Source organism: Sphaeramia orbicularis, chromosome 21 (genome assembly GCF_902148855.1).
Source record: "Sphaeramia orbicularis chromosome 21, fSphaOr1.1, whole genome shotgun sequence".
Taxonomy (NCBI): Eukaryota; Metazoa; Chordata; class Actinopteri; order Kurtiformes; family Apogonidae; genus Sphaeramia; species Sphaeramia orbicularis.
The window spans coordinates 5,069,218-5,207,013 of record NC_043977.1 but is presented as its reverse complement, the minus strand read 5'-3'; the positions used below and the strand labels follow the sequence as shown (position 1 = coordinate 5,207,013).

The following is a 137,796-nucleotide window of genomic DNA, read 5'->3' as shown; positions in this document are numbered from 1 at the left end:
TTCTTGTGGATAATTTTTTTGGCTGTTCTTTTTTTATAGTGAATAATTTTTTGGGCTGATTTTTTTTTTTACAGGGGATAATTTTTTTGGGGCTGTTCTTTTTTTTCTTATACTGGATAATTTTTGGGTTCTTCTTTTTTTCTTATAGTGTATAATATTTTGGGCTGTTCTCTTTTTTTTCTTATAGTGGATAATTTTTTGGGCTATTCTCTTTTTTTTATAGTGGATCATTTTTTGGGCTGTTCTCTCTCTCTCTTTTCTTATAGTGGATAATTTTTTTGGGCTATTCTCTTTTTTTTTCTTATAGTGGATAATTTTTTGGGCTGTTCTCTCTCTTTTTTTTCTTATACTGGATAATTTTTTGGTCTACTCTCTTTTTTTCTTATACTGGATAATTTTTTGGGCTGTTCTCTCTTTTTTTTCTTACAGTGGATAATTTTTTGGGCTGTTCTCTTTTTTTTATAGTGGATAATTTTTTGGGCTGTTCTCTTTTTAGTTATAGTGGATCATTTTTTGGGCTGTTCTCTTTTTTTATAGTGGATCATTTTTTGGGCTGTTCTCTTTTTTTTATAGTGGATAATTTTTTGGGCTGTTCTTTTTTTTATAGTGGATCATTTTTTGGGCTGTTCTCTTTTTTGTTTTAGTGGATAATTTTTTGGGCTGTTCTCTTTTTTTATAGTGGATAATTTTTTTGGGCTGTTCTCTCTTTTTTTTCTTACAGTGGATAATTTTTTGGGCTGTTCTCTTTTTTTTATAGTGGATAATTTTTTGGGCTGTTCTCTTTTTTTATAGTGGATAATTTTTTGGGCTGTTCTCTTTTTTTATAGTGGATAATTTTTTGGGCTGTTCTCTTTTTTTTATAGTGGATAATTTTTTGGGCTGTTCTCTTTTTTTATAGTGGATAATTTTTTTGGGCTGTTCTCTTTTTTTATAGTGGATAATTTTTTGGGCTGTTCTCTTTTTTTATAGTGGATAATTTTTTTGGGCTGTTCTCTTTTTTTATAGTGGATAATTTTTTGGGCTGTTCTCTTTTTTTATAGTGGATAATTTTTTTGGGCTGTTCTCTTTTTTTATAGTGGATCATTTTTTGGGCTGTTCTCTTTTTTGTTATAGTGGATAATTTTTTGGGCTGTTCTCTTTTTTTTATAGTGGATAATTTTTTGGGGCTGTTGCACCTCTGGGCCACCGTACAAAAGTCCACAACAGCAGAATAAAAACATAGCAAACAACACAACACACTAAAAGACACAAGTACAGCAAAACTGAAAACATGACTCACTTTGAATGCATCATAGTGTTAGAGGGCAGAAATAACAGAACATGATGCTGTCAAATACAAAATGAAGGAGTGGAATAAAACAACATCATGTATGTCAATATAAATGAAGAACAAAAACAAGGTCAAATTAAATATTTAACATTAAAAACATTAAAAAGAGACAACATCACATGAAGGCAAGTCTATAAAAATGCATTTTAAGAAGTGATTTTAAAGATGACACTGATTCTGCAGCCATATCTCCAGTGGTTTTCAACCTTTTTTGTCTCGTGACCCCATTTTAACGTCACACATTTTTGGACCCCAGACACGTTTTTGGCTAAAATTAATTTGTTTTTGATCCTGTAATAGTTTACTAGACCCTCCTCAGACCCATCTATAGGTTTTCTGTCCACATTTGTAGACAAGAGTTTCACAACTTTATACAAAAAAAAAGAAAAGAAAACTGTCCACCACAAAGGACATTCCATAAAAATTTTTTAAAACTGCATCTGAAAAAAACTGTTGCATCAGGATGTTTCCAATATAGGCACTGATTTAATAAAAACATAAAAAGCTGGTACTTTGCTGACATTTCCTGGGTCTAACGAGGATACTATGTTGCAAATAAACATTAATTTCAGATGACATTTAGTCTATTTAATGTATATATTTGTGGATGCAGGCAGTAAATCCAGGTGTAGATTACTGCACAAAGGGAGACTTGTATTTTCCTTGGTCAGGATCTGTCCAGTCAGTCCAGCTGTGATTTACAAGGCTGACAATTAATACTGAACAAACAAGAACTGAAACTATGAATTATGAAAGAGCTGCAGCATCTGAAACTGACCACAATGAACATTTGACACAGAAACAGAACCACAGTCCAGGTTAAAGACTCACCTGTTTCGACTGGCTTTTAACCCTTAGCACTGAGACACTACTAGGTTTTACATCTGTGCTCTCTTTTATCACCGTGTGTTGTATCTTATTGTTTTATGCATATTTATGGTATACTTGATTAACCTGTTTCTATGTTATAATTTAATCATGCTTTTAGATGTAAAGCACTTTGGGCTTCTTTATGTTGTTGTACAGTGCTATATAAATAAATTTTGATTTGATTTGACAGGGCTTCAGTTTCAGACTCACAGTTTGTCTTTTATGGATTGGAATTGTATGAATGAATGAATGAATGAATGGTTGATTTTTGGTTTGTACAGTAATCACCACACACAGTACAACAACTACAATAAACACAAAAAACCCCAAAAAAAAAACCAAATAGTCCAGAAGTAGAAGCTTATTTTTTGTCTATCCTTTTCACCTGACACCCCGCTTACATTAATCTAAATGTGTACATCATTGAGCATTGTCATTATAACAAAAGAATCAATAACAAAACAAAAACAAATCCACCGTCTCCACTTAATATTGCTGAATGATCTTATACTTAAGGCCTTTTTTAAACTTTACAAGAGAAGTGAACAACTTAAATTCATCATCAAGTCCATTACATAATTTCACACCCACAAACACAACCCAAATTACGGTGGCCCAGAGGTGCAACAGGCCAAAAAATTACTAAAAAGTACTAGACGAAAAAAAATATCTACTACAAGAAAAAAAAAGAGAACAGCCTAAAAAAAATATCCACTAGATGAAAAAAATTATCTACTACAAGAAAAAAAAAGAGAACAGCCCAAAAAAATTATCCACTATAAGAAAAAAAAGAGAACAGCCTAAAAACAATTATCCACTAGATGAAAAAAATTATCTACTACAAGAAAAAAAAGAGAACAGCCCAAAAAAATTATCCACTATAAGAAAAAAAAAGAGAACAGCCTAAAAAAATTATCCACTAGATGAAAAAAATTATCTACTACAAGAAAAAAAAGAGAACAGCCTAAAAAAATTATCCACTAGATGAAAAAAAATTATCTACTACAAGAAAAAAAAGAGAACAGACCCCAAAAAAAGTATCCACTATAAGAAAAAAAAAGAGAACAGCCTAAAAAAATGATCCACTACATGAAAAAAATTATCTACTAAAAGAAAAAAAGAGAGGAACAGCCCAAAAAATTTATCCACTATAAGAAAAAAAGAGAACAGCCTAAAAAAAATTATCCACTAGATGAAAAAAATTATCTACTACAAGAAAAAAAAAAGAGAACAGCCCAAAAAAAATATCCACTGTAAGAAAAAAAGAGAACAGCCTAAAAAAAATTATCCACTAGATGAAAAAAAAATTCCCTATAAGAAAAAAAAGAGACCAGCCAAAACAATTATCCACTAAAAGAAAAAAAAAGAGAACAGGCAAAAAAAATCATCTACTAGCCCAAAAAATTATTCACTATAAGAAAAAAAAAAAAGAACAGGTGAAAAAAATTATCTACTATGAGAAAAAAAAGAGAGCAGCCCAAAAAAATATCCACTATAAGAAAAAAAAAAACATCATCCACCTTTTCAATTACGGGGGCGCTGTTTACCCGAAAGGTGTCTTGCTTTAAAATTAAGACCACCACAAAAAATAAAAGGATAGGCTGAAAATTTTTTAAGGCTTTCGGCTAATGTGGCTAATGCTAAGGAAGTACCCCACCGGAAGTGGAGGTCGTGCGCTAAAAAATAAAGTTATTTTAAAATATAGATATTTACATTAATATAGTTTGCAAAGCAGTTAAATGATTAAATACGGTTCCAGTTTCTGCTCAAGGTTCGGCATGGGCGTTAAATGGTTAAGGTTAGGGTTAGGGTATGGTTGGGGTTAGTTTTCAGTGGTAAATGGCCCTTGTGTGCACTGTGTGAAGGTTCGTTGCTAAACTAATGCTAACGCGTGAAATGTTGAGCTATGTTAAAAGTTACATAACGAGAGTACATAAAAACTGCACCACAAAAAAACAAAACATGAAATATTGCACCTTAAACATGAATTTCACCATGAATATTTGTTCACACAACAAATTACATTCTTAGTCTTTAAATTCCTCAACTTAACCCATAAAGACCCAAACATCCACCTGTGACCAAAACCATCTACTGATCTAAACTGTTCAATACCTGTTGATACATTAATCCTATCAATACATGTCAATAATTGGTGTAAAATACAGTTTATCATCTTTTCATGGTCATCAGATATGACCCGTTTGGACGTTCAGAGGCTCCGTAGTTACCATGGAAACACCGTCATCTTCTACAACATTGATTCACCAGTAAAACCCACGGAGTTGGATCAATGACAGTGGATGAACACACTGGGATTATGTTCAGATAATGAGAGATTAAAAAAAAAAAAAAAAGTCACTTTTTCTTCAGTTTTCTTTGTTTTTGATATAACCGTCAACTGTTATCTGAATTTTTATGAACATCTATATGATCAGTAAATTAAATATAGGAAAATACCTGATTTTTACTGGAAAAATACAAAATTTGAAGGATTATTTTATAATAAAAGTCGATAAATCACTTAAGAAAGGTTAAATATAGAGAAATATTTATTTGGGAACAGGAACAAAAGTAACACTGGATCTTTATGAGTTAACATCTTCATCTTCATTCTCTATTTTTTTCCTTTTTCAGTAGTTTTTAGTTTAATTTTGTTTAAGATAAGACAAGATAAGATAAAATGAGATAAAATAAGATAAGATAAGATAAAATATGCCATTATTAGTCCCACAAGGGGAAATTCCAGGTTTACAGCAGCAAAGCACAAAAGCACACAAGAGCAAAAGAAGTGCAAAATGAAAATAAAGACAAATCAAAATTGAGTTGAGTTGAGTCCTGGAGCATCAGTCCTGGTACAAAATAAGGTTTTAATTGCTTTCAGTCTAAGGTATGCAAACTTTTAATTCTTTGTCATGTGCTCTGTTAGTAAAAAAAAAAAAACAAGAAAAAAAACAAAAGAGGTTACAAAAAGGTAAATCGGTAAATTAAACATAGGAAAATACCAGATTTTCACTGGAAAAATACAAAATACAGAAGATTATTTTAAAACAAATGGTGATAAATCACTTAAGAAAGGTTAAATACAGAGAAACATTTATTTGGGAACTGGAACAAAAATAACACTGGGTCTTTATGAGTTGACATCTTCCTCTTCATTCTCAATTTTTTCAGTAGTTTTTAGTTTAGTTTAGTTTAAGATAAGATAAGATAAGATAAGATAAGATAAGATAAGATAAGATAAGATAAGATAAGATAAGATAAGCCTTTATTAGTCCCACAAGGGGAAATTCCAGGTTTACAGCTGCAAAGCACAAAAGCACACAAGAGCAAAAGAAGTGCAAAATCAAAACAAAGACAAATCAAAATGTAGTTTAGTTTAGTTTAGTTTAGTTTAGTTTAGTTTAGTTTAGTTTAGTTTAGTTTAGTCCTGGAGCATCAGTCCAGGTCCAAAATAAGGTTTAAATTGCTTTCAGTCTAAGGTATGCAAGGTTTTAATTCTTTGTTGCGTGCTCTGTTAGTATATATTAAAAAAAAGCGTCACAAAAAGAAAAGAAAAGAAAAGAAAAGAAAAAAGGCGCGTTGTTAAAATCTGACAGAATTTCCTCCAGCTCCAACCCTGTGTGTCATGTGTGTCACAGCTTTTAATCTCTGAAATTAAATGACTATAAAGTATAAGAAAAAGGCTCCCTTGTTGATGAAGACCACATGATATCACTCATCTCGCTGCTTTATGAGGAGCCTAGAATAAAGATTCAGAAACCACTAATAAAAAGGTTTTCGCCACCAGTGGAGGGAAGCGAACATTCTGCCAGCGTGGAGTCACACAGCAGTAAAACACTACATGACTTTAGCATTCAGACGCAATTAAGTTGCCATACGCAAATTTAGGAGATCAGGGAAACAATCCCACATCAAATTTTCTCTCGGAGGGATTTATCTGAGCACCCAGATCTGGAAGCTTTGGCGGGGACGCCGACTTTGTGCTTAATTACTTCAAGGCATGTAGGGAAAACAGGCTTGTTAGTAGACTTAGTGGTTTTGGGAGTCTGAGGCGGGTTCTGCAGCAGGATGTGTCGCATGCTGTCATCCCACGTTCTTGTCTTTTCTTACTATCATGACTGATAATGACACTGCTTTGTGAGGCACAACTCAGAAAGAAGCGTGACTCATACATAAGTGCCATCTGTGAAGAGGAGAATGAAAACCAGCGGCACTGAGGTCTGTCGGAGATGTTACACTGGAAAAACATGTAAATCTGCAGCATTCACGAGTACACGACAGCATAAAAAAATTACCACAGCTAGAACCCGCACTGCAAAAATCTAAATGTTACCCTGTGTGTTTTTGTCATTTCTAGTCCAAATATCTCATCACACTTAAAATCAGACAGAATCACCTAAAGAGGAACTTTTCAGTGAGATATAAGAACTGATTTAGAGACAATGGATCTGGAAAATCTGATTTCAACAAATCTGGCAAAGATCATTTTCACCTGTTCCAGTAGCTGATTTTTTTTTTTTGCTTAATTCAAGGCTTTTTTTTTTTTTTTTAATTCAAGGTTTTTTTTTTTACTTAATTCAAGATTTTTTTTTTTTTGCTTAATTCAAGCCTTTTTTTTGGTTATGTCAATTTCTTTTTTGCTTAATTACATTTTTTTGCTCAATTCAATTTTTTTTTTTCTTAATTCGAGCCTTTGTTTTTGGTTAATTCAGTTTCTTTTTTGCTTCATTAAATTTTTTTTTTTTTTTTTTGCTTAATTCAAGCCTCTTTTTTGGTTAATTCAATTTCTTGTTTGCTTAACTACATTTTTTTGCTCAATTCAATATTTTTTTTTTCTTAATTCGAGCCTTTTTTTTGGTTAATTCAGTTTCTTTTTGCTTAATTAAATTTTTTTTTTTTTTTTTTTTTTTTTGCTTAATTCAAGCCTCAATCATTTTTTTGATTGACTTAAGCAAAAAAAAAAAAAAAAAAAAAAATCTTAAATTAAGCAAAAACAAAACAAAAAAATCTGCCACTGTAACGAATGAAAATGATCTTGGTCAGATTTGTTGAAATCAGATTTTCCAGATCTTTTGTCTAAAAATAAGTTCTTTATATCTCACTGAAAAGTTCCTCTTTAGGTGATTCTGTCTGATTTTAAGTGTGATGAGATATTTGGACTAGAAATGAGAAAAATACACTTGGTCAGATTTGGATTTTTGAAGTGAATGGGGATCAAAATCATACAGACTGGCCACTGTAAAAAAGGCCTGTACAAAAATAAGAAAATTGAACTCATTATTGGGTTAAAATGTCTTATTTCAACTAAAATTATCTGTCAGTGCAGTAAGAAAATTACACTTATGAAGTCTTCATAGTAAGATTCTTTTGTGTATATATATATATATATATATATGTATAATTGGTCTCACGAAGATGTAATGACTTAATAGATTTGTATTTATAGGCAAAACTGCATTAAAATGTACACATTTCTTGAGGGTAAACAGTTCCTGTGTCCTCCACATTCATCCCCCAACAGCATACAGTCGCAGAGAAAATGATTAGACCATCCAAAGTCCTCAAAAACAATGGTTATGCAATCCAGTCCTAACTCCTGTGTGTGTCATGTGACTAAAACAGACAAAAGAAAACATGGAATGTCTAAAAGCGCTGTTTTTGTCAGGACAATGCCATAGATATTGATGGAAGAACTGAAGTGATTTTAGTTTTTATCAAGAAAACATGTTAAATGGATAGAAATCAGGTCTGACATTAAACTACTATGAGCTATTTTTGTTGGTATCATTACATTTGTCCAGACAAATGGACCTTTAGTTGGACCAGGCATTAAAATGAACAAGAAACTGAAGAAAACAAGGAGTGGTCTAATAATTTTTTCCATGACCGTAGCTGGTTTTGTTATAAATGTTGCTTAAAATTGGTTGGAATATCTCTGTGGGGTTCAGCTCAAGATGAAAATTGTTGGAACAAGTCAAATAATCTGAACAAGATTAAGTCTCAATAAGTAAATAAATCTTTGAAAAATGCTCTTTCAAGATAAACATTTCAAATTCAAGTCAGTTTATCTAGGTCAGATATTCCCTTTTTGCAGTGTACATGAGAAAAAGGCTGATTTTACCATCTTTAAACTACCAATATATGAATTCTCACTTCATGTTATAAAAGGACATCTTATTTTTTACCATTTGCATTAGGTTAGAATTCAAATGCTGTTCATTTTTGCATGATTATTAAAATTCTGACTCAGCCACTAAAATCAACACATGGTAAAAATAACAAACAAACAAACAGAAAATGACTACAGTAGCACACTTCACCGAAGTGAGTAAAAAATGCACATTGACACATTTTAGAACCTTTAACCTAACACAAAAAATATTAATATATGTCAGCCCATATTGCTGTTAATCACTGACATATGCTAGGGTGCAAAAATGAAAAAGAGACAGAAAGAAAAAAGTAATTCAAATTTGATGTAGTGTATTGAAAAAAACAAACAAACAAACAAAACATTTTTTGCATGTGGTTTGTTTACATTATAAAAATAGCATGTAAAGGATTAAAAAATATCTGTCAGTTATTGGGCATTTGGTATTTTTATTTATGGCTCAAGTTGATGAAATACAAAAAAAGAAGGAAAAAGTTAAAAACAAACCGTATGAAAAACTTTTTGACATTACTACAGCCCGGTGCAGATGACGTTCTTTCAGTGATTAGGACAGACCTCTGTGGGCTGGATATGAAAGGGTTAACGCTGTGTCTTTTATGTATACGTCTAAAAATATACCTTTCATATTCTAGATTTATGTATTTATAAAATATGTTGCCTGGAGAATGCTTCTTGTCCAACACTTGGCTTATTTTTAGACAATTATAAGCTCCATTTTCTTGGTAAATCATCACATATTGTATGTTCTATATGTATTTAAGTTGGACGTGAGTAAATGTGTAACAATAAAACTAAACCAATAATAAAACAAACTATTGTGATGAAAGGTGGTGGTCTTACTAGCCACAAAATATATATATACATTTTTTTTCATAGCTTTAAAACAATCTGGGAAGCTACTTTGAGGTGAATAAATCAGTGTTTTCTGGCATTAGTTCTGCTCATTTTTGGTTTGGTTTTATTTTTATATTACACATATAGACACGTCCAACTTTATGACATTTAGAAGATACAATATGTGATGATTTGTAAGGAAAATTTGACCGAGAATTGTCTAAAAACAAGCCAAGAGCTGGACAAAAAGAATCCTCCAGGCACTAACCCACTGGGCTTAATGCAAGAACTTCTATTTATTCTTTTTCAGCTTTTTCATTCGTATTTAAGTGTTTATTTATTAGTTTATTTAGTAGGAACAGTGCACATTAATGAGCAAATCAAACTCAGTGAATATTCATAACTTCAGAACACTGTATAAATGACCTGCGTAAACATAATGAATGTAGAACTGTGTTTCAGTACGAATTTTACGATTTTATACTTGAGTATTTACCTGCACATAAAAAAAAAAAAAAAAACAGGAACACATGCACAAAAAATGAACAAATCTGCAAATACAGTCGATGTCACATTAAACCATGGAAACTATTCAACTTGTTTTACTATGTCACACAATATTAATATTAATATAAAAGTCACTTTTCTGGTTCTGATTGTAATTAGAGGTTGTTTTATGATAACTGTCAGATACTGCATTCAAAATCACCCAAAAATCAAACACTATATGTTAATATGTTTATGAGCAGGATCACTTCACAAGTCAAAGTCCAATTTTTCATGAATATTTGTCAAATAAGATGAAGTATAAGGGATTTTCCGATGCTAAATTAATTCAGAGTAATAAAATATACTGTACAATAGATAAGGACGTCACATACAAATCAAGTGGTGAAACCCCGCCCCTCGCATGTATTTTATCGTATTTTGTCATCGATCCAGCTGATGTCATCATGTCTATGCGTGTGCTGATGTCATGTCAGTTGCCTCTATATATGTGCCAAGTTTGAAGTAAATTGAAACAAAACTGATGTTTTTATAGATGTTTGAAGTTTTGCCCATTAGAAGTAAATGGGAAAAAAATGATTAAAAAATTCATGAAAAATTTTAACTTTGACCGACTTTTCCCCAAAATGTAACCACATCTATTCTGGGTCACTGGGAATCTATAAACCAAAAAATGGTGTAAACTCAACCAATAGTTTTGCTGCTGCAGATATTTGAAATTTCGCCCATTATAAGTAAATGGGAAAAAAATGATTTAGAAAATTCATTAAAAAATTTGAACTTTGACCTACTTTCCCCAAAATGTAATCAGATCTATTCTGGGTCACTGGCAATCTATAAACAAACAAACCAAACCAAAATCAGTACCACTTCCCTCCCCTTCGGTGGGTGGGGTAATAAAAACAACGCAAAAAAAAAAATCCTAAAGTTGTAATACCACTGTCGGCCACTAGGTGCTGCTCCAAAACACTCTCACTCCCATTCATTGACTTACATTAAATTTCTCTCCAAAAACACCAAGTCAGTATCTTTTTTCCAGGACTCATTCTAGTCTCATTCTATTTTTTTGGACCCTCTTATACATGATCTGGTCCAGTCTTTACAATTTTCCTCCTTCAATCAGATCTGAGGCCAAGTTGATGTGTGCCCTGTCAGGCTTTGATTGACAGATGTGATTGACAACTCGTTCGTCTACTGCGTAAGACTTCAACAGATTCAGTTTGTGTCATAAAATACATTTTTTTCCTGACAGATACCCCCCCCCCCCCGCCCCACCCAATAAAACATTTACTGTTTTACTGAGTTAGCAGGCTAGCACTTAGCATTAGCTCACCTCTGACTCCACTGGACTCCAGTGTTTCTACTCCTTTTGTCCAAATATGGTCACTTCTGGCTCCAAAACACCAACATGTTGAACTACTGGGTGACATCACGGCTCCTCCATCCACTGATTATATGTATTCTATGGAAAAATACAATAGTTTACAGCAAACTAAACTCATAACCTGTTTAATTCCACCTTAAAATCACATCGTATTTATAACACATTTGCACACTGTTTATACACATTTCTTTAATTATCAGATTTTATCATATATAATGTCTTCTCTCTGTAGCACTTTGAGATTCCACTGAATGAAAACTGCTTTATAAATGCAAATTATCATTATTATTAGTAGTAGGAGTAGTAGTAATAGTAGTAGTAGTAACAGGACATATATGTATATTTAATATTTTATTGTGTATTTTATCCTTCACATTGCCTGCATTTTTCAGTATTGTGTGATATTTTTACACACTCTTCTTTGCACTAAGTGTTTTTGCTGCTAAACTGATTTTCATTGTTCCTGTGACAGTGACAGTAAAGATCTATTCTATTCTATTCTATTCTATTCTATTCTATTCTATTCTATTCTATTCTATAATTTGCTCTTCTAATTGTGTTTAAATAGAGTGTTTTAATATGCATATTTGGTATATATATATATATATATATATATATATATATATATATATATATATATATATATATTCCTATTCAGAGCTATATATGCATGTTTGTTTAGCGCCATATTTATTTATTTATTTATTTTTGTATTGATAATTTCTCTCCTGCTACTTTTCATTAAACTCCAATTGAACAAATGTCCCACACAAAAATGTCCCCATGGGATTAATAAAGTATAGTAATTCTAATTCTGATTAAATCACACTCATGTGTCTTCTAAATCCCTCCTACGGGGCGTTTAATGACACATTTGTATGTGTGAGTGCTTCCACATTGTCATTTGATGTAATTTAAGTGAAAACAGTTCTTTCTCTTGATGCTTCAGGGGTTTTTTGGACTTCAGGAAAAACAAATGCAGCATCTGGCGTTGAGTCAGTGAGTGTATATTTTACATATTTATGCTATGGATCTTATACACACGATCCATAATGGAAAAGGATATTTTGCACACAGTGAAACACATAGCGTCCACCACACAAAAGCCTCACATCTGGAGTGGAAGGGTCTGCCAAAGAGCTGGGTCTTACTCTCTGGCCGCCTCTCCTTCCCTTTCTCTCTCCTACTCTTTGTCTTTGTCTCTCGCCCTCGCTCTCTCACACCTTGAATTGTTTAATTCTTCGCCGGAGTATGTTCCCATTTAGCTGCATTTATTAAAAATAATGTGGGAAACCTTTTCCCCAAAGTCTCAGCTCAACTTAACTCCCGTGTCTGGAGACGGCGAGACGTTGTGTTTTTTGTCAAATACTCACTCTGAGCGCTTTGCCAGCTTGGTTTCAGAATTCCATATCTTGTGCCTGAAGTTTTGTTTTCACATGATTTCTCCTGCAGCCATTGAAAACATTTATTATTTTATCATGTACTGCTCACTCTCACTCGCTCTGCTACATGAAATATGAACCTGCCGGACGTTTAATTCAATAATAAACTAAAACACTGGCTTTTCCCAACAGCACCGGGGCTTTTGTGGAGATGCAGCGTCTGCTTCGATTGAAACTTTATTGTCCTGCAGGGACGGACATGGCCGAGCTAAGCTTTCACAGTCTGGTGACGGGTGCCATGTAAATAGATTAGCTCATACAGTATTTATGAATATAGTTTATAGTCTTGTGCAATCACACTGTTAACTGTTTAGTGCAGTGGAAACACGGAGCAGCAGTGATTTACTTCAGTCATGAAATATGGACGTGTGATTTACTGCTGTGATGAACTACATGGACGTGTGTGTGTGTGTGTGTGTGTGTTTTTTTAGGCCTGGTTATCTTCGGTTTGACAAATGCAGCTTTAAAACAGTTTTATATAAAATAGGCTTGAGGCTTTATTAATATAGTAACTGCTTTCTACTTGAAGCTTAATGAGGATCTGACTGTTTCTCAATGATCTTCCCTTGGACTAAACAAAAGTATTTGGCAGATTTAGATTGTGTTTTGTGTTTTTGGCCACTTCCAAATGGGATTTATCACCATTTATTATAGTTTTACTGTGTATTTTGCATTTTTAAAAGGATTAAAAACAGAACAAGCTGAAGAAAAAACACCATTAAAATGATTGTGAAAAAATGATTTTTCTTCTCTACATTTAACCCTCTATCGCCAAACGTATCATATTTGATACGTAAGTTTTGAAGCCCTTTACATGATCTGTGGGATATTTGTTTTCTTGAAAAACCTGATGTATACAATTAGATACATGCAATACACAGATAATCCACCAGGGGGAGGAGTTCATTCACCAGAGGCCTTTCCAGTGACACTACAAGACTGTCATTAATGAGGAAGGAGGACGAACTGGGACCATTTAGAAAAGGAATTAACTATTTATTAGACATGTTTGTGTTATATTGTGCTTTTGTTTGTTCAAAAATAATAATTGAGCATTGAGACCTGATGGATCAAATATGATACAAAATTGAAACTCATACATGGAAATTGATATTTGAAAAAAAAAAAAATAAAAAAAAAAAAATAAAAGGGTTGTTCAGAAGGACCAATAAAGGTTCCAGTTTCAAAGAACTGGAATTTTCTGTCAGTGATTTAATGGTTCAGGCTTTACAGGGTTAACCTTCCCTATTGTGATTTCTCACCATTTTTTACAATATTATCCACTGTATTCAGCATTTTTTAGTGAAAATCAGGTATTTTCTTATATCTAATTCACTGATGTTCATGAAAGCTCAGAGTAATTTCATAGATGATTAAACCTAAACAGATTAAACTGGAGAAAAAGTGACTTTTTCAGCTAAATATGCCATCCTGATTATAAAAACAAACATGTGCAAACACTGTCACTGATCCAACTCCATGGGTTTTACTGGTGAATCAATGTTTTAGAAGATGACGGTGTTTCCACGGTAACTACAGAGCCTCTGAACGTCCAAATGGGTCATATCTGATGACCATGAAAAGATGAACTGTATTTTACACCAATTATTGACATGTACTGATAGGATTAGTGGATCAACAGTTTAGATCAGTAGATGTTTTTATTTAATCTCTCATTGGTTCTTTGTACTGAAATCGTTCCCCTCCTGTTTGGTCTAAAGTTCAACCACATTGCTGCTTTAGTGCTCGATTAAAAACCATAGTAACTTATTACGCATTTCACACTTGTAAACTGACATAGTGAGCTGTAGTCCATTACTCTGGAGAGGTTTGGTGTGTTTTATTCACTCCAGTAATGAACTTTCATTAGCTGGGACTGTCCTCCCCTTTTACTCCTGTGAACTTTTAAAGATCCACTTCATTGTTGCAGAAATACCTCAGCTGGTGTCATGGTTTCGTTCTCCCTGTTCCATGTGCAGGACGATGAACCCAAACCGCTGCATCGAGGATCCGTAATTAAGAAGGTGGTGGTTCCATACGACAGGATTTATGACAGAGGCTCAAAAATAATAATGACTTACTAATTACACTTAATTTAAAGGTTACTTGTTGCTATTTTGTAAGGGCCCTGTCTTCTTAACCCTTTAACCCCTGAGCCCTAATTCCAGGTAAAGGTTCACATATTAACCCTTTAACCCCTGATTCCATGTAAAGGTTCTGCTGTGAATCTGGGTCTGTTTCAGGTTCATTAAAGCTGCTCTGAGTATGTGCTTGTGTTCCTTTTCTTCAGTGGTTTTGTTTTACTGTGTGTTTTAGGGTCAAAACAGATGGAAGAACAGAAAAAGACAAAGAAAGGAACAGAAGTTTGACGGGTTTGGACTAAATAAGGCACTAGAATGTACATCAGTACAAGATTTAGGATGGTGAACATCAACTGTGAACTGGAACACACTGGACAACAACAGGGATTTGAATTTGGGCCCAGTAGGTTTGGGGCCCTTTTTTTTTTTTTTTTTAATAAATCAGTCCAGGTGTTTTTTGGCACACTGCAGAAATCAAACTCTGACCAAGTGTATTTTTCTTATTTCTTGTCCAAATATCTCATCACACTTGAAATAAGACAGAATCACCTAAAGAGGAACTTTTCAGTGAGATATAAGAACTGATTTATAGACAATAGATCTGAAAATCTGATTTCAAGAAATCTTACCAAGATAATTTTCAGTTGTTCCATTGGCAAATTTTTTTTTCCTTGAATTATGCAAAAAATCTTGAATTAACAAAAAAAGGCTTGGATTAAGCCAAAATAAATAAATAAAAAATCTTGACTTAAGCAAAAAAAAAAAAAATCTTGAATCAAGCCCAAAAAAATCTTGAATTAAGCCAAAAAAAAAAAAAAAAAATCTTAAATTAAGCAAAAAAAAAAACAAAAAAACAACAACAATGGAATTAAGCAAAAAAATGTTGAATTAAGCAAAAAAAAATCTGCCAATGGAACAAGTGAAAATTATCTTGGTAAGTTTTCTTAAAATCAGATTTTCCAAATCTATTGTGTAAAAATCAGTTCTTATATCTCACTGAACAGTTCCTCTTTAGGTGATTCTGCCTTATTTTAAGTGTGATGAGATATTTGGACTAGAAATGAGAAAAATACACTTGGTCAGATTTAGATTTTGCAGTGCACGTGGTTGAACTCCAAAAACCAGTTACATGGTCAGAACTCGGTGAAAAAAAAACAGTAAAAAAAAAAAAAAAAAAAAGGAAAATCACTACAACACTACAAACAACAGTAAAAACAAAAATGACAAGGACAACTGGGGGAAAAAATAAAACACAACCAAAACCGTCTATTTTTACAGTGAGTCGGTCTCACTCACTGCTCTGTGTTTTACCCCCCATTCCACAGGCAGCGGGGGGGTGACTTGAGCATGCTCAGATGTCTATGGAAAGAACAAGATCTATTCCATCAGTGCGATTTAAAATTTTTCCTATTGAGCAAATGATTGAATTTTTAGGAATATTTAAAATAAATCCTACACTCCGAACGCTCACCACAGACACGTTAGGGGTTAAAGGGTTAACACTGACCTTTCTCTCTCTCTCTCTCTCTCTCTCTCTCTCTCTAACAATAATAAGGTTTTCCAGATCTATTGTGTAAAAATCAGTTCTTATATCTCACTGAATAGTTCCTCTTTTTAGGTTATTCTGTCTTATTTTAAGTGTGATGAGATATTTGGACTAGAAATGAGGAAAATACACTTGGTCAGATGGAGATTTTTGCAGTGCACCTGGTTGAACTCCAAAAAGCAGTTACATGGTCAGAACTCATTAAAAAAAAAAAAAAAGGAAAATCACTACAACACTACAAACAACAGTAAAAACAAAAATGACAAGGACAACTAGGGGAAAAAAAAATCCAAACGGTCTATTTTTACAGTGAGTCGGTCTCACTCACTGCTCTGTGTTTTACCCCCCATTCCACAGGCAGCGGGGGGGTGAACTGAGCATGCTCAGATGTCTATGGAAAGAACAAGATCTATTCTATCAGCACGATTTCAAATTTTTCCTATTGAGCAAACGGTTGAATTTTTAGGAATATTTAAAATAAATCCGAACGCTCACCACAGACACGTCAGGGGTTAAAGGGTTAACACTGACCTTTTTCTACCTCGCTCTCTCTCTCTCGCTCTCTCACTTAAACATATTAACCAACAACAGTTCTGTTTGTCACACCCTCGTTCTCTGTGTCTCTGAAAGAAGGGAGTTCAGGCGAAGTTCATCTTTCTTGGAGAGTTTTGGACGGAGCCGGCGAAATGAGCAAAGCAGAGGAGCGCGGCGGAGCAGAGGTTAGACAATTACAAGGCCGGAGTCCACTAACAAACTTCTAACAAGCAAATTCTTGGCTCCAACTGCATGTGTTTGTGTGACGGAGAAAAGGAAGAAAGACAAAAGGCAGAGCACGAGGCCGTCTGTGAGCAGAGGCTGTTTGGATGTCCTGACATGCACGGATGCATGTTTTGCGTGTGTTTTGTTGTCGTTTTGTGTAGACGGTGGAGGGCAGACGGAACAGCCGGGGTAAAAGGACGACTGTGCAATTACAGCAGAAGGAGCAGGGACAAATGACAGGGCTGCCACTCAAACAATCAGTGTCTGAGATTGATGACAGCTGGGACTGAAGTGTTGGTTGAAAAGGAGAAAGTTGAAAAAACAAATATATACTCATAGAAAAACTGGTTTTGCTCTTTTTTTTCCTTTTGCACATGCGTCAAAACTGAAATATGACATTACATGCACTGAGAAAATAATAACAATATTAAAAACTAGCGCGTTGACCCAAGAGGATCCACACACTGCAACAATAAAACTCTGACCAAGTGTATTTGTCTCATTTCTAGTCCAAATATCTCATCACACTTAAAATCAGACAGAATGCCCTAAAGAGAAACTTTTCTGTGAGATATAAGAACCGATTTACAGACAATAGATCTGAAAAATCTGATTTCAAGAAATCTTACCAAGATCTTTTTCACTTGTTCCATTGGCAGATTTTTTTTTTTTTTTTTTTTTGCTTAATTCAAGCTTTTTTTTGGTTTTGCTTAATTCAGGATTTTTTTTTTTTTTTTTTTACTTAATTCAAGTTTTTTTTTTTTTTTTTTTTGCTTAATTCAAGACTTTTTTTGTTAATTCAAGTTTTTTGCTAAATTCAAGATTTTTTTTGCTTATTTCAAGGGTTTTTTTTTTGCTTAATTCAGGATTTTTTTTTACTTAATTCAAGATTTTTTGCTTAATTCAAGACTTATTTGTTAATTCCAATTTTTTTTTTTTTTTGCTTAATTGAAGATTTTTTTTGCTTAATTGAAGATTTTTTTTTATGCTTAATTCAAGTTTTTTTTTGTTTTTGCTTAATTCAGGATTTTTTTTTTTTAACTTAATTCAAGATTTTTTGCTTAATTCAAGACTTTTTTTTGTTAATTCAAGGTTTTTTTTTTGCTTAATTCAAGACTTTTTTTTTTTTGCTTAATTCAAGTCTTTTTTTTCTTAATTAAGGATTTTTTTTTACTTAATTCAAGATTTTTTGCTTAATTCAAGACTTTTTTGTTAATTCAATTTTTTTTCGCTTAATTGAAGATTTTTTTGCTTAATTGAAGATTTTTTTTGCTTAATTCAAGCGTTTTTAGGTTAATTCTTTTTTTTTTTTTTTACTAAATTCAATTATTTATTTTTTTTTTTTTTCTTTGCTTAATTCAAGCCTTTTTTTAGTTAATTCAAGATTTTTTTTTGTTTAGTTCAAGCAAAAAATTTGCCAATGGAACAAGTGAAAATTATCTTGGTGCTTTTAGACATTCCATGTTTTCTTTTCTGTCTGTTTTAGTCACATGATACACACATGAGTTAGGACTGGATTGCATAACCATTGTTTTTGAGGACTTCTGATGGTCTAATAATTTTTCTGCAACTGTAGATGATGGTGATAATAGGGAAACAAAAAGATGATATCCAGAAAATACTACATCTAGGATATGCATCGATGCTGTTTTCTTGACATTTGTGTCTTATTATGACTCAGATTTAACTCAACAGATAGTTCAGATCCTTCCATTAGATAAACACTGCCGTGATTAATATGTTTCAAGTTCTTTAACCCTTTAACTGATGCGGTGAGTAGTTCTCATTTCTTGCTCTTGCTCAATTCAGTTCACTACAGGGCATAAAAATCAGACAATCCCAGGATGCATTGGGCTCATCAGATTTGCTACAGACTGCTTCAGGAGCATGAAACATCACTTTCACACATGGATCCGACTTCTCAGAGTCCAGACTTAAACCACAATGGGATGTGATGGTGAGTTTACACACTGGTCTGACTCTCCATCATCAATATAAGACCTCTGAGACAAATTAGTGCAACTATGGATGAAAATTAAGCCATGAAGACCCAAACGTCCTCCGGTGACCCAAACCATCTACTGATCTAAACTGTTTAACACCTGCTGATCCACTAATTCTATCAATACATGTAAATAATTGGTGTAAAATACAGATATTCATCTTTTCATGGTCATCACATATGACCCATTTGGACGTTCAGAGGCTCCGTAGTTACCGTGGAAACGCCTTCAACTTCTACAACATTGATTCACCAGTAAAACCCATGGAGTTGGATCAATGACAGTTGGCGGACACACTGGGTTTATGTTCAGTAAATAATAGAATTTAATTTTTTAAAAAAGTCACTTTTTTCAGTTTTCTGTATTTCTGATATAATAAATAAAATAACCTAAAATAACCATAAATGAAATAACCTTCAACTTTAATCTGAGCTTTTATGAACATCTACATGATCAGTAAATTAAATATAGGGACATGCATGATTTTTACTGAAACAATGCAAAACACAGAGGATAATATTATGTTTATGTTTATGCATTTGGCAGACGCTTTTTTCCAAAGCGACTTACAGGGGAAAACCAATCAAATCACTCAATCAATCAAATTTTATTTATATAGCGCCAGATCACAACAAAAAAGTTCTCTCATGACACTTTATATATAGAGTTGGTCCAAACCAGACTCTAAGCCAATTTACAGAAACCCAACAGAATCCTCCAGGAGCAAACACTTGTGACTGGTGACAGTGGAAGGAAAAAGTACCTTTAACAGCAGAAACCTGGAGCAGACCCAGACTGAGGAGGATGGACGAGTGACAGGACCAGTTGGGGTTAAAGAGAGAGAGTAAAGAAAGAGAGAAAGAGAGAGCGATAGAGATAGAGACTGGGGGAGAGGGGGAAAAGGGGGGAGTAGGGGGAGACGCATGGAGGCAAGTTGAGGATAAGTGAGTGGTGATGATGAAGGCAGGAGAGAGGCAGGACCACCGCAGCAGGTCCAGAGATAATCCTGGGAAAATCTGTGATAATCCTGGGAAAAACCTTATTAAAATATTTAAAATGGAATGGCTGACAGTGCTAGGACAGGAGGTGCTCTCGGAAGAGCTGGGTCTTCAGGAGCTTCTCGAAGATAGGCAGGGATGCCTCTGTTCCCATAGTACTTGGTAGAGCGTTCCACCAACGTGGAACAAGCCATGAAAAGAGCCTGGATTGTCTTGTACAAGGTCTGGGGACCACCAGACTACGTTCCCCAGACGAGTGGAGTGGTTGTGGGGCAACATAAGCTTTTATCAGTGCACCTAAGTAGACAGGAGCAGACCCACTGAGAATTTTATAGGCTAGGATTACAATAATATAATATTATACTAAATGGTTATAAATCACTTCAGGAAGGTAAAATTTGGAGGAAAAAATCAAATGGGAACTGACACAAAAGTAGCACTGGGTCTTTATGGGTTATTCATTCTTTCATTCATTTTCTGAACCCACTTTATCCTCACTAGGGTCACAGGGGTTGCCTTATGGGTTAATGTTGTGATATTTACTGTAGTGTTGCATAAGCACATATTGCGTGCAGGACTTTTCTTTTGATCAGGCTGTGCATTAAACCAAAGGTACTTTTCCATCTTGAGATTAAAAAAAAAAATCTATCACATGCGTAGGAGCTGTTTTCTGTTTGTTTACATCTCCGACCACCGTGAGGCGCCTGTTTATGAAACTGATGGACGTATAGAAGGAAGTCATGGTAGAGCAGTAACAGACGCTACAGCTTCAGACCAGGATTGACCTGCTGAGATTTGACTTCTTATGTTTGAAACACGTACAGTTTCTGAGCCATAGTTTCATGGACAATATGCAGCGATGGTATGATGTTAAATAAAGACGTCTGAAGTTATTTGATGCATGAATCAAATGTAAAAACTTGCAACAGTAGCCCCTGTGTCACTATATTATGTCAAAACTCACAAAAATTTTGTCACAATCTGACATTTTTACTGACTCATCCATAAATGCACATTCATTTTTTATTGAATGAATCATGTCCTGTTGCATCTTCTACATTATGTTTTGTCTTTACACCATTTTTCCTTTACTTTTCCCATGTCTTTGGTGAGATCCACTCTCATAATCTGATCATTTTCTATTTCAATAATGTAAAATAAAGCTGTAGGCGTGAAAAATCAGTAGGAAAACATGACAGACTCTGACTTTCCTTCTGCAGCTCTCTCCTCTTTACCTTAAATTAAAACACTAAGTATAAATACAGACTAACCTGATGTTGTTTCATGCTGTTTTCTGAAAAGTCCCACCACTTTCCCTTGCTTCCATGCTGATCCACAGAGCAGAGCAGCAGAACCACATCCAGGTCAAGTCTGATGGAATCTGATCACTGATTGGTAGTTACAGCTGTCAGTCACACATTTAACCCTCCCACCTGTCTGAAAACACATGTGATTAGAAGGGGAGGTGGGGGGGGGGGTCAAACTCAGGACAATATCCTCCTGAGACCCAGGAAAGTTTGGGCTTTTTTACATTAAATAATTGCTTTTATTTTGAAACAACACAATGCAAGTTTTTTCACATGCATTTTTAAAATTTTTGTGGATAGTGTTTTTTGTTTTGTTTTTTGTCAATAAAACCGTCAAACTCTTCTCCCTTACAGAGGACAAAAACGCATTCCTGGGTCTCAGGAGGATATGATCTCACCTGGGCCAGACCAGTATGAAAAATGAAAATGAAAGACACAAAATTACATTCTAAAAATGTGAACATCTCCAAAATATTCTTTAAAAAAGGTGAATAACATGAAAAAAATAAGTGCAATTTTAACAATATTATGCCTCAGTTTATCATTTACACATGTACATTAAAACTTATAGATCACAGTGGATCTACAAATACACAAAATATTTAGTAACAGGCAGAATATTCCACGCAGGGGATCCACGTACTGCAAAAATAAAACTCTGACCAAGTGTATTTTTCTCATTTCTAGTCCAAATATCTCATCACACTTAAAATCAGACAGAATCACCTAAAGAGGAACTTTTCAGTGAGATACAAGAACAGATTTTTAGACAATAGATCTGGAAAATCTGATTTCAAGAAATCTTACAAAGATAATTTTCACTTGTTATATTGGCAGATTTTTTTTTATATTTTTGCTTATTCCAAAACTTTTTTTTTTTTTGGTGCTAAATTCAAGATTTTTTTTGTACTTAATTCAAGATCTTTTTTTTGGCCTAACTCAAGTTTTTTTTTTTTTGCTTAATTCAAGACTTTTTTTGTTAATTAAAAAATTACCGGCACAATATTGGTTCAATTGCACATATTTTTCTTAAGACTTTTCTGGTAGTTCAAATTTGTTCAGGTTATTCAGTTTTTTTGTGAAAAAATAGCTGGTAATGTAAATATTTTCATGCAATTTCACTTTTTTTTTTATACTAAAACAAAGACAAAAATTTACAGTTGTCATTATTTAGGCTATAAATTATTGTGATAGTCTTTTACTGGTCCATTTGAGATCAAATTGGGTTAAATGTGTAACCTGATCAAATAATTTTTACACCATTGATTGTTAATAGCTTCAGTGTAATTTTGACATTTCACAAATTCATTCCACGGGTGGATTGGACTCTTCGGCGGGACGGTTCTGACCCACGTGCCATATCCTCCTGAGACCAAGGGAGTAAATATTCTCACCATTTTTCATTAAATAATTCCCTTAATTAGAAACAGCATGACGCAACACTTCTTTCAGATACTTTTTTTTTTTTAAATATAATGTCCTTTTCAGTGGACTTTTTTTTTTTTTTAATTTTATTTCAAAGTAAAGCTGTGAAACTCTTGTCCACTACAGAGGACAAAAATGCAATGCTGGGTCTCAGGAGGACATGTTTGACACCCCTGGATTAGACAAAATATGGGTATCATGGGATGGCTTTTTCAAACCCCTTGAATTAGAATATGATGAAAGGTAAATACGGGATTTTTACTTACTGATGCTAAAACCAACCAAGACCTGCAGCTTTAATTCACATAATAATCATATAATCACTATGAATTTAGTTTTTACATTTGGTGATTTAGTCCAACTTTGGGAAATGCAGCATTAGCGACACCTACACACATTAAACCACAGTACAGATCATATAATTGTTGACAATTTTAACGCTGAACATTGTTGAACAACCACAAAGCTCCTTCTTACTGTAACGTATTATATCTGTGTTGCAATCCCCTTTGCCCAGACCTCAGCTCTAATCAATTAACCCGTCATTGTGGGAATGAAAATAACCCGGGGTTATGAGAACTGGCTTTATTTTGGATTATCTTAACAATTCACAGAATGTACAGAGAGCACACGCCTGAGGGAGGTGGAACTTCTCTGAAGAGTCTTTAACAAAATAGGCACCAAAGGGGGGGGGGGGGGGGGGGGGGGGGCAGTAAACATTTGTTTCCCTGGTGGACTGAAAAGAAAGTGTATCTTAAGTTATATTTTTGGGTTTAAGTACAAATGGGAAGATTCGTACAAACCCATCATTCGTAAGAATCTTTGTCACCTTGGCATTAGCGCTCTTTTCTTGAAAATGACAAAAACCGGTCTGAGAAAATGAAAAAAAACAAGCGTTTTTGGTCCGTTTTTCCATTTCTGTCAGGTCGTAACTTTCTTTTTTGTTACGAGAAAACAAAAATCAATCTGTTTTTACCTCCGCCAAAGAAGGATATATTTTCATAGGGGTTTGTCTGTTTGTTTGTTTGTTTGTTTGTTTGTCTGTTAGCAAGATAACTAAAAAAATCGTGCACAAATTTTGATGAAATTTTTAGGGAATGCTGATACTGGCACAAGGAACAAGTGATTAAATTTTGGTCATGATCGGGGGGGATCTGCCTTGGCAGAGGTGTGTGTTCTCTGAGTGATTTTCTATTTTAAATTTGGTTTATCTGTTTTGACGCTGAAAAAGAAAAACACCTTGAAATTCAATTTTAATTCTTGTAAATTTTTTTTTTTTTTTAATTCTCTTTATTGAGTTTTTTTCATATAACAACAAAGACGTGTTCATACACATTCACTATGCTCAATGCAAAAAAAAAAGAGAACACATAGTAAAACAAAAAGCGCACAAACAGCAGTAAACAATGAACATAAAAAAAAAAAAAAAAAAAAAAAACAACTGAGGACATCGTATATCGCCAATTTTAAGTTGTTTACACATTTGTATTATTAAAATAATCAATGAAAGGTTGCCATATTAAGTGGAATGCATTTAATTTCCCTTTTAATGAAAATTTAATTTTTTCCAGTTGTAAATGTTTCATTACTTCTCTCATTAAGGCTGAATGAGCAGGAGAAGTTTTTTGTTTCCAATTTAATAGGATTAATCTTTGCGCTAGTAACACCACAAAACATATCATATTGTTGTAATTCTTGTACTTTTAAACGAAAATCAACCACTAGTTTTTCTTTTGTTTCTAAATCCAACAATTATTACAGTCAGTGAAAACTAGTGCTAAAACTATTTATAGACTTGTAAAACGAACTCAAATACGAACAAAACCCTGCACGACTAAATAAAGATGAATCCACATGTCAGAACTATCCTAACTCTTACTTCTAAGTGTTCATTCAAACCCACACAGGCCGTCCTTCCCGCCTCACTTACCCTTGGGTATCCCCTAATTGTCCGTGATTACAACATGTTTGCATGCGATTGTCGTCCCAGAACATTTTAAGTGTCTTTCTGAGCGTCTGCGTTTATGCTTCTGTCGGTCTGTGTGTAATCCAAGCAGGAAGGTATGCAAGGTAGCAGCCTCAGACCATCCAAGAATGTGTTTACAAGCCTTTATCGTAGCTGCGGAGCAAGATTGCCATATATTAAAAAACAATTGGATAATTACATGGGTTACTGAGGTAAAAATGTCAACACAGATGTTTCTTTCGCACATGCAATGTTTGCATAGAGGCTTGTGTTTAACCCTTAAAGACCCAAACAGCCACTGACGACCAAAACCATCTACTAATGTAATATGTTTCATACCTATTGATCCACTAATTCTATCAACACATGTCAAAAATTGGTGTAAAATATAGTTCTTCATCTTTTCATGGTCATCAGATATGACCCATTTGGATGTTCAGAGGCTCCGTAGTTACCATGGAAACACCGTCATCTTCTATAACCTTGATTTATCAGTAAAACCCATGGAGTTGGATCAATGACAGTGGATGGACACACTGGGTTTATGATCAGGTAATGAGAGATTTTGCTGAAAAAGTCACTCTTTCTTCAGCTTTCTTGGTTTTTCATGTAATAACCATCAACTTTAATCTGAGTTTTTATGAACATCAAACATCATCAGTAAATTAAATATAGGAAAATAGCTGATATTCACTGAAAAAACACAAAATACAGAGGATAATGTCATAATAAATGGTGATAAATACCTGAAGAAAAGTTAAATATAGAGGAAAAAATATTTTGGAACAGCCTTGAAAGTAGCTCTGGGTCGTAATGGGATAAGTTTGAGAATTGAGCTGATTGTAAAGGGCATCTGCATTTAAAATGTCTGTATGTGTTTGGGCCATGTTTACTTTTAAGCCACTATGTTTATCTGTTTGTATAAGTGACATTTCTTTTGATTTTAGTTTGTTTTATTGAGCTTTGAAACTGTTTTCCCAGCAGTTTTTCATGCTCTTGTATCATCACACTGGAAAAAATCTAAATCTTACCTGGTGTATTTTTCTCATTTCTAGTCCAAATATCTCATCACACTTAAAATCAGACAGAATCACCGAAAGAGGAACTTTTCAGTGAGATAGAAGAACTGATTTATAGACAACAGATCTGGGAAAATCTGATTTCAACAAATCTGACCAAGATAATTTTCACTTGTTCCATTGGCAGATTTTTTTTTTTTTTGCTTAATTCAAGGGTTTTTTTTTTTTTGTTCATTCAAGTTTTATTGCTTGATTCAAGATTTTTTTTTTTTTTTTTTTATTAATTCAGGATTTATTTATTTTTTGCTTAATCCAAGATTTTTTTATTATTATTAATTCAAGCCTTTTTTTGGTTAATTAATTTTTTTTTTCTTGATTCTTTTTTTTTTTTTTTTTTTTTGCTTAACTCAAGCCTCTTTTTTTGTAAATTCAAGATTTTTTTTTTTGCTTAATTCAAGAATTTTATGGTTATTACAAGTTTTTTTTTTGCTTAATTCAAGATTTTTTTTTTAATTCAAGATTTTGTTTTGCTTTATTCAATTCTTTTTTTGTTAATTTTTTTTTTTTTTTGCTTAATTAAATTTTTTTGCTTCATTCAAGATTTTTTTTTAGCTTCATTCAAGATTTTTTTTGTTGTTGCTTAATTCAAGTCTTTTTTTTTTTTTTTTTTTTTGCTTAATTCAAGATTTTTTGCTTAATTTAACTCTTTTTTTTTTTTTTTTTGCTTAATTCAAGCTAAAAACATCTGCCAGTGGGACAAGTGAAAATTATCTTGGTAAGATTTCTTGAAATCAGATTTTCCAGATCTATTGTCTATAAATCAGTTCTTATATCTCACTGAAAAGTTCCTCTGTAGGTGATTCTGTCTGATTTAAGTGTGATGAGATATTTGGACTAGAAATGAGAAAAATACACTTGGTAAGATGTAGAGTTTTTCCAGTGCGCCATAAGGTCTGTGAGTACATAGAAGAAGCTTTCTGTTCCAATGACGCCATCTAGTGTTCGAATATCAAAGTGAACAGTTTCCAACATGTGAAAGCAAATCCTGCAGCTGTTTTTTCTAACGTTGACGTTGTGATAAGAAAGAAAGAAAAAGTCACAGAAGGAGGGCGCTCATGAACGTACACACATGTATAACCGAGGTGGTGGTCCACATCCCCTCAACAAATTCCACCGCAGTTGTTGCACAAACAACTGTGTTTATTATAAGAGAAAGGACCTGTGATGTGTTCATGCTGGAGCCACAATGGACGACAACAGGCCCCCCCGCCGTCTCCCACCGACGTCTGGAAGCCATGTTTTCACAGCCCGAGATAACGGAGAGAGGAAAAGAGGCCGGGAGGTGGTCAGAGTGGGGGTTTCTGGGAGACAGTTTCAGAGTTTGATAGATGACACTATTAAGAGGGTGTGTGACAGAGAAGAGGGAGATGTGGGACCCATGCAGGAAGGAGGGGGGGGGGGTTATGATGAGTAAAAGATCCATGGTGAGGTCATCTGAGTGTTTATCCACCCCCCTCTGTGATGTGGGTCAGCAGGTCTTTCTCAAGGCCGCCAGCGGACAAGTGTTGTTTCAGGATGTTGCAATGATGACATCTCCTGTTAGAGAGCTGCAAAAGCCTGCACACCCGCATGTCTGAAGTTTGATTTTTGCCAAAACGCGTTTCAAAATAACTCGACTATCAAACTTTATCTGCGATGTAATTCATCCAGCTCAGCGCTCGCCACGTTTCAGGAACAAGTCAGGTCAAATACTGCTTGGCTTTGTTCGTTTTGTACTGTAAATGTCATGTGCAGCTCCTGAGGCAAGGCAAAAAAAAGGGCAAAGATGCAACGGCGTGCACACAAATGGACTCGGCCTAGATGGGTGGGCTGCGGAGCTCCGACAGCAGCTGAGCCGTCACCTCCAGGGCCTGCATTAACTCATGAAGATCACTGTCTCTCCCAAAAACACACCAAAGTGGAGGTCCTGAGTGTGTGTGTGTGTGTGTGTGTGTGTGTGTGTGTGAGACAGTGCACGGCTCTATCTCCAAACGATGACAAATTATACTTTTAGCGCGTATTTCATGGGTAAAAGAAGCGGCGTTGCTTCATTTCATGGTTTGTATTGAACATGTTGGTGCACCCCTGGACTCTGTGGGTGTCTGCCTCTCCCACTCCGATAATTCCAGTGGTTGGTATCAGATGAAACCCCACACACAGTCCATGTGTACGGGTGCCCTTTGTGTAAGCAACATCTCACCGCTAGATTGATAGAGGATTGGAGGAGAGTCCACACAAATGGAAGAGCATTATAGTGTCGGGTTACCTCTAAGTTCCCTTTCTATGTCTCTTTCTCCCTCATTATCTTTTTCTCAGTCCCTCCCTTCTTTTCTTTTTCCTCTGTTCATTTATTTTCACTCCCTTGTTGCTCATTTCCCCCCTGCGAGCCCATTCATTTCTCATTTTTATATAATCTCATCCCTGTGTTAGTGTATCTTTTGGTAATTGGATTTTTTTTTTTTCAGAAACCAAAGAATTTTTCATTTTCTGAGACCGGATGTTGTCATTTTCAAGGAAAGAGCACTAATGCCGAGGTCACAAAGATTCTTACGAACGATGGGTTTGTACCAGTCTTCCCGTTTGTATGAAATCTGGAGTTCGTAGACATTTGTGGAGGGAGCGATGTCCAGAATTCATACAACAGCATTAGTCCTCTGTCCTTGAAAATGAAACATCCAGTCTCAGAAAATGAAAAAAAAAAAACATCTGTTTTTGGTCTGTTTTTCCATTTCTGTCAGGTAGTAACTTTCTTTTTTGTGATCAGAAAGAGGAAATGAAAAGCAATCAGTTTTTTAAATTTGGCTTATCTGATCTGTTTTGACACTGAAACTGAAAAACACCTTGAAATTCAACTTCACTTCTGTTTTAAAACAAAAAACAATTAAGCACTAGTTTTTCTTTTATTTCTGAAAAGAAAATCCAATTATCACAAGATACACTGACCCTGGATGTTGTCATTTTCAAGGAAAGAGCGCTAATGCCTCGGTCACAAAGATTCTTACAAACGATGGGTTTGTACGAAGTCTGGTAGTGTCAGTGTATATTTTGGTAATTGGATTTTCTTTTCAGAAAAACAGAAAAACTAGTGGTTCATTGATTTTCATTTTAAAATAGGGGAATTAAAATTGAATTTCAAGAAATCAAGAAATCTGGAGTTCGTAGACATTCATGGAGGGAGCCTGTCTACGAATTCTAGGTTTTGTACGAACTGGTACAAACCCATTGTTCATAAGAATCTTTGTGACCAGGCATTAGCGCTCGTTCCCTGAAACTGACAACATCCAGTCTCAGAAAATGAAAAAAACAATGCCATTTTTGGTACGTTTTTCCATTTCTGTCAGGTAGTAACTTCCTTTTTTGTGATAAGAAAGAGTTTTTACCTCCGCCAAGGAGGTTATGTTTTCATGGGGGATTGTCTGTTTGTTTGTTTGTCTGTTTGTTTATCTGTCTGTTAGCAAGATAACTCAAAAAGTTATGGATGGATTTGGATGAAATTGTCAGGAAATGTTGATACTGGCACAAGGAACAAATGGTGAAATTTTGGTGGTGCTCGGGGGGGATCTGCCTTGGCAGAGGCCTGCGCTCTCTGAGTGCTTCTCTAGTTTAAATTTGGTTTATCTGTTTTGACACTGAAAAAGAAAAATGCCTTCAAATTCAATTTTAATTCTTGTAATTTTAAATGAAAATCAATTAACCAGTAGTTACCTCCACCAAGGAGGTTATGTTTTTGCCAGGATTTGTTTGTTTGTTTGTCTGTCTGTCTGTCTGTCTGTTTGTTTGTTTGTTTGTTTGTCTGTTTGTCTGTTTGTTTGTTTGTTTGTTTGTCCGTTAGTGTGCAACATAACTCAAAAAGTTATGGGCAGATTTTGATGACATTTTCAGGGTTTGTTGGAAATGGGATAAGGAAGAAATGATTAAATTTTGGTGGTGATTGGGGGTGGGGGGGCCCACGGGGGGGGGCACTGATCAGCCTTGGCGGAGGTCTGCGCTCTCCGAGTGCTTCTAGTTTTTCTTGTGTTTCTGAAAATAAAATCCAATTACCAACACATCCACTGACCTCCCTCTCCTCCATGTTCCACGTCCTTCACAGTAAACGTACCTAAACTAAAGGACCACCAGGACTCTATTTGTCTGACTGATTTACGGAAATGACAGCAGCTATAGATCCATTTACTGTGGCAACCCTTCATTAATGCTTTGTGTGAGGTTGTGTTTGTGTGTGGAGGTGTGTGTTTGCACTTCAGTGTAGGTGGAGGAAAAAAAAAAAAAAAACAGGATCTCTAGTAGGGACGATGTTGCATTCCTCAGGCACTATTTCTTTCTGTGAGGGACACGTGGAAAAATACACCCATTCTAACCTGGACGTGCACTCCCGTGGACGCACACATGTGGATACACGTGCACGCGCTCCCGTATACGCACACACAGACTGACGCAGACAGACACATGCAGCCACATGCACACAGATGTCGACAGGCAACTATATTTATACCAATGCTCCAATAAATCTATCTGCTGGCTTGTCTATTTTTTCTGGCTTTGCCCATGCAGCACTGAACTGAACTGAACGGCTGCACTGCCTAAAGAGCAGAAGGAGTGGAGAGGAGAGTGGAACCCTGGGATACCGGCGTCCCGTTGTGGCGTTCTCCTCCTCTTCTTCGGGCTACCTCAACACAACCGCTGACCTGACTCTGCAACACACCACCGTGCAACAAATTCCTGGAAAATATGAACTTGTGTCAACTTGTATAGCTCAGACTAACGCAGGCCTGCTTTTTTTCTCCTCCTTTAAACACCTCCAAACAACACCTCTGATTGCTGAGTTGCAAACTAAATCTAATCAAGGCAGAGCAGCAGAAAGACGGATCTAGTTTGGTGAAAACCTAACGTGACCCCCGAGCCTTAAACAAATACACCGACACTACATCCGGAGGGTCTCCAAAAGGAAAAAGTGACAGAGGGTTAGGGGTGTGTATTAGCAAGAAACTGGTGATACGATACAAATCACAAAACTAGGATCACGATACGACTGGGCTGTCAAACTCATGTTAGTTCAGTTCCACATTCAGCCCAATTTAACCTCCAGTGGGCTGGACCAGTAAAACAATAACAGTGAAAAAAGTATAAAAGTAAATGATGTTTTATGTCTCTTTTATACTTCTAGTAACACTTTTTTTTATGTTGCTTTTTAGATATTTATGCCGTCAGGGTTTTCTTTCTATATTTTAGTTTTTATACTCTTTTATATACATTATTTATACTTTTTTTATGGCACCTAGGACGATTGCACTTTTTAATTTTGTTGTACCTGTACAATGACAATAAAGACATTCTATTCTATTCTATTCTATTCTAATCTATTCTATTCTATTATGATAATGTTTACATCTACAACATTTCCTTAAAAATCTGAAAAACATGAACAACTTGAAATGTCTTAAGAAAAACAAGTGCATTTTTAACAATATTCTGCCTCAGTTTATCAGTTTATCATTTACACGTGTGTTACAACTTACATTACAATTACAAATACACAAAACATTTAATAACAGGCAGAATATTGGTCAAATTGAATTTACTTCTCATCAAACATTTCAGGTTGTTCATATTTGTTCAGGTTATTCAGCTGTTTTGTAAAAGGATAGTTTGTTAATGTAAACATTTTCATGTAATTTTACTTTTTTACACTAAAACAAAGATAAAATCTGCAGTTGTCATTATTTATAGGTTATTATGATAGTATTTTACTGATCTGACCCAACTGAGATCTAATTGGTGTGTATGTGGAACTGAATTAAAATTATTTTTACACCATTGATTGTTAATATCTTAGTGTAATTTTTGCATTTCACAAATTCCTCCAACGAGCCGGACGTTGGGCCGGACTCTGGTGGGCCGGATTTGGCCCCCGGGCCGCATGTTTGACACCTGTGCAATATGATATATCATGATTCTGTTAAAAAGTCAGTTTTTTTTTATTGGTTTTGTTTCTTTTTGTAAAAGATTATCTCCTGGAAGAATTGAAGTACACCAGAAATCTGCATAAATACTAAGCACATTTTTATTTAATCAGAACAGGATCTAATGTTACATCACAAAATATCCCTCCGTTAAAACTTAAATGATGTTTTATGGACATTACAGTTTAAGATCCTGCTCAAACGTTCATGTTCTGTTAGTTCAGAACTAATGTCACAACATCAAATATAAACAAAAAAGGAAAAGAAAAAACAAAAATGAACCTCTGCACTGTCTGCATTTGAATAAACACCTACAAATATCGATACAGTATTGTGAAACGAAATAATGCGATGTACTGCAGAACCAATATTTTCTAACACCCCTACATGAGGTGTTTTTAAATCGTCCTGTAAAAGTATAAAGTTAACAGAAAATTTGGGAGGATGGAAAAGATAACAGGCCTGATTTTGTTTTCACAAGTTAGTGTTTGTGCTGAATGGAAAAGATCACTCCCTACCTGTTCATAGGATTTTTCTCTCTTTTATTTTCTTTCAGCTCCAGCAGCTCCAGTCACTTCAGTTAAAAACTTCAGACCAGGCCAGGAATTTGGGTGTTGTCATGGATTCAGACCTGAATTTTAAAAACCACATACAAACAATTACAAAGTCAGCTTACTATCACCTCAAGAACATTTCTAGGATTAAAGGACTGATGTCGCAGCAGGACCTTGAAAAACTTGTCCATGCATTTATCTTTAGTCGAGTTGACTACTGTAACAGTATCTTCTGTGGTCTGCCTAAAAAGTCTATTCGACGACTGCAGCTGATCCAGAATGCTGCTGCTCGAGTCCTCACTAAGACCAAGAGAGTGGACCACACTAGCCCAGTTCTGAGGTCTCTACACTGGCTCCCTGTCTCTCACAGAATAGACTTTAAAATTCTCTTACTAGCATATAAAGCACTGAATGGTTTAGGCCCAAAATACATTAGAGACCTTCTAGTCCAGTCTGAACCATCCAGACCACTCAGGTCATCTGGTGCAGGTCTGCTCTGTGTTCCCAAAGTCAGAACTAAACATGGAGAATCAGCGTTCAGTTTCTATGCTCCATATATCTGGAACAAACTACCAGAAAATATCAGGTCTGCTGAGAGTCTGAGTTCTTTTAAGTCCAGGTTAAAGACTCACCTGTTCACTGCTGCCGCTGACTAAAAGGCTTTTGACTTTTTAAATTTTATATTCTCTTTGAAACTCTGCACTGCAACTTTTACTTTAATATGTGTGTGTTTTTATTTTTATTTTATTCTATTTAATTTAATTTAATTTAATTTATTTATTTATTATTTATTTATTATTATTTATTTAATTTATTTTTTTTTTATTTTATGTGTTTTTTCTTACTTGCTGTTTTTAATCACCTTTTATATGTTTCTTTTATAATGTTTTAAATGTGTTTCTTTTTGTTTCTTTTATTTCAATGTCCTGTGTGAAGCACCTTGAATTGCCTTGTTGCTGAAATGTGCGATACAAATAAACTTGCCTTGCCTTTCATTTGGTTATTTAACAAAACAAAAATATTATTCTGGCATTTAAAGCAGATGACAAATGTATACTATATGTACATGTGATGGACTGAATGTGAATGTCTGATACTGAATGTCAATAAAAAAAAAGAATTAAAAAAAAAAAAATTGGGGAGGATGAAATTTCTGCTTAGTGGTGGTTTTATTTCCTGTACAATCAGACATTTGATGTGGTATATGTGGTCAGGACTAGGCCTAAAACAACAGCCCAAACCTAGAATTGCATTGAATTGCACTTAACATTAAAATACAACCTGGTTTTAGACGCATTAAACAAAATACATACCTGTATTTTTGATCTGAAAATTGAATCGAGTCATTTTAATCTGAATTTGAATATTCCCGATTGATTAACCCATAAGGACCCAGTGTTACTTTTGTGGCAGTTCCCAAATGAATTTTTCTATTTCTCTCTTTTATTTATTTTATTTTTTTTACTTAAATTTTATTGGTTTTTCAACAACAAAAAAAGAGACCAATGCTTTGACTTACATATCATATAGATGCCTGTACAAAGTGTGTATAAATAAATAAATAAATAAATAAATAAATAAATAAATAGAGAGGGAAAAAAAAGAAAAACAAAAAAATGACAATGAGAGAGGGATTCATGTCGCTCTTTGAGATGAGGGTGCAAAGGATAAAATCTACAAAACCAAGTCCACTAGGACCATCTATCTAACATGGACCAAAGGAAACACAGACCATTCATGTTGGAGCAATTTTTCCTCTATATTTAACTTTCCTTAAGTGATTTATCACCATTTATTGTAATATTATCTTCTGTATTTTGTGTTTTTTTCAGTGACAATCAGGTATTTTCATATATTTAATTCACTGATCATGTAGATGTTCATGAAAGCATAGAGTAAAATACAGTGTTATTATATCAAAAATGGAGAAAACGAAAGAAAAAGTGACTTTTTCAGCAAAATCTCTCATTAACTGAACATAAACCCAGTGTGTCCATCCACTGTCACTGATCCAACTCCATGGGTTTTACTGGTGAATCAGTGTTGTAGAAGATGACACTGTTTCTATGTCCACTATGGAGCCTCTATTTTTCAAAAAATTGTAATTAATTTTCATTGATTATTCATTTTATTTATTATTTGACTTGTTTTTGTTCATTTTGGTATATATTTTGTTAATTTTTCTACATTTTCTTGCCTCTTTTATGACTCTTTCTTTCATTTTGTTTATTTGGTGACATTTTTTGTCCATGTTACTTCTTATTTTGTTGATCTAGAATTAGCTTTTGTTAATTTTATTGATTACATTGGCTGTTTTTGTTCATTTTGTTGCTTATTTTATTATTTTTTACTTCGTTTTGTACATTGGTTGCTTTTTTTTTTATAGTTATTGATTATTTTGTACAGTTTGTTTTCATTTTTGTACCTTTTATTTATTTTATTCTTTTCTTGCTTTGTTTTGTACATTGGTTGCTTATTTTTTTTTATAATTATTGATTATTTTGTACATTTTGTGTTCATTTTTGTACCTTTTATTTCATATATATTCATAAACCCAGTGTGTCCATCCACTGTCACTGATCCAACTCCATGGGTTTTACTGGTGAATCAATGTTGTAGAAGATGACACTGTTTCTATGTCCACTATGGAGCCTCTATTTTTCAAAAAATTGTAATTAATTTCATTGATTATTCATTTTATTTATTATTTGACTTGTTTTTGTTCATTTTGGTATATATTTTGTTAATTTTTCTACATTTTCTTGCCTCTTTTATGACTCTTTCTTTCATTTTGTTTATTTGGTGACATTTTTTGTCCATGTTACTTCTTATTTTGTTGATCTAGAATTAGCTTTTGTTAATTTTATTGATTACATTGGCTGTTTTTGTTCATTTTGTTGCTTATTTTATTATTTTTTACTTCGTTTTGTACATTGGTTGCTTTTTTTTTTTATAGTTATTGATTATTTTGTACAGTTTGTTTTCATTTTTGTACCTTTTATTTATTTTATTCTTTTCTTGCTTTGTTTTGTACATTGGTTGCTTATTTTTTTTATAATTATTGATTATTTTGTACATTTTGTGTTCATTTTTGTACCTTTTATTTCATATATATTCATAAACCCAGTGTGTCCATCCACTGTCACTGATCCAACTCCATGGGTTTTACTGGTGAATCAATGTTGTAGAAGATGACACTGTTTCTATGTCCACTATGGAGCCTCTATTTTTCAAAAAATTGTAATTAATTTTCATTGATTATTCATTTTATTTATTATTTGACTTGTTTTTGTTCATTTTGGTATATATTTTGTTAATTTTTCTACATTTTCTTGCCTCTTTATGACTCTTTCTTTCATTTTGTTTATTTGGTGACATTTTTTGTCCATGTTACTTCTTATTTTGTTGATCTAGAATTAGCTTTTGTTAATTTTATTGATTACGTTGGCTGTTTTTGTTCATTTTGTTGCTTATTTTATTCTTTTCTTACTTCGTTTTTGTACATCGGTTGCTTATTTTTTATAATTATTGATTATTTTGTACATTTTGTGTTCATTTTTGTACCTTTTATTTCATATATATTCATAAACCCAGTGTGTCCATCCACTGCCATTGATCCAACTCCATGGGTTTGACTGGGGAATCAATGTTGTAGAAGATGACGGTGTTTCCATGGTAACTACGGAGCCTCTGAACGTCCAAATGGGTCATATCTGATGACCATGAAAAGATTAAAAACTGTATTTTACACCAATTATTTACATGTATTGATAGGATTAGTGGATCAACAGGTATTAAACAGTTTAGATCAGTAGATGGATGTCTGGGTCTTCATGGGTTAAACTCACCAAAAAAACACGTCAGCTGTTCATCTGTTTCTATAAAAACCACATCAGAGGAAGAATGATCGACGAAGGACAAAAATGATTGAATTTGTATTTTATTTTAAATGTTGTTTTGCATGTGAGTCACACAAACTGCAGTCACTGATAAACATGTACGCTAAGTTAAATGGCAGCATAACATCCGGATATGAAATTATTTCTGTCAGATACAAAAAAAAAAAAAAGAGCAGAATGAAGTCTGAAGCGAACAGAGCAACGTGTCTTTAAATACATGAAGAACAGGGTGAATTATGTAACGTTTGTCGACGCCATAACCTTCAGAAGTGAGTTGGACATAATTACATAATAACATTGTATGAAGTGGGGCTTAATTTTAATGTTTAGTCACCAAAATGGGTGAGTGTATCTGCTAAATACTGTTCGACAACTTGTTTCTGATCATAGTTTTGGTTTTGTTTTTTTCTGTTTCGTAAATATCTGCACACAGTTTTGTTCGGGGCTCTATGAAATAAAACCGACACTCATTTCCACACACATTTGTTCCTCTATACTTGGCTGAAGATGGATAGCATCATGTTTGCACTGAAATGCTGTTGACATTCGTTCATTTACTCCCGTTGTCGTCTTTCTTATCCACACTTTCAAAAAAAAAAAAGGAAATGACTTGAAATGTTTTGGATTTAACATAACAGGTATTGAAATGGTCTCACATTGAAAGCACAGGCAGGTTTAAAGGCAAAGGATGTGATATTTTTAATATTTTACTACCAGTGCATTGTGGTGGATTTACATGCACACCTTCTACAAGTATTTTCCTTTTGCTTTGCTGTGTTTAGAACATTTGTAGGTGTTGAAATCCAGACAGTGAGTTTATAACAGCATCAACCACAGGTGGAACAATAAAAAAAAAAAGCTCTGTATGTATATGTATTAATATATATGTATGTATGTATGTATGTATGTATGTACTACAAACAAAAAGTTAAGGGTATTTTAAATTTTTGGCCTATTTTTTTCAGTTGGGATTCTTGCACAGTGCTTTTTACTTTTTTGTGTGTGGAAAATCAAATATCCTTAACTTTTTGTTTGTAGTGTATATACCTCCCCCTTTTTTTTTTTTTTTTTTTTTCTTCATGGTGATGTTTTGTACCGATGTTTAAGTGTACGTTTGCATCTCACAAACTCTGTTACATTTGTCCAGGACGATAGGTGGCTTGCTTTGTGATGTTTTTGTTTTTGTATGTGTGTTTGTGTATGTTCCGTTCTGTATAAAAACAACAATTCCGATTGTTCAGACATTTTTTATACTACTGCTGTAAAAAATTCAATGAAAAATCACTGTGGAAAAAAAAAGCTCGGTATGTATATGTATTTTTGTATGTATGTATATACACTACAAACAAAAAGTCAAGGATATTTAATTTTTTTTTTTTGTCATTTTTGCCATTTGTAAATAAAACTGTGTCTGGTCATTAAAACAAATGAGTTTCAATTCACACACAAAAAAGTAAAAAGCCCTGTGCAAGAATCCCAACTGAAAAAAAAAGCCCAAAAATTAAAAATATCCATAACTTTTTGTTTGTAGTGTGTGTGTGTGTGTGTGTGTGTATGTGTATGTGTGTGTGTATATATATATATATATATATATATATATATATGTATATATATATATATACATACATACATACACCTCCCTTTTTTTTTCTTCTCTCGGTGATATTTTGTACCTATGTTGTTTCAGTGTTCAGTGTACGTTTGCATCTCACAAACTCTGTTACATTTGTCCAGAACGATAGGCGGCTTGCTTTGTGATGTTTTTGTTTTTGTATTTGTGTTTTGTATATGTTCTGTTCTGTATAAAAACAACAATTCCGATTGTTCAGACATTTTTTGTACTACTGTTGTAAAAAATTCAATTAAAAAATCACTGTGGAAAAAAAAAAGCTCTGTATGAATATTTATTGATGTATGTATGCATGTAAACTACAAACAAAAAGTTAAGGATATTTAATTTTTTTTGTCATTTTTGCCATTTGTAAATAAAACTGTGTCTGGTCATTAAAACAAATGAGTTTCAATTCACACACAAAAAAGTAAAAAGCCCTGTGCAAGAATCCCAACTGAAAAAAATAGCCCAAAAATTAAAAATATCCATAACTTTTGTTGGTAGTGTGTGTGTCTCCCCCTTTTTTTTCCTTTTCTTGGTGATATTTTGTACCTATGTTGTTTCAGTGTTAAGTGTACGTTTGCATTTCACAAACTCTGTTACATTTGTCCAGGACGATAGGCGGCTTGCTTTGTGATGTTTTTGTATTTGTGTTTTGTATATGTTCCGTTCTGTATAAAAACAACAATTCCTATTGTTTAGACATTTTTTTTGTCCTACTGCTGTAAAAAATTCAATAAAAAAATGACTGTGAAAAAAACAAAAAAAGCTCTTTTCTCTAACTGCGCTGGCAGTGTAGTTCAGTTCCGTCTGAGAGACAAAACTGGCCAAAGCACATGTACATAATTTTCATAGATTGCCTCTAAAAGACCTTTTGGACACACAGTATAAATTAAGAAGCTGTTGTTTCAGTCATATTTTGCTTCTACAACATCCCTGCAGCGTTTTGCAAAGGTTATGGGTGTTTTTACGGTATAACTGCATTAACAGAATCAGGAATCTTTCTTCTCTCTCTTCCTTGTTTGGATCGGAGAGCAGACGTCCAATTTGTGAAAATATTTTTAAAAACGCAAATGAGAATATTCCATACTTTGCCTTTACAGAGAGAACAAACTGAAAAGCAAGCCGCCAAACTACCATCTAATGCTAAAGGCCATAAATGAAGGCTGCTAGAAAGGTTTTACGCTCTTTACTAGATATCAGATTTCGGTACCGATACCAGAACCTAATTTTTAATATTATAAACTAGTGCTAATACTATGAAATGTGTGTCATTAGAACATTCTTGGCTGTTCTATCACTGTAACAAATCAAAGCTATCAGTAAAACTTGCATTACTATAATTTATTTGGAAATGTCTGAATATTTTGGGGGAAATATTGCAGTTTTGAATAAAAAGCTTGAGGGCTCAGAATCCGTGTATTCATCTTTTTTGTCCATATTCAATTTAGAATCCACACTCAGAAAATGAAAAACTGACTCATAATTTTCTTATTCATGTACAAATGAAAACTAAAAAAATGAGTTGTTTTTCATTCTTTCGATTGTACGCACAAATTAAATATTGGAAATAAGCAGATGGACCACGTGGGCTTTCATGTTGACATTTTTTAGATCTCATTTGGTCTGAGCCGGAAGTTACTGACTTCGTGTGTTCTGTGAAGTGTCTTCTCCGATCGTCTACCATGGATGCGCTGTATGAGACAAAACAACAACACCTGAAGATCCTGGCTCAGTAGATGTGTTGATAATTGGATTTCCTTTTCAGAAACAAAAGAAAAACTAGTGGTTCATTGATTTTTGTTTTAAAATAGAAGAATTAAAATTGAATTTCAAGGTGTTTTTCTTTTTCAGTGTCAAAACAGATAAACCAAATTTCAAAAAACGGGGTGATTTTCATTTACTCTTTCTAATAACAAAAAAGAAAGTTACCACCTGACAGAGACAGAAAAACGGACCAAAAACAGATGTTGTTTTCATTTTCTGAGACCGAATGTTTCATTTTCAAGGACAGAGCGCTCATGCCAAGGTCACAAAGATTCTTACAAACGATGTTTTTGTACGAATCTTCCAGTTTGTACGAAATCTGAAAATCATAGAAATGTTCCCTCTACCAACGTCTACAAACTCCAGATTTCATACAAACTGGAAGATTCATTCAAACCCGTCGTTCATAAGAATCTTTGTGACCTCGATGGCATTAGTGCTCTTTCCTTGAAAATGACAACATCTGGTCGCAGAAAATGAAAAAAAAAAAATCTGTTTTTGGTCCGTTTTCCATTTCTGTCAGGTGGTAACTAAGTTTCTTTTTTATTTATTTATTTATTTTGTTTCGAACATGCAAAGAAAAATAAGACAAAACAAAGCAAATCAAGACATAAACAAAATAACATTTAAATGGACAGAATCTATCTTCAAGCATATACAAGTCTGAATATTGCATGGTCGAAAAGGAGTAGGAAGAAGTATAAACTTTTTATTAAAAAGAGAAAACAAAAATCAGTCCGTTTTTTAAATTTGGTTTATCTGTTTTGACACTGAAAAACGCCTTGAAATTCTATTTTAATTCCTCTATTTCAAAAAGAAAATCAAGTAACCACTAGTTTTTCTTTTGTGTCTCATAAGAAAATGCATTTTGTAACAGATACACTGACCATCCTGCTGATTTCCTCAGTTGTCATGTCGTTCTCCTTCAGACTAATGCGTTTGCTGCCTCTGAATAACACGAAATTCTCCATTATTGCAGAATGCATTCGACAGAGTAGTAACAAACCCACGACTGTCCAGAACAACACATGAAAAAGTCAGTAACGTCCGGGTTATACCAAATCAGATACCAAAAATGTCAACCTGACACCCCACATTTGGACCATTTGATAACACTGGGTTCCAAAAAAATGTTTTTTGCAAGTTGTCTAGGTTTTTTCAACTGAATTAGGACCATTTTGCACCGCTAAATCCAAAATGACATCTGTTTTTCTCAATCAGGTCAGGTTTTTTTGCTAATTTGATTTTGAAAAAATTTGATCTTCTCACAAAATATAATAATTAATACCAAAATCAGATTGGTAAGCACACTTTATGAAACTTGTGACTCGGTTCCTGTTAGGTACAATGGTGTATTCACCGCAGATGTAGCAGAATACGTCAGGCTTATTTTTGCAAGATCTTCTAGTCGAAGCCATTTCATTCACCTGTAATATTAAAAAAAACATTAATCATAAATTGGCAAAAGTAAAATCTTCAGAACTCGTTTATTGCAAGAAATATGAAAGAATTTTGTATCATATGATGTGAAAATGCCCATAAATGTAAGCACAAATGTTAAAAAGCCAATATGTAGCAGAGTTCAGAAAGTTGACCTGACTGAGCAAAATCAATGTGATTTTTGGATTCAGCACCAAAATGATCCGAAATCAGCTCAAAAAACCGAAACAATAAATTTGTTGTTGACCAGTGTTATTTTCAATTTTTAACCCTATAACACCAAACGTATCATATTTAATACATGAGTTTTGAAGCCCTCTACATGATCAGTGTGACATTTTTTCTTGAAAAACCTGATGTATACAATTAGATACATGCAATACACAGATAATCCACCAGGGGGAGGAGTTCATTCACCAGAGGCCTTTCCAGTGACACTACAAGACTGACATTAATGAGGAAGAACTGGGACCATTTAGAAAAGGAATTAACTATTTGTTAGACATGTTTGTGTTCTATTATGTTTTTGTTCATTCAAAAATAAGAATATTTGAGCACTGAGACCCAATGGATCAAATATGATACAAAACTGAAACTCATACATGGAAATTGATATTTGAACAAAAAAATGTTTGGGTTGTTCAGAAGGACCAATAAAGGCTCTAGTTTCAAAGAACTGGAATTTTCTGTCAATGATTGAATGGTTCGGGCTTCACAGGGTTAATTTGTGCGTACAATCAAACGAATGAAAAACAACTCATTTTTTGATTTGTACATGAATAATGAAATAACCTGTCATTTTTTTTGTTTTCCGATTGTGGATTCTCAGTTGAATATGAAAAGAACGAATGGTACACGGATCGCTCAGAGTTCAACAAAGCTGCACGAGGCAGATTTATGTTTGATTTTCCCGCAGGCGTTGGAAGTGCACAGCACCTATTAACACCGCTGACTCCAGAACGTCCTCAAACCTCAGTTAATCCACTGATCCGATGGACGCTCAGTTTTGGCCTTTTGAATAAAGCTGTCACACGCTTTCGCAACATCAGCTAAATCTCAGCCATGAGGACTTAGTGAAACATAAACACCATCCACTGGGACATCAAAAGGAGATGATATTGGATCCTTTAGCAGAAGATAACATCCTACATAAACATTCGCTTAAAGACAAATGGCAGCGACAGAACAAGTTGAAGCAATGCGGTATTACAGATGGGTATACTGACTGTACATTGTGTGGGAATACAACTTGCATGTAACTGAGATGACACGATAGGTTCACGGGAAACAAAAAAAAAAAAAACTTCTTCTGAAAACGAGTAGATCTTGTCTGTCTCACGTGAAGACAGAGAGTCGTAGTGTGTCGTCGTGCGCTTTCAATAAGCGACAGAACGCAGTTTAACATTAGGCGGCATCGTATACGAAAGCTACCGTCCGATGAAATATACGCTGATAACTGGCCGATCTGCAGACACAAAGCCAACACCTTCTGTCAAACATTAACACACAGGTGTCAAACATGCGGCCCGGGGGCCAAATCTGGCCCGCCAAAGGGTCCAGTCCGGCCCCTGGGATGAATGTGTGAAATGCAAAAATTACACTAAGATATTAACAATCATTTTATTTCAGGTTCCACATTCAGACCAATTCAATCTCCAGTGGGCAGGACCAGTAAAATACTATCATAATAACATATAAATAATGACAACTCCAAATGTTTCTTTTGTAAATGTAAATATTTTCATGTATTTACACTAAAAACCAAGTATAATTTCGCAAAAAATGTGAATAACCTGAACAAATATGAACAACCTGAAATGTCTTAAGAGAAATAAGTACAATTTTCTGTTATTAAATGTTTTGTGTGTTTGTAGATCCACTGTGATCTGTACGTTATAATGTACATGTGGAAATGATAAACTGAGGCAGAATATTGTTAAAATTGCACTTATTTTTTTCAGTTTGTTCATGTTATTCACATCTTTTGAAAGGATAGTTTGTAGATGTAAACCTTTTCATAATGTAAATGTACTTTTTTCGCTCTAAAACATAGAGAAAAATTTGGAGTTGACATTATTTATCTATCACTTTCATGCATGAATTATGAGAACCTTAATCAAGATTTTTTCATTAGTGTTTTTATTCCTCTTCAGACATGAAAAAAAACTGATTGAATTTTTTTTTTTTTTTTTTTTTAACCTGTTTTTCATGGAGTTACAAAAATGTCCACTCAGCTGGACACCATACGTTTAGTTTTTGAAGCAAAGAAACATGTATTTACTGACAAACTGCGTGAAAACTATGAAATACAAACATTTTTAATGACACTAATCTGATGTTTTCTCACATTTTAACATACTCTAATACTAGTTATTACTCATTTATAATAATACGCAACAAAAAACAACTACTTTTTGTTTTTAAAAAAAATCCTGATAATTACGGTGTAATAACAACTAGCAACTGATTTACACTCAAACATGTTACTGCAGATCAGGTTTATCAAGAAAAGAAAAGTTACAATAATGGTATGAATTACGGTTTATGGGATGTTGCATCAGCGTCCACTGTGTTGGCTGATCTGCAACTAAAACAACAAAATCCATGACTGCACAAAAGAACAGCTGTAGAATAGATGTCCACTGTAGGGACCGCTATGCATGAAAGGGATATTATTACCTCCGCCAAAGAGGTTATGTTTTTGCCAGGGTTTGTTTGTCTGTCTGTTTGTTTGTTTGTCTGTCCGTTAGTGTGTAACATAACTCAAAAAGTTATGGACAGATTTTGATGAAATTTTCAGGGTTTGTTGGAAATGGGATAAGGAAGAAATGATTAACTTTTGGGGGTGATCCGGAAGAAATCCTGGATTCTGGATCACTTTGACATTTTCGTTAACATTGTGGTAAATGGGGCCAAAATTTTTGTTTCCCAATATCTCGCTTAATTATTGACCAAAACTCATGAAATTTCACTCAGGAATTGACAATGGGGTCCTCTATCACATTTCAAAGGCTGATCCAGATCTGATCCAGAAGGCGGATTTTATCTCAATTTATATAAAAAATGGGGGTGCCCTTACTTTTTGGCCTACTGTGCCTTTAATATTAAAGGTAGAAATTTCTGACAAGCGCCATCGTGTAGCTCAGTCAGTTCCGCATCGGGAGTATGCCACCGGATTTCATGTAGCTTTAATACTTAAGGAGCTAGATCCAGAAGAAAACCGCCATTACGAGAAATGTGATTTTCGTGAATAACTACTGAACTAATAAGGATATAATTATGAATCCAGTTGCTAATGGTATGTTTTCATGGTCAAGGAATCTTAAAATTTAGGTAAAATAAATATGGGACTAATATTTATGGTGGAAATCACAATATGGGGGAATTGTGCAAATCTCATGCAATTTGACTCAGGGATTTACAATGGGGTGTTCTATCAAATGGCAAAGACTGATCCGGATCTTTCAAAAAGTTATGGACAGATTTGGATGAAAATTTCAGGAAATATTGATAGTGGCACAAGGAACAAATGATAAAATTTTGGTGGTGATCGGGGGGGGGGGGGGGGGGGGGTACTGATCTGCCTTGGCGGAGGTCTGCGCTCTCAGAGTGCTTTTCTAGTTCTGTTATTATTTTACTGGTCCGGCCCACTGCAGATCAAATTTAGCTGAATGTGGCCCCTGAACTAAAATGAGTTTGACACCCCTGCATTAACACATGCACATACACAAACACACATATGCACATATCCAACAAAAGCTAGCATCCAAAGTGCATTATTACATTAGCCCTGTATATCATAATAGATAAACAAAAAAATACATCATATACATGTGGATACAAAACAATGTCATGTAACGAAAAGGTTCCTCACACAGCCGACCCCCCCCCCCCCCCCCCCCCCCCCAAACAGGTTTTATTGCCAAACTATCGAGGAATCCATGGCAGTTATTATATCCAAAGTGCTTTTGAGATAGATGGAAATGAGTAGTCTTGTCATGGTATCTGCATATAAATAACAGTCTCCGCTGGCAGGCCAATTCCACATCTGAAACAGCATTCTTCAAGAGTGATAATCTGACACTATTTCCCTTTTTTACGATGTTACGAGAGGCAGTCGTACAGTAACGTAGACACGGATCAGTATTAAGATTTCGAAGTGGCTATTGACACAGTACTGTGGCACCAAGTATGGGTTTGACTATGACCGCAGAGCCAATCAGCGCCCTCGTTACATCATGTCTAAACTGGGAACTTACATCCTGAAAAGTACCAAGGCATTTCCACTACATGGTACCGGCTTCACTTGACTCGACTCAGCCTTTTTGCGTTTCCATTACGAAAAAGGACCTGGAATCTGGTACCTAGTACTAGTTTTTTGGTATCACCGCCGCCGAGGTTCCAGGACTGGGGACCAGATACTAAAAGGTGACGTGTTACGTTGACGTTGGTTGCCTTTACTTTCTGGTATGGAGAAAGTTTGAGTCTGTAGATCATGAATACTGCCTTATTATTACTATTTATGTTACAGCATGCATAATTATGCTCATGCTTATGTTGTTACCCTTATTAATGTTGTTGTGAGGATGATGATGATTTTTTTTTTGTTATTATTATTATTAGTTTTATTTTATTATAAATTTTTTTTTATAATTATTATGTATTTATTTATTTATTTTTCTTTAGATATGTATATTTTTGGCCTGTTACTTTTGTGTGTGTTTGGCTGATTTATTTCTTTAGGGATGGGAGGTGGGAAGAACGCACAAAGGAGAATTGTAAAAAGTGAGACCCAGTGTGACTATGTTTGTACTGTCTCTGGAGGATTCTCCTGTGTGAAATAAAAAGATATTTAAAAAAAAAGGTGACGTGTAAACACTGCAGACCACTGATTGGTCAGAGAGTCGTCTCTGTGACCCACCCTTTTATAAAAAACAGATGTGGAAGTTGACAGTAAATATGCCGGTAGGTGAATCCACATGATGACAGCCTGTAAACTACACCATGGTCGGAGGAGATTCAGTCTTTGGTGGCCGATGTAAAAATTCAGCATGAGTTTGACGAGACAACACGCAACGAGCGAGTTTATCAGCGACTCTGAGCAGACGACACGGAAGTAATGCGCCGCATCGCTATGACGACCAGGTACTGTAAAGTGGGTAGTATCCTGTAATGGAAACGGCCTCCAGGAATAGGACCTGGTACCAGAGCCGAGCCGAGTTGAGCTGGTTCCATGTAGTGGAAACGCGGCATTATACTGAATAGGTCGACATACGAAACAGGAAATATTTAGTTCACTCGGTAATGTGTCCGTCTGCAATGTGGAAGACGTGGGTTCAGTTCCCAGTCGGAGTATGTTTTCTTTTTCTAAAGATTTTCAAACGGCGGGGGGGGCAGATGGTGCTGGTAGGTAAATCCAACATTGTTATAAATCAGCCGCTGGGACAACGTTCAGAATTCCACAAGCGCACAGCACAGAACTGACACAGAACTGAAGTCACATGACACACTGCCGCATCTAACATGTAGCTCCGCCCACCTTCTCCAGCCTCCACAGCAAAGAACACCATAAAACATATAGACTATTTAGAACAATAATTCATTTTCTATACTATGTACTATCACTCATTTGTTGTTTCTTCCATCAGTTGCCACTGTACTGTGGTAGAAAAATGCACAAAAGAATGAACTGAAGTATACTGCATATATGACCACAGTACTGTGGGAACAAGAGGAGAATGAGTAAAAAAAAAAAAAAAGAGGCGAGTTCATGTAACAGCATCCCTGATTGGCTCTGGTACAAATGCTGACATTTGATTGGTCTGTGGAAATAGACAAACCCATATTTTGTGCCACAGTACTGTGGCAGTAGACATTGCCTTAAGATTTAGGTTTTGCTCATATTGAAACAGAAATCTGGGGAGTTTTAGGTTTTGTATGTACTGTAAGGACTGGAATTGGGCCACAATGAGATTCTGACTATGATCCTACGGCACAATGCAAACAGAGAAACATTTTACCCTACCTAATACTAAAACAGTTCCCAACAGTCTCTGTGAATCAATAGCCAGCTTATACAACAAAAGGAAAATCAGCACTGAACCGGCTGAAGCATTCTGCGTGTTCTTAACTTTTGATAGTGGTTGTGGATCTGGTCAAAGCAAGAGGGAAATAAGCATGAGTTCCTCTTTTCGGCGAGATGGAAAATACACATTTTCACATTCTTTGGTCCTTTTCCATAAACAAGAAACAATTATAGGTAGCTCAGAAAAGAAACATTTCTCTATTTTACTTCTTCTCGTCCTTGATTCCTTGTGTTTGTACTCTATTTTATGTCTCTAACCTTTTTTTTTTGCCAACACCTCATGTCTTTCTGGGAATATCCTGTCAACACCTCCAGGAACCACATGACCAAAAGTGGAATCAAACGCGAACAGAAATGAAAAATCTATCGTCTGACTGTGCTTGGTGCAAAAAAACTGAAACAAAAGGATCACCGTGGAAGTCCGTAGTCTATCCTTCCTTCACACTAGGCGACCTAAAGCGTAAAGTTACAGAAGTTGAACAGTCTTTGGACGACTCTGGGCCTCAGTTCATCAGTTCATCAGTGACAGAGACTCAGCTCTTTTCGGACCAAGCACTTTTTGCACTGGACCACACAACACCAGTGGAAACGACACAAGCAGTTCTCCTCAAACACCACAGTTTCCTCCCGATAGCCGCGCTCACAGCACAGCAGATCGCAGCCACTGATGTCCATGGCTGTGCTGTTGCACATTCGCCCTCGCGTCCCCAGTGAGCCTGTTTTGCGATTTGCCAGGCAGAAGTCGGGTGACTCATCTGAGTAGATCAGATCCTGCTTGTCTGGAGGCTTTATGTTCTGGCCGACGGGGATCAAGGTCTTGCCGTCGTTCCCGCCCATGACCTTCGAAGCGCCGTTAAAGCGCTCCAGCAGGCGGTCGCCCACCTCACGGAAATGAGGCATCTTCTTCCAGCACGTGCGCAATGTGCACGAGCCCGACAGTCCGTGGCACTTGCACTCTGTCCTCATGTAGAGCTTCACCGCCTGAAGAAGAGGAAAAGAAAGGAAGGGACGTTTAGGATTTTGGAGAAGGGATGTAAAGAGGAGGGGAAAAAGAACGAGAGAGAGAGAGAGGAGGTTGTTCAAACAGAAAGAAGGGGACAAAGAAAACTTTTAAAGTTGTACCCTGAAGTAAAGCCGAACTGCCTTTGACACATAAGTTCACTGAAAAGTAATTTATGATTGTGTTTTCATGAAATATATCAGAGAAAAAAGCCACTGGAACACACACACACACACATATACATGCACACACAAACACACTGATAGATAGGTAAGATAAAAGTAGACGCTATTCAGAAGGAATTTAACTCCCCAACCCCCCTCGCCCTCCTTGTTGCCTCTGGCCTTCCTACATCTAACAAGCCTTGACAACAGATCATTCACTTATACTGCACATAATTAACCCATCACACATGCACAGACACCTGCCCGCTCAAGCACACACACGTGTATACATGTGGACACGCATGCATGCGCACAAACACACATTTGGACATATTACAGCACACTTCACCTCTGGGCATCTGAGAGCAGCTCTCTTCTTATGTGCAAAACTGTTTGTTCGCTAATGCTACAATTGGACTGAAATCCTCTTCTCTGCTCTCTACCCGTCTTTGACCTCGGCTTAAGTGAACTTTGTGACTCTGATTTGCTTGTGCGTGTGAGTGCAACAACAACACACTGACAGCCACAGTTAGCATGAAATGAAATACTGCGTCTACCAAACTATATTATAATTAACATGATGAACCTGTGCTAAAGGTTTCCATCTACTCGATCTTGTTTCTGTCTATACTCTCGGCTGCATGTGGACTCGCCGAGGCCATAATTCACTTGGAAGTCATATGAGCAACAAAGAGGAACTTTAAACTTCTACAAGGGCTGTGGAAATGTTAGAAGCTCTCTGCCTCGCAGGCTTGAAAACAAAATGTGTGGCACGCTCTTGTTTTTGTGTTTCAGAAACCTGATTCTTGTAAGAATATCAGCTTACGCCGCTACACAAATATGACTGGGGGCAATGTCTTTCTGTTTTGCATGTTCATGGAATGATGGAACATTCCACAGGACAAGCAACACCTTGGTTACTTAAATCTTAGTGAAGATAGTGAAATATCAGACCTGCACAGGTGGAGTTGAATAGTATTTTTTCATTGCATGCTTCAGAAATTTGATTAGAGACAGGAATCGAGAACTGGTTCTTTTTGAGAACCAGATCCCAGTAGCTCGATTCCTTGGAATCATTTGCCTGCCTGCTTAACCATTCTGCTTATCGATTCCGCCTTTGTTGCGCATGCGTGATGACATCACACGTACGCTGCATTGTTTTGGTCAGAACGTAGCCAACATGGAGTTGAGGCAGAAACGGTCCAAACAGACCACACCAGGTCCAAACAGACCACACCAGGTCTAAACAGACCACACCAGGTCTAAACAGACCACACCAGGTCCAAACAGACCACACCAGGTCTAAACAGACCACACCAGGTCTAAACAGACCACACCAGGTCTAAACAGACCACACCAGGTCCAAACAGACCACACCAGGTCTAAACAGACTACACCAGGTCCAGTGGGACACTGTCAAAGCTTCCATTTCTTCTAAAGGGTGGAATCCTTCCAATCTGTTCAAACATTTGTCCACAGCATGGGATTCATTTACAGGAATGTCACGTATTTGATTCTCTACTTCGCGGTGCTTGTGAATCTAGCAGCAGAGTGAACACCAGGCCGTCATCCAGGCCCAGTTCCGGTTCGGGTGTGGGCAACAAACGTCGTACCCCCTCAAATACAAGTTTCCAAAGGTAGGGGAAAGGAACTGAGGTGCACAACAACAGGAGACAAGCTGAGTCGAACCGGTTCCATGTAGTGGAAATGTGGCACTAGAGGAATTAGTAAAGACTCTTTAGTTTCACTGTAACCCCCCCCCCCCCCCCCCCCCAAAACGGCCCAGCGTCATCTGTTATTATATTTGTTCATACTGTATATGTTATATTTTCTGTGCAGATGAAAATATAAAAGTTAATGCAAACACGCCCCTTTGTACTCTTTTATTCCCTCACCCAATGAGAATCGATAAGGAATTGGATCAATAAGCAAAATCGATAATGGAATCGGAATCGTTAAATTCTTATCGATTCCCGTCCCTAGTTTTGACCCACTGCTTTTGCTGCCCTGACCCGTTTGAACACTCGTTTCTGTTTCTTACCAGACGTCCGGCCTCGTTGTTGTGCAGGTCAACAAGCGTCCTGATGTCGCTTTTGCCCCTTCTCCTCTTCGCATCCATAAACTGTTTGGACTTTTCGTATCCAAACTCCACGTCGTCGCCACAGCCGCCCCACTCCCACTTGACACCGTCGCCACCGGAGGAGGACGAAGGCGGCCTGGGCGGCGCTCTGTTCCTGGTGGCTTCGCAGCCGCACTGCAGGAGGTCTCCCATACTGCAGGCCTGGGTCACGGCATGTGTAACACCAGCAGCCGTGATGGCATAAACAAATGCTGTTTCTCGGATATCTGAGGCACAGAGGACAAGAAAGAAGGGATTAAATTTACTAAAGTCTGCTCTGGTTGTAAAGTCACTGTTATTTTAAACCTTAACTCATAAAAACCCACTGCTGCTTTTATGGCAGTTCCCAGATGAATGTCTCTCTATTTAACCTCTATTTATCACCATTTATTACAATATTATCCTCTATTTTGTTTTTTTATTCAGTAAAAATCAGGTATTTGAAAAGATAAACTGCAGTTTATACCAATTATTTACATGCATTGATAGGATTAGTGGATCAACAGGTATTAAACAGTTTAGATCAGTAGATGGTTTTGGTCACTGGTGGATGTTTGACTCTTTATGGGTTGGCAAAACATAGAAAAGAGAAAAAAAAAGTGACTTTTTCAGCCAAAAATGTCATTAAATGATCATGAAAAATGTATTTTTCCTCTACATTTAACCTTTCCTATGTGATTTATCACCATTTCTTACAAAATTATCCCCTGTATTGAATTGTTTTTAGTTAAAATCAGGTATTTTCTCAGGTATTTTAATTCATGTGTAAATGTTCATAAAAGCTCAGAGTAATTTCATAGATTATTAAATCAAAATCAATTAAACTGAAGAAAAAGTAACTTTTTTTTTTTTTTCAAAATATGTCATCCTGAACGTAAACCCAGTGTGTCCATCCACTGTCATTGATCCAACTCCATGGGTTTTACTGGTGAATCACTGTCATAGAAGATGATGGTGTTTCCATGGTAACTACAGAGCCTCTGAACGTCCAAATGGGTCATATCTGATGACCATGAACAGATGAAGAACTGTATTTTACACCAATTATTGACATGTAGTGATAGAATTAATGGATCAACAGGAATTAAACAGTTTAGTTCAGTAGATGGTGTTGGTCACCAGTGGATGTTTGGGTCTTTATGGGTTAAACAGGAACATTAAAACCAGGTGAGGGTTTTGGAAAATAGGTTCAAGGTGACTTTATTTATACCCGTGGGTAGATTTGTTTTGCACACATAGTGATTGCTTTTGGCGTTACAACAAAACATACATTGAACCTGTTCGGCAGGTACTCGATCAAGTGTCAAGACAAAAAGTGTTCAGTGTTCCACCGTTCAACAGTAGAGCAGCATGGATAAGGAAAAGAATAAAATAAATACATACGATCAAAGAAATAGAAACAAGATGCAATAAAACATAATAAAAAACCTCAAGAAGATAAAAACATATACACATAACTATGAGTGACAGTCAGCAAGATAACAGCTGAAATACTTCTCTCTATTATTTATTAATTTATGTATTTAGTTAGTTAGTTATTTGTCTATTTATTTATTTATCTATTTTTTTTTATTTTTTTTTTATTTTTGGGTACTTCACGTTTTGTAGCATTTTTGATACTTTTCATGTATGTATAGAAGCCCTCTTTGTTAACATTAAGCAACTTTGTGTGATTGTCATGTACCAAGTGAAAACTGTAATAAAAATTTGAATTATAAACCAAAAAAAAAAAAAAAAAAAGATAAAAACAGCCTCTGGGATAAAAACCAGGATAAGAACATAAAGTTAAAAAATTAGAAGTCACTATTTATTTATTTATTTAGTTCATGGTTGTGCATTTCATCAGTAAACATTCAATAATCATCAAGTAAACAAACATGTACACACCCATGCTCGAAAAGGAGCAGGATGAAGAAAATCTTAGATTTCCTGCCCCCCCCCCCCCTTCTAAATAATAATAACCTTAATGGTTAGCCATACACAACTCGCTCTAAAATCCTACTGTATAAAGTCAGACAAACCAACTAAATACATCCAAAGACAGTACCAAATGAATACAAAACCAAGTGCAAAACTACATATCCAGAAAGTACAAAACATAAGTAAATATAAACCTGATGAAATGATGCAAAAACATTTTACCAGTCCAAAGCAAGTAAATAAATGTCACAAAATACAAAACAAATACGAAGCCAAATGTAAAACTTAGAACTGTTCATATAATCTCATTGTTCTTTCTTTACACACTTTTTTCAATACTTTTCAATAATAATAATAATAAATAGAGCAAAGAAACAGGATAAATAATTCAAATAAGTAAACAAAGTGCAATGTCACTGTTTCTTATTGAGCTCAGTGATGGTGACAGGAACAAAGCTGTTTTTATAAACGTGTCCTGCACCTGGGACTAAAAACCTCCGTCCAGAGGAAAGGAGCTGAAATTCACCCCCGTAAAGGATGGGAGTCATTATTACGATAATGACAAATATATGAATAGAATGAACACATAAGGCAGAAACGTCTTCCATAGGTAAGTGCAGGGCAAAAACCAATTTAAAAAAAATATATTCCTATATCCAGGCAAAAATCACAGATAAACAGAGCAGGATAACAGTGTCCCTCCCCTGGTCCAGGTCCATTATTTTGATTTCAAGCATCATTGGATTTCCAGAGCGGAGAGGACGCATACTTCCCAAATGCACCACAGCTGCTGGGTTATTTCTGGTGCGGAGCTTAACACTCCTGGCTGAAAGCACGTCCAACCACAACTGCAAATTGATCATCTGTCCTCGCCGGCATCGTTCTCACCGTCGGCTCAACACATCTTTATCCGCAGTCATCGTCGCTATTTTTATTCATGTGACAAAGGAAGGAATCTGACAGACCTTTGAACCTCAAACAAGTGACAATCTCTGCAAATATGTACCCATTAGAGACTTTTTTTTTACTCGGTGATACTGATGTAAAAATGCAAATATCCTTAAAGCAGGGCTCTCAAAGTCATTTTCTTTCAGGTTCCACATTCAGCCCGATTTGATCTCCAGTGGGCCGGAGCAGTAAAATAATAACAGAATAACCGATAAATAATGACGATCTGATTCTGGATTTGGTGCCACTTTGAAAAACGTTCCCATTAGAACAGATAGGAAGTGGATTGATCCAATAAATCAGTTTCAATGATATCAAGTGTGAATTTGAATTTTGTACAGATCTGATTGGAATATGAGCAAAACATGGACTATTTCTGTAATAGAATAAATACACAGAACTGGGGGAGAATAAATGGATCTGGACACATTTCCCAAAGATTTGAATTTGGCCGGTAAGATACAGGACCACTGGTCCGATTTTCTGTATGTAAAACTGCTGAATAATCTATCTATCTATCTATCTATCTATCTATCTATCTATCTATCTATCTATCTATCTATCTATCTATCTATCTATCTATCTATCTATCTATCTATCTATCTATCTATCTATCTATCTATCTATCTATCTATTTTGCCTGCTTGTCCATTTCAGATTTATGTCTTTGTCCTAAAGGCATGTTGAGGAAGTTGAAAAGTACAGATCTGCTGATTTTTGATCTTTTATGTCCTGACAACAGCGAGTCAAACAGAAAACACAGAATAACAGCAGCTTTACCCCAAAAGGAAAAGAGTAGGGAGTCAAAAATGGTTTGGGGATATTAATTCTTCCACAGATCTGCCTCCATAGATGAGGATCAGAGTCTTAAAGTCTTCGTAGAGTCACTTCGCCGTTGTGTGTGAGCCCAGATGAGGGACTTTTATTCCTCAGAGCTGGAAGGCAGTGAGCGTGCAGTCACATCGGTCAACACTGCCAACTCCGTATCGCATGTTTCAGTGAATGGGATTGATTAGGAACAGTAACACACACACTCACACAGACTGGGTGGCGTGCGATGGGACCTGCACACCCCAGCACGCCGTGATATCAATCCCAGCTGTACGCCCCGACACCCAGAGATGTCTCCAAACCCAGCCTCAGTTGTGTAAGTTTGTGTTTGTGTGTGTTATTTGCTCATGAAGACCACACCTTCCAGTTATTGCTCCTCAGCAGAATAGGGTTTAGATTTACAGGAGCAGCGACATACTCAGTTCAAGATGTGTCAAACTCCACAACATCCACTGCGTCTCTTTACAGACATGTGCAGAACATTAGCACACAACTCATTATTAATCCTTATAATGTGCTGGAAGTAACACAAGCTGTGTCCAAAATCTGTCAGATCTATCGCTAATGTTAACATCACACGAAAAACGGACCAAAAATGAAGCTATCAAAAAAATCAGATGATTTGAGGCACTGCGTTTCATATTTTCCTCCGAGACATGAATTCCAAACAAATTCTCTGCCGTTGCGGGTGTCTGGGCCTGTCGACGTCTGCTTCCAATTCCAAAAGCCTCTTCTGCAGGAATTAGCACATATTCTTTTAATACTCTGTCCTGTAGCGGCCAAACGGGAGGTTTCTGGGATGTGGAAGATCAAATTAGTGCCTTTTTAATATCAATAACTCAAACTCCAGAGACGCCGAGGTGGGGAAAAAAAAAAGAAAAGAAAGGAGAGTCTGTTTTGGTGGATTGTGACACCTGCGCTGAGCGGTTGTCACATCAAGTGCATTTTGTAAATTGACAAAGATGAGTCTTGTGGAGACACGTTGGCATCGGTACACCTTGTGATATCTAGTGAAGGGCGAGCGGTTTCCTGGATTACACACAGCGAGGCCAAGCCCAGAGGGTGGATGTGGGGCCGCCTCCTCCCTTCGCCCATGTCAAACCACAGTCACGCTGCTGTGCCCTTTCCACAGGGTCATTTACAGTCAAAAGACGCAGTTTTAGTATTTTCATGTTAACGCGAACGTGACTGAGTGAAAAACTCTTCTTTTAGCCATCGCTTATACCAGGGGTGTCAGACTCATTTTAGTTCAGGGTTCACATTCTCTCCAGTAAGATCTAAAGTGGGCCAGACCAGTAAAATAATAACAGTGAAAAAGGTCAAATTAACCCTCCGGTGTCCGGGTGCGCCTTTTAGGCACACTTCGCACTTTGTTTTAAAAAACTTCATATTATTTTTCACAATTTAAATAAGGTTAGAATTCAAAAGTTGTTCATTTTTGCACGATCAGTTCCCAGAGTCAGAACCAGACATGGAGAAGCTGCGTTCAGCTTCTATGCTCCACATGTCTGGAACAAACCTCCAGAAAACCTCAGATCAGCTGAAACACTCAGTTTATTTAAATCCAGGTTAAAGACCCACCAGTTCACAGCTGCATTTGAATCGAGTTTTTATTCATCAGTTCAGATCTGCACTATTCCTTTTAAGCTAAAAGTTTTTATCTGTTTTATCTGCTTGTCTCTTTTATCTGTTTATCTGTTTTACCTATTTATCTGATTTTTGTTTGTTTGTTTGTTTTTCTCGTGCCTTCTTCTGTAATGCTTTTAATGTTTCATGTAAAGCCCTTTGAATTGTCTTGTACATGAAATGTGCTATAGAAATAAAGTTGCCTTGCCTTGCCGGGCCACGATCTTTAAAATTCCGGCCACCAACTAAAATGTGCACATTGTAAACAAAAGAAAATGACCAGACTAGCATCTGTCTGCCAAGTGTGCCTAAAATGCACTATTTCTTCCATTTGATCTGTATGATTAGAGCTGACCTTGATTTACAAAAATAAAATCAAATTAGAGCGGAAAATAAATCAATATATAATATTTAATAGTTTGATTTATAGGTGTGCATTTTACGCACGCTTGGTGACAGATGCTAGTATTTTCAACATTTGACCTAGCGCCAGAAATAATCGTGCAAATTAACCGATGTTGCTGTTAATTATTGACATATGCCAGGCTGCGAAAATCAAAGCTGTGATCCACTTTTTACATAGTATATTGAAAAAAAATATGTTTTTGTGTTTTTTGCATCAAAAAAAATGGTTTGTTTACATTACAAACACGGCATTTAAAGGGTTAAAAATGTGACAATTATTGAGTATTTCGTATTTTTATTTACTGCTCAAGTTAATGAAATAGAAAAAAGTGTAAAAGAATTAAAAACAAACTGTATGAAATTTTTTTTTTGACATTATTCCACAAGTGTGCCAAAAAGGCACACTTGGTGCTTAGAAAGGGCGTTGCTGGACGGGATACCAAAGGGTTAAATTACATCAATGTTTACATCTATAAAGTTTCCTTAAAAATCTGAATAACATGGACAACTTGAAATGTCTTAAGAAAAACAAGTGAAATTTTAACAATATTCTGACTCAAAAACACAAAATATTTACTAATATGCACAATATTGGTGAAATTGCCCTTAAATTGCGGTTGTCATTATTTATAGGTTACTACGATCATATTTTACTGGATTAACCTACTTGAGATTATATTGGTCTGTGTGTGGAACCTGAATTAAAATAATTTTGACACCATTGATTGTTAATATCTTCAGTGTAATTTTTACATTTTACAAATTCATCCCAAGGGCCGGACTGGACCCTTTGGTGGGCCGGATTTGGCCCCCGGGCCGCATGTTTGACACGTGTGACTTACACAAATACTAATCTGACTGATGTGTTTCTGTTAAAGGCTGCGTGGGTTTAGTCTCTCGGAGATTTGCTCAGGCTTGTTTTTCAAGTGAAAACTCTAAAGCTGCCTTTACAAAACTGAAGATCTGGACCCAAAATGAACCAAGAATCCATTTTATTAGGTTGCATATTCGCTGTAAAATGCATAACAATGCTACAATACATGAATTAAATTTCCTAATTTAATGTGCATGAGGCAACAAATAGCATTTATGTGTTCCATTGACCCTCAAATTGCATGAATATAAGTTGCGCATAAAAATTTGCCTAATGGAAAAATGACAATTTCACCAAAACTCTCATTTTTCAATTTAAAAGTCTTTGCACTGGCAAGAGGTGGTTTTTTGGGCATAGCAAAATTGGTATATCTTGCAAAACTGCAATAGAAAGACCTTTTTCCACAACTGAGTCACACGAACAAAAAAAAAAAAAAAAAAACGTATGTTGACGGACGTTACAACAAGCGAAGAAGAGTTTTAAATGAAACGTGGCACATATGTGTGGACACACCAGGAAACTGACTCACTTTTTTCATTTCGGACGGGATGATGAATATAACCGTAAATCAGTGTTTCTCAAAATGTGGGGCGGGCCCCCCCAGGGGGGCACAAAGGCTTGCCAGGGGGGGCATGGGATCATTCCTAGGTGTTTATTTTTTCTTCAGGTTAGAACATGTATCGGGTGGAACTAATGTTTTAGCGTTGGAGCACCCTGGACTCATTTTAGGGACGTACAACAAACAAATCTACTGCCATGGTGATCTGTCACTGAACTAGACAGAGTTTAGGTTTGGAGAATGGACAAGGATTGGACTGGAAAAGAAAAATGTGCAATGTTTCTGTTTTTGCACAGTTTGTACAGTTTGCACTTCGATGTTCTGAGATGTGCAACGTAAACGGGCTCATTGCAGCCACTGATATTGTTAAAATGTTCATCTTTGTTACCAAAATGTGTTTGTTGTTCTAAAAAAAAATTGACCTTATTGTCATAGTTGTAAGATAATTACACATTTCCTATTTTTACTTTGGAAAATAATGTCTCAGGGAGCAGTTTTGTTGAGTACATTTGTATTGTTCAATCAAAAATCTAAGTTATTTTTAATTTGCACAACAAATTATTCGAGGAAAAGCAAAAAGTATTCTTACGATATTGATGTTTCTTTTAGTAAAAGTAATAATTGCACCACAGGTACAATGTTGTTGGGGTTGAGGGGGGCTTGGAGATTTTTCATTCTCCAAAGGGGGGCCCGACAGGAAAAGACTGAGAACCACTGCTGTAAATCAACACGATATTTACGTTGGTCACCATGTTTATGGAATGACTTCTCGTTTTATCTCTCAACAATAAATAAACAAATCATCGCATTTGTGATTTAATGGAAAAACCGACATTACGCACTTCTGTTTTTTCAACATTTAGTAAATATCGGTAAAGTTTTGCGCAGATGTCCAATGGAAAAGCGACTACAGTAACTGGTTTTAATTATGTTTTATTTTTACCATTTTATTCTTAGTTTTCACTTGTTGCTTGGTTGTAATTGTACGCATCTATTTCCATGTGTTTTCATTGTGGTTTAATTTCCTTATCATTATTCATTCACCATTGTTTTCGAGTAAAGGAATCAGTAAAAAACATAGATGTTGGGGGATATTTTTGTGTGTTATATGTAAATTTGGACTCCGGGAGACATCAGACTTCTGCTGTGGGTCCTGAGCTAAAAAGGTTTTGAAATTCCTGCTTTAAAATGTTAATATTTTGCGGAGGAAAACATTCAAACATGCGACCACACAGTTCGTGCTGCTTCATTCATGCTGTCAGGAAGGACATTATGGGAAAATGTGTTTTAAAACTGAAACCATCCCAGCTGAGCACAACTTCATAGATCAAGTAACATTTTAGGTGAAAAATGTCCATATGTGCCTTGTTTTTCCCACTTCACGTATTATAAAATCATGATTATATTGCGGTAGCATGATCACATTATATTTGGATTAGTTCCCTTGAAGATCAGCATTTACGATTATTGCATTTTGAGTTCACAGTTGATTTTAATTGGACTGACTTGCTGTTTTACTTCATTTTTCTCATGCAAATTTTGACACTGAACTAACATTTTATCATTATAATGGTTCTGAATGCGCTGTGTCTTGTATTCTGAAATGTTCTGCCCGTAAGAAAACAGGTTAGGACTGTTGACTACATGGATAAGGTTGATTACACTGGGTTACAAAAAAATGGTTTTTGCAAGTTGTCAAGGTTTTTTCAACTGAATTAGGACCATTTTGCAAAAATGACATCTGTTTTTCTCAATCAGGTCAGGTTTTTTTGCTAATTTGATTTTGAAAAATTCGATCTTCTCACAAAATTGATTACATTTTTGTGACTTTATCAGTTGATTTTTTTTATAGTTCTCACCCAAAATAGGTTTTAAGAAAAAAAAAATCATTTTCTAACAGGATGTATTTATTAAGTGTTACAAACTTTAATTCCTGTAAATTGGCTTATTTTTGCAAGATCTTCTAATCAAAGCCATTTCATTCACCTATAATATTAAAAAAAAACATTAATCATAAATTGGCAAAAGTAAAATCTTCAGAATTCGTTTATTGCAAGAAATATGAAAGAATTTTGCATCATATGATGTGAAAAGGCCCATAAATGTAAGCAAAAATGTTAAAAATCCGATATGTAGCATAGTTCAGAAAGTTGACCTGATTGAGCAAAATTAATATGATTTTTGGATTCAGCACACCAAAATGATCCGAAATCAGCTCAAAAAACTTAAACAATACATTTGTTGTTGACCAGTGTTATCATATGAGATCATAATCTTAACATATACTGCCAACATTTGCTTTATATGTTTGTTTTTTTTTTTGCTTTATATGTTTTTTTTTTTGGACACTAATTTTTTATTAGTCATTTTATCCTTTTTTTCCCCCACAAAACAAAAACAAAACAGAAAAAAAACAAACAACAATCGGCCATAAACACTTGTTACTGTTCAAAAGCGAGACCAGAAATTGGCTTTATATGTTTTTTTTTATAGAAAGTGTGGCACAGACTTATGGGAATATCTACATGTGTTTGGGTTTATTTCACATTAACATTGGGTAACACTTTTTTTTCTGCTACTGAAGACATAATGATGAAGAATAACTGTTCCGTCTGTCAGCTGAGGATCCTACCACTGACCTCCAACCTGGAATGAGTCAGATTTACACAGATGCTACTGTGAAAACAATATTATATACATTTACATTTATGCATCTGGCAGATGCTTTTTTCCAAAGCGACTTACAGGGGAAAACCAATCAAATCACTCAATCAATCAAATTTTATTTATATAGCGCCAGATCACAACAAAAAAGTTATCTCATGACACTTTATATATAGAGTTGGTCAAAACCAGACTCTAAGCCAATTTACAGAAACCCAACAGAATCCTCCAGGAGCAAACACTTGATAACCACACATATTAACCCATAAAGACCCAGTGTGACTTTTGTGTCAGTTCCCAAATAAAATTTTTCCCTCTATTTAACCTTTCCTAAGTGACTTATCATCATTTATTACAATATTGTCCTCTGAATTCTGCATTTTTTCCAGTGAAAATCATTTATTTTCCTATGTCTAATTGACTGATCATGAAGATGTTCAAAAAACTCAAAGTCAATGGTTATTGTATCAAAACAGATAAAAAAACTGAAGAAAAGGTGACTTTTTCTGTAAAATACAGCATTAACTGAACATAAACCCAGTGTGTCCATCCACTGTCATTGATCCAACTCCATGGGTTTTACTGGTGAATCAGTGTAGTAGAAGATGACGGTGTTTCCATGGTAACTACGGAGCCTCTGAGCGTCCAAATGGGTCATATCTGATGACCACGAAAAGATGAATAACTGTATTTTACACCAATAACACTGGTCAACAACCAATGTATTGTTTAAGTTTTTTGAGCTGATTTAGGATTATTTTGGTGTGCTGAATCCAAAAATCACATTAATTTTGCTCAATCAGGTCAACTTTCTGAACTATGCAACATATTGGCTTTTTAGTATTTTTTGCTTACATTTATGGGCATTTTCACATCATATGATACAAAATTCTTCCATATTTCTTGCAATAAATGAGTTCTGAAGATTTTACTTTTGCCAATTTATGATTAATGTTTTTTTTAATATTACAGGTGAATGAAATGGCTTCGACTAGAAGATCTTGCAAAAATAAGCCTGATGTATTCTGCTACATCTGCGGTGAATACACCATTGTACCGAACAGGAATCAAGTCACAAGTTTCATAAAGTTTCATAAACCTATTTTGGGTGAGAACTATATAAAAAATCAACTGATAAAGTCACAAAAATGTAATCAATTTTGTGAGAAGATCAAATTTTTCAAAATCAAATTAGCAAAAAAACCTGACCTGATTGAGAAAAACAGATGTCATTTTTGGATTTAGCGGTGCAAAATGGTCCGAATTCAGTTGAAAAAACCTAGACAACTTGCAAAAAAAATTTTTTGTAGCCCAGTGTTATTGACGTGCATTGATAAGATTTTGGTGGATCAACAGTTTATATCAGTAGATGCTTTGGGGCGATGGTGGATGTTTGGGTCTTTATGGGTTAATTCTTTATAAAAGTGCAGTAGCACAAATTACACCACTGCAATCTGTGTAAGAAATGATACCGCTTAAGCTAAAGATGGAGATGTTGACTAGAGTTTACTTCATCTAAATATTGTCAGCACTGTAACAATGTTGGTCTAGTTTCTAGTCAGATACAATGACAAAAGCCATCACACAGAAGAGATGAAACTAAAGGAAAATTAGAGTTTGGTTAGAAGTTGCTTACATTTTGTAAGAGGTGAAAAAATTTGGATTCTGCCTCAAAAGATTCAAGACATTGCTGAACCCTAATGCACTTAAAGGACGCTTTCACACAGGAGCTTTTTAGTTTGGTTCAATCGTCTTTGGTGTGGTTTGTTTGGGCAGATGTGTGGACTGAAGCAGCTTGTTTTAGTTACGGTAATAACATGATCTGAATGAAGTTTGATCTCCAGAATATTGTAGCCAGGTGCACTTTGTTTGATGGAATATACTTTTGCAACTATACCTGTCGATCAAGGCTAAAGTTAGTTTTTTTCCCCCACATTTTCCTTTGTTATTCTTACATTATTGGCAAAAGAAAGCAGGCAACAACTAATGTGATACTATTTAAAAGGCTGTTTATGTTCATATCTGCAGTTTCCTAGAGTCTGAGGAGGACATTTTCATTTTTCCCATTAAAAAAATCATATAAAATTAGATTAGATTAGATTAGATTAGATTGGATTAGATTAGACTTCATTGATCCCACAATGGGGAAATTCAATGGCCACGGCAGTAATACAAAGTGCAAGAAAAAAGTGTACATGCATAGGGATAGGGCAAAAAAAACAAGATAGTGTAAAAGCAAACAATATTAAAATAAAAAATAATAGTAACTAGAAAAGCGCTCGGACAGCGCAGACCTCTGCCAAGGCAGATGAGCCCCCCCGCCCCCCGATCACCACCAAAATTTAATCATTTGTTCCTTGTGCCAGTATCAACATTTCCTGAAAATTTCATGAAAATCCATCTATAACTTTTTGAGTTATCTTGCTAACAGACAGACAGACAAACCCCGATGAAAACATAATAATAAAAAATAATTTAAAAAAATAATAAAAAACTATACAGACTATTTACATATAATTTCATATTCAGAGCATCATCTATCACATCCCCCAAAAAACTTACAGACAAAACTAGCTTAAAAAAGACCAGCTACGACCATTAAATCTGGTAAAAGTAAATTGGTTTCAAACCCCCCCTTTTTTTTGTTTGTTTGTTTGTGGGTGTGTGTGGATGTGTCTAGCTTTTTGTTTTTGTTTTGTTTGGTTTTTGTTTTTTGGCATTTATATATATGTATATATTCTTTGCATGGAGCCTATCCCAACTGCAGGTTCAGAAAATGAATAAATGAATAAATAAATGAACACATATCTGTTTTACTACAGAATTTTCTTTCTTGTACATATGTGATTTTACTTTTGGTTTTCAGGGTAATTTTTTTTTGTTTGTTTGTTTTTTTTTTTATTTATTCTTATTCTTATTTTCATTGTCGGTTTGGTTCTTGTACACCCTGTTCAAAAAAAAAAAAAAAGAAAAATGCTAAGTGTGGCTCTGAATTCAGATTTTTTTTTTGGTTTGTTTGTTTTTTGACAGGACAGTGACTATTATATTTTTCTGTCAGATTTGTATTGCCTGAATTGTTGAGTTTGTCTTTGTTGTGCCATACTTTTCAATAAAAATATTTATAAAAAACAAAAAAAAAAGTAAATTGGTTTCTCTTTCCTGCTCCACATTGATTTTACATTAATCCGACTCAGAAACTCCACCTTTATAAATGCAGGGGAAACCCAGGTACATATTTCTAACTGTTTACAATCATTAATAACTACTTAAGTCAATTATTTTTGCGGTTTTTGGATAAATGTTGAATGCTTTAATTACGCTGCAACTACGGGAAGTGTCTGTGTTTATGTTGTGCTGTGCTGTACACTGATACACCGTAGACGACTGTGTCTTTCAAAGAACAGCCACAAAATCCCGTATGTGATTATCGGCATCATTTTGTGCCGGTTGGCCGACACTTCTAGTCGCTCCGGGGTTTGTATGTTATTCACACAGAGCAGAGATGAAGGAAAAGAGGATAATAACTACCAATTAATGAGGAAAAATGAGAAATATGACCTGGCTTTCAAATCTCTCCGTACGTGACAGGTTCATGTCCAGAGGAAATAACAGTTTGATTCTGACTAAAGAAGATGTCATGACATGCTCGCTCATTCGCACTTGTTACAGCGAAGGTGTGAAACAGCAGCGATTCAGTCAGATACATTTGCACGGACGTTGGCCTTTGCCCGCATGTTACAGTTATCATCATCGGGTCACGATCACATCAACTTATCGCATTACACCAGCCGACACAAACCGACCCAAAGCTCAGATCTGAGGACGGTTAATGAACAAACAGCCCCCAAAAAAAAAGTCATCGAAAGATAGGTTTGATTAGACCGAAAAAGTCGCCCGGGGATATTTTCGCAAAACAAGACAGATGGAAATAGGTCGTTCATCTGAGCAGGTCGGGCTCCAGACGCAAACACCCCGGAGGCTTCATACTGTACAGTTTTTAGGTTTGCGTCTGTTTGTACAAACGTAACAGAAACAAAGAAGAAGACAAGCAGGCACTAGTGTCAGACTGGATGTTCTGTAGACATAGACTGGATTCAGTTACAGACACAGGAGCCGTGACGTCACCCAGCGGTTTCTGTCCCGATGATTTGTGGTCAGAAAGTTGCGAATTGTGCGTTAACATTTTGGTGTTTTGGAACTGGAAGTGACCATATTTGGATAAAAGGGGTGGAGCTGTTCAGAGCCATAGGTGAGGAGAGCTAAGTGGCAGACAGTAGTGGCTTTACCATTGGACAAATGCGCAAAACTTTACCGATATTTACTAAATGTAGAAAAAACAGAAGTTCGTAATGTTGGTTTTTCCATTAAATCACAAATACAGTGATTTGTTTATTTATTATCGCGAGATGACACGAGGAGTCATTCCATAAACATGGCGACGAATGTAAATATCGTATTGATTTAGAGATTCAGGGTTGTTCAAAAGAAATGAACCGATTTCATTACGCAATATTTTAATAAGGAAAAGCAATAGAAAACTCCAGCTAAGGCACTAGTATTCTACTCACAATCAACTTTTATTTCCTGTCTTACAAGTGTTCAATGTGTCCACACCTGCAGCACGGACAACATCAATGTGATAAGAGAATTCCTCCCAGACGCGTATCAGTATATCACCATCCACTGAGTTGATCGCTGTTCTTATTCGATGTTTAAGATCATTGAGGTTAGCCATTCAAAACTTTAAAAACTCCTCTTTCAAATGGTCCCTGACTCATTCCAAGATGATGCTTGAGAACTGAAGCAATGCGTCATGAAATCGGTTCATTCCACTGGGTTACAAAAAAATGTTTTTTGCAAGTTGTCTAGGTTTTTTCAACTGAATTAGGACCATTTTGCACCGCTAAATCCAAAAATGACATCTGTTTTTCTCAATCAGGTCAGGTTTTTTTTGCTAATTTGATTTTGAAAAATTTGATCTTCTCACAAAATATAATAATTAATACCAAAATAAGATTGGTAAGCACACTTTATGAAACTTGTGACTTGATTCCTGTTAGGTACAATGGTGTATTCAGCGCAGATGGAGCAGAATACGTCAGGCTTATTTTTGCAAGATCTTCTAGTCGAAGCCATTTCATTCACCTGTAATATTAAAAAAAAACATTAATCATAAATTGGCAAAAGTAAAATCTTCACAACTCGTTCATTGCAAGAAATATGAAAGAATTTTGTATCATATGATGTGAAAATGCCCATAAATGTAAGCAAAAATGTTAAAAAGCCAATATGTAGCATAGTTCAGAAAGTTGACCGGATTGAGCAAAATTAATGTGATTTTTGGATTCAGCACACCAAAATTATCCTAAATCAGCTCAAAAAACTTAAACAATAAATTTGTTGTTGACCAGTGTTCTTTTTAAATAACCCTGATGTTCATTCTTATTATATATTACTCCTCTATCTCGTACTAAATCAAAAAATTATTGGGTTTCCTGGTGTGTCCACACACACCGCGACATGTTTCTTTTAAAACTCTTCTTCTTCGCTTGTTGTAACGTCCATCAACATCCATTTTTTTTTAATTCACGTGAGTCTAGTTGCGTTTTGCATGATATACCATTTGTTCTACACCCAAAAAAACCACGTCTTGCCAGCGCAAAAACTTTTAATTAAAAAAATGAGAGTTTGGCAAAATTTTTCCATTTGTTAAGTTATATTCGCGCAATTTGAAGGTCAATGGAAAAGTGACTACTGCCATTTAATTCACATATCTTTACTTTTGTCATAGCCATTAAATTGAGTAGAATTTATTACCACACAGTCGGTACTTTTTATACCCACATTTATTTTGTCCCTGTCGCAAAATTTGGTTGTGATAAACCTATAGGTCTGCTGAAATCTGACTGTATGAGCCATAGACTGTATATAATTATTGGATGAATGAACCATGGCATTGCCCACTGCATTGAGGTTTGGAGAAAGAAGTGACCATATTTGGACAAAAGGGGGAAATCTGACAGGTCAGAGGTGGGCTAATGCTAGGTGTTAGCTTACTTCCTGATTATACAACTGTAATCTTCATCAAACACTGTGTAACGAAGTCATTGCAATGTTTTGTCAGTGTAGTTTATTTACAAGAACTAGAGTAGAGCTGAAAATCTGATTGAGCTGTCAATCACCCCTGTCAATCAAACAACAACAACATGTCAGATTAACAAAATGAAAAATATAAAGATGTACAAGATGACTTATTAGAGTTCTAAATAAAACAGATGGGACCTGAATTAGTCCTAAAAAAAAATACTGATTTAGTAGTTTTAGAAATAAATTCCATGTAAGTCTATGGGATCCAAGGCTTTTTGGAGCGTCATCTAATGACTGTCAGGAGTATTACACTTCAGAAATACTTATGTCTACTGTATTGGTTTCATTTTGAACCCCAAGTCCTTAAATGGTTCTGAATTAAAAAAAAAAAAATCAGATTCCAATTAAACAAAAAAAAAATAAAAAATAAAAATAATAATAATAATAATAATAATAAAAAAGTTGCAGGAATGGAAAGTTTCAACTAGGGCTGACTGTTCACACAATCTGTGGTAATGGCTTATCAATTTTTTTAAAAATATAATTTACATTTTAATTTGATTTAAGTGTTACTGTGTTTATGTTGTTTTACAAAGTTGCACCCTCTGTAACATGCAGTAAGTATGTTTTACACAGATGTTTTATAGTTATGCTAAAAAGTGGGACAATTTACACCACCACACTGCAGATGTACCAGGAAATGTGATTAAGAGTTACGTCATCTATATATAGTCAATATTGTAGTAATGTTGGTCCAAAATTATCCAGAAATGCAGAGTTTCTAGTAAACAACAACCAAACAGGAAGAAACAAATTTAGCTGAAACTCATGATGATTCAGATGGTGGATTGTGATTCTACCTCAACATATGATCTTTCTGCCTCATTGACAAACCCTAACATCGTCAAGACTTTGAGTTCCCAGCTCTCTAAAAAGTTCCAGTTTGATCAGAGATGTCACTCATTGAATTAACTGTGAAAGTCCTAATTCATACACTTTCAATGCATGTGAACCTGACAAAGAAAAAATGTGCACCCACATTGAACTCAGCAGGTATCAACCACAAAACATTGCAAGAAGCTTCTTTATCATGTTATTCTTATCTATAAAAGCTATGTTACTCCAGAGGAAGTTTAGTTAACAAAGCAGAGTGAGCTGGCAACAATGATCAAGAAGTAAAAAGAGGTTAAGAAGAATTTAAAAAAACAAAACAAAAAACAATGCTATACAAGCAGTTCAACTCAAGGTTATTATCGTTAACGAAAACTCATGAAATGACGAAAACTAGAATTGTAAAAACATTTTCATTAACTGAAATAAACAAAAACTATAATTAAAAGAAAAAAAAAAAAAAAAGATAACTGAAACTGTATTGTGTGCTTACAAAACTAACTAAAACTAATAAAAATTATGGATAAAATTCCCTTAGTTTTCGTCTTTGTCAGTGTCGGATTCATATGAAATCAATTTATTTCGCTTTAGTAGTTTTAGCAGCTGATATTTAACGGTTCGTCACTTCTCGTCACTTGTCGTTTAAAGTCGTCTTTTCATCCCCACTCTACCTGGAAACATGGAGACTAAAGTTGGGAGAAAGCAGCAGAGTCCTGTTTGGGATTTATTTGAATACGACGACAGAGAAGAAGAGAAAAGAGACGACGAAACTAAAACTAAACTAAAACTAAGCATTTAGAAAAAAACAAAAACTAATAAAAACTAGCAAACCTGCCCTAAAAACGAATTAAAACTAACTGAATTAGAGAAAAAAAAAAAAAAGTCAAAACTAAATAAAACTAAACTATACTGAAAAATCCAACACTATTATAACCTTGGTTCAACTCAGATGCATTAGTTACAGTTCCTGCCTTTATTCTATATTTCAACTGAGGGAAAACAAGCCAAACTGAAGGCAAGTGTTAATAACTCTACACTGTGACGTATAAAGAACCCCCGCCACCAGCACTGTTGAGTAAACTGAGGTCAACAGGGTTAAATCAACCACTTAGAGGAAGATTGCAATAAATACAATGCTATTCTTCCAAACGTTCTGCTCTGATATTAAGTTAAATTTATTTTGACATTTATTGGTGCCAGTCCATGATGAACAGCCATTAAGGAAATGAAGGTAATTGAGGACAAAAGGCTTTAAAAACAGACTAGAACTTTGGCCTCCCTTAAAGACAGCCAGGAATTTATGATTAATTGCCATCCTGTCTTCTACTGGTAGATTCTTGCCCCTTTTTTTACTCCGTCTTCCTTTCTCTCTTTCTCAATCTGTCTTCCCTCTGTGCGCTACAGCCAGAGCAGAAACACTGGTCTTGTAATCTCCACCAGATAAGAAACAAACCACATGCACATACGTTTCATAGCGAATATTAGCGTTGGATATTGTCTGTTTGTTGACTAAACACTCCGATAAATGTTGTCTATAGTCGTAGTCAAAGAAGAAACAGGCAGTTGTCTATAATTCTGATCATACAAGAGGAAAACCAACACAGTAATTGCACAAGACCCAACGCTGACCCAACAGCAGTTATATTACAGACTTCAAAGGTCTGCAGGAAGATGTTATGAGATCTAAAGAGAGATGCTCCGAGAAAAGGCAATTTCGCCGATCATTTCAAGCATGCCCAAAATCTGATGAAGGGGAGAGTCAGTGGAGTGTGAATACGTCTGGTTTGAAATACAACAGCGACCCTTGTCTGTTGGACTGCCGTCAGACGGCCATCTGACCTCAGGTTGACGTAAGGCCGCTGGCTGCGGTCACCAGGTCGTGGGTTCACATCCTAAGGTAGGCAAAGATGAAAAATGGGACGTGACGAGATATTTCACGTCTTTTCATACGAGGACTTAAAACATAATAAAAAAAAGTTTTGGAAGGGCTAATGGACGATGATGCTAAAGATGATGGTGGTATCAGATATCGATCAGGTATTCAGTACGCCTACATGCACACCTCAGCTGAGCTCTGACCGTAAATTGACTCAGCTGTTTAAATGGTCTTTGTCCCAGCTAATATGAATGGGAGTGCTAACAATTTACTATCGAAAATATTGCCTTTGCTACGATAGGTGGTGATATGCACTCTTTTAGCTTGTTAACCTACATCATCAAGTCACCAACCCAGACTTAAACTGGCACAACAATGACAACGTTATAAATATGTACATATGGTGTGCTTTTTGTCCACCCCATGTTTTGTGGTCGTAGGTTCACATCCTAAGCTAGGCAAAGCTGAAAAAATGGAAAATGGGACGTGACGAGTTATTTCTTGTCTTTTCATACGAGGACTTAAAGTTTTGGAAGGGCTAATGGACGATGATGCTAAAGATGATGGTGGTATCAGATATCGATCAGGTATTCAGTACGCCTACATGCACACCTCAGTTGAGCTCTGACCGTAAATTGACTCAACTGTTTAACTGGTCTTTGTCCCAGCTAATATGAATGGGAGTGCTAACAATTTACCATCGAAAATGTTGCCTTCACTACGATAGGTGGTGAAATGCAGTCTTTTAGCTTGCTAACCTATGCCATCAAGTCACCAACCCAGACTTAAACTGGCACAACAATGACAACGTTACAAATATGTACATATGGCGCACTTTTTGTCCACCCTATGTTTTGTGGTCGTGGGTTCACATCTGATGGTACGCAGAGCTGAAAAATGAGATGTGACGAGATATTTCATGTCTTTTCATACGAGGACTTAAAACCTAATAAAAAAAGTTTTGGAAGGGCTAATGGAAGTTGATGCTAAAGACGATTCCGGTATCAGATATTGATCAGGTATGACCGTAAATCGACTAAGTTATTTAATTGGTCTTTATCCCAGTCAATACAAACAGGAGTGCTAACAATTTACTATCGGAAACATGTTGCCTTTGCTTCAATAGGTGGTGATATGTACTCTTTTAGCTTATTACCTACGCCATCGAGTCACCAACCCAGAGGTAAACTGGCACAATGACAACATTGCAAATATGTACATATGGCGTACTTTTCGTCCACCCTATGTTTTGTGGTCGTGGGTTTACATCCTGAGCTGAAAGCTGAAAAATGGGACATGAGGAGATATTTCATGTTTTTCCATCCAAGGACTTAAAATCCAACACGTGGCACCAAGCCCATCAAACCCCACCCCTCATTCACATTTCACCAATTATAAGTAAATGGGATGTTTTTTTTTTTAAATCATAAAAAATTTCAACTTTGACCTACCTTTCCCAGAACGTCCATCTATTCTGGGTCACTGGTAATCTATAAACCCAGTTTGGTATGAATTCAACCAATAGTTTTGCTGCTCAAGTGTTAACAAACAAAGAAACAAACAAACCAAACCAAAAACAGGTTTGCCTCCTCTTCGGGGGGTGGGTTAATTAAAAAATTTGGAAGGGCTAAAGGAAGATGATGCTAAAGACAACGGTGGTATCAGATATCGATCAGGTATTCAGGACATTTACATGCAGACCTCAGTTGAGCTCTGACCGTAAATCGACTAAACTGACTGTTAGCTTTGTCCCAGTCAACATGAATGAGAATGCTAACAATTTAGTGTTGAAATCATGTTGCCTTTGCTGCGATAGGTGGTGATATGTACTCTTTTAGCTTCTTAACCTACGCCATCACAAACAACAATAGTCAATATCAAGCTACCAAGTCAACCCAGAGTTAAAATGGCAACACAATGACAACGTTGCAAATACTTTCACCCTACGTTTTGTGAAGATGAGGTGTGTGATGTTGGACTTCCACTTCAGAAGTAGATTGACTTCCTATCACATTATCAAGGTGTGTTAGTCAATTCGCAAAAAAAACTTTGATTTCAGTCGAGCTAACACATTTACACCAAGGTTATAATAGTTTTGGATTTTTCATTATAGTTTAATTTTCTTTAGTTTGGACTTTTTTTTCTCTAATTCACTAAGTTTTAATTCGTTTTTAGAGCAGGTTGGCTAGTTACCTCCACCAGGAGGTATTGTGATCACTTTGCTTTGTGTGTTTGCATGTTTGTTTGTTTGTTTGTCTGTTAGCAAGATAACTCAAAAAGTTATGGATGGATTTTCATGAAATTTTCAGGAAATGTTGATACTGGCACAAGGAAGAAATGATTAAATTTTGATGGTGATCGGGGGGGGGGTCTGTGCTCTCCGAGTGCTATTCTTGTTTTTATTAGTTTTTCTTATTTTCTAAATGCTTAGTTTTAGTTCAGTTTTAGTTGTTTTTTTTCCATATCTTTTCTCTTCTTCTCCGTCGTATTCCAATAAATCCCAGACAGGACTCTGCTGCTTTCTCCCAACTTTAGTCTCCATGTTTCCAGGTAGAGTGGGGACCAGAAGACGACTGGAAACCACAAGTGACGAGAAGTGACGAACCGTTAAATATCGTATGGTGCCAGCAGCTAAAATTACTAGAGCGAAATAAATTGATTTCATATGAATCCGACACTGACAAAGACGAAAACTAAGGGAATTTTATCCATAATTTTTATACGTTTTAGTTAGTTTTGTAAGCACACAATACAGTTTCAGTTAGTTTTTTTTTTTTTCTTTTAATTATAGTTTTTATTTATTTCAGTTAACGAAAATGTTTTTACAATTCTAGCTTTCGTCATTTTGTCAGTTTTTGTTAACGATAATAACCTTGATTTACACACACTTTCAAAATCCGGTTGTAGTTGCACTAACAGAGTAATGCAGTTTTTTAAGTGTCATGTCAACATTGTACGTTACTGACCCAATGCTCCGACAATTTGGCTCAATTCTGCGATTCTGTGTTTCCTGTCTAAAATAATCGCCTAAACAATCTAGACACAGAGAACATTAATAATCTGACTTCAGATCTTACAAATCAAGTAAAATGTGAAACTCATTAAAAAAGAAAAGTCAAATCTTCAGGAAAAAAAAAGGGATCGGCACTCCACATGCACCAGCACTAGTTTCTACCAAACTGTTGATGCATGATTTTTAGAATTTTAATTTTATTTTATGCATTGAAAAAAGTTAAAAAGCAGTCTAAAATGAAGCCTGATGTTGCTTTGTGTTCCAAAAAATCAATTTCATGTATCCTCAGGACCCAGATTAAAAGAAAAACATATCCTGAATTGAAATAATGTGTTCATTTTTACTGAGTCAACCCGACACAATCGAATCTGAAAGTCTCTGTTTTACATCTGATTATGTTGATTTGTCTTGTTTTGTATTTCACTCACACATCATTTCCATCTTGCTGCACTTTTTATGTAAGTTTGTTGTTGTTGTTATGTCTCTCATCTGTTCCGCGAAACACTATTGTACTATTTTAATCCGCAAAAAAAGAACTTGCATATCATACTGTCATTATTTATTTGACTCTGACAATTGGTCCTTTGTTAAACCCTCCCAAACATGGCTTCTGTCCAATCTGAGCCACGGGAGCTATAGAACACTTTCAGGTGGAGGGACGAGGCTGAAAGGGGTTTAACCCTTTCATGTACACTGGTCACTCCAGTGGACAGTTATTCTATGGCTGTTCTATTGTTTATTCATGGGTTTTGTTGTTTTAGTTCCATATCAGGACTCTTATGCATCATCCAAAACACTGCAATTCATACAGTTACTGTAACTTTACTGTTCTTGATGAACCTGATCTGCAGTAACATGTTTTAGTGTAAATCAATCGCTAATTGGTATTAGACTGTAATTAACAAACAATTTTTTTTTGTGTTTTTTTTTTTTTTGTTTGTTTGGGTTTTTTCCTCAGGGTTTATCCTCCTGAGACCCAGCGATGCATTTTGTCCTCTGTAGGGGACAAAAGTTTGACAGTTTTACTTTAAAAATGCTGTCCATTACAAAGGACATTCCATTAAAAAAAACAATCAATAAATAAAAATAGTTTTAAAAATGTGTCTGAAAAAACTGTTGCATTATGCAGTTTCCAATCAAGACAATTTTTTAATGAAAAACAGCTAAAACTGTTCATTTCCTGGGTCTCAGGGGGATATTATCTCCATGAAATGAATAATAACCAATATTAGAGTGTGATAAAATGTGAGAAAACAGTAGCAATTTAGCAATTAGTGGCATTAAAAATGCTTTTAATTCTTAGTTTTCACAGTGTATCACTTTCTGATGATGATTTTTATATAAATGTTTCTTTGTTTCAAAACTTAAATGCATGGTGTTCAGCTGAGTGGACATTTTTGTAACTCCATGAAAAATACGTTCATAAAAAAAAAAAAAAAAAAAAAAAAATCAATTGCATTGTTTTTTTTCATGCCTAAAGAGGAACAAAAACACTCAAGAAAAAAATATTGACTAAGGTTCTCATAATTCGTGCATGAAAGGGTTAAATTAGAGCTGCACAGTATATCGTCTGAGCATTGTCATCGCGATCCATGAGTGCTTAATAGTCACATCGCAGGTCCTGCAACGTAGGAGGCAAATGAACTCAACATGTTCTCATCTGATTTCAGCGGTGCCTGACACACACTGCATACAACGATCCACCAAACACAATCATTCTTAATCAGTTTGGAGTGTGTCGCTGGAACAATATTGAAAAATGAGCAACAAGAGAAAATCACCAAAAATGAAGACTTGGTGCCAAAAAGAAAAGAAACATCAGTTATCTGGAATTATTTCGGCTACAGAAGAATGAAACTGAAACACGTGTTCTGTGTTGATAGTGCCTTGCAATTGTTGCCACAACAAGAGGAAACCATTGACCATTTACATCAGCACCACACAGTTATTTCATATCGCAGGGTTAGCAGAATTGCAACGTCAGCTTTTTCTAGTATCGTGCAGCTAGGGATGTAACGATTACCGGTTTAACAATAAACCGCGGTAAAATTGCAGACGGTTAGTATTACCGTTAAAATTCTAATTCTCATGATAACCGTGTTTGATTACCGCACTTTTAGGGGAAAAAACCCTACGTAAAGATCTGCTTTTCTGTCAAATATTTGAGTATAGTTTTAATTTATTACAATTTTAATTGTATATACCTAATATTTGGACTCCATATTCACTTTTAAAGTCTGTGAAAAGGTTTGTTAAGCATCTTTGTGTTATTTATGCAGTTAATTATATAAAAAATTTTTTGTGTGTCTGTTTTTGGTCCTTTTGTGTTGATATAGTTGGTTAAAGTGAAAAAAATAATAGACAGATGAAATAGATAGATGAAGTTGTGCTGCAAAAAAAGAAAAGGTACCAAACATAGATATAGTAAACAATTGTTTATACAGTATATAAAGGCAAAATCAAAAGTACTGAAAACCGGACAAAAAAGGCTCAGACCACTAAGGGTTAATATTTGAATGTCTCTGCCAAGAGAAAGTGCATTGTGCCAATTACTTTATTTATTTAGTTTTAGAAATACAACTTGGTTAAATTATTTCAGTGTGTGTATTAGTACTTTTTGCACATTTTAAGCACAATTTCAACAATACTGCGATAATAATGATAACTGTGATAATTCTGGTCACGATAACTGTGATATGAATTTTTCATATTGTTACATCCCCACGTGCAGCCCTAGTTTAGATGGAACCTCCGAATCTGACAGCAGATATCTTCAAACTTTAGACGATGGGAGTCGTGTTTTAGACTTTTCCGAAGCTAAAGACACATGAGGAGAGATTTGGATATGGATTAGACAGTGTTGAAGACCTCACTCAAAGCAAAGTGATAATAATTTTGGATTTTTCATTATAGTTTATTTTTATTTAGTTTTAACTTTTTTCCCTCTAATTCAGTTCATTTTAATTAGTTTTTAGAGCAGGTTTGCTAGTTTTTATTAGTTTTTGTTTTCTTCTAAATGCTTAGTTTTAGTTTAGGTTTTTTTTTTTTTTTTTGTTTGTTTTTTTTTAATATCTTCACCATTGTATTCAAATAAATCCCAGACAGGACTCTGCTGCTTTCTCCCAACTTTAGTCTCCATGTTTCCAGGTAGAGCGGGGACCAGAAGACGACTGGAAACCACAAGTGAACACAAGTGACGATGAAGTGTCGTATGTCGTAAAAATTGCTCGAGCGAAATAAATCGATTTCATATCAATCTGAAATTGACAAAGATGAAAACACAGGGAATTTTATCCATAATTTCTATCTGTTTTAGTTAGTTTTGTAAGCACACAATACAGTTTCAGTTAGTTATCGTTTTTTTTCTTTTAATTATAGTTTTTATTTATTTCAGTTTTTTCAATTGTAGTTTTCATCATTTCATTAGTTTTCGTTAATGATAATAACCTTGATGTGGGATGGGGGTCGGGGTGGGGTGGGGTGGGGTATGTACGTGGGGGTGTGTTCCATAAGTGCCGTAACTAGTGTGAAACTGAAGTGAAACTTAACTTTGGACGTCCAGCTTCCAGCTTCTGTGCCTCTCTTGTAGTCTAGATATCGTACAAAATTTTCACCACTTCTAACCTATATCCACTGGACCCCCCCGGGAATACTGGGCCCCATGAATTTGTCAGTTTACCCCCCTTTAAGGCACCCCCGTAGCTTATGCACAAATCCCACACATGAACGTGATCTGTTCAGAACATTTAGTTGATCCTGAATTGATGTTACTTGCTGCTTTTTGTTAATAATGTATAATTATGTTTATTCTGTTGTTTAACTTGGTATTTTTATTTCATTGTTTTAACCCTCCGGTATCCAGGTGTGCTTTTTAGGCACACTTTGCACTTTGTGTCAAAAAACTTCTTATTATTTTTCACAATTTAAATAAGGTTCGACTTCAAAAGTTGTTCATTTGTGCATGATCTTTCAAATTCTGGCCACCAACTAAAATTTGCACATTGTAAACAAAAGAAAATTACAAGACGAGCATCTGTCTCCCAAGTGTGCCTAAAACGCACTATCTCTTCCATTATATCCACTGTTTTTGATCCAAAGCCTTCAAGGCATAAATCCTGCTTTTACTGATATCTGGGCTTCATTTGAGAGGTGAGGGTCTAAATTAATTTATTAACGTTGTTAATGTTGCTGTTAATCATTGACATGTGCCAGGCTGCAAAAATCAAATATGTAATCCAATTTTTATGTAGTATTTTGAAAAAAACAAACAAACAAAAAAACCTATTTTGTGTTTTTTGCATCAAAAAATGTTGTGATATCATCTTGAAAAGAGATCGTTTAAAAGGTTAAAAAAAAAAATCTAAAAATTAATGATTATTTGATCTGTATGATGATTAGGGCTGACCTTGATTTACAAAAATAAAATCAAATTAGAACAGAAAAATAAATCAATATATAATATTTAATAGTTTGATTTATAGGTGTGCATTTTATGCACACTTGGTCACAGATGCTAGTGTTTTTTAACTTTTGACCTAGTGCCAAAAATAATAATGCATATTAACCAGTGTTGGAGTTAATCAATGACATATGCCAGGCTGCAAAAATCTAATAATATGTGATCCACTTTTTATGCAGTGTATTGAAAAAAAATATTTTTTTGTGTTTTTTACATCCAAAAAAATGGTTTGTTTACATTACAAACATGGCATTTAAAGGGTTAAAAAATGTGACAATTATTGAGTATTTGGTATTTTTATTTATGGCTCAAGTTGATGAAATAAAAAAAAGTGTAAAAAAATTAAAAATAAACTCCATGAAAATTTTTTTGACATTATTCCACAAGTGTGCCAAAAACGCACACTTGGTGCTTAGTAAGGGCCTTGGAGGACGGGATACTGGAAGGTTAATCATACAGCTGTTTTTATGTCTTCTTAATCTATTCTGGTATTTTAGTCTATCATTTTGCTTTTTTATTCTTCTGTATGACACTGTTTTTGATTGTACAGCTGCTTTATGTCTTTAATCTATTCTTGTATTTTATTCTTTTATTTTGCTTTTCCCCTTGTAAGTCGCTTTGGAAAAAACTGTCTGCCAAATGCATCAGTGTAAATGTAAATGTAAAGTTGCATTTAAGTGACAGAACAACCAAGAGAACCTTAGAGTAGTCATTCATAGATGTGTTAAACTTTCTTTACCAGCATGTCTGCATTTTATATTTTATTCTACCCTCAATAATTTAGAATTTATGACATTTTACATTAAGAGTTAAACACATTTACACAGTGTTATATGCTGCGGCTGTTGGCAGAGTTTAGAAATAACCAATATGGTGGTGATTACAAAAGGAGGAGGACCAAAAAAAGATTTATTTGGAGAAAAAGATTTCCATATTTCCAGACAACCCGGGTCATCAAAGCCGTTGGGATCAATCTGAGTGCAACACCATCAGGGTTAGGATGACTTACAAGGAGCTGTCACTACGTCTAGACAGGCTCCATTCATTTGGCAGCGTACGTTTCAATTTTCACCACTGCTTTTGATTGGTTCACTGGTTGGAATTTGCGCTGCCTCTTATCTACCAATCCAGTCACTGCGTATTGCTCTGAGGAGCCCGAGTCGGCCAAGTCTGTCATGTCGGCAGCGCTGGAAATTCAACATTTTCCATCTTAAAATATTGTTTCTAACTTTGCATTCAATGCTTTTTTGTTTGGGTTTGTTTAGTTTTGATGGACTGTTTAGTTTATTTCAGACACAGATGTAATACAAAACATATGGAAGAAAATAATAATAATAATAATAATAATAATAATAATAATAATAATAAAAATAATAATAAACAATACACAAATAAAAAATCAAATATTAGAAAAAAAGAACAACTGTTGTGCCTGAAAGGGAGTAGTAGTAAGCCACTGTAAGAAAAGGCAGATTCTCACTAAAACCTAATCTGCCATATTCCACTAAACCAGGGCTGTCAAACTCATTTACTTCAGTTCCACATTCAGCTAAATTTGATCTGCAGTGGACCGAACCAGTAAAATAACATAATAATATATAAATAAGGTCAACTCCAAACTTTTCTGTTTAAGAGCGAAAAAAGTAAACTTCCATTATGAAAAGGTTTCCATCTAAAAACTATTCTTTCAAAAGATGTGAATAACATGAACAAACTGAAAAAAATAAGCGTAATTTTAACAATATTCTGCCTCAGTTTATCACTTACTAGGCCTGTAACGGTACACGTACCGAACCGAACCGTTTCGGTATACACCTGTTCGGTTCGGCACACAGCTGTACCGAAACGGCACAGTATGTTGACAAAAAGAAAAAGGAACGAAAGATGTCGTTTAATGCGGAACTTTAAATCCGCGCAAGTTTCACACGGACATATTAAAGGACACGCACATTGACCCAAAATACCAAATAGCAGCTGATATAAGGTAAAAAAAAAACAAAACAAAACAAAAAAAACAAATATGATGTGAACCTGGAAGGAAGAGACTGAAGACCCTCCACCATCAGTACAGTCCAGTTTGGATCACTTCAGGTCCCGGTGAAAGACAACAACGAGGAAAGAGACGGAGATAAGACGGACGTTGTTTGGCCCCTAGGAACTACGGTAGTTCTAAAACACACTAGCTCTCTCTCTCTCTCTCTCTCTCTCTCTCTCTCTCTCTCATGCACGCTGTATAACAGAGGAATAAAACTCGGAGTTGGCCACTGACAGTATATAAAAATAAAGTTTCACTTTCGTTTCACGCCAGCGTTAGTTACGTTAGTTATGGACCGGACCGCACCCCCCCACCCCCCGGCTCCGACCAAAAAAAACAAAACAAAAAAACAACAAACAAACCATCCCCCAGACAAATCGTACGTTCCATGCGCGCGCACACTCAAACACACACACACACACACACACACACACACACACACATACACACAAGTACACACAGTGTCCTAAACAATTTATTCTCTGTCCTAAAATAAATAATTTGGTTCAGTTTGTTGTCAATGTTGCTCTTCAGTTTGTTTAAACAGAATACCAGTTTACCCTCCTGTTGATGTTGAACTTCATGCAGAATTTTTTTGCTGATATTTTTCTGCAGATTGTGAACTGACAGAACTGTGATTAGATTTTTCTTGTTTGTTCAAAACTACCTGTCAGAGAAAAGTGCAATACTAATGTTTAAAATACATTTAGTCATATTAATAATTTATTTTATTTTCTATTTGATTTATAGCAGCAGAATTATATTATTCCTGTTTTTCTATATTCTATTGTGTCCAAAAATTGGGGGAAAAATGTTAAAAAATTCATAAATGTATTAAAGACATTTTGAGGGGTTTTCTTTCTTCCCGTACCGAACCGAAAAAAAACGAACCATGGCTTTGAAAACCGAAAACGTACCGAACCGAAAATTTTGTGTACCGTTACAGGCCTATCACTTACACATGTACATTATAACGTACAGCTCACAGTGGATCTACAAATACACAAAACATTTAATAACAGACAGAAAATTGTGTTAAAGTTGTACTTACTTCTCTTAAGACATTTCAGGTTGTTCATATTTGTTCAGGTTATTCACATTTTTTGCAAAATTGTACTTTGTTTTAGTGTAAATACATGAAAATATTTACATTTACAAAGAGAAAAATTTGGAATTGTCATTATTTATAGATTATTATGATAGTATTTGACTGGTCCTGCCCACTTGAGATTGAATTGGTCTGAATGTGGAACTGAACTAAAAGGATTGTTAATATCTTAGTGCAATTTTTGCATTTCATGCATTCATCCCAAGGGCCGGACTGGACCCTTTGGCAGGCCAGATTTGGCCCACGGGCCGCATGTTTGACACCTGTGCACTAAACCACCTCAATTTTCTGCTTTACTGCCAAGTTTAAAGCATTGAATGTTATTAACGCTTTCATGCACAAATTATGAGAACCTTAATCAAATTTTTTTCCTGAGTGTTTTTATTCCTCTTTAGGCATGAAAAAAACAATGCAACTGAAAATTTTCTTCTGAAAAATAAATAAAAATAAATTTAAAAAAAAATAAAAATAATTGAAAAAAAAAACAAACAAAAAAACATAAAAAAAATAATAACGAAAAAAAAAAAAATCTTATGAACCTATTTTTCATGAAGTTGCAAAAATGACCACTCAGCTGGACACTACAGGTTTAATTTTTGATGCACAGAAACATGTATTTACTGATAAATTGTGTGAAAACTATGGGGAGGGCTTGTAATTCTGGGGGTTTATGATCAGGAGAGATCTACATAATGTTACCAATTCATGTCAGAAAAGATATGTAGTGTCTTAAAACTTTAATAACGATATGTGTAAAAAAAAACAAAACAAAAAAAACAACGAAAAGAACAACAAAATCCATGAATATACAAGAGAACAGCTGTAGAAGAGCTGTCCACTGTAGTGACCAGTATGCATGAAAGGGTTAAAATGGGCCAAAAGGTATTACTTTGGTGTAAAAACACAAATAACGGACACTATTAATTCTACTTTTTAGTGGTAATTAGGAGAATTAGTGGAAAGTTACAAAAAATTTTGACTTAAAAAGTTTAACTTTAAAAATAACCTTCCCAACACTGGAGACTAATAATGTAACTGAACAGGGATGTGCACTGCCTGGTAAAAACCCACAATATTTAAGTGGTAAAATGCAACATTTTACTTTAAATTTTTACAGGACGCATTATTCACTGTGTCATTGCTTCTGATGTTTACGCGATATCACAGTGGTTTTGTCCTTCTATAGCTGTAGTAATTTTTCACCAAAATCTTGTATTAATGATTAGAGCTGCAACCAATTAATCGACTCAAAGTGATCCAAAAAACATCATTCAACCACAGTTCTCCTGAATCAAAGCTTTGTTTCCTTCATTTCTCTGCTGTTCAACATTGGTTCCACTGTTGTGTTTCACAGGGACACTTATTGTGACGCACAAAGAAGCTTCAGTTCAGGAAAACTGCAATAGAATATTTCCCTTCAATCAATTCGAGTTGATTAATCGAATCGGGAATTTTTGCATTCGCTTCAAGCACCTAATTGATTCATCATTTCAGCTCTAGTGATATCTGCATAAAATGAAGCAGTTTTCGGAAAGTAAAGTTTCAGAGGTATCACAATTTAGCCACAAATATGCTACGAAGCTAACGATACACATATTATAAATGCACGACAATTAAGGGTGTAAGAAAATATCGGTCCTGCAATATATTCACAATACTGTATCGATATTAAAAAGTACGGTATCGATATTTTTAGGTATTTATTGAAATGCAGATATTGTGGAGGTTCATTTTTGTTTTTTTGTTTTTCTTTTTTGTTTCTATTTTATTTACTATTATTTAACACTCTTTTATTAAATAATGTTAGTTCCTTTGTTGGGATTGCGCAAAAACAATGTCATCATGTTAGTAGTGAACTAATAGAATATGAACATCTGAACAGGATCTGATCTGAAACTGTAAGGTCTGTAAAATGTTATTTCAGTTTGAACACAGGAACATTTTGTGATATAACATTAGAGCTTGTTGGGATCCAATATACATGTGTTTAGTATTTGTGCAGATTTCTGGTGTAATTCAATTCTTCGAGGAAATAATCATATTAATGATGGCGAGTCAGACCACTGGGTAAAGTCTTCTCCATCACATCCCACAGATCCTCCATGTGGTTCAGGTCTGGACACTGTGGAACCACTCCGATCCTGATAAACCCTGGTGTTGTCTATCTTTACACGTCCTAGCAAATTAATGATGTTTAAAGAACAGCTCAATCAGGCTTTGAAGAAAAGCACGGAGCAAATTTTCAAAGTCCAATTTCCGTTCACATTTAAATCTATGCACTTAGGAAAAGAGAACCAGGGGATAAACAAATTCACGGGATAAGTATCTATTCAGAATACTGTCGGTGGCAGGTAAAAAAGCCATTACCAGGAAGTGGCTAAAAAAGGATGCACCGAAAATGGAGGATTGGATAGAGGTTATAGATGACATCTATAGGATGGAGAAGTGGACTGTCTCTGTCAGACTTCATTCAGACAAATTCACCAGTTATTGGAAAAACTGGGTTGATTTTGTGACACTATTAAGAGCTGATTTTACTTAATAAGTGTAACGAGCATATAGACCCATGTAAACCCTGGGTTCATGCTACACACTTTAAACATTCAGCGTTCATCTTAAACAGAGGAAAAGGGTTTCTGGAAAAAAAGAGAATGGAATGGGAAATATACTTGTTATTTCCCTTTAACTCTGTTTTGGGTTGCTGTGTATATTTTTTTTACTATTTCTGTCATTGCTCCCCTGTATGAGTATGTTTTTGTTTTTTGTGTATTTTTCTTTACGTGCATAGAAGTTATGTACTTGATGTAAAATGCTGAGAAGATAATGCTGACTGAAAAAAAAAAAAAAACATAAAAAGATAATTACAAAAACAAAAGAACAGTTCAAATATATTAATCGTTGCAGTAATTATTCAATGGAAGGGTCTGAACTATTTGCTTCGTTAAATATAGGCAGGGGGACCCAACTATACCTAATTCTGTGCACAAATGCTGCACAACAGTAAACACTGTTACCCATAAAGTTGGAATAATTTCATTTCCAGAAACATTCCTCTTTTTATTCCTATGTCACCTCGGGGCCCCACAGACTGTGGACACTTTTATAAAAGGTCTGAAGACCTTTTTATTCAGGAAAGCATTTCCATGATCTCTCAACATTTATGCGTGCTTCTCCTGTTTTAATTGTCTTCATTTTAACTGTTGTTTTTATTTTTGAACTGTTTTTATCTGGCTTACTTATTTTCTGTTTTTATTCCCTGTTATTTATTGCCTGTAACACTTTGAGATTTTTAGATAAAAATGTAAAGTGCATTACAAATAAAATTTATTATTATTATATTATTATTATTATTATTCTTTCTTTTCTTTTTTATTTGCACAAAATAAAAACAGCAATAGAAAAAACAACAACATTCAAACAAGTAACAAAATTGTGCAGGAGAGGTTAGAAGCCAAAAAGAAGGCTTATATGAATACCTCCCCTGGAAAGAACAATACACACACAAAAAAAAAGATTTAAAAAATACAATATAACTGAAATAATAAACTAAAGTAAAAACAATAAAAACGTAATCTACATTACAAATCATCAAATACAAATCAAGTAATACACAGCCTTACATTTTTCCATGAATTAAAGTCCTTTTCAGATGCTTTTTAAACAATATTATAATTATAATAATAATAATAATAATAATAATTATTATTATTATGTATACACATCAGTAATAACCATTGACCAAGTGTAGTGATTACATACCCAGTCCCAGTTACACTTTATCAATCAAAATAAATCACATTGTCGCAATCATTTCATAAGAAGAGGTAAAAAAAAAAAAAAAAAAATCACTTCATGAAAATAACATGAGGAGGAAGTGTGGCTGTTGTCAAAGTGCTTACCTTGCTGCAGTATTTTACCAAAGTACTTGTTGTGACTGGTGCAGTTCCAGCGGCGATACCTAAACTGGTACTGGCACTCCCGGACCCCCAGCCGGGCTCCTTTGGCCACTTCATTGACGATCTCAGGCTGAGTTTGGCACAGCTCCGCCTGCTTCCCCGCCAAACGCTTGGCCTTTCTGCAAATACTGTTGGGGTCCATTACCAGCGGACTGCCCACTGCCCTGTGAACGTTTAAGGAAACGTTAGAGAAGAAAGCAACGTGTGAGTAACATGAGACAACAGAGCAGTGGTTCCCAACCTTTTTTTACTCCTGACCCCATTTTAACATCACACATTTCTGGCAACCCCAGACATTCAAAACGGAGACATTGTTTTTGCTAAAATTAATTTGTTCTGGATCATGTATTAGTTTTCTACACTATGATGCAAATGCAGGTTAATTTCAGAGGACATTTAGTCTATATAATGTAAATTATTATGGACAGAGGCAGTAAATCCAGGTGTAGATTACTGCACAAAGGGAGAATTGATATGTACAGTCAGTCCAGCTGTGATTTACAAAGCTGACAATTAATACTGAACAAACAAGAACTGAAACTATGAATTATGAAAGAGCTGCAGCATCTGAAACTGACCACAATGAACATTTGACAGAGAAACAGAACCACAGTGCTGCAGTTTCACAACCACAGTTTGTCTTTTATGGATTGGGATTGGCTCTGTCAATTTAACAGATATTTTTTATTAGTACATTTTTTGGGGGGGGGGGGGGGGTTTGCTTAGTTTTTTTTCAGCTAGAAATATCAGGCGACCCTTTTTGAATTCCAGGCGACCCCACGTGGGGTCCCGACCCCAAGGTTGAAAAACAAAGTGAAAAATTTGTAGTTGTCATTATTTAGGCTGTAAGTTATTGTGAGTCTTTTTCTGGTCCATTTGAGATCGAATTGGGTTGAATGTGGAACCTGAACTAAAATGATTTTTACACCATTGATTGTTAATATCTTCAGTGTAATTTTTACATTTCACAAATTTATCGCACGGGCCAGATTGGACTCTTTGGCAGGCGGGTTCTGGCTCACATGGCGTATGTTTGACACCTCTGGATTAGACGAAATATGGGTATCATGGGATGGATTTTTCAAACCACTTAAATTAGAATATGATGAACAGTAAATGTGGGATTTTTACTCAGTGATGCTAAAACCTGCAGCTTTAATTCACATAATAATCATATTATCACTATGAATTTAGTTTTTACATTTGGTGATTTAGTCCAGCTGTAGGAAATGCAGCATTAGCGACACCTACACACATTAAACCACAGTGCAGATCATATAATTGTTGACCATTTTAATGCTGAACATTGTTGAACAACCACAAAGCTCCTTCTAACTTCTTAGTACCACAGTGCTTCAGTTTCAGCTTCACAATTTGTCACGTCTTTTATGGATTGGGATTGTCTGTCAACTCACCATACATTTTTTTAAGGAGTTTTTTATTTTCAATTTTAATTTTTTTTTTAATCAATTACTGGAAATTTCAGGCGACCCCATTTGAATTCCAGGCCACACCCCACGGGGTCCTGACCCCAAGGTTGAAAACACTGTCTTAGATAGTTGGAAAGTTCAGATCTGAAAGGTTAAAGGTTAACTCACTTTATTATCCCTGTAGGGAAATTCAGTGTGTGCGTTTCACCCATTCTAATGCAGACAGTAGCATTAGCATTAGCATTAGCAATTATCTGCCACTGAAAAATCCAGATTTTCATCATTAATACAAGATGAGTTTATGTTTTTATTTATTTATTTAATTTTTTTTATCAATTAGTAGAAATTTCAGGTGACCCCATTTGAATTCCAGGCAACACCATGTGGGGTCCGGACCCCAAGGTTGAAAACACTGTCTTAGGCTACGTTTACACGGCAACGCTACGATCCAATTCCGCAAAGATTTCTCCTTTGCGTTTTAAAATCATTCTGCGTTAAGACGAAGCCGCTATGATAACGATCTGCGTTAACACGAGTCCGCGAGGACGGCTGAATACGCTGTAGTGGCCATGCCAGACCAGTAGCTGGCGATGTAGAGCTGTAGTGAAACAGTGGCGGTAAAACACGCGCCTGCGCACAAACGATTTCCGGTTTAGACAGCCTTTAAATGAGCAGAAGAAGAAGAAAAAGAGGCGGACAACACTATTTACAAACAACAATGGCGAGTGGTCGTACAAAGACGCAGGACTTCTTTGTCTGGACAGACGAGCTGAGCACAGTTAGCAGCATGTATGTTGTTCTGAAACCGGCCATTGTTGTTGTGGTTGTTTCTTCTTTTTCTGCAGCTTTATTGTGTCATAGAGGCTGGCAAACCAGCTTGGAGGCGCATTACCGCCACCAACTGGCCTGGAGTGGGTTAACTGGCGGTTCTTGGCTGTGCGCGCATGCGGTGACGTCATATTTTACCCCGGAACGCTCCGACTCGCGTTAACACGGAGCTGGAATGCGGAGCGTATCGATAACGCTCCACCCTGGACCCTGGTATCAAAAGTTTCCGGATTCAGGCACTCTAGGCACCGTTTCCATGTTAACAGAAGGCTAATCCGCAATGAAATCTTCCCGGAGTTGACTGAATCCGACGCCGTGTAAACGGCCCCTGAGATAGTTGGAAAGTTCAGATCTAAAAGGTTAAAGGTTAACTCACTTTATTATCCCTGTAGGGAAATTCAGTGTGTGTGTTTCACCCATTCTAATGCAGACAGTAGCACTAGCATTAGCAATTATCTGCCACTGAAAAATCCAGATTTTCATCATTAATACGAGTTGTTTTTTTTTTTTTTTTAAATCAATTACTAGAAATTTCAGGCGACCCCATTTGAATTCCAGGCGACACCACGTGGGGTCCGGACTCCAAGGTTGAAAACACTGTCTTAGATAGTTGGAAAGTTCAGATCTAAAAGGTTAAAGGTTAACTCACTTTATTATCCCTGTAGGAAAATTCAGCGTCTGCGTTTCACCCATTCTAATGCAGACAGTAGCATTAGCATTAGCATTAGCAATTATCTGCCACTGAAAAATCCAGATTTTCATCATTAATACAAGTTTTTTTTTTTATTTTATTTTTTGTTTTTATCAATTACTAGACATTTCAGGTGACTCCATTTAAATTCCAGGCGACACCACGTGGGGTCCCGACTCTAAGGTAAATAAAAAACTGCAACAGAGAGAAGGCGCATTAGGGAGAAGGTGCTGGAACCTTCATCAGACAGTAACCAACGCGCTCGCACTCATCAGCGACCTCAAACCAAACGCACGCTCATTTTCTATGTGGCTGTTGGACATGCCAGCTCCGCCCACCCCCTCTCAGCTGTGGCCACTCTGTGCTTCTGGAACAGAACAGGCGTGTGGGAGACAACAGAGCGCTGACTTTCCCAGAGGCATCTCAGCTCTGACGTCAGCTTCACCAGGCTGGATTTCGCCGCGGTACTGTGTGGTCCTGCTCAGCGTTGGAAGTCAAACAGTTGGAAGCCTCTGAACAGACATGCCGTTTACAGTCCGTCTTAGTGCTAAGTTAATTTTGGTCAACCAGGAGGCAGACTTTCTAGATTTCCAGATGATACAGCTTCTCTGTAGATTTCTGAAACAGTTAAGGACTTCAACCGCTTCAACCGCACATATCGCCCGAATCAGCGCTGCTTAAAACGTCCCAGATTCAACCCATCTCAGAGAGCGGCTTAGATATTGTATTACTAAAAAGAAGGGGAAAAAAATGTTTAAATGTGTGCCCCAATAAATCAAGCATGCGTCATATTGTGAGAAACATTAAAATACACTTATATATTTATCTTGTATTTGATGAATATGGACCCGTACTTTCTCATTAACTTTGACAGATGGATGTGTCTAATACGGGTAAATAATTTATTCTAAGTGTAAATGGGCTTCGACTGCTGGACATTCCTGCCAGCGTGTGTGGCCGCTTTGGTGGCATGAGCAGAAAGTGACTTTATTTAACGACTTTACGTCCTAATTCTTATTTTTCCCACTTGTTCCTTCTGTTCTGTACACTTTCTATCCATCCCATCCTTCTGCTCATGTCCTCTGCTTTCATTTACTGTCCTTAAGTTGTGTATAGAATAGAATAGAATAGAATAGAATAGAATAGAATAGAATACAATACAATACAATACAATAGAACACAATAGGATAGAATAGAACAGAACAGAATAGAACAGAACATAATAGAATAGAATAGAACAGAACAGAATAGAAGAGAACATAATAGAACAGAATACAATAGAATACAATAGAACAGAATAGAATAGAACATAATACAATAGACCAGAATAGAACATAATAGAATAGAATAAAACAGAATAGAATAGAATAGAACATAACAGAATAGAATACAAGGCAATAGAATAGAATAGAACACAATAGAATACAATACAACAGAATAGAATAGAATAGAACAGAATAGAATACAATAGAATACAATAGAAAAGAACAGAATACAATACAACAGAATAGAATAGAATACCATAGAATAGAACATAATAGAACAGAATAGAATAGAACAGAATAGAATGGAATAGAATAGAACAGAATAGAATAGAATAGAATAGAATAGAATAGAATAGAATAGAATAGAATAGAATAGAATAGAATAGAATAGATCTTTATTGTCGCTGTCACAGGAACAATGAAAATCAGTTTAGCAGCTCAATTCAATTTCGCAGTGAAACACTTAGTGCAAAAGTAAAAAGTGAAATAAAATACGAATAGTGTGCAAGGGCTTCAGAATAAAATATGAATACACATGCACTACTAAAGTACTGCTAGAACTCTGAAATGAACAAAATATAGTCACCAGATGTGACCGTTAACTTCATATTTTACCACAGAATGGGAGTCCGAAGGGTGTGCACTGCAGGGAAAGGAAGAGTGAGGAAAAGGACGACCTCAGAGGCTTTCATTCAGCCTTGTCCCTGTTAATCGCACCGCCTGATATGATTCATCTGCTTCGTGAGTTTGTTTTAAGAAGCAGAACAAACACTCTTGCCATTCCCCTCTCCTGGCGGTCTGATACCGAACACACACACACACACACACACACACACACACACACAGATTCATTGTTGCACACTAAATCCCTGTGTTTTCGGCCAGATACAGCAACCCCTGAAAAGGCATGCATCTGAAGTCCTCCAACACAAGTTTGTGAAAACACCTATGTAATTTTAATAAAGCTTTCTAAATGGTACAATAACACTGTATCAACACTTACTCTATCTGGAATTGGGAGCCTTGTGTCGGCCTGTTAGACGGTTACATCATGGAAAGGTATATGCACCGTCAAATTCGCCCTAATGTTGCTATTCACCGGGGCTTAAATACACGATAATGGCAGAGAATGTGGATTACAGTTTCACAGGCCTTATCCAGTCTAATAATTCACAGTGTCTGAAGATTAGGGGTAAATGCACCTAGGAACATGGCATCTGGTGCATAAAGCGAACACCCGGAAAAGACAAAGTGAAATGTAAACACCTCGTGACATAAAAATACATGCAGAAGAGTGCACTGTAAGCCCGGACTTTGTATTTACTAAAATGCTTTAATTACAATGCACTTAAATGATTTCAGTTTTATTCCATTACTATAAAATGTTCAGTATATTCTAATTTGTAGACATAGTCGAAAGTACAAAAACAGTTGAAGTTGAATGGATTTAAATCACTCAGTTTTAGTCCTGACCACACCTTTTTATCTGTGCATTGCATTGCATTGTGGGTATTGGGCATGTTGTTGTACATGTGTTCTTTTTCTGTGCAGGGGTTCAGTGGGGTTGTGGTGTTAGTGTTCATTTAGACTCAATGTGTGTGTGCCAGTGTTTATTGGCCTTTTTGTGTTTGTTAGCTTACCGGCCGATAGGCTGTAAGCTACTGTCGTCATGCGGCGTTCGGCAGCGGCGTCTGTTACAAAACTTTCAATCGTCTTCCTCTCCGAAACTACAATTCCAATTAACTTCAAACTTGGTATACAGCTTCTTTATGATGATGTCAACAAAACTTAGTGAAATTATTTGGATCTGGATCTGATTCTGGATTTGGTGCAACTTTGAAAAATTTCCCCATTATAACAGATAGGAAGGGGATTGATCCAATAAATCAGTATCAATGATATCAAGTTGGAGTTTGAATTTTTTACAGACCTGATTGGAATATGACCAAAACATGGGCTATTTCTGTAATAGAATAAATACACAGAACTGGGTGAGAATAAATGGCATCTGGGTACATTTCCCAAAGCTTTTCATTTGGCCAGTAAGCTACAGGGCCATTGGTCCTATTTTTTTGGTATTTTTGTACAGCTGCACCATGAGTCAGAGCCATAGGAAGAACAATGGATTTACTGTTCAGCTAGGATTGTTCTTGAGTAACATAAATATTTATGCATTGCCAAATTAAAAGCACTTCCTGTACTGGCAAATTACATTGAGCTAATTTCCATCCATGCTACAATATATTAAGTTGGATAATTATACAAAGCAATTTACATCGCAAAAGATTTTAATTTAAATCAACTTGGAATTGAGTCCAATGAACTGATGACATTAAGTCTAATGATTATACAAAACAATTGAAATTGCAACAAATTTTAAGTTAAATTCACTTGGCATTTAGTGTGTTGGACTTAAAATAGCAATTCCATTCAAATCAAGCATTTAAGTTTAACCCTTTCATGCATAGTGGTCACTACAGTGGACAGATATTCTCCAGCTGTTCTCTTGTATATTCATGGGTTTTGTTGTTTTACTTGCATATCAGCCAACATAGTGGACACTTATGCATCCTCCCAAACACTGCAGTTCATACAATTACTGTACCTTTGGTGCTCTTGATAACCTGATCTGCAGTAACATGTTTTAGTGTAAATCAGTTGCTAATTGTCATTAGACTGTAATTAACAGTTTTCTGAAACAAAAAGGGTTTTTTGGGGGGTTTTTTGCATATCCTCCTGAGACCCAGCAACGCATTTTGTCCTCTAGGGGACAAAAGTTTGACAGTTTTACTTTTATTTATTTATTCGCACAAAACAGCAATGGAAAAAACAACAACATTCAAACAAGTAACAAAACTGTGCAGGAGAGGTTAGAAGCCCAAAAAGAAGGCTTATATGAATACCTCCCCTGAAATGAACAAACTTCACTTTACTTTAAAAAAGCTGTGCATTACAAAGGACATTTCATTAAAAAATCAATCAATAAATAAAAATTATTTTAAAAATGTATCTGAAAAAACTGTTGCATTATGCAGTTTCCAATCAAGACAATTCTTGAATGTAAAAAAGCTAAAACTGTCAAATTCCTGGGTCTCAGGAGGATTTTACCTCCATGAAATGAGTAATAACTAATATTAGAGTATGATAAAAATGTGAGAAAACATTAGTGATTTAGCAATTAGCGGCATCAAAAATGTTTTTATTTCATAGTTTTCACACAGTATATCACTTTCTGATGTTGAGTTTTAAATACATGTTTCTTTGCTTCAAAAATTAAATGCATGGTGTCCAGCTGAGTGGACATTTTTTTGACTCCACAAAAAAATAGGGTCATTAAAAAAAAAAAAATCATTTTCACTGTTTTTTTCATACCTACAGAGGAATAAAAACACTCAAGAAAAAAATATTGACTAAGGTTCTCATAATTCATGCATGACAGGGTTAATCCCCTCAAGTTTTCATCACTCATTACTTAAATTTTTTAAGGCAACGGATTACCTCAGATTTTTTAAGTAAACTCAATTTATCCGGTCTTACAGTGTACGGTGCAACAGTCTGTATGCTCATGAAGAACACCCACATCGAGAGTGTATCAACAACATCGCCATGGAAACGTTTCACACACTCCTATGCGACTACTGTGTGCGTTAATTAGAACATAGAGACGGTGTGTGTGTGTTAATTAGCAGGTACAGGTAGAATACTTAGCAACACACACTCCCCCTCAACAACCGCTCATTATCTACACACTATCATCAGGAAATGTGTGTCAGGGAACGAGCGTGATGTCCCTGCATGTAAGTGTGTTCCATGTGTAGTTATTATGGATGTGTGTACGAGCAAATGGCAGCGCTGGGAAGCCGGTTCTGTCAGCAGCTCACAAAAGCCAGCCGGCCTTTTACAATGGGAGGTGTAGAGTTGTAAAACGAGTGAGTGTGCTGGATGAAGTTCTGTTCTGTCAGACCTTTGTCACCGTCAGAGAAAGAGGGAAAAAGACCCAAGACTGAGGGCTTGAGAAAAGGCAGGGAAGTTCCATAATGATCCACAGCAAAAGTAAAGGGGACTGTTTTTATTTTCAGTTGCCTACGTGATGTTAGGATGTTTACTTTAAATGCATAAGTTCACCCTGTAAACGAAAACCGCAGGATTCAGTCACGTTTCCAACAGTTATTTCTACTTTCTCAAGCCAACATTAGCTCATTTCAGATCCCCCAAAATGGTTTGATTTACTGCAACTCAGAGATTTAGCAACGTTCAAGACGTCCTTCGCACCTAGCAGTAAATCTATCAACTGTTAGGACAGATCCTCTCAATTAACCCGTTCCTTCCCACCAGTTTCATGTTAATTTTCACCTATTTACCAAATCAACTTCCAAAGATCATAACTGAAGAACCTCAAGGCCAAGATCAACCAATGGTGCCTCTTTTGAAAGGACATTAACCACTAGTTTCAAGAAAAATCTCCCTTAGTATGAGGCTAAAATACAACCTGAACTCAGACATGAGCTCCATTAGCATCGATTGCCGTCCACATATTTCTTTCACTAATTACAGATATTCTTCTCCATTATTGTTGTGATGAACAGGTTCCACTAACTAGATGTAAAATGCTCAGTGTTTGATGAACTTCACTGTTCAGTAAGCTGGTGTTTAGCAGTATTTGTCAAACTATTTTGAACAAGCGCCCCTTCACGTCATCATGAGCCTCCTGCCCCCCTGAAAAAATTTGGTGACTGGGGGGCAGTAGTGTTATAGCGCTCTGGAACAAACTGTTGAGCAGGGGGGTGTGCGAAGAGAGTGGGTCTGACGGAGCATAGTACCCCTCTCGAAGCTGGGGGCGGGATTCGCCATTGACATAGCACACTACTTGACATTGATACTTATACAGACTAACATCCCCCATTTCGGTCTTTGTGCCCTCCTCTCAGCTATCTTGTTCCAAACACCCCCCAACACTGTCCCATTCCTTGCACTCGATCCACCCCTTATGTCCAAATATGGTCACTTTTGACTCCAAAAAGCCAACATGGCAATGACCAAACCACAAACTACACTGTAAAAAAACGATATTATTCCAGCAGCTGGGGCACCAAAAAAATACTGTTAAAAAGCAGAAAATAACCATCTCATAAAAATGCAGTAATTTTCCACAATTAAAATACAGTTTTTTGCCCCAACTTTACATGACATTTTGCATATTTTTTTTTTATTTTTTAACGTTTAAAAAAGAATATTTACATGAATTGAAACAATCAAATTACCAATAAATATGGATGAACATTGTTATAAAACAAATAACAGGGCTTAAAATAGCAGAAAAGTTCTGTTATTAGTTGGTTTGGCTCCAAAAAGCCAACATGGCAATGGCCAAACCACAGACTATTGGATTCAATATGGCAGTTCAGAAACCAATGGGGGGCCTAATGGTTCCTCCATCCAATAATTATTATTATATACAGTCTATAGCTCCTACAGACCATATGATGTCCGCAGTCCTTTACATTTATTGTATCAGGTCTATAATAAACATCTATGCAGACTGTGCGATGATAAAATCTGCTGAATCTCAGGCTACAACACAAGTAAAGACATAAGAACCAAACATAAGCAGAATCTACCTGCACTGCAATGGATGCAAACAATTAAGCTGATGTAATAATTACACCCAGGGGCACCGCTACCAATTATGGGACACATGAACCATGAAAGCATAATCTCTGTGGACCCTACAGAAACTGACTATCTTCTCAGTCTGTCGGACCAGGGGGTGGGGGGCTGGGGGGTGTTGTACATGCGGGTGCAGTCCATAAACAACATCACTTATGATACCATGAAAACGAAAATTAAACGTAACATGCTTTCAACGTTCGCCTCCCGACTTCTACACTCTCAAAAATAGAGGTACGAGATCAGAACATTTACAGGAGTTGGACAAAATAATGGAAACACCTTCACCTCAAGATGATAATGCCCCAATCCATACAGCTAGAACTGTTAAAGAATGGCATGAGGAACATTCTAATGAAGTTGAGCATCTCGTATGGCCGGCACAGTCCCCAGACCTCAACATTATTGAGCATTTATGGTCAGTTTTAGAGATTCAAGTAAGACGTCGATTTCCACCGCCATCGTCTCTAAAAGAGTTGGAGGGTATTCTAACTGAAGAATGGCTTAAAATTCCTTTGGAAACAATTCACAAGTTGTATGAATCAATACCTCGGAGAATTGAGGCTGTAATTGCCGCAAAAGGCGGACCTACACCATATTAAATTATATTTTGTTGATTTTTTAAGGTGTTTCCATTATTTTGTCCAACCCCTGTATGTACCTATAAGTACATTTTTTAAGAATGTTCTCTCAAAAGTACAATATTGGTCTTTAGGAGGCCAGAATTGCACCTTTTGACTATGAAAAAGGGTCCAAAGTTATGCAAAGTACAAATGTGTACTATAAGGTACCCTGCAGCATTAAAAAAATATGTGTGGACCATGAGAATAGGCTATAGGCTAGGAGATCTGAACAGTAGGCCTAATTATAGTTAAAATATTAGGCTTAGCGCATTATTTATTATATATCATAGTGTAATTACTCTATATTATATTTAATAATAATTTCTGTTTTAATTTAACAGCCCAGTTAGCTCAATGATAATAGCCTAATAATTTATTTATCTTATTAGAACCTCTGATTATTGCCATAATCTTTGTTTTATCCAGTTTTCATTCACACCTCCATGTCTTGATGTCGTAGCTTGCCTATGCTGTTTTTTTTTTTTTTTTCTCAATTAGGCCACCGGTTCAAACTTTAAACATCATGGCATTATCAACTATACGAGAGTTGTCTTTCTATGTAAAGTACTTAAGGTACAAAAATGGACCACTTCCAAAGGGTACAGAAATGTCTCTCAAAAAAGTACACCCCCAGAGACAAGCATTTGTACCCTTTTAACTCTTTCGGTGCCAGACAGTTAAGGGGCTAATAAGCCTTAAAAGTGCCACAGATTTTGGCCGTTTTTCAGTATTTCGCGTCGTTTTTATAATATTTGAAGAATCCTGCAGGAAACCGCTCGGTTACATCCGACCAATTGCTAATTACATTCAAAACGCACCGGACGCAGCCGATTCATTATTGATCGTAATTTGCATAATTCATAATAATAATAATAATAATAATAATAATAATCTTTATTTATATAGCACTTTTCATACATTAAAAACTGTAGCACAAAGTGCTTTACATATCAGTTTAAAAATCAGTACCACCCCCCACACACACCCACCCGCACACACACACACACACACACACACACACACACATATACATGCAAACCCACAAGCTCACACATACTTAAGAAGACTGACTGAGCACGGGTAGACCAGAACAAAAATGTACAAGTAAAAGTAAAACATCAATTTAGGAGGCGCTGTCTCAGGGAGCCATCCGCACCAGGATGCAGCCGCCGACCCCGGCGACCAGGCACCAGCAACACAGCCCCGCATCCCAACTAGTGGGAGAGGGCCAACTGGGACCCCCACCCACCAGAAAGGAGCGGACCCCAGTGAGAGAAGGCGCCACAGCCCCCGGAGTCCACAGCCGCCCCCCGGCATGGAGGGCTCCCTCTGATGAAACACCAGAGAATAAGAAACATTAAAAAGATATAAAAATATTATTCGGTCGTGTGACCTCAAATTCCCGTCTGATAGGTCTCAAAAGGGGGACACAGAAAGAACGTCATCGAAATGTGTGAAAGAAATGGGGGTGGATGGTTTGTTCGTACACAAATGTGGCGTGTTCTCCAAAGCCGATTTAATCGGCCCATGGCACTGAAAGAGTTAAGTACAAGCTGGTACCTCTATTTTTGAGAGTGTACACCTCTCATACACCAGATCTTACATGAAACTTTCACAACTTCTATATCCACTGGGCCCCCTCCACTGCGCTATGGGCCCCCCACAAATACAGGGCCCCATGAATTTGTCATGTTTACCCCCCCCTTATCGGTGCCCCAGATTACACCCTTACAATAGTGGCATATATATGAACAGACATAATCCAAAGAGGACGTGGACTTGGACTTGACTGGAAAAAAGAAACATGGCATGAAAATTTTGTAAAGAAAGCTTGAGGTTTGAAGAAGTTTTCACTACATAAAAACACCTGTTGCATGGATCGATGTGTTATTTCCTGGTGTATTCCTATTGGCTGTTTAGTAGATTTAGGTCATAGCAGCTTCTCTCCATGAGATGGTGACACTAAATTTCTGTCTTTATTTACAAAACCAGAACCATATATATTGCAGAACCATAACTTTTCTCAATGTGCATTCGGGAAAGAAGATAATTGCACATAATACATATTTCACTTGAAGAAGAATCATGAATATTTCTCAGTCAATCATCATGCAAGAATATGTTCAAGTTCATATGTAAATTTCCTCTTATCGTTTTAAGTAGGATTGTGTCATTTGAGACATTAGTAACTAAAGAGAAATGTCAGTGACCAGAATGAACATGATCAAAACTGATGTCATGAACAGAATGTCAAAAAAGATGAAATGTGTAGGGTTTTCAATCTCAAAATTGCTTATAAGTAATGAATATACACACATTTAGAGGAAAAAAAACTGAGGTTACAATTATAGCAATTAATTAACCCATAAAGACCCAGTGTTACTTTGGTGTCAGTTCTCAAATGATTTTTTCTCCATATGAAACCTTTCTGAAGTGATTTATTACCATTTATTCCAATATTCTCTTCTGTGTTCTGCGTTTTTTGTGTGAAAAAGTGATATTTTCCTGTATTTAATTCACTGATCATGCAGATGTTCATTAAAGTTCAGATTAAAGTTGAGGGTTATTAAATCAAAACAGAGAAAACTGAAGAAAGAGTGGCTTTTTTCAGCAAAATATATCATAAATTGAACATAAACCCAGTGTGTCCATCCACTGTCATTAGTCGCTTTTCCATTGACCCTCAAATTGCACAAATACAACTTACGCATAAAAATTTACCTAATGGAAAAACGACAATTTCGTCAAAAGTGAAATTTTTCAATTAAAAGTTTTTGCACTGGCAAGAGGTGTTTTTTTGGGCGTAGCACAAATGGTATATCACGCAAAACTGCAATGGAAAGACCTTTTTTCGCAACGAGAGTCAGGTGAATTAAAAAACTGGAAGTTGAAGGACGTTACAACAAGCGAAGAAGAAGAAGAAACATGTCGCAGTATGTGTGGACACACCAGGAAACCCAACCATTTTATAATTTAGTACGAGATAGAGGAGTAATATATAATAATAATGAATATCTGTCAGTTAACACCATATTTACGTTCGTCGCCATGTTAATGGGATGACTTCTCGTGTCATCATGCGATAATAAATAAACTAATCATCGCATTTGTGATGTAGTGGAAAAACCGACATTACACACTTCTGTCCTTTCAACATTTAGTAAATATTGGGAAAATTTTGCGCAGATGTCCAATGGAAAAGTGATCCAACTCCATGGGTTTTAGTGGTGAATCAATGTTGTAGAAGATGACGGTGTTTCCATGGTAACTACGGAGCCTCTGAACGTCCAAATGGGTCATATCTGATGACCATGAAAAGATGAAGAACTGTATTTTACACTAATTATTTACATGGATTAATAGTTTTAGTGGATCAGCAAGTATTAAACAGTTTAGATCAGTAGATGGTTTCAGTCGACGGTGGATGTTTGGGTCTTTATGGGTTAATCAAATCAAACCAAATATTATTTATATAGCGCCAAATCATAACAAAAGTGATTTCACGACACTTTCATTGAACTGTGGAAACCAGACTCTTCCAGACATTATACCTACAACCGGTTGGGATGATTTGTAAATTATGTTCAAATTCAACATACACTGTAAAAAAATAAATAAATAAATAAATTTAAAAAACGGTAATATTCCGGCAGCTGGGGTGCCAAAAAAATACTGTTAAATAACGGAAAATAACTATCTCATAAAAATACAGTAATTTTCCATTATTAAAATACAGTTTTTTGCCCTAACTTTACATGGGATTTTGCATATTTTTTGACTTTTTAATGTGCAATAAATAATATTTACATGCATTAAAACAATCAAATTACACACACACATATATATATATATATATATATATATATATTTATATAATTTTCAGTGAGACTAAGTTGTACAATCCACTGATAAAAACTGTATTTTGACAGTTTATCAGTGCTTATATACATTTACAAAAATACATTTATTCAACATTTTTGTTGTGAAACCTCCAGTAATTACACAAGATATTTGTCAATTAACAAACAAGTCTGATTAAACTTACAGAGCAAATACTTCTTTTACGGTTAATTGTCAGTAATTTTATCTCATTTTATTTATTTTTTTTTTTACAGAATTAAACTTTAAATTAACAGTTTAATCTCACAAATAGAAAATAAATATTTGTGAAATGACAATGCATTTGCAAATGTATTTTAACTGTATTTTTCTGTGAAAATAGAAAAAAATTATTTTAAAAAATGGAATTTTTATGGTTATTCACAGTTACAGTTTTTTCATGTTATTTTACATTTGACATGTAAAATCACAGCCTATTTTTGTCATTTCATTGATATTTTCCTGTATCTTAAAAATACAGGAAAAATCTGTAAAATAAACAGTGAAAATTCTGTTAAATTACACTTTTTTTTTTTACAGTGCACAGTGAAAAAGGTTTGAGCATTGGAGTCTGGTCTGAACAAACCCCAAACACAGCTCTGCAGTCGTGTACTCTGCTCTACTAATCTGCAGTCCACATTTTAGAACAGCAAACACAGATATAGGTACATATTGTAATGGCCTAATCCAAAATTATTTGACACAATAAGATGATAAGAGGTTCAATATTGACTGAGGTTATTCTGGGTGTATATTCATATTTCTGATTCGCTCAAACATGTGTCGAGGGTTTGGAGAGTTTCTGTTTCAAAGAAAAACAAGAGAGTGGAATTCTTCTACTGTTGTTTGTTTACAGCGAAAGAAGAAGAAGAAGAAGAAGGAGGAGGAGGAGGAGGAGCAGAAGAAGAAGAAGAAGAAGAAGAAGAAGAAGAAGGCCGGAGCGGCTCTGCACTCCCAGGCTTCCTGTAAGCTCCATCAGAACAGAGTGGGTTTTCTGGGACCGAGCCAGAACTACAACTATTCCAGAGGTTAACGGAGCGGCTGGACAGAACCGGCACGAGATAAAGGAGTCTACCGAACACTTATAGCACAGGTGTCAAACATGTGGCCCGGGGTCCAAATCCAGCCCGCCAAAGGGTCCAGTCCGGCCTTTGGGATGAATTTGTGAAATGCAAAAATTACACTAACATATGAACAATCCTTTTAGTTCAGGTTCCACATTCAGAGCAATTCAATCTCAAGTGGGTCTAACCAGTAAAACATTATCATAATAACATAAAAATAATGACAACTCCAAATGTTTCTCTTTGTAAATGTAAATATTTTCATGTATTTATACTACAACAAAGTATAATTTCACAAAAAATGCGGATACCATGAACAAATATGAACAACCTGAAATGTCTTAAAAGAAGTACGTGCAATTTTAACAAGATTCTTTCTGTTACTGAATGTTTTGTTTGTTTGTAGATCTGCTGTGATCTGTAAGTTATTATGTACATGTGGAAATGATAAACTGAGGCAGAATAGTGTTAAAATTACGCTTATTTTTTCAGTTTGTTCATGTTACTCACATTGTTTGAAAGGATAGTTTGTAGATTTAAACCTTTTCACAATGGGTACAGTTACATGATGTTTTTTAAATCCAATTTATTTTTCCAGAGGAAATTAATTCGGAACTAAAGTATTTTCTCTTCTGTTTACATGGAAATGTTAAACCCGAATAAAGGTTTACATGAGGTATTAATGCGGTAGATAAGTGAGCAGAAGGGTTTGTGCTGCAGTGCTCACGTTGCCTTGTTTTCACAGCCCTTCTGTTAGCTTAGCTTAGCATAGTCACTGCATTCCCATGCAATAGGATCTAACGTTTATTCAAATTAAACCAGGAATAAAAGTTGTCATGTAAATGCACGGAATGTAAATTTACTTATTTCACTCTTAAACAGAGAAAAGTTTGGAGTTGACATTATTTATATATTATTATGTTATTATTTTACTAGTTCAGCCCACTGCAGATCAAATTTAGCTGAATCTGGCCCCTGAACTACAATGAGTTTGACACCCCTGGGTTATATAGTGAATTTATAGTAAAATACAACCTGGAAATGTCAAAGAATGACAGAAATGAGGAAACAGTAATGACATCATGTGTTTCTAGTTGTAATAACCTTTCCACTCTGTAGTCACTTGTTTATTAATTTCCTCCATATGTTGACTGTGCATGCAGGAATGGGATATTACAGGTACATGATTGGATTTTAGTGTTAAATGAGGAATTAATTAAATGACTGGCTGTCCATTAGGGTTTATTGTTGCACAATCACAATTTATTTTTATTTATTTATTTTTTTAACCTTTATTTAACCAGGAAGTCCCATTCAGATTAGGAATCTATTTTGCAAAGGAGACCTGTCCAAGGTATCAGCCATACAATGACCAAACAACATAAAACACATGCATGATAGATAGATAGATAGATAGATAGATAGATAGATAGATAGATAGATAGATAGATAGATAGATAGATAGATAGATAGATAGATAGATAGATAGATAGATAGATAGTGAATTGAATAAGTCAAATTAATAAATTAAATAAATCTAAATTGCTGATCATCAAACTCAAAGTAACTGATCAATAAGTGTGGAACTAAACATCAAATTAATTGGAAAACCAAATTAAATGGGAGTAATTAGTATTAATTATCTGTGTTTGATCTTTGAAGTCAGTATTTCCAGTTTAGAGACATAACATTAGCACTTAGCACTATTAGTGACAGTTTCTGCTGCTGATACAGATCAATCAGTGCACCTGTAGTATCAGAATCAGAATACTTTATTGACCCCAGGGGGAATCAATATAACCAATAATAATCAATCAATAATCAATAATCAATATGAAGTATTAATAGTCTGGTCGTCTTTACTGTTTCAGCACTTAGTTGGACTACACTTCAATACACCGAGCTCACCTGTAAAACTGTCTCACAAACAATGTCTCTTTGAACATATTTTCTTCTAATAATTGCAACACTATTAATAAAATAGCTTCTTGCCCCCCCCCCGCCCCATAGCCATATTAATTTAAATTCATTCATATAAACTCAAACGGATAGTAATGGATACAAATACATTATTACAAATATTAAATTATTTAACTCATTGTATAGTGGCTGCCTCCGCTGCTACCGCCGACACAATAATACTAGCAAATGAGACTACTGTTGGGTTTCTGTAAATTGACTTAGAGTCTGGTTTTGACCAACTCTATATATAAAATGTCAAGAGATAACTTTTTTTTGTGATCTGGCGCTATATAAATAAAATTTTGATTGATTGAGTGATTTAATTGGTTTTCCCCTGTAAGTCGCTTTGGAAAAAAAAGCGTCTGCCAAATGCGTAAACATACTGAGATTATTATTATTACATATTTATGTGTTATTACAACAATTATTATTTTCCCCTCTCTCTCTTTCTCACTTTCATTCACTCTCCCCTCTTCCCCTTTTATGTATCGCCCCTAACCAAGCTATATTGTTTTTGTTTATTATTATTATTTTTTTTATATTTTATTCACAATTTTTAACTTTACAAAAATGGTACAAAACATGCCACAGACCCCCCCCCCCCCCCCCGCAAAAAAAAAAAAAAAAAAAAAACACACAAAAAAAGCTATATTGTTTTGTTGCTCTGTACAGTTATGATCTTTTTCATGGTAATATGATGTTGTCGTTTGTCATTACTCTGCTGTTGTTTTTGGTTTGTTTATTTGTTTGATTTTTCCTTTGTTTATGTGTTGTTATTGTTGTTTTTCTGTCCACAATGTCTTGTTAACTATCACTAATAAATAAATAAAATTCTTATTATTAATACAAATTTAACCACTTTTCACTGCTCAAATGTTATTTGTTTGTATTTTCAGTTTCATTTTCCTTGTACTAAACACACACCTACTGTTCAGCACAGTAACACAAGTACGTTAAATGTCCACACTTGTAGCTCAGATGTGACTGAATGCACTGGACTGTGTGATAAACAGAATAAATCTATAGTCTACAGCGGACACTGGGGTGTCTGATCCAAAACAAACCCCAAAGAAAAACCTACAAAATTACACCAATTCTAGTCCAAATGTCAACACCAGATTAAAAGAGACAGAAAAACACCCAGAGAACAGCGTCCATCTGCAGTTTTTCTCACCTCTGAGTTTAGTCATGAAGAAAAACAACGACAAAACCTCCTGTGACGGTTACGCAACACTGGACCAGAGCTGAGCTGGACAGATGTGCTGGATCTGAGACCCTGACACACCAAACCAGACCAGACCAAACCAGACCAAACCAGACCAAACCAGACCAGACCAGACCAGACCAAACCAGACCAAACCAAACCAGACCAGACCAAACCAAACTAAACCAGACCAGACCAAACCAGACCAGACCAAACCAAACCAGACCAGACCAAACCAAACTAAACCAGACCAGACCAGACCAGACCAAACCAAACTAAACCAGACCAGACCAAACCAAACCACACCAAACCAAACCAGACCAGACCAGACCAAACCAAACTAAACCAGACCAGACCAAACCAGACCAGACCAAACTAAACCAGACCAGACCAAACCAAACCAGACCAAACCAGACCAGACCAGACCAAACCAAACTAAACCAGACCAGAGCAGACCAAACTAAACCAGACCAAACCAAACCACACCAAACCAAACCAGACCAAACTAAACCAGACCAGACCAAACCAGACCAGACCAAACCAAACCAGACCAAACCAAACCAAACCAAACCACACCAAACCAAACCAGACCAAACCAAGCCAAACCAGACCAGATCAAACCAGACCAGATCAAACCAGACCAGACCAAACCAGACCAGACCAAACCAAACCAGACCAAACCAGACCAGACCAAACCAGACCAAACCAGACCAGACCAAACCAAACCAAACCAAACCAGACCAGACCACACCAAACCAAACTAAACCAGACCAAACCAGACCAGACCAGACCAAACCAAACTAAACCACACCAAACCACACCAAACCAAACCAGACCAAACCAGACCAGACCAGACCAAACCAAACTAAACCAGACCAGACCAGACCAAACTAAACCAGACCAAACCACACCAAACCAAACCAGACCAGACCAGACCAGACCAGACCAAACTAAACCAGACCAGACCAAACCAGACCAGACCAAACCAAACTAAACCAGACCAAACCAAACCACACCAAACCAAACCAGACCAAACCAAGCCAAACCAGACCAGATCAAACCAGACCAGATCAAACCAAACCAGACCAAACCAAACCAGACCAGACCAAACCAAACCAGACCAAACCAGACCAGACCAAACCAGACCAGACCAAACCAGACCAAACCAAACCAGACCAGACCAAACCAAACTAAACCAGACCAGACCAAACCAGACCAAACCAGACCAGACCAAACCAGACCAGACCAAACCAAACTAAACCAGACCAGACCAAACCAGACCAGACCAAACCAAACTAAACCAGACCAAACCAAACCACACCAAACCAAACCAAACCAGACCAAACCAAACTAAACCAGACCAGACCAAACCAGACCAGACCAAACCAAACTAAACCAGACCAGACCAAACCAGACCAAACCAAACTAAACCAGACCAGACCAGACCAGACCAAACTAAACCAGACCAAACCAAACCACACCAAACCAAACCAAACCAGACCAGACCAGACCAAACTAAACCAGACCAGACCAAACCAGACCAAACCAAACTAAACCAGACCAAACCAAACCACACCAAACCAGACCAAACCAAGCCAAACCAGACCAGATCAAACCAGACCAGATCAAACCAAACCAGACCAAACCAGACCAAACCAAACCAGACCAAACCAGACCAGACCAAACCAGACCAGACCAAACCAAACCAGACCAAACCAGACCAGACCAAACCAAACCAGACCAAACCAGACCAAACCAGACTAAACCAAACTAAACCAGACCAGACCAAACCAGACCAGACCAAACCAAACTAAACCAGACCAAACCAAACCACACCAAACCAAACCAGACCAGACCAAACCAAACTAAACCAGACCAGACCAGACCAAACCAAACCAAACCAGACCAGACCAAACCAAACTAAACCAGACCAAACCAAACCACACCAAACCAAACCAGACCAGACCAGACCAAACCAAACTAAACCAGACCAGACCAAACCAGACCAAACTAAACCAGACCAGACCAAACCAGACCAAACCAGACCAGACCAGACCAAACCAAACTAAACCAGACCAGACCAAACTAAACCAGACCAAACCAAACCACACCAAACCAAACCAGACCAGACCAAACTAAACCAGACCAGACCAAACCAGACCAGACCAGACCAGACCAAACCAAACTAAACCAGACCAAACCACACCAAACCAAACCAGACCAAACCAAGCCAAACCAGACCAGATCAAACCAGACCAGATCAAACCAAACGAGACCAAACCAAACCAAACCAAACCAGACCAAACCAGACCAAACCAGACCAGACCAAATCAAACCAAACCAGACCAAACCAGACCAGACCAAATCAAACCAAACCAGATCAAACCAAACCAGACCAAACCAGACCAGACCAAATCAAACCAAACCAGACCAGACCAGACCAGACCAGAACAGACCAGACCAGACCAAACCAAACTGGACCAAACCAAACCAGATCAGACCAAACCAAACCAAACCAGACCAAACTAAAGCAGACCAAACCAAAGCAGACCAAACCAAACCTAACCAGACCAGACCAAACCAAACCTAACCAAATCAGACGAAACCAAACCAGACCAGACCAAACCAGACCAAACCAGACCAAACCAAACCAGACCAAACCAGACCAGACCAAACCAGACCAGACCAAACCAAACCAGACCAAACCAGACCAAACCAAACCAGACCAAACCAGACCAGACCAAACCAGACCAGACCAAACCAAACCAGACCAAACCAGACCAGACCAAACCAAACCAGACCAAACCAGACCAAACCAGACTAAACCAAACTAAACCAGACCAGACCAAACCAGACCAGACCAAACCAAACTAAACCAGACCAAACCACACCAAACCAAACCAGACCAGACCAGACCAAACCAAACTAAACCAGACCAGACCAAACCAAACCAGACCAGACCAAACCAAACTAAACCAGACCAGACCAAACCAAACCACACCAAACCAAACCAGACCAGACCAGACCAAACCAAACTAAACCAGACCAGACCAAACCAGACCAAACTAAACCAGACCAGACCAAACCAGACCAGACCAGACCAAACCAAACTAAACCAGACCAGACCAAACTAAACCAGACCAAACCAAACCACACCAAACCAAACCAGACCAGACCAAACTAAACCAGACCAGACCAAACCAGACCAGACCAGACCAGACCAAACCAAACTAAACCAGACCAAACCACACCAAACCAAACCAGACCAAACCAAACCAAGCCAAACCAGACCAGATCAAACCAGACCAGATCAAACCAAACGAGACCAAACCAAACCAAACCAAACCAGACCAAACCAGACCAAACCAGACCAGACCAAATCAAACCAAACCAGACCAAACCAAACCAGACCAAACCAGACCAGACCAAATCAAACCAAACCAGATCAAACCAAACCAGACCAAACCAGACCAAATCAAACCAAACCAGACCAGACCAGACCAGACCAGACCAGAACAGACCAGACCAGACCAGACCAAACCAAACTGGACCAAACCAAACCAGATCAGACCAAACCAAACCAAACCAGACCAAACTAAAGCAGACCAAACCAAAGCAGACCAAACCAAACCAAACCAGACCAGACCAAACCAGACCAAACCAAACCTAACCAAATCAGACCAAACCAAACCAGACCAAACCAAACCAGACCAAACCAAACCAAACCAAATCAGACCAAACCAAATCAGACCAAACCAAACCAAACCAGACCAGACCAGACCAGACCAGACCAGACCAGACCAAACCAGTGCCTACTTCAGTCCACCTGAACTCTCCCAGAACTCAACAGCTGTGTTATTTAGACCCCACCTGACTCCGCTCTTGCTTTAGGTCTGATCAGATTTAAATCCTGTTGTTAGAACTGACTCCGCCCACGCAGACTTTTAACAGGAACATCTGAGAAAACAAGAATTACATCTTTATACAGTGTTTTCCTCATTTTCTTTTCACTATTTTGACGACTGCCCTTTACAGTCAGTGTGAAGGTCCAATGATAACGTTCTCAGTCTCTAACCCACAGGTGTCAAACGTGCGGCCCGTGGGCCAAATCCGGCCCACCAAAGGGTCCAGTCCGGCCCACGGGATGAATTTGTGAAATGCAAAAATTACACTAAGATAGTAACAATCCTTTTAGTTCAGGTTCCACATTCAGACCAATTCAATCTCCAGTGGGCAGGACCAGTCAAATACTATCATAATAACATAGAAATAATGATAACTCCTAATTGTTCTTTTTGTAAATGTGAATATTTTCATGTATTCACACTAAACAAAATATAATCTCACAAAAACTGGGAATAACCTGAACAAATATGAACAACCTGAAATGTCTGAAGAGAAGTAAGTACAATTTTAACAAGTGTTCAGAGAACGCAGGACAGTGGGATTCTCATTCATCCATTCATGCGCGTCACTAATTAGATGACGAGGCATTTGGCTTGGTCCTAATATGCAAACTGCAGCAATGGTGACTGTTTATTCAGCTATGACAGTTAAACACTTTATCTTCACAATTTTACTTTTCAGACTCTTTCATACTGTGAAAACGTGCTTTTTAAGTCTAGCTAAAGGTCTACAGGGTGGGGAAGCAAAATGTACAATATTTTGAGGCAGGGATTGAAAGACAGTGTATGACCAATTAGTTTATTGAAAGTCATGAGAATTTATTTGCCACAAGAAAATTGACATAATAGAAAATGTTTTTATTCTATGTGTCCTCCTTCTTTCTCAATAACTGCCTTCACACGCTTCCTGAAACTTGCGCAAGTGTTCCTCAAATATTGGGGTGACAACTTCTTTAATAGTATCTTCCAGACTTTCTGGTAATAGTTTTGCTCATAGTCATTCTCTTCTTTCCATTATAAACAGTCTTTATGGACACTCCAACTATTTTGGAAATCTCCTTTGGTGTGACGAGTGCATTCAGCAAATCACACACTCTTTGACGTTTGCTTTCCTGATTACTCATATGGGCAAAAGTTTCTGAAAAGGTATGGATAATAGTGTTAGGTATGATTATGACATCAGTATATGTTTGGTTTCAAAACAACTGACGTAGTGTCTGCTGAGAAAAAACAACTAAATGTTCATTGTACATTTTGCTTCCCCACCCTGTACAACTGTAATAAGATTATTGCACGTTACACTTTTCCTAACAGTGTGCATGTGTGGATCGACTATTTCTGTTTAAATTCAACAGTTTCCAGGTTGTTCCATACAGCAGAAAAAGTTGAAGCTTGGTACCAGTCATGTGTCTGTCCAATTAGATTCAATTCACATCAATATTTGTTGAGTTCTAATTTTAAATGTGTGGTAAATGGGATTTTCAGTGTTAAATGTAAATGTCCACAGAGTCCACATTCCAAAGTAGATGTGGACAATTTAGTTCCAGATACAAGATATTGTTCTAAGCTACAGGTGGATCAAACTGGAGGCTAATTGGAGTCGTTTGGAATTTTTGATGAATTTTGGAAAATTGCTCAATAATGACAGATAGGAAAATTGTAGATGTTGTGACCTTGCTGTGACCTTGAACTTTGGCCTACTGGGAGCAAAATTTAATGGGTTGGTCCCAGGGCCTAGGCCTATCTGTGGGGACAATGTGGTAAAGATGGCTGGAATAGTTTTCCTGTAAAGTTGCAAACAAACAAACAAACACACAAAGCAAAGTGATCACAGTACCTCCTGGCAGAGGTAAAAATATTCCATCTGTTACTCAATGTTCTGTGTGTTTGTAGATCCACTGTGATCTGTAAGTTATAATGTACAAGTGTAAATGATAAACTGAGGCAGAATATTGTTAAAATTACACTTATTTTTTCAGTTTGCTCATATTATTCACATTGTCTGAAAGGATAGTTTGCAGATGTAAACCTTCTCATAACGCAATTTGACTGTTTTCGCTCTAAAACAGAGGGAAAAGTTTGGAGTTGACATTATTTATATATTACTATGTTATTATTTTACTGGTTCGGCCCACTGCAGATCAAATTTAGCTGAATCTGGCCCCTGAACTAAAATGACTTTGACACCTCTGCTGTATACGATGCATTCAAGGCTGAAAATTTGAGTTTGCAGGTACATCAAGATCATCTCTTAATTTCGTCTGAAGGCTGTTCTGCTAAGCTCCTTTGAAGCGTCTTCAGGAACAGTTTCGAAACAGTTCATGATGTGAGGAGAATGTGAATGGTGCGTGAACTCGACAGAGGAGTGATCTGAGGTGGAAAAGCACACTGCTGGCAAAAATACCCTAAAATGGGGTCATAATTAGATAATGGGATGATGGTAAGTGTGCAGCATTCTTGCCCTTGTTTGGAGAGAGGTGCATAAAAGTGTACATCCCATCCACCGCAGGAATGGGTGATTATGGACAGAATATGGTCATGTGTCTTAACAGGATGAAAAAGAAGAGGTGGCATGTGTGAAGGTGATTGGAAATGCAGTTTCATGTATACACGTTTATCACTGAAAACATCACTATAGTCAGTAGTCGCTTTTCCATCGGACATCTGCGCAAAATGTTACCGATATTTACAAAATGTCGACAAAACAGAAGTGCGTAATGTCGGTTTTTCCATTAAATCACAAATACGAGGATTTGTTTATTTATTATCGCGAAATGACACGAGAAGTCATTCCATAAACATGACGACGAACGTAAATATGGTGTTGAGTTACAGATATTTTCATTATTATTATATATTATCCCTCTATCTCCTACTAAATTAAAAAATGATTGGGTTTCCTGGTGTGTCCACAGATACCGCGACAAGTTTCTTCTTCTTCTTCGCTTGTTACGTCCGTCAACATCTGTTTTTTTAATTCACCTGACTCTAGTTGTGAAAAAAAAGTCTTTCCGTTGCAGTTTTGCGTGATATACCATTTGCGCTACGCCTGAAAAACCACCTCTTGCCGGCGCAAAAACTTTTAATCAAAAAATGAGACTTTTGGCGAAATTGTCGTTTTTCCATTAGGTACATTTTTATGCGTAAGTTATATTTGCGCAATTTGAGAGTCAATGGAAAAGCGATTTCTATTGAAATTGATATAAAACACTACTTTACAGACAATCAGATAAGCACCACACACAGTAAGACGTATGGAAGAGGATTAGGGCCATTGGGGAAAAATAAAAAAAATTAAGATCCAATATATTTTCTTTATTATTATTCTGAGGGGAAAAAAATCTGAATTCTGACTTTAATCTTGGAATTTTGACTTTTTTTTTCAGAATTCTGACTGCTCTAAATATTTTTTTTTTATTATTGTTCTGAGATTAAAGTCAGAATTCTGAGGAAAAATAGTCAGAATTTTGAATTTTTTCTCAGAATTCGGACTTTTTCTCAGAATTCTGACTGTTTTAATTTTTTTTTTATCATTGTTCTGAGATTAAAGTCAGAATTCTGAGAAAAATATCATGAATTTGGACTTTTTTCTCAGAATTCTGACTGTTTTTAATATTGCTTTTTTTATTATTGTTCTGAGATTAAAGTCAGAATTCTGAGAAAAATAGTCAGAATTTTGACTTTTTTCTCAGAATTCTGCCTTTTTTTCTCAGAATTCTGACTGTTTTAAATTTTTTTTAATCATTTTTCTGAGATTAAAGTCAGAATCCTGAGAAAAAATATCATGAATTTTGACTTTTTTCTCAGAATTCTGATTTTAATCTTAGAATTCTGACTTTTTTCTCAGAATATTAATAAAAGACATATATTGGACCTTAATTAAATTTGTTTTTTTCCAGTGGCCCTAATCCTTTTCTGTAAAGACAACATGCACTACTGATAAAAAAAACAAAACAAACAAACAAAAAAAACACCAAGTGGTCGACAGAGGTAGTTAAATCTGCAGGACTGGATAGTTTTTTAGCATCACTGGACAAAATAAAACCTGAATTCCCTTTCATCATATTGGGAAACTAGACTTCTATACCTATTCCATCCCTTTGTGCAATCACAGGCATTTTCAGACAAGTGGGAGGGCTTAAGACATGATTAGCAGTTGTAATTACCATTCATTTGACAGAATCAGCGACATTTAGAAAACTGTTTTACATTTATCTAATGACATCAAACATCGGGTCGTCTATCTTTATATTTAATCGCATTTAATCTGAAAGGACAGAGCTGTAAAAGGTAGCTGTGTATTGTCAAAAAAATAAAAAATAAAAAAAATCTGCCATTTTAATCTAATTTCAGCTCCAACAGCTATAACATGTGGTAAAAACACAAACCCATGACATTATTTGTCCATCTCGAAAAAGTTAGATTCTGATTATGAAAATGCATAATTACAGACACACTGTAGGAATACTGTCCCTTCATTATACACCATTAAAAACAAGCACACAGGCAAAAATATGCCATTTACATGAAGGAACTGTACCATCAGATATTCATCAGATCTTCATTCAAAGTAGCGTTGTTCCCCACCCGTCATCCTGTTTCAGTGATTTTATCTGGGTTTTAAGGAAACACTGTCTTGCATGAACAGTTCTTTGCAATGATAAAATCCTTAAACAGAGACGATGTCGTACGCTGAGACGCAAATGACGATAACGCATCAAAAATATCCAAATGATACTGATCAAAGCAACAGTGCAATAACCTGCCACGAGCTCCTGCAGCGCCTCTATGGAATATCAAGACATGACAGTCGTTTCAAGCAGTGATATTTGGCTTTTTTAAACGGAGTTCTTCATTTTCAAACATTTCCCAGGTCACGTTGACTCATGCAGAGAAGGTTTCATGTTAAGTTTAATTTAATTTGGTTTAGTTTATTTCAAATATGCAACAAAACAAAGTAATCCTACTTAGTCCTTATAAATGAAACAGATTATAGGAAAACAAAACAAACAAAAAACAAAAAAACAAAAAAAAACCCAATATATATATATATATATATATATATATATATATATATATATATGAAAACAAAGTATGACTTCATTTACACATTCAAAAAGGAGTGTTCCAGGTTCCAGGTAATGGTTAAACATTCATCAGTCCATGATTTTCACAGGTTTTTGGAATTATTTTGTAATTTATACCTCAATTCTAGTTCAGTTTACCGTACTTTCCAGACTATGAGCCGCGTTCACCCTGTCTCCGACGTCTCACCATCGCTTCATTGATGCCAAGCTTACGTGCAGCAGCTCTATTTCCTTCTTCGACAGCCGGATCGATCATTAGCCCAGAAAACATAAATTAGCCGCATCATTTTAGAGCCGTGGGTTCACAGTGTGTGGAAAAAAGTAGCGGTTTATAGACCAGAAAGTACAGTAGTTGTTTTATTTCCTTAAAGGAGTGATATTTTGCTTTTTTAAATGGAATTCTTCGTTTTCCAACATTCAATCTTGGAATTTTGACTTTTTTCTCAGAATTCTGACTGTTTTAAATATTTTTTTTATTATTGTTCTGAGATTAAAGTCAGAATCCTGAGAAAAATATCATGAATTTTGACTTTTTTCTCAGAATTCTGACAATTTTTTTTTTTTTTATCATTGTTCTGAGATTAAAGTCAGAATTCTGAGAAAAATATCATGAATTTTGACTTTTTTCTCAGAATTCTGACTTTAATCTTAGAATTCTGACTTTTTTCTCAGAATATTAATAAAAAACATATACTGGACCTTAATTAAATTTGTTTTGTTCCAGTGGCCCTAATCCTTTTCTGTAAAGACAACATGCACTACTGATAAAAAAACAAAACAAACAAAAAAACACATCATAATCACATCACACACAATCTGCAGGACTGGATAGTTTTTTAGCATCACTGGACAAAATAAAATCTGAATTCCCTTTCATCATGTTGGGAAACTAGACTTCTGCACCTATTCCTTCCCTTTCTGCAGTCACAGGCATTTTCAGACAAGTGGGAGGGCTTAAGACATGATTGGCAGTTGTAATTACCATTCATTTGACATAAACTGTAAATGCTCTGTTTGGGTCTGAATTCTTCATTCATTCAACTCCACAGGTCCATCTTCAACCCAATTTCTGAGGAATGACACCAGAAAGGTGGTTTGGAGCGCTGGCCCTTTAAATGCACATGAGCCACTTCAGGCCCCGCCCCCTCCAGGTTGTTGGCTGTGCTGCTCTGTCCTGTTCAACCAACAACTGAACATTTGAGGTAATGGGCTCCAAGTTCGGACATATTTTCAGAATGGACTACAACTGCTGATGACAACAAACAATTATGTCGAACTGGAGAAATGCTCGTCGAAAGTCCTTATATGTGCCAATATTGTGACGGAACTAGTTTTAAACATAACAAATTAAGCAAGAATTAAAACAGGTTGTTGAAATCCACTGGATTTTTGCTCAAATGAATATAAAGATAGTTTTGCAGCAGCTGGAGGGTTCAAATTCAAACTTTTTGAACTATTAGAGTCCAAATACACAAAGAAATGAACCACAGACTAAGAAAAGTGGGTTTAGATAAATATGAGCCCTTTAACTAAAAGAAAAAACGTCACAATAGTTCCATATTTAGTTGAATAATGTAAGATTTTAAAGGTTTGGTGCAAATGTTCCCGCAAATTACAGTAAAAGAACAGGCTTCAAATGCAGATATCAGAAAAAGATGTCCTTATTCAGTGTTCTCTGGGTCCAAAACAGATTAAACACTGGTGCTCAGAGCGACCTCAGGTTTCATTTAGGATCTCACGACACCAAAGATAAAGTAACGTACTGTACGGGGCCCTTCTTTTTTTCTCTCTCCGCCCACGAATGAGTGAATTTCATCCCTCCTTAATCCCTCAAGTATGCTGGAGATGAAGACAGTCACGACAAGCGTTAGTCTGAGAGTGAAAAAGAAAAAAGAAGGGGGCGAAGGAGAGACTGCCTGGGCAGAGGGTGACTAAAGATGGAAAAAAGATGGCGGGGTATCCGGGGTTGAATCAGGAGGAGACCGAATGAGATGTGGAGATAGAAGCACACGCTTGGAAATGAGAAGTGATGAAGCCACAGACACATCTGAAGGATGGATGCCTGATTTTTTCACATCACGGCCTCGATGCGTGAACAGTTAAGACCTGTCTGCCTTTTTAAACCTGTCGGCAACAAGTCAATCACCCCATAAAAAAAAGAAAATGTTGTTGGGGTAGATGTGCAAAAAGGTAAAAAAAACCCAAAAACAATTACTAAACTAAACAATTGCTACACTGTGCTGAATTTGACTGTATGTTGTCCCAAATGTTTTGTTTTTTATTGTTATTGTAGCTGCATTGGTTTAATAAACGCCCATGTTTCATACTGATGTTTTTATGAAGATTTATTTTCTCTCGATCTCCAACAAACTCCAACGTAATAATCCAGAAAACACTGTGACGTTAGCGCCGTAAACTGAATGCAGAGTTCCGTGAACTGGTCTGCATCTCTTCGCGCGCTCTTCCCAGAATCCTCTTGTCATGACCCTTTTATGACCTTTACGTAACAAACTCTTACATAAAATGGATATTTTTTTTAAAAAGGTACATGAGGCAATACCTCATTTTTAAAGTACAAACTGGAAATAATTTTTAAACAAAGATAAAATCATGAATTGAACACTTAATACTGTTAACAGAACACTCTACTCTCTAATGACCACACTGTCTCTCAGACAGTTACAGTTGTTATAAAAACTACATAATTCTCAAATCATCAGCTGTAGCAAAAACATTGTCACAAGTCGCTTTTCCAACGGACATCTGCGCAAAACTTTACTGATATTTGCTAAATGTCGAAAAAAACACGTAAGTGCGTAATGTCTGTTTTTTCATTAAATCACAAATGCGATGATTTGTTTATTTATTATCACGAGATGACACGAGAAGTCCTTCCATAAACATGGTGACGAATGTAAATATACTATTGATTTACAGATACATTCATTATTATTATATATTATCCCTCTGTCTCGTACTAAATTAAAAAATGATTGGGTTTCCTGGTGTGTCCCGCACATACCACGACTTGTTTCTTTTAAAACTCTTCTTCTCTTGTTGTAATGTTCATCAACATCTGTTTAATTCATGTGACTCTTGTTGCACAAAAAAGTCTTTCCATTGCAGTTTTGCGTGATATACCAATTGCGCCACCTCTTGCCACTGCAAAAATTTTTAATCGAACGAGTTTTGACGGAATTGTCATTTTTCCATTAGGTAAATTTTTATGCACAAGTTATAGTTGCACAATTTGAGGGTCAATGGAAAAGTTTCTACTTTAATTTAACCACATACAGTACTTTTAATAAAACAAACTGACCTGGTATATGCAGGGAAATTGTGTTATTCTGTTTTTATTCAACAAAACAATGAGATTGAACCTTTTTCCGAGTTCCTTTCTTCATATTTGTGTCCATCTTACTTCATAGAATAGAATAGAATAGAATAGAATAGAATAGAATAGAATAGAATAAGCTTTATTGTCAGTGCAAAATACCATTGTACAGTGTGATGAAATTTGGTTTTACATTCTATAAGGTGCTCAAGTAAAATAAACACCAATTATATAGTCACAAATAAAAATATATGGATAAAACAGTCAAATAAAAAGACAATATAAGTATACAAAAGTCACGTAAAAAAGTGGCATGCATACACACACACAGTGATGACTATAGTGTTAAGTCTTTTGAAATAAAGTGGGTAGTGTCATGTCCTGAGTCGGGTTCTGTTACTATTATAAGAGCGAAAATGGGAAATTCTAACAGTAAGCAAATATTCTGGGGTAAGCATAAGCATAGTTTAGCAGCACCTGAAGGGTTTAAATTCCAACTGTATGAACTATTAGGGTCCAAATACACAAATAAATGAACCACAGACTAATAAAAGTGGGTTTAGACAAATATGAACCTTTTAACATACATTCACTGTGGGATCATTTTGATAAGTTTATCCTACATCACAACATTTATTTTTTCCCTCAATTTTGGACACATAACATGACTAAACTTAGACCAAACCAACCCCAGATCATAACACTGCCCCCACAGGCTTGTACTGTAGGCACTAGGCATGATGGGTAATCTGGACTCACCATTGAAACACAGTCCAATCTTTACACTCTATACAAACTGACCGTTGTTTGCGGCAATTACTCAAATAAAAGCTCCATAAACAGCCACGAAGATGATTAATGCGCAAGTTTTCATGTTTATAATAGTTCTTATTTTATTATTAAATAATAATTACTCTCATGTCTTGTATTCTTGATGAAGTTATGATTTGAAATACACACTTTTTTTTCCAGACTTTGAATGTATTTGTACAAAGTATTGGTATCGGATCGGTATCACTAATACCATCCTGAATTTTACTCTGTATCAGATCGGAAAGGAAATCTGTGGTATGGAACATCACTACCTCTCAGACATCTTTCAAAGAAAACTGAACAAATTAACCAGTGCAACATAACAGATAAATACTGGCCACTGCCACTGGATAATGAATGTTATTCACCAGATTTCAGTCAAAAAAGGCCAATGTTTGTCTGATACAACTGTAATTCTAATCTCTAGTTTAGAAGCCCAATATTACCCATTATCCACTGCAACGTCTGCAGATATGAAAGCTGCAGAAAGAGGAAAAAATGCCAGAATGTGAATATACAGTTGCAGCTTTCTCCTCTCAGTCCAAATCAAAAGACTAAATATACAGATATTTTCCTGCTAGCGTCACATCCAGATCTGACTTTTGTTGGTGGTTCGTAATTACAACTTTTCATCACACATTTAACCCTCCTATCTGTCTGAAAACACCTGGGATTTGGAGAAAATCTGGGCATTAGATGGTAGATTTCACAGGTACAGAGTAGATGCAGAGGTGTCATGTCCTCTCACACTAATTCAGTTGAAATACACTCAAAGGATATTATTAACTTTTCACCTAATGATGCAAAAAACTATGAAGCCGAACCTTTATACAACAGCAGAAAACTGTTTTGGTGTGTTTCCTGCACGGTAAAAACTACATGTAAGGCTGAAAACATTAAGGGTGGAAGAAAATATCGGTTCTGCAATATATCGCGATATTTCATTTCACAATACTGTATCAATACTAAAAAGTACTGTATTGATATTTTTAGGTATTTATTCAAATGCAGATATTGTGGAGGTTCATTTTTGTTTTTTTGTTTTTTTTTTATTATTTAACACTCTTTTATTAATTAATGTTAGTTCTTTGTTGGGATCGCACAAAAACAATGTTCTGATGTTAGTTCTGAATTAATAGAATATGAACATTTGAACAGGATCTGAAACTGGAATGTCTGTAAAACAGAATTTCAGTTTGAACACAGGAACATTTTGTGATATAACATTGGATCCTGTTTTGATCAAATAAAAATGTGTTTAGTATTTGTGCAGATTTCTGGTGTAATTCAATTCTTCAAGGAAATAATCAATTAAAAAACAAACAAAAAATTGCCTTTTTAATAGTATCATGAAATATTGGGATCCTAGTATTGTGATTTGTATTGTATCGCCAGATTCTTGCCAATACACACCCTTAAAAAAACATAAAAAGAGGCGATCGACACACACATCCAGTAAACGAAAGCTGTGTAGGATCCCAAAAAAAGTAGATAAAAAAGAATGAAATAAGGTCCGCACAACCTATGAGCTCCTAAAAATGTATTCAGGGAGCTCATAGGTTTGTGCGAACCTTATTTCATTTTTTCATTTAAGGCTAAAAACATGCACATCACTGCAGAAGTTTACATTTCTAACTGTCTGGCAACTTCTGTACATTTCTCCTGGAACCAAATGAATGCCCACAAACGCATGAGCATGCACACACACACACACACACACACACACACACACACACACACACACACACACACAGCTCTGCCATCATCACCAGAAGAGAGTTTCATTGTAACAGATCTTATCTTGTCCACTTTACTCCTGGTCTGAAAAGCTCGATGTCTAATCAGGACCAGGGAGATGGGTACAGATAAAGATTAAATGACGATGTGGGTTTGGCATCAGGTAGAGAACAGAATTAAACATGTTTGTGTGTGTGTGTGTGTGTGTGTGTGGGTCTGTGTGCGTGTGCATCTCCGAGTACACGCTAAACAGATTAAACAGGATCTGAGATGTGCTGGTATATGGACTGACGTACGCATAAACACGCAGGACGGAGGTTAAACGCACACACGGATACAGTTTGTGTGCACCTGTGGGACTGTGGCACGCTCCAAGTGGGCTTCAGGCCAAACCAGGCCACCCCCCCACATATAAACCCCCCATCCCACACACACACACACACACAGCAGAGTTGGCCCTGCTAAGCGCTGCAGTCAAAACCAGTATAGGAGAGCAAAGGCATTCCTCACCCCTCTGCGCTCTGTGCTCTCAGACCAAATGATTAGAGCGCTCTAATCAGCCGAGGCTCTGAAAGGACACATATCTCCCAGCATTCATCTCTTTCACTCTGCGTCTGTCACTGGGGGCTCTCCTTCTCTCTTTCTTCCTTCAGCGACAACGTATCTATACGATAGGTATTCTCCTTGAAAAGACAAGAGACAAGTACGGCTAAAGACAGACGGAGATAAAGACGCCGCAGAGGAGCGAAGGGGAAAGACAAGAGGGAGATGGAAGATGGTATGTCCAGCCGCTTTCAACACAGAGCATCATTGTCCTGGCAGACGGGGGGGAACAACCCACAGGTGTGGCTTCAACCCCGGCCTGGACCACAGTCGACCACTGTGTGTGGACATGTGTGAGCCCCAGAACAAGTGAGGGAGTGAAAGAAGATGACAACGTATGTCAGTGAGGATGGAAAGGAAGTAGCTGCTCTGCTAGTGTTGATGCACTCAATCCTCCACAACACAGTCTAGTCTACGACGGAGCTCCTACAGGTTCAATCTAAGAGTTTTTAAGAGCTTTTTAACCCTTAAAAACCTAAACATCCACCGGTGACCAAGACCGTCTACTGATCCAAACTGTTTAATACCTGTTGATCCACTAATCCTATCAATACATGTCAATAACTGATGTAAAATACAGTTTTTTATCTTCATCATTGGATGTTCAGAGGCTCCGTAGTTACTGTGGAAACACCGTCATCTTCTACAACACTGATTCACCAGTAAAACCCATGGAGTTGGATCAATGACAGTGGATGGACACACTTTTTATTATTTTGTTATTGATATATTTTGCTTAAAAAAGTTACTTTTTCTTTAGTTTTCTCTGTTTTCAACAGAAAAACCTTCAACTTGAATTTGAGCTTTTATCAACGTCTACATGATCAGTGAATTAAATATATTGAAATACATGATTTTAACTAGAAAAAACACTAAATACAGAGAATAATATTATAATAAATAGTTATAAACTACTTAAAGAAAGGTTAAATACAGAGAAAAATTCATTGGGGAATTGACACAAAAGAAGCACTGGGTCTTTATGGGTTAAAACTAGTTAGAACAGAATTTAATGCCCATTTCACAACCATACTGGCAAAAAATTTGTGACTCCCAGAATTTAGGAAAATGTACTGATTTACTCCAACGCCTTGATTCCTACCGTTCCCAGTCATTACTCACCGAGGGCTGCAAAGTTAGCAATAATTCTGTTCTAATTTCAGTGTAAATTGTCAGGTTGGAACGGGTGGAACTGAGTCGACTAACGTTAGTTTCTTTGCAGTTTGGACATTTAACAAACACATTAAAACACAACACAGAAAATAAGTTAATGACAACATAACTGAAGACCTACCATATCAAATTTAATACATTTTAGAGACCCTTTTAATGTGTTCAATACAGATTTGCAAATTCAAGAGTTTTAAGACTTTTTCAGAACCAGCAGGAGCCCTGACAAATAAACACAATGGACTTCATTTTGTAAGAAAACCTCTGCTCTGTTGTAGAAAGTGGAGAAAACTCATCTCAAATAAGCCACAATGAAACGTTCTTTATACATTTACAGTTGTAGTGTCACAGAGGCTGCATGCCACGGTGTGACTGACACTTTGAAGTTGTTCTGTCACTCTGTAGATAGACCTTATATGTGCAAATGTCATGATGTAACTAGTTATAAAACATTACAAATGAAGCAGGAATTCAAACAGGTTGTAGAAATCCACTGGATTTTTGCCCAAATGAATCTAAAGATAGTTTTGCAGCAGCTGGAGGGTTCAAATTCAAACTGTATGAACTATTAGTGTTCAAATACACAAATAAATGAACCACAGACTAAGAAAAGTGGGTTTAGACAAATATGAACCCTTTAAGATACTCTGTGTTTTCATGCAAAATGGATTCAATCAGGGTTTTTCACACATGACCTGAAGACGGTTTGAAATGATTTTGTGTATCACTTCTTCTGGTTTACTTGTCAACAGTGGCTGCGGCCGTATCGAAGTGTCACTGCTGTGTGTCCCAGTGTACGTCCAATAAACAAAGACAACTATATTTAAGTTTTCACGGTTTTCCTTCAGATTTAGTTGAGAAGAAAAAAAGGGTGGTCGCAATTCATGGACATGAGGGGCCGAACTTTAAAATCCAATCAGGAAGTACGTTTGTGTGTAACAGGTGTCCTGAACACCGGTTTATGAGAAGAGGATTACCAGGGAAACATCAGTGATATTGTAAAAAACTTAAATATATGTACCTTTATTTATTTATTTATTTGACAGGGCCAATGCAGTCAAACGTAGTTCCAAGTTTGCAGCTGATGTGATGCATATAGAGTTTATAACTAGTGTTAATTCTCAACGCCAATCCTCGGTTGGGCTCTTCGATAACATTGCAGTACAATATAAAATATACCATATAATAATTTAAAACGATCCTACCACACATTAAAATATAATACTGTATATCCTCCTGAGACCCAGTAAGTAAAAGTTTTTTTGTTTTTTTTTTACATTACATTTTTCACATTCTAGTATTGCTTATGTTATTCACTTTTGTTCATGTTATTGTTTATTTTGTTAATATTACTTGTTTTTTGGTCATTTTGTTGCTTGTTTTATTAATTTTCCCTAATTTTCTTGTTTATTTGATACATTTTCCCTATTTTCTTGCTTATTTTATTCATGTACCAGGTCTGTGACCGTGTTTCCAGATCAAACTGATGTAAAGGCCTTTAGTAATTGGATCCACAGATGGTATAAGATGCTGATAAGTGCAGCGTTAACGTTTAAACACACTGTAATTATACTTAAGTTACAGTCGAAGATGGTTGGGGTTGGATTAGTGCTGCTTATGTGGTTTTTTCGTGTCAGATCCTTAAATAGTTGTTAAGTAAAAGTGACATTTGCTGGTGTCAAGCATGTTTTGCTTGTTCATATATGTTAAATTTCATTGCATGCTCGGAATAAATCACTAAATCAAATGTTTTTGTCATTTGGTTTTCATGTTATATTCGAAATAAACAAATGTAGAAAACTCTTCTCAAACAAGCAACAACAAAACATTCTTTTTAGATTTACAGTTTGGTGTATGACTCTAACTGCCCCAGACACAAGGAAGGATTGTACCAGATTACTCCCTGATAAAATAAATGTTTTAAGGTGGTGTAATTAATCACCGAAACACTGACCTTTGACCTTTTTCTTCCACAGCTGGGTCAGATCACAGCTCCACCACCCTTCTGGCAAACACACACAGCGCAACTTTTGTTGTTGTTGTTGTTTTGACCCTTTATCCCCACTAATGTGACAAATTTGTCTTTCACTTAAGCTTAATTCTCAAGAAATCTGATGAAATCTCTTTAGTTTTTGTCAGGATGGGGGGGGGACTGACAAAAGACTCCTCAGACGTCAGCGGTGATTATACGACAGCAAACAAGGAGGACGAGTTTCTGTGGTTCTTTTGAGATTAAACTGCATTTCTATTGTCAGAATCATACAGCGATGAGTTGGATGGGTGTCATATTAAAGCAGTTTCTATCGGATTTAACAGCAAATGACAGCAAAATGTATAAACCAGAGCAAGACTGACTGCAAGACATTACTTTCACATGTAAAGCGTGCATCTGTCCTACACCTGAACCTTCATATTCCAGGCATTTTTCCCCATTTGGGTTCAATAAATTCGCCAAATACTGCTCACATGGGTCTGTTTTCGAAAAAGCGTAAAGATGTGAAGTTTCCCCATGTTGCTCCGAATTCTACTCCCTGCCGAAAACTGCTCCCCCTTCCTAAATCAGCCATAAATAGGACAAAGTGCACCAAATCCACCCTGTCACACCAGAATAGCTCCAAATGTGAGCTGCTAAAGTTATTTCACTCCTGTAGCTTCGCAAGCTTAGCATAATGGGGGGTGCAGTTTTCGGCAATATCTGCTGCCGAATTCTGCTCTGTGCCGAAAACTGCATCCCCAGCCATGGATGACGTAGTTTTCATCAGTATCTATTTATATTGTTATATATTTTGTGTATTGTGTATCTAAGATTTAACTTTAGAAAGTTTTATATACCTTACAGCAGGGGTGTCAAACATGTGGCCCAGGGGCCAAATGCGGCCCCCCAAAGGTTCCAATCCGGCCCCTGGGATGAATTTGCAAAGTGTAAAAATTCCACAGTCAAGGCTGTGGAACTCATTTTAGTTCAGGTTCCACATACAGACCAATATGATCTACAGTCAAATAATAACAGCAGAAGAACCGACAAAAAGGAATGACCCCAGATTTTCTTCTTGGTTTGATGTGAAAAAAATTATATTACATTATGTTTATAAATAATGACAACTTCAAATATTTGTCTTTGTTTTAGCGCAAAAAAAATAACATTAAATCATGAAAATCCTTACATTTACAAACTATCCTTTAACAATAAAATGTGAATAACCTGGACAAAAATTCAGCACAATTTGAACTCTTTTCCTTCTGTTCCTCAGTGTTTAGTGTCTTTGTAGATCTGATCCATAACGCACATGGAGAAATGATAAGTTGAGGCACAATATTGTTAAAATTGTACGTATTTTTCTGAAGAAATTTCAGTTTTTTCAGATTATTCACATCTTCTTTGTTTGAACAGTTTATAAAAGTAAGTATTTTCATAATTTAATGTGAGTTTTTGCACTAAAACACAGATAAAAATTTGGAGTTGCCATTATTTATAGATTATTCTGTTATCATTTTACTGGTCCGGCCCACTGCAGATCAAATCGGACTGAATGTGGAACCTGAAAGAACATGAGTTTGAGAGCCCTGCCTTACAGTTTGCACATTCTTTAATATTAACTAGATTAAAAAAAAAACACAACTGCAATATCTTACAGTATTATTCATTACTTAATTGCTACACAGCTGTGATGGTGTTAAGAGGTTGAATAATTCACAATTAATTTCCTACCCTACGGTCAGAAATGAGAAAAAGTTGTGACAGAGTGAATTTGATGCACAATGTCCTCTCCGTGGCTGATTTGGGAAGGGGGAGCAGTTTTCGGCAGGGAGTAGAACTCGGCAAACGTCTACAGAGCGACTGAACATCTTTTAAAAATGTCAGTTACACATGGGGCATGCAGTCGACTCGCACAGCCTCCGTGACACTCCAACCCACAATGACCTTGACTGGGCTGTGAATGAACAGTGGGAGGATTCGCTGAGAGAGAGAGAGACAGAAAGAAAGAGAGAGAGAGAGAAAAAAAAAGGGGGGGGGGGGATCACAAAGCTTCACATTCAGAAGTGTGTGTGAAAGAGAAGAATTCAGAAACACTGGCTGTTATCTGGTTAAACACTGCATACGACCAAACAGACACACATAAGACAGACACACAGACATAAGACAGACAGACAGACAGACAGAGCCTCACATGGGTAGAAAGTATGTTATCAGCAGATCTGCAGGGGTTGTCTGTCTGTCTGTCCAACTGTCACACACCTCGCAGAGTTGAGCCAATATGGATTGTTTTATGATGACATATCCACTGCGCCTAGAGGGCCACCTGACATTCCTGACTCTAACCCCCCCACCCCACCCCCATCCCCCCACTCCACCCCACCCCACGTGAAAACACACACACGTACAGCAGACAGACACACACCATCCACTTCCACCTCGTTCTCAGTCTCTTACACCAATTCTCCTTCATTTCACTCTTTTTTTTTAATTTTTTTTTTTGAAATTACTATTACTATTATTATTATTATAAACTTTATTTAACCTCCTAAGACCCAGCTACGAGTTTTCTGTCCACATTTCTGGACAAGAGTTTCACAACTTTATAAAAAAAAAAAAATTTAAATTAAGAAAAGAAATCTGTCCACCACAAAGGACATTCCATAAAAATTTTAAAAACTGAATCTGAAAAAGCTGTTGCATCATGATGTTTCCAACATAGGCACTTATTTCATAAAAAAAAAAAAAAAAAAAAAAAAAAAAAAAAAAAAAAAAGCTTATACTTTGCTGACATTTCCTGGGTCTGAGGAGGTTAACCAGGACAAAAAAAAAACTCATTGAGATTAAAAATCTTTTTCCAGAGTGTCCTGGCCAAGACAGGAGCAGCAGCAGAAGTTACACAAAATGGAAATCACAGCCGAACATCCACACTAAAACTATACAGAAACACAATGAAAGTCAGCACTAAAAAAGAAACTATGTCACATATTATCACAAACGTCCACCCTCCCGTTATTTCTACAGATTGTATCCCATCAAAATGCACTAAAAAGTATAAAATCAGTGGCTTGTATTACCTAATCTTCCATTTTTTGCATGAGAAATATCAAATCCGTGCACTGTACTATTATTAAAACCCCGTTCTCATTACGCAGCACTTGGACACAGTTATAAAGATGATATTAGTATTTGGGACACACTTCAGATTCCAAAAGCAGCTCAGTAATAACATAAATAATATCACTGGGAGTATTTAAGTGAAAAGCCGGTGCGCAATTCCTGTGCGTTATTGGAATTACCCAAAAAAAATCCCACATTGATTCCGCCCCTGTGCGCAGAAACCAAATAAAACTAAGATGAAATGAGATCAGTCGAGTCCCAAGATGACAGTAAAATCCTAAACACGTGGTAAACACACAAACAGGACTCACCACCACAGTCCGATGATGTTGACCGGACAGAGCAAGATAAAGAACAGGGCCAGCTGGATCCGCGAGAGCCGAACCGTCATGGTGAAAACGGACAAATCCTGAAGGAAAATCCCCAGACTAAGTTTAAGATGACGTCCCCAGCCGACACACAGTTGGATTATTTCTGAAATACATATGAGGTTCTTGTTTTCTGACTGTGCGCCTGGATAAAAAAAAAATAATAAAATAAAATAAAAGCTTATTGGAAAGTGTCTGTCATGAAGAACGCAAAAAGTTCATCATCCAGCTCTTCTGTCGGGCGCATCTTTAATGCGCAACAAAGTTGGTCAAGAGGCTACTGAAGAGATGTCCGCTCTCCAAGGTGTGGTTAACCTCTTCATTGTCCTTCTGCTCTATCTGTCGCAGCACATTACACGCATTGGGGCGCACTGAGGAGGATCCAGTCCAGGCTCAGAGTCCGACTCCGAAAAATGCGCAAAGCTGAAACCGCCGGTGCAACCACTTGGAGCCTCAATGTTGAAACTTAAAACTATGGATTGATATGACGCAGAGGAGCTCTATCACGACGCAAATTAAAAAAAAAAAAAAAAAAAAAAAAGTCAGAAGTTTTGGTGTTTGCAGCTGTTGGATGTTGTCGCTCCTCGTTTACGCGCTCAAATGACGCACGGACGCACGAACTCGCCGGAGTGTTTTCGTGCGCACTGGCTGCAGGTAGATCCGAGGCACAGTCTGAAGAAGAAGAAGAAGATGTGTTTTCTTTGGATGATGAAGGGAGGAAAAATGCGCTCGTCTTCTTTTTCTTCCACCTTGGTGTGTGACGTCGCTCGGGGCGAAGTGAAATCCTCGCTGTCATTCAAGAGAAGGAGAGAGAAAGAAGCTGCAATTAGTTTTTTAGGAGGATCCGAGTGCGAGCGACAGACGGAGGTAAACAAACACGGGAACGCGCACCCAGTCCTGGCGCACGGTGTGTTTACGGTGAGGTGGAAATCACAGCGATGAACTGATGTCATCCCAGGTGTGGAAGCGCCTTTAGGAGGTCTGAGCCAAAAGTCTGCGGATAAAACACCAGGAGTTTTTTTTTTTTTTTTTATCCGCTCATATTTTCCTTTGTCCAATCAGGAATGTCCAACGGTGGCATTATTTATCAGATTTAACCCCCTGCTCCATCTGGCACATCAGACTTTGTTCTCAAGTGCCACCAACGTTTAACAAAATGCCTGCAGAATAATCATTTGTGTTGCGCATGCGTGTGTTTAGAGGGGCTGTGCGCTATTCTCACCTATGTGGCCAAGGGCATATCCATTGAAATGTAACCCCACTGTACTGGAGTCCGCCATAAAAGCCCTGACACCAGACTAAGTTCCACTGCAGTGATGCAATCAATCACAAGAGTAACACAATGCAGTCTCCCCCTCTGTGTTCCATAAGGGTCTATATTCCTGCTGTTCTCTATTATTAGTAAATAATGCACAAACCAAAACCACAGCCCTGAACCTGACCTGCACTGGACAAAAAATATACTGATATTTTTACAGAAAAAAACAAAACAAAACAAAACTGGCAGCTGTGGTTACCAGAACAATACTGTAAAAACAAAAAAAAAACATCAAACTGTAACATGTAGATTTAACATTTTAACTCTCCAGTATCCCATCCAGCAAGGCCCTTACTAAGCACCAAGTGTGCATTTTTGGCACACTTGTGGAATAATGTCAAAAAAAAAATTTCATACAGTTTATTTTTTATTCTTTTACACTTTTTTCTATTTCATCAACTTGAGCTGTAAATAAAAATACCAAATACTCAATAATTGTCACATATCTTAACCCTTTAAATGCCATGTTTGTAATGTAAACAAACCATTTTTTTGGATGCAAAAAACACAAAAAAATACCTTTTTTCAATGTACTACATAAAAAGTGCACTGTAAGCCTGGACTTTGTATTTACTAAAATGCTTTAATTACAATGTACTTAAATGATTTCAGTTTTATTTCATTACTATAAAATGTTCAGTGCATTCTACTAATTTGCAGACGTAGTTGAAAGTACGAAAAAGTTTAAGTCGAACGGATTTAAATCACCAAGTTTTTGTCATGACCACACCCTTTTATCAACACATTGCATTGTGGGTATTGGGCATGTTGTAAATGCGTTCTTTTTCAGTGCAGGGGTTCAGCAGGGTTGTGGTGTTAGTGTTAATTTGGACTTAATATGTGTATGTCAGTGTTTATTGGGCTTTTTGTGTTTGTTTTTGTATTTTTGTAGAGTTGCAACATGATCACATATTTGATTTTTTCATCCTGGCATATGTCAATGATTAACTCCAACATTGGTTAATTTGCATGATTATTTTTGGCGCTTGGTCAAATGTACAAAAATACTAGCATCTGTCACCAAGTGTGCGTAAAATGCACACCTATAAATTAAACTATTGAATATTATACACTGATTTATTTTTCTGCTCTAATTTGATTTTATTTTTGTAAATCGAGGTCAGCTCTAATCATACAGATCAAATGGAAGAAAAAGTGCATTTTAGGCACACTTGGCAGACAGATGCTAGTCTGGTCATTTTCTTTTGTTTACAATGTGCACATTTTAGTTGGTGGCCGGAATTTTAAAGATCGTGCAAAAATGAACAACTTTTGAATTCTAACCTTATTTAAATTGTGAAAAATAATATGAAGTTTTTTAAAACAAAGTGCAAAGTGTGCCCAAAAGGCACACACGGATACCGGAGGGTTAAACATGTAGATTTAACATTGGATTTTAGTGATATTTACATGTTTAACCCATAAAGAGCCAAACATCCACCATCAGACCAAAACCATCTACTGATGTAACTAGGAGTGTAAGAAAATATCGCAATATATCGTGATATTTTATTTCATGATACTGTATCAATATTTATTCAAATGGAGACATGGTGGAGGTTCATGTTTTTGTTTTTTATTATTTTTTGGGAAATTGCACGCTTTTATTTCTATATTCACATGCGTGTTTTGCTCTGTTGTTAGTACAAAAAAAGTAGTATTGTGATATTTGCAGGTCATGCATGTAGTTTTTTTAAACTGACAACACTTTTTTATTAAATAATGATCATTTCAATCATCCTATAAGCACTTTTTACTGTCTGAAAAAGGCAGATGTTCATTCTTTTGTTGGGATCGCAGAAAAATAATGTTATGATGTTGGATTATTTAGGGTCTGTACACTATGCATTCTATTCACAACTAATAGAATAGGAACATTTGAGCAGGATCTGAAAGTGGAATGTCTGTTAAACATAATTTTATTTATTTATTTGTGTGTGTGTTTTTTACTCGTAATTTTATTTGTATTTATCTGTAAAAATGTTTTTGTTTTTAAAGAGGAAAGTTTTGTGATATAGTATTAAATCCTGTTCTGATCAAATACAAATGTGTTTAGTATTTGTACATATTTTTGGTATATTTCAATTTTTCCAGAAAATAATCTCTTAGAAGAAGAAACAAAACAAAAAAATATTGCCTTGTTAAGAGTATCGGGATATATTGCGATATATCGTATCGTGGTCCTAGTATTGTGATTTGTATCGTATCGCCAAATTCTTGCCGATACACACCCTTAGATGTAACTGTTTAATACCTGTTAATCCATTAATTCTATCAATCCATGTCAATAATTGGTGTAAAATACAGTTCTTCATCTTTTCATGGTCATCATATATGACCCATTTGGACATTCAGAGGCTCTGTAGTCACCGTGGAAACAACGTCATCTTCTACAACATTGATTCACCAGTAAAAAAAAAAAAAAAAAACAAAATAAAAAAAAAAAAAAGACAGTTGGTCCACATAAATAGTGTGTTTACAAAGTGAAAGTGTGATTTAATATCTGCTTGCTGATCTGTCCGTTGTGGCACAAGATGACACATTCGGCTCTCGATTGCTTTGTTCAATAAATAATAGCGATTTCTCCCAGTTTCTCGTTGGAAAAATAAAAAGGGCTAAAAGTTTTCAAGCTCTGCAAGACAAATAAGAGCAAATGTTGCTTTTGAAAACCAGAGAGACACCTTCAAGCTTTCAAAAGAGACAGGTAAGATGGGATTTTATTCAACAAATGAGTTCTTAACATGTTCGGTTAACCCTTAAAGACCCAAACAAACACTGGTACCAAAACCAGCTACCAACATACAATGTTTAATACCTGCTGATCCACTAATCCTATCAATACATGGAAATAATTGATGTAAAATACAGTTCTTCATCTTTTCATGGTCATCAGATATGACCCATTTGGACGTTCAGAGGCTCCATAGTTACTGTGGAAACACCGTCATCTTCTACAATGTTGATTCACCAGCAAAACCCATGGAGTTGGATCAATGACAGTGGATGGACACACTGGGTTTATGATCAGTTAATGAGAGATTTTGCTGGAAAAGTCACTTTTTCTTTAGTTTTCTCTGTTTTGATATAATAACCATTGAATTTACTCTGAGTTTTCTTGAACATCTAAATTAAATATAGGAAATTATATATAGGAAAATACACGATTTACACTGAAAAATGCCAAATCAGTGAGATAACATTTTAATAAATGGTGATAAATCATTTAAGAAATGTTCAGTACAGAGAAAACTTCATTTGGAAACGGCCACAAAAGTAACACTGGCTCTTCATGGGTTCAAATGTTTACTACTTTTTACTTTTATTTAAAAAAAAAAAAAAAAGTATGAGAATAGGCTGTTATTTCAACATTATGGTATTGCTATTTAAACGGCATCACATTATTTTTCAATTTACAGTTTTATTTTCTCAAAACAATAGATATGCATAATTTCTACAAACAAATCTGGTTCTTAACATACTCTTCCTGTAAAAAACTACAGCTATAGATTTGATTTAGTCGTTAACACAAAAATCTTTTCAAATAAAAAACTTTGCATTATATTTTCACTTGGAGTTTTTTTATGTTGCAATTTTACAGCGTTTTGGTGTTAACGCTACGGTTATTTTTTACAGTATACAGCAGGCCTTCGTCTGCAAAGAAAAGGTGTCAGAAAGAGAAGAAAATACAAGTTTGATCAAAAGTGGAGGCACTAAAGAGTGGATTTCTCCCTCCAGTAGTCAGCGTCTGCTCTGTACGGACTCATAGTAGTCAACCTGTGGTAGGTTTCATTTATTTATCCAGACTTTTCCGTCATTTAAATACCTTTGTGGCTCAGTGTGATATAAAGCTTGAAATAACTTGACATAAATCCATTTAAAACACATTACCGTTGTTGCTTGATTTGGTCCATTTCAGTCGTGTATACTTCAAATTGCTGCTGACCAAGCACACCACGGTTTTCAGAAGGTATGATGCATTTTTCCTGACATTCAGTTAGACAAGGTTTCCATTCCTTTGGCTGCAGCGAAAAAAAATCAACTTGTGCAAACTTACATGAGGTGATTTCTAGACATTAATCTTATGTTGTCTTTTCTACTGGTCACGATATCTTAAAACTTTAATTTAGGGATGGGAAAACATATACAATCAGATACAAGACGTCGTATTTATATGGTTTTTCAGTTATATTTTGCATGAATATAAACTCAATAACACTCAACAGGCAATGCTGCAAACTCAGTTAAGAGTTTGAATGGTTATTCCTTTTTCTTTTGGCCTATTTTCTCATTTTTCAGTTCTATTAACCTGAAGTAAAGGCTCGAAAATACCTGAAAAATGTTAAAAACTGACTCAAATCATTTTATGTGAAGGCAAAATGTATGGTTTTCTAACTTGTGATCAGTGAATGAGGGTTGAAAAAGACATTTGTACAAGTTCTAAGATCATAAATGATATTGGGTCATTATTGGATTTACATTATTTTTGGTTTTATGACTGTTAAGCACTTTTGTCGAGTATATAACCCATAAAGACACAAACAGCCACTGGTATCTAATGATCTATTATGTTTAATGACTTCTGATCCACTAAATAAAGTTCTGCATCTTTTCATGGTCAATTAGATATGACCCATTTGGACGTTCAGAGGCTCCGTAGTTACCGTGGAAACACCATCATCTTCTACAACATTAATTCACCAGTAAAACCCATGGAGTTGGATCAATGACAGTGGATGGACACACTGGGTTTATGTTCAGGATGACATATTTTGCTGAAAAAGTCACTTTTTCTCCAGTCTAATCTGTCTTGATTTAATAATCTTTGAAATTACTCTGAGCTTTTACGAATATTTACATGTTCAGTGAATTAAATATAAGAAAACACTGGATTTTCACTCAAAATAATACAATACAAGGGATAATATTGTAAGAAATGTTGATAAATGACATAGGAAAGGTTAAATGTAGAGAAAAAAAAAACATTTCATGATCATTTAATGACATTTTTGAAAATACTTCTTTTTTCAACAGACAATACAACACAGAAACTAGGGGTCACTGGTTGAACACAAAATATTTAAATGACACTCAGTAGTAATTATGTGCTGTTTTGTTTACAGTCCAGCCATTTTTCACGAAAAAGTAACTTTTTCTTCTGTTTTCTATGTTTTGATGTCATAACCTTTGAATTTACTCTGAGCTTTTATAAACATCTGCATGGTCAGTGAATTAACTATAGGAAAACAACTGATTTTTACTCAAAGAATAAAAAATACAGAGGATAATATCATAAAAATGATAATCAATCACTTAAGAAAAGCTATATTTTAAAAAATTTTCTATGGGTTAATTCTTGTGAATATCGTCAAGTTATGTTCAGATTAAATACACTCTTACTTGAATTTACAGAAACCATGTTACTGTTTTGTCGCATACTATTATATCTCACCCACTTTACATATTTTTCAATACTTCTGGATCTTTGTTACCATTGATTTCCTGCTGCAGCTTCAGACTAAAATGCACAGGAGTTTTTTTTCCTCCCTGTTTCTGTCATAATCAATTTAGGATGGCTCTCTCCCGGCCTTTGAAGACCCGACTCTCTTTACCTTGTGATTGAAGATCAGCCTCTGGTTATCTTGTGATCAGGCCTTTCTGAATCCACCCTATTGTCTTCCAGTTTCACAGCTCTTCAGAAGTGATGGCTGCAGCAGAATCCACTCGTCCTGCAGGTGTCCACGCTTCACGGTTCGTTTTCTTCTGCTTTATGGAAAGACACAGAATAAGTTATGCATATGAATATGAAGTTCAGTCTGTATTCTCTTTATAAAAACCCTATTATGACCTCTTTTTTTTGCTGTTATTTACTGGATTGTTCCTTCGACACGTGACCAAAAATACACTAACATGTGGGTGCTTCTATGAAACTGGATTTATTTTAGTATCTGCCACTTCTCCATCTTTTTAGACCCAATAATAAAAGGTAAATGTAGACATATTTACCCCAGGATGGACCTAATGATGACCTCAGATAAATGCACAAAAATTATACTCTTGCTCTGATCAATCCCATAATTCATGAATTTTTATTAAAATATTGGGTCCAAAAATAGGACCCAAATATGGACATTTAATCTCCCTAGGTGTCAGTGCATTAGATGTGTAAACGTGTGTAAATGCTCTTCTATAGACTCTAAATAAAGACACTGTGCTCAATGTGTGGATCCTAGTGGTTTTTCTAATCCACACATGTGGGTTTGTCATCAATCTCAGTCTTGTTCCAGGTTTGGTGTGGAACCCATCGTGTCCACTGGTGTTACATACAGAACCTGAACATTTAAACGCATATAAATCACAAATGATTTTGCAACAAGGTTATTATCGTCAATGAAAACTAACAAGATGACGAAAACTTGAATTGAAAAAACCTTTTCATTAACTGAAATAAATAAAAATTATAATTAAAGGAAAAAATGACAACTAAATGAAACTGTATTGTGTGCTAATTTTTCATGTTGTTTTGACTGTGTTACATGCAGAATTTTGTATTAAATATAATATGAAATAATATAAAAATGTGTTTTATCTGAAAAATAGTTTCTCTTTTATCTCAGTATTTACTTTTAAAATAGATATACTATATATTAGATAATAATTTCAGCTACTGATAAAAGTGTAATTAAACTACATTATTTCAGTCTGGGTGCTTCTATGAAACTGGGTTTATTTTAATATCTGTCACTGTTCCATCTTTTTAGACCCAATAATAAAAGGTAAATGTAGACAAATTTCCCCCCAGGATAGACCTAATGATGACCTCAGAGAAATGCACAAAAAATTATCCTCTTGCTTTGATCCATCCCATAATTAATGGATTTTTAATCAAAAATAGTACCCAAATATGGACATTAAATCTCCCTAGGTGTCAGTGCATTAGATGTGTAAACGTGTGTAAATGTTCTTCTATAGACTCTAAATACAGACACTGTGTTCAGTGTGTGGATCCTAGTGGTTTTTCTAATCCACACATGTGGGTTTGTCATCAGTCTCAGTCTCATTCCAGGTTTGGTGTGGAACCCATCGTGTCCACTGGTGTTACATACAGAACCTGAACATTTAAACACATACAAATCCCGAATTATTTTGCAACAGCGGTCATTTTTGTGAAACACTCTGCCTTGAATAATTAGTTCAATTCCCAAAATGCACCTGTGAGAGAATAAAGATATATTTTAAAAAAAAAATAGTAGCACGTAATTTTCATGTCTTTTTGACCGTGTTACATGTATTAAATATAATACAAAAATATTACAAAATTCTGTTTTATCCGAAAAATAGTTTCTCTTTTACCTCAGTAAATATTTATTTTTAAAACAGACCCAAAGTGCTTCCAAATTTGCTTCAAAACATTAGCCTACATCTGGTTTGAATTTTTACCCCCCCATGTCCTGTTTTTAGGACCAGTTTCACAGAAGCACCCACAGGTGAATAAGTAGTGTGCAGTTTTTCATAGAGAACAGTTGTGGAAAAAATTATTAGACCACCAAAAGCCCTCAAAAACAATGGTTATTCAATCCAGTCCTAACTCCTGTGTGTATCATGTGACTAAAACAGACAGAAAAGAAAACATGGAATGTCTAAAAGCACTGTTTTTGTCAGTACAATGACATAGATATTGATAGAAGAACTGAAGTGATTTTGGTTTTTATCAAGAAAACATGTTAAATGGATAGATATCAGCTGTGAAATTCAACTACTATGAGCTATTTTTGTTGGTATCATTATATTTGTCCAAAAAAATGGACCTTTAGTTGGACCAGGCATTAAAATGAACAAGAAACTGAAGAAAATAAGGGGTGGTCAATAATTTTTTCTACGACTGTACAACGAAAATTATTTGGTACTTACCAAGATAAAAAAAAAAAAGGGTTTAGAAGTGTTAGATAATGTATACTGTTTTAAGAGTTAATTTCTTCTTTTAAGTGTTAATTCATCTGTAGACATGTTCATTTCTAGATTTAACAATCTGAATTCAAGAAGTCTTATCCAGTGAAATTCTGTCACTGCATGGACAGATATTCCACTTGTTTTGAGGACCTTTACCTCAGATTTAGTGTTTTTATCTAGTTTTTAGCCCCCCCACCCCTTTTTTTTGCAGCATAATTGTTTTGGTTTAGCTTTGATATTCATACTGTATAAACCTCTGTCTTTGCACGTAGACACTGGATTTAGGAATATATAATGATTAGACCATCCAAAGTCATCAAAAACAACGGTTATACAGTCCAGTCCTAACTCCTGTGTGTGTCATGTGACTAAAACAGACAGAAAGGAAAACATGGAATGTCTAAAAGCACTGTTTTTGTTGGTACAATGACGGAAGAACTGAAGTGATTTTGGTTTTTATCAAGAAAACATATTAAATGGATAGATACAGGGTGGGGAAGCAAAATTTACAACGGACATTTAGTTGTTTTTTCTCAGCAGGCACTACGTCAATTGTTTTGAAACCAAACATATATTGCTGTCATAATCATACCTAACACTATTATCCATACCTTTTCAGAAACTTTTGCCCATATGAGTAATCAGGAAAGCAAACGTCAAAGAGTGTGTGATTTGCTGAATGCACTCGTCACACCAAAGGAGATTTCAAAAATAGTTGGAGTGTCCATAAAGACTGTTTATAATGGAAAGAAGAGAATGACTATGAGCAAAACTATTACCAGAAAGTCTGGAAGATACTATTAAAGAAGAATGGGAGAAGTTGTCACCCCAATATTTGAGGAACACTTGCGCAAGTTTCAGGAAGCGTGTGAAGGCAGTTATTGAGAAAGAAGGAGGACACATAGAATAAAAACATTTTCTATTATGGACATTTTCTTGTGGCAAATAAATTCTCATGACTTTCAATAAAGTAATTGGTCATACACTGTCTTTCAATCCCTGCCTCAAAATATTGTAAATTTTGCTTCCCCACCCTGTATGAGCTGTGAAATTAAACTACTATGAGTTATTTTTGTTGGCATCATTATATTTGGCCAAACAAATGGACCTTTAGTTGGACCAGGCATTAAAATGAACAAGAAACTGAAGAAAACAAGGGGTGGTCTAACATAATAATAATTCTTTCCACGACTGTAAGTGCATTTGTTTTGACTCATAAAGACCCAAACATCCACCGTTAACCTAAACCATCTACTGATTTAAACTGTCTAATACCTGTTGATCCACTAATCCTGTCAATCCATGGAAATAATTGGTGTAAAATACAGTTCTTCATCTTTTCATGGTCATCAGATATGACCCATTTGGATGTTAAGAGGCTCTGTAGTTACCGTGGAAACACCGTCATCTTCTACAACATTGATTCACCAGTAAAACCCATGGAGTTGGATCAGTGACAGTGGATGGACACACTGGGTTTATGTTCAGTTAATGAGAGATTTGACTGAAAAAGACACTTTTTCTTCAGTTTTCTCTCTGTTTTGATATAATACCCTTTGAATTTACTCTGAGTTTTCATGAGCATCTAAATTAAATATAAGAAAATACGCAATTTACACTGAAAAATGCTAAATCAATGAGATAACATTTTAATAAATGGTGATAAATCAGTTAAGAAACGTTCAGTACAGAGAAAACTTCATTTGGGAACTACAACATTGACCCATTTTACACAGCACTTCTGTTATGGGAATATTTCACCTACATATCAGCTCTGAAATTAAACTACTATGAGCTATTTTTGTTATTATTATTATATTTATCCAAACAAATGTACCTTTAGTTGTACCGGGCATTAAAACGAACAACAAATTGAAAAAAACAAGGGGTGGTCTAATAATTTTTTCCGCGACTGTACTGTGAGGTTTTAGCCGAGGCCTGTGAACGACGACCAGCTGCAGCAAAATTAGAAAGTTATGAAAATTGAGTTATCTCCTCTCATTGACTGACCTATAAATAACCACAGCACAGTTGTGAGCTTTGTACGGGCTGTTCACATCTATCTCTCAACCACCTCAGCCTCTCTTTCTTCCCCGGGTATCGTTCGTTCTCCGTCTCACTCTCCCCCAATTTCTGTCTCGGCTGGATGAGCGTGTTTTGTTAGGGAGGGCTGATTCTTCATACTTGGCTGAGGCTTTATGGACAATAAAGATCTGATTTCAAAGTCCGGCAGGGTGTTGGGCCTGGGGTCTTGGCTCACAGCTTTAGTTGCCTGCTGGGAGGAGACACTGCACAGCCCCTAACCAGATGGCCATCGGCCCACATACAGTAGATACATATCATACAGTATGTGTTTGGTGCAAACGCTCATACTGTCCAAGCTTATAATAGTTTTGGATTTTTCATTATAGTTTAGTTTTATTTAGTTTTGACTTTTTTTTTTTCTCTAGTTCAGTTAGTTTTCATTAGTTTTTAGAGCAGGTTTGCTAGTTTTTATTTGTATTACTTTTTGTCTAAATTCTTAATTTTAGTTTTTTCATATTTTTTCTCTTCCTCGCCGTCGTATTCACATAAATCCCATACAGGACTAGGGGTGTGTATTGGCAAGAATCTGGCGATACAATACAAATCACAATACTAGGATCATGATACGATATATCACGATATATCATGATACTGTTAAAAAGGCGATTTTTTTTTTTTTTTTAAATGATTATTTTCTGAAAGAATTGAATTACACCAGAAATACGCACAAATACTAAACACATTTTTATTTGATCAGAACAGGATCTAATGCTGTATCACAAAATGTTCCTGTGTTAAACCTTAAATGATGTTTTACAGACATTACAGTTTCAGATCCTGTTCAAATGTTCATATTCTGTTAGTTCAGAACTAACATCAGAACAGTATTTTTGTGCAATCCCAACAAAGGAACAAACATTATTTAATAAGAGTGTTAAATAATAATAAACAAAATAGAAACAAAAATACCTAAAAATATATCTGGAATTGTCTTGTTTTTGTGTATTTAATTAATTCTACTTTTTATATTTAATTTATTTATTTTTTTCTTTTTTTCTTTAGAGAGAGGAGGTCAGAGTCTCTTGGTCTTTCGTATGTGTTTTCTTTATGTAACAATGCATCCATTGGTCACTGTTCAATTGTTTTGTTTATTAAAAAAAAAAAAAAAAGAAAGAAAAACTGAAATGTTGAGAATGGAAAGATTGGTCATTGGTCACATACTTGTTACGTGACCACAATGCAATTTGAATGTATGTCGAATTTTTCTCAATATTTCTAAATAAAAATCTGAAAAAAAAAAAAAAAAAAAAAATCTAAAAATATCAATATAGTTCTTTTTAGTATCGATACAGTATTGCAAAATGAAATATCACGATATATTGCAGAACTGATATTTTCTTCCAGCCCTATACAGGACTCTGCTGCTTTCTCCCAACTTTAGTCTCCATGTTTCCAGGTAGAGTGGGGACCAGAAGACGCCTCTAAATGACAAGTGACGAGAAGCGACGGAGCGTGGAGTGTTCAACGGTGCCACCAACTAAAATTGCTCGAGCAAAATAAATCGATTACATATCAATCCGACATTGACAAAGACGAAAACAAAGGGAATTTTATCCATCATTTTTATATGTTTTAGTTAGTTTTGTAAACGCACAATACAGTTTCAGTTAGTTCTTGTTTTTTCAGTTTTTATTTATTTCAGTTAACGAAAATGTTTTTCGATTCTACTTTTTGTCATTTCATTAGTTTTTGTTAACAACAATAATAACGTTGATACTGTCCATCACTATGTTGGCCTTATTGTTTTATTTGATCCTTTAAACTAATACTGGAACTTAAATCTATTGAGCAACTAAAAAAGGATTTCACTCAACGACTTATTTTGTCCAGTGCAGATAAAACTGAACATTCTGCACTGAGAGACGCAATTTAACCTACATTTTTCATGGAATTTTTCCCATAAAGTAGGGTTAGACTTTGCTTACATCCGAACAAATATAAGACCTAAACTCATTTGAGAGGAAACATAGTCTAGTTTCTCTTTTTAACCCTTTCCAGACTGATAAGCATCAACTGCTCTCTTGAGGAGTAGTACCATACTTATATGTAAACCTCTTCACAGAAATATTAAATGTTAATTCTGCAGATATTGCGTGTAAACAAAACAAGTCTTTTGACCATCCAGTTAAAGCTATAATAACGGCGTCCTGTGGTTAAGCCATAAAGACCCAGTGTTACTATTGT

The 137,796-nt window shown here is 35.9% G+C and overlaps 1 protein-coding gene across 1 annotated transcript; it reads right to left on the bottom strand.

The window, feature by feature from the left end:
• Nucleotides 1-46,717: 46,717 nt before the first annotated feature.
• On the bottom strand, nt 46,718-124,613 carry wnt6b (wingless-type MMTV integration site family, member 6b). Its single transcript, XM_030125385.1, has 4 exons — nt 124,206-124,613; nt 83,481-83,701; nt 50,208-50,512; nt 46,718-47,983 (listed from the first exon to the last, which is right to left on the bottom strand). Exons 1-4 carry the CDS (start codon nt 124,283-124,285, stop codon nt 47,522-47,524), a joined length of 1,068 nt encoding a protein of 355 aa, XP_029981245.1. The 5' UTR covers nt 124,286-124,613; the 3' UTR covers nt 46,718-47,521.
• Between the last annotated feature and the right edge of the window lie 13,183 nt (nt 124,614-137,796).

Coding starts and splice junctions, on each gene's coding strand:
- wnt6b (XM_030125385.1), bottom strand. CDS start 124,285: ATGACGGTTCGGCTCTCGCGGATCCAGCTGGCCCTGTTCTTTATCTTG. Junction 50,513..83,480: donor TGGTAAAATACTGCAGCAAG/GTAAGCACTTTG, acceptor TCTGTGCCTCAG/ATATCCGAGAAACAGCATTT. Junction 47,984..50,207: donor ACAACGAGGCCGGACGTCTG/GTAAGAAACAGA, acceptor CCTCTTCTTCAG/GCGGTGAAGCTCTACATGAG.